A 139,369-nucleotide genomic window follows, 5' to 3' on the forward strand; every position below is an offset into this window, starting at 1 on the left:
TTAATCAGATGATCTAGTTGTGCTGGGTTTTCCAAGACCGTTGCTTTATATATTTTACACCTGCTGACAGCACAAAAAAATAATATGGCAATAATAAGCTTTTTTAACATGTGAGGTCATATATGATACAGGGCTTATTTAAATTAACTATACTTATTTCAGCATGGAACTTCTAATAATGTCACAGGGCAGTAGATATTTCTTGTAAAGGTTTGTTTTTTTAGATGTTATTTTGGGAGACAGGACGTGCTGTATATTGTATTAAAAGACGTAATTACAGTGTCTTCTATGTTTGCACTATCTATGCCGTGATGACTCTGTAAGCCACTCTGGATAAGATTATCTGCTCAAAAAAACACATGCAAAGCAGGGGCATCAGAAGCAATTTGAATGTGGGGGGGGGGGACACACTGGAATAAACCTAATATTTTATGTTAAATGTGGGGGGGTCCAAACGAATAATTATGAAATGTGAGGGGGACATGTCCCCCCCAGATTTAATGGCGGCGACGCCCATGATGCAGAGGCCCGCACTAAATCTAGAAGCACAACATAAGATCCGCTACAGAGTTTAATATTTCTATATGTGTCTTTCAGCATCACCAACAAAATACATTTCAGGTATATTTGCAAAGAATTCCTTTTGATTTTTAGCGCATGACAGAACACGTTTCTGCAGAAATATGATTTTAAAATGTTATATAAAAATATGTTCAAGCTGATGTGTTAATGTCTATGTTTATATGACAAGGCTGTTTCCTCCTGCTCCCCAGGACGAGTCTCTGTTTAATTCTGGCCATTATTAAGTAGAATTTCCTGCTGAATTTAAATATAATGCTATTAAGGCATCCTGTTGTATATTGTCCTATGGGACATTTCTCGACATACAGTTCCTGTTCTAGTGTTCTTGTATAAATATCTTTGTATTAATCAGACAAATTTGATTACAAGCAAGAGATTTTATGAATCGTCGCGTATTTATTTTATTCTTTACTTTTTCATGGGTTTTAGTATGTTTTGGATTCTGGGTTATATGTAACAAACTGTGTCTTTGTTTTCTGGGACAAATACTGTGACCTTTGTTAGTCCTTGTTGGGACAAAGAGTCACATACATGTGGCCAAGGGTCAGCTTTTGCTGAAGACCTATTTGTTTCGTTTTCACTCTCCTCGCTTCCCTGTTTGACTTCCTCCACCCATCCACCCACCCCTCCTGTTACCATGACAATATCTCATCAGTTACTCATCTGCAATTAAACATAAGCACATGTGTGTAGAACCAGAAGAACCTTGGCGACTTGGAGAAACAAAATATTGCAATAATTGGCTTTTCCTTTTGTGGTATAAATGACTTGTTAAAGAAAGTCCCCGCCCACGACCTCACTGTCCAATGACAAGTAAGTGTGCTAAAGGTTGCAGTGATAAATCACTCTCCTTCCATGCCCCTGCACAGCTGGAGAGCAGCCGACAGCCCCTTGTCCCCTCCCTCTGAGAAAGCCACCTGTAATGAATGCATGATTTGTAAAGCAATATACCGGGGTAGCTGGCTGTCTGATGATATATTTTAAACAATGATGAGTTTTATAGCCTATTAAACATTCTGAATCCCATCTCAATTAGTGTTGTTTTATATTCTTAATCATTTATATATTTTTTTATTTTTCCTTTTCGTGTGATAATGAGTTGAAATCCATTACCTACCAAGTAGCATAAGGAATGGGTACACCATGGGAACAAAGCACATGCTGAAATTCTAAATTGAAAAACAGAAGTCAGCGAGCATAACGAAAATGCACACTCTTCCCTCCGTTCACATGATGTGTGTAAATATGTAAACTTGTTTTGTTGTCTTGACTCGGTTTCAGACCAAACAAGCATTTTATCTAGCTATGCAGAGGATGGTACAGGGTCAAAGAGAGGAACACACACAGGCAGCTGCTTCTTCACTGGGGTGATGGAGCCCATCCCGGCTCTGCGAGCCGACTGACCTTTTACCCAGATTCCACAGCCATTGTTTGCGATGTGGACGTATCCCTGGTACTCATTCGTCAGCCTCGCTTTGCTGTGTTTCCTTGGTTCCAGGGTCCAACTTAAAAAGAAAAACAATAAATAGTTTTCTTGTGTGAAACATTTAGAGAAAGAAGACATTGTATTAATACATTTGTAAAAAAAAATTAGTTGTAAGTCGCTGTATGTTGGAATATTTTACAGTTTATGTAAGAAAGAAACTGATTTATTGTTAGTCATTACTATATAATCTGGATTTTTTGAGAGCATTCAGGTGTGAACAACTTAACACTTAAATATCTGTTAAATATCTGTTTTTAAAATCTGTTTCAGACATTATTATAATCATGCCTGTATATTTGTGTATGTATGCATGTGTTGTTTTTATATAAGTTCATATGTTTTAACTTCTGAATACTAGTTTGCTATATTTCACTTCACTACACTTCTGTGAAATACATAAATAATGTTGGATGATTGAACAAATGTAATCTGGAAATATCAGTGTTAATATTAACAATGATTGTAATAATGAAATAAATCGAGTATTTCAGTGAGATGCAAATTATAAAATTTTACAGAGCTCACGATAGCGCATATGAAAAATACAAAAAACTTATGTGAGTCATAATTTAGTGAGCAATTCATAATATATAGATGGTAATCTAAATTTACTTTGCCGTTCCATTTGTTGTTGTTGTTATATAGATAAGGAAACTCTGTTCTTTTTGCTGAGGAACAGATTAACAGCACATGCTGGGTAGATATCGCCCGTATCCTGAGGCAGCCATACCCTTCCCATCTCTTGTGACGGGATTTAATGGCTTCTCTGAACCAGAATGTCTTTGTTTGATTTTTTTTAGGTTTTGCTGGCATTATTATGGAGGGAAAACACATAGGTGACGATGTTTATGTGGAAAAGTGCTGTCAGTTCGGCAGACGTCACCTCTTGAGTTACACAGGCATGGGTCTGGTAATTAGGCCATTTCTATTATGTCACATTTGAATTACTGATTTGCAGGAAACCTTGAATGGCAAAATCATAATTTTCCAGTTGATGTAGCTAGACAGGTGCTGTAATGTTATTTCAACACCTGGCCTTCACACATGTGCACAAGCCTGGTCACGTAAGGCAGCTTGTAATGGTGATATACCTTGCTTTTCCTCAGGGTAAAAATATGCGACGAATGCTGCATCTTATAAGATGTTTTTTGGGGCAAAAAAATTAAAGTGACCAGAAGGGGGGCAGAATAACTTTTCTTGGCTGTAGACTGGATCTAATTGCTTTGCACGAGCCACGTGTCGATTACATCCAATGAAGAACGTAACCAAGAGCCCCAAGTCTATAGTGTAATGGAGCATGGACTCATTGCCGCACGAACGTGCACCTCACGCGTCCATTGAACAGCTGGGAGCTGATTGCTTGTAATGTAAAGCGATCAACAGCCTTGTCTGTATGCCATCTCGTAGGTGGGGGTGGGGGCCATGCAGACAGCAGGACTATGTTGAACTTTACAAAAGAAAAAACTACATGTGAATCGTGGATGGGGTGACTGGGAGGGACAATATTACTACAGGATTTGTAAATTTCAACCATTTCAGTTAAAAGGACCCAGATTTCAGTTTTCTTGCTGTGTGCTGATTGGTCAGTCTCTTATAATCAGGCACGTGTCACTAAAGTTAATGTGAAACAGTAGAATGAGTGTTTAAATCAAGGAAACAAACCAGTAAAAGTACAAAACTAACCAAACAATTTAGCGCAGTACAGGAGCCTCTCAGTTTTAAAGCAGTTTGTAAAGCCTGAAGTAGCTGAAAGTGTCTGTCCCTCATGACGTGGTTTAGGTGGTCGCTAATCGTGGAGGATTTACCAATCTGCACAGTAAACATTTATCTGTAGGATAACGCGGAGGCTGCGCGCATCGTTAAAGTAAACGGGGGATACCTGACTAACGGGGTAGGGTTAGGCGCTCAGAATGAACATCCCCCACGAATGCTGGGGATTTCCTTTGCATTTTCCCAGGGTAAACTGTACATACTGTGGAGAATTTTTAATTTAACAGTGGAAACTGACCACATGATTTAAGTCCTACAGATAAGCGTTTAAGGCTTGAACTGCACTATATACAGGGCTGCACCTCGCGCTTATAATTGCACGACAAAGGGATGAAATTTACCCAAAACAAACTATAGCCAAGCCGAACTTATCTACCAATAGAGTGTCAAATAAGTTGTCGGTGTTGCCGTCAATAGACACAAATCAGTCCCGACAAATGCGGTGTGAATACAGCTTTAGATAATAGGCGGAAAAATGTCACGGCTGCCAGCTCTCACCCATCTGGCAAGACACTCAGGCTCAATCTTACGGCAAATCTATATTATTCCATTATAAACCTATAATTAGCTACATCAAACGCCTAGGGGTCGTTTGCAAACCCTACAGACTGTTTACAAGGTAATAAACCTGTTACACACATGTAAGTCTGTGTGCAGACTTGTCAGGAATGGAGAACCTCACGCCAGCCGGCTGACCAAAGGGGCATGAAGATTTACGCCTACAATTTCATCAGCAGATTAGCAGTACGCCTAAAATATTAATGAGAAGCTTACTGTGGTGCCCAAAAGTTAGTGATCTGTATAAATTAGGCGTATCATTATGTTTAGTAAACGTGTCGGACTTTAAACTGCAAAAGTACCGCCACACAACCAACGTCTTTTTACTTTGTTTATCCAAATTATCGTGTCTTTTAAAAGGTTTTATGGCTGTCGAGCTGCCCTTTTCTTCACCGCCACTTCAGTGCTTATCGCTTCCAGGATTTACCAAAACGTGTGGCCTGCTCCACTAACCAGATTTAATAAGCATAACGATACGCCGATTTATACAGATTACTAACTTTCGGGCACCACAATACGCCTCTCAGTAATATTTTAGATTTGCTACTAATCCGCAAGTAAATGGTGATTGCGTATATGCAAGGTATTGGTCATTACGCACGCGCACATATCGTGATTATATCGCGACGTTGGGATTTGATTTTTAGATTAAGAGAGAAGTATGACATGAGAGGTCAGAGCCAATAATACAATTAATTGAAAATTAAATAAATTAGGGCAAATTTATTTGGTTAAACACAGAAGAAAACACCGTATGCTATATTGTTAAACACTGCATGAGATGTGTACGCTTGTGATCGCTACAGAAATCGGAAGCATGGCTGCGTGGATGCTGCCATCGCCTGGCATCAGTGGAAAGTGTCGTGCGGCGTATCTCTAGTCCAGAAGCAAGTCAAAATTCAAAGCTTGACGACTACTGAATGTGCATCGCACTATCGCACCATCTGGTAAATTGAACCATTCTAAAATATTTGGGTAATATTTAAAATTATACCCCGTGGTGTACTTGTGGTATGGAAAACAGCAGATATCACAGATGACCTGAGTTAAAAGTGTAGGTCATTGGTCTAGGTGGGTAATTGCAGTAAACACATTTTAAATTCTGCTTATATTCCTGCAGGTGTGCAAAGACTTTGAATTTTACTCCAGACATTGTAGGAAGGAGTTGTAGAATATGGATACTTCTTATTAGTCACAACTGATATCTGTCAAATTAAAGCTTAGAATGGACTGATCTGAGGAACTTTTGTAAAGGCTGTTAAAGCTCAGCTGGGCCGTTGATCAAATGTATTTTTCACTCTAGAGGTGGTCTTTCCAGGTCCATACTCCAGAGTCAGGAATGTGGCACGAAGGACTGTGACTCATGTTTGTCCTAAACCCAGAGTGACCCAGAGCCCTTTGGGGGGAAATGTGTTTTATTAACCTTTATAAACAGTAACCTGTACTCTAGAACTGGTAACCTTTTGCTGTTCTTTGTCCAGTGGCTTATTACAGGAAGCGTGTGTGTTTTTGTACGTGTGCCTGTATTTGAACAAGTGCCAAGTGTTTGTTATCACTTTTCATATGTTTTTGAGTTTTAGTGTGTTGGAGTAACAGTTACGGACCTCATTCAAATCTGAATCTTTTACGAAAATAGAAATGCAGATGACTGTAGTAAGGTATTATATTTAAAAGAATAAACATATTGGATTCTGCATATCTATACTCTGCTTTTAAAACTCATTGGGGAGACAGATGTGCTTCACATATAAATCTGGTGAGGTTTGCATGTGGATTGTGTTTTTATTTGCTTCAGAATTATTTGGATTTCATGTTTGCTCAGGAAGCTTATGAATGGATCCATGACTCCACATCCTTACACAGGACAGCAGGGATAGTCTTCCATAATGACCTTGATTTTGTTTTTCATAGCTCACAGGATCTGGTTCAGTTGACGATGGGAGTTTTGATGCTTTTGTAGAGTGACTTTCCCAACATGATTTTATTCATTCTTAGTTTAGAGATTTTATTAAAGCACTTTAAGCAAACGTCACCAAAACAGTCCAGGGCAGTTACCATAGTACACTGTCTATTTCATGAACAGGAAATGAGGAAAAAATGATTTTTCATCTGGAAAAATACTGATGGCTATTCTGGGAAGACACAAGACGAGATAGGTCCTCAGTGGGTTCATTCCTAGACCCTCACACAAATACTCGCCTATGAATCCAGAAACGTCGAACTCTGATGACCCTTAATGCTATCAAAACGCAAAGAGTTGGCGTGCAACAAATAAGATGCAGCTAATGACCTAAAGCTGACAAAGCATGCATTTCGTTTGTTAAATAGATTATAGAAGCTCACCGACTCTGCTCATGGAGCCCTGCTTCATAGCCCGAAACAAATAGGCATTATGACAAAGCTGTCACACATGCCTAATAAATAATCTCCAATTTCGAATATATCATATCATTGCAGTACCAGGAAATAGAATACATTTGTTACCTTGCCTATAAGTTTAGGCATTGACACACACCATTACGATTGTTGCTTATATGCATTATAGCCTTTCGTTGTAAATTCTCAGTGTTTCTGGGCACACTGGGATGTTTTTTGCAGTTAATAAATGGGGGAAGCTGTTGAATGAAAGGTCTTGATGTTTCTTGAGTTGGCTGCTCTTTGGTGTCAAGAGAACAGATTCCATGAAAAAACGATAAAAACTCCCCAAAGGCAGGGCACTCTGTAAGTGTCATAGTGACACGTCCTGCTGGACTGTTAGGAATGCCCATGCATGGCAGGTTGTGTCGTCTTCAGGACGTGGCACAAGTGAACTGTGGAAGGTGTGTATGCATGCTCACGTAATTAGTCAGGCAAGAGCCCAGGCACATATAATCAGTCAAATAAGAACTGCACCAAATATACTGAAACTCACCTCCTGAAAAACAGGCAGTTGAACAGACATTGAAACCGGCAGTTGAGTCTGCATGTGAAAGTCATCTCTCAGGTACAAACCGCTAGGAAATTGCAAAAAAACCCATAGAAATGGTCTATTTCCTCATTAAGACTCTTGATATTCCATAGGATTCAGTTTCAAGATCCAAAATGTTTCAGAATAAAGTCATTTCAGCCTGTCACCTCCACCTATAGATGTTTTTTTTTTTTTTTTTTTTTTACAATTTCAAAGCCATAAATATTTAAAGACAATTGATTGCTGTGGTGCACAATTTTGTACAGTAGTGTGTCACCATAGGGCATTCTTCATTATTGACACAAATTGTATATTTATGATCAGCAACATGCTTTTTAACTCTCCTTTTAGTCGTACACACATAGAAATGCATACAAGTACACAACAGGTGATACACAACAAACTCAGAGTTAAAATTGATGAAGTCATTGATATTGCATTCACTCTTAAATCACAAAATGTCCTGCTCTGAATATTACTCTCACAATGAACTAACTAGGCTGTAACTGACACAAGGGAAGACTGACACTAAATTTGGGGCAACACAGGAATCAAACAATGTCTGTCATGAGAGACCTTTGTAGTTAAAAGCAATCAAAAAATCTAAAGCAATATTATCGTAACAAAAAACAGTTATACGATTATTATCTGAATGTCTGAAAACATTTTAGCCTGTCATAACACTGGAAACCAGGAACACTCACAGCGCTGTATATGTTAACAACAGCAACAGGTTGCCTGCAACAGAAAGCTAACCTTGACAGAAAAACATGGGGAAATGGTGCCATCTTCTGGTGAAACTCTGCTACTAATCTTACTTGAACATAAAACGTTGTACATGTATAACATATAGTGAGTACCTCCATAATGCGACGAATGCGTTCCTGAAAAACGTTGCTCACTAAAATTGTGTACTAAAATAAACATATATAATGGGAAAGTTGGTGGCATGGTGGTGCAGTGGTTAGCACTGTTGCCTCACACCTCTGGGACCCGAGTTCGAGTCTCCACCTGGGTTACATGTGTGTGGAGTTTGCATGTTCTCCCCATGTCGTCGTGGGGTTTCCTCCGGGTACTCCGGTTTCCCCCCACAGTCCAAAAACATGCTGAGGCTAATTGGACTTGCTAAGTTGCCCATAGGCGTGCATGTGTGAGTGAATGGTGTATGAGTGTGCCCTGTGATGGGCTGGCCCCCCATCATGGGTTGTTCCCTGCCTCATGCCCATTGCTTCCGGGATAGGCTCTGGACCCCCCGCAACCCAGTAGGATAAGCAGTTTGGAAAATGGATGGATGGATGGATGGATGGATGGATAATGGGAAAAACGGGGTTGGGGGTTAAGTAACACAGGCATCTTTAAGCAGCAACGGCACAAGACACAGCAGGCTTAGCTGGGATGTGCTGAAGATCAAAAGTCCAGTAAGGAGCAGAGATCAGTTTTCAGAATTAAATATGAGAAAATCATATGTTCAAACCCCGCAGGGACTGGCAGTAGTGAATTAGGCCCACAGCTAATATAAAATACACAAAATCAGTCCAGAAATAAATCAGACCAAGCCTAAAAAATGTACATTTGTTCCTTTGCTCATTTGCTAAGGCTGCCACTCAAAAGTATGAGATAGGGAGGGAGTGGATGTTATGTTATTTTAATTTGTGGCCAAGACAGCAGTAATCAAAGGGAAAAATCCACGACAATCTCCCCTGGAACAAAACACAGCCTGCCCCGTGGCCCTTCCAGCCACTGCGTCACTGCAGTTCTTTTCAAGTTCCACCTTTCTACTTTTGTTTCATGCAAATCAATTTTATTACTGTGAACTTGCTTGCATGTGGATTTTGAGCACACATGTATAAAATGTATATTTTTATATATATTCTTTTTAAGTGTTTTCAATAAGCCACAGCTCAAACATCTGAAAGAATCATCTTGTGCCAACTCTTTAAGGGGTTTTTGGTGAATGACACCTCTTAGATGGTGGGACAATTATGTATTTCCTGCTGAGTCGCTGACGTACAGTAGTTCTAGGACTGGAAAATACAGGCGTTGACCCCACTACCTCTCAAGTGTTAAACAAGCGCTCTGCTTTTTGAACTAACTCCTCACCGTACAAACTCACGCTATGCGATTTCTTTGAGTATCTAGTAAATGGTTTTTCAAACCAGCTTCTGGACAGTATTCAGAGACCTGGGAGTTAGTTTCCATATCAAAAACATCAAGAAATTGGTTACACTTATTGACTCACGTAGTAATGAAAAAGATCTGCCATTTGAGCTAATTCCCCACATTGCAAACCTTTGCTATGTGATTTCTTTGGTAACAAATGAAAAAAGTGTTTCTTCAAATTTTCATTATTCCAAGTGAGCACTATAGTTTTTTATCTTTTGGCGGTATTCTGGGAAATAGGTGTCGCTTTATTTTGAATATTTTGATTTATTTGGTGTGTCTCTAGAGGGCAGTATGACTGTAGGAAGCTGAGGACTGGTGACACAAAGAGAAGTTCTTGAAAGTTTTTTTGGTGAGCAACACGTTTTGGATGATGAATGAATGAAGTATTTCCTCGTGAATTCTCAAGGCCCAGCAGCTAAAGACTTGGTGAATGCAGCCATTGATTCTGCTACCTCTCACACACTAAGCACTCTACCATTTCAACCAATTCCCTTCACTGCAAGGTCGTGCTATGCAATATCTTTGAGGCTCCAGTAAATGGTTTTTCAAGACAGCTTGCACACAATAGCAGGCAGTTATTTTTTTCCAATATAAAAAAACATTAAGAAACTGGATACAAATGAACTGGATACAAGTGTCCCGCGGGCGGAGTCCCTTCCAGTGGTGGTGTCCCGCAGGCGGAGTCCCTTCCAGTGGCGGTGTCCCGTGTGCAGAGTCCCCCCAGTGGTGGTGCCCCGCAGGCGGAGTCCCTTCCAGTGGCGGTGTCCCGTGCTCAGAGTCCCTCCCAGTGGCAGTGCCCCGCAGGCGGAGTCCGGCCGCTTTCGCCCCCTGGTTCCGCGCCGCAAATGGTGCAGCCATCTGTCCGTCACGCATTTGCAGAAACTTAAGTTTCTTCAGCGAGCGAAGTCGGCCTTGCGCCGTCGCTTCCAGCCATTCACTAAAGCGAGGTGCCTCATTGTTTTGGGGGAGAGCTTCATTGTTTTGGTGTTTAAATACAGCCGCAGACGGTAAGTTGCAAACATTTTGCATGCTGCAGAAGTTAAGAAGAACTTTGAACAACATAGTTAACTCTTGGCTTATAGTTAAAAGCAGTAGTGAAGAGTTCGAAAGAAATGTAAAGCAAATTTTCGAAAGGAGTGGACCCGTGGAGAATAGTAAGATGACACTCAGTACGAGATATCCTTCATCATTTTAAGTTTGCGAGATCTGTCTGCGGTTATCATTGGAATGAAGCTCACCTCGGTTTAGTTCTGGGAGTTACTGGTTTTTTGAAATAGTGACATTTTTGTTTGTTAGTGCACTGATTGGTGTGAGGATCTCCTGATTTTCCCAGTAAAGTTTCCTGCTATAATATACATTTTCCAGACGTATAAAATTTACGTATAAAAACTTTTCTTCCAGTTCAACTCGCATGGAAGACCCTTTACTGCTGAGACGCTTTCAGGCGATTAGATGTTGTTTTCGAAGCTGTGATCTGGAGCTTGTGGAGAAACCTGAGCGCTTTCATTAGGAAGCTCTCATGTCAGATCGTGTCTGTGGTAAAGCTGGACGCGGGTCCCGTGGCTGATATCATATCTGTTTTCGCCAGTTATAAAATTACGTTCCAGTGACTAGGATACGATGTTGGAAGTTGAACAGCTGATACTTTGGTTCAGCGTGTCATTTGGAAATGGACGTTTCCTCCCGGGCAAAGTGCCAGATAAACGCCCGTTTTCATACGGGTGGATTCTCGTCCGTAAAAGTCATTTTGAAGAATATAAAATGTGAGAAAAACCTTGAGAATTAAACTGCGAATATTGCCAATTACAAGTAACCGAAGTAACCATAACATTTAGATGTCCATTAGTCAGATGTGCTTTATGCATGAAATAAAAAAGGTAACATTTTAATATGAAGCAATTTTTCCTTCGCATGATGCTTTAACGTACCACACAAGCACAGCGTTTACACTTGTAGCACAACTGAATCCTTTAAATGTACGGTTCAATGCCAAAGTCCTCATTTAGGCAACAGAAATCTATTTTGTCCAGAGGGACAAAGGGTATCCACACTTCTTCTTTATATGATTTTTAAATGATTTTCTTTTGTTCAGCTGACCTGCAAATAACTTGAATTAAAAAATAATGAAAAAATAAAAAATAATGCCTATGTATGTAAATACCTATGTAGAAAAGTCTTTTTAAGTAGTCAGATAGCACAGTAAGGACATTTTAAATCTCTCTTGTATTATTGCATATGCATGTCAAATATTTTTCCTAGAGTGCATCGTTCTGTTTAAACCAAAGAGCAAACTAAATAGTAACATTACGAAGGTGGTGTAAATAATAGTTTGAATCACTGAAAAATGTCAGCTATGCAAGACATGTTATTGGGAGAGAACCGAGTGTGATTTATTTTTGAAAATGACTCTGTTAACATGAACACGTTTTCTGTTTTCACTATAACCCTGACTGCAGTCATCTTAGTTAATTATTCAAGGATATGACGAGTTTGATGCTCCTGCCTGGCTTTTGTTACAGATAAGCTATCGGTTAAGCAGACATTCTGTCTTGAGTAGCGCTCCTGGTCCGCCATGAGCAGAATAAGTGGTTAGGCATGGATGGACGATGGCAAGTGTGTACTTGGGTGGGTCGGTGGAAGAGGACTTACAATGTCAAATTGTACAGGTATTTATTCCAACAGAGTGGCTTTGTTCAAATCAGAAAAAACCTGTGAAAATATCCATCATGTCCAATGACATTATTACTAATAAATCTGTAGATGTGAAAGATTCCCATGAAATACTGTTTCATGGTTAATTAAGACATCAGTTATAATTCTGTGGGTTGTTCTAGGGCAGGTGTGTGTGCGGGTTTTTGGGGTAACCTGTAGGTCAGCTGTTCAAGCCCAGGTGTGAGGACTCTTCATCCAATCAGTCCTCTAATTAGTAATCTAATTAGGGAGTTGCAGTGAAAACCCACAAACACACCGGCCCTTTGCCGATAAGATTTGACACTCCTGTTCTAGGGGGTACACTACACAGATGAGATATATATATAATATAAAAGGCATTACTGGAAAGCGTGCTTGCATAATAAGTATTTACGCCTAATAAAGACACTTGGTTATTTGTAAACATTTGTAACTTCTAGCCTCATAGGTGCGTTTCAAGCAGACGGAGCTGGATCCTGCAACACTAGACTTTGGTATGACCTGCCGCATAGATAAAGCTCAAAAATAGAACAAACCTATCTTGAGTGGGTGGGTCTGACACATCGCAGAAACAGAACCCTGGAGAATGAAGGTACATGCAGGCTCCTGCCTGCCATTGCTGAATATGTAACATTTGACAAGTCTACCTCAGTTCTGCAGCCATCTGAGAGGGCAGTCGGGTAAAATGAGTTTCACACAGATTTATGAGAAATGATATAAAAGGATATTTTTGCTGCATTTATGACATAATCATGATGGCGGAGTGCGGCTCTGCAGGTTAGGCCGCTCTGTTTGTGATCGGAAGGTTGCTGGTTCGAATCCCGGGCTGGCAGAGATGATGGGGACCTGAGCTGGGATCTTAACTCCAGTTGCTCCAAGGACTTTCTGGCTCTGATCTTCATTTGTATGTCACTTTGGACAAAGCTAAATAAGTAATTTTAATTGTCAACTAATAACTTGAAATGGAAGAAAAATCATCAGCCCTGCCATTCTCACCTTCTCCCCGTTGTTTGAATGGATGATGTGAGCACTCAGGATGTGTTTGCATCATCCAGGCCTTCATCATTTTTTGTTTTCTGAGTCACCCAGCTAGTAAGTGTGATTGGTCTGCTGCTGAAGTTAAACCTGGGATATTATGGAGTCTTGTGAAGAGAGGCGGAAATCTCTGACCTTTATAGTTGTTGAGAGTAAAGTGTTGCTTACGATTTTTGTCTGTCTTGGCAATTTATGGGTTTTTAGTTGGTTGATATTTTTGTTCTGTTTAAATGTTACTAATGTATTTCTTTCAAATAATGAGATTTGTTGCTTGAGACCAGAACTTCTTGCACCAGGTGGTGCATCAGATATTGCTTGGTGTTCAGGCTTAACGTGTATTACTCTGTATCTTCTACTTCTTAATGTTGAGTTCACGATTGTCCTTGACTGGGTTCAGTGGTTTACTGCATCATTGTAGACTGCATTATTGTAGACCCCATACTGTGGTCAGTCCACTTAAAAGCGCATTTTAAGAAGTTTTCTGCATTAGCATTTGATGACAACCATGACAACTGATTGGCTTAAAAGGTTGCCAAGCACAAGACGTTGGTGTTCAAAGACGGAATCCTTTCAGAACATAAGACAGGCATCCAAGATACTGAGTAGTGTGTGTTTGTGTTTGCATACAGAAACTAGAAGCTTGTATCTGAGAAGAGTATTTCTGTGTATTACAGTAAGTTTCTCATTCTGTGGGGGAAGTTTAGCACAATGACATTCTGCCAGCGGTTATTTTAAATATCATGACAGACCAACAGCTTTATAGACCATGTTCGTAAGACAATGTTTCTTGTGGTCTATTACTTTCTAGTGGTGCACTTAACTGGCGAAATCCAGTTTTTCAATTATCCGCTTTATTTGTATAGTGAGGAAATGTTGTGTTTCAATGTGTTTGGTTAAGTACGCCGTACTTACAAAGCCAACAAGCTTTCCTGTTTGCTCATAAACCTGGTATTTGCTGAAGGCAGCACATTTCTCTTTGGAGCTAAAATATGTTTGTGTTCATTTCTGGGGTGATTTACAGTATGAAATCACACCCATGTAGGTCTCACTTTTGCACAGTGGAGATATGGAAGTAATGCATGTATTTGCTCAATGTGTCACAGATAAATTCAATACAATAAAAGTTTAAGCACAATAATACAGTAAGTACAAGGAAAAGAAAACAGACTGTGATAGTAAACAAAAATGCAGAACATCATAATCATACAAAATAAAACATAAATGCAGGGATTTAAATTCAGAGACAATTTGTTTTTTGCCATTTCTGTGTTATGTGACTAATGAAATGAAAAGGCAGAGTGTATTTTGAAAGACGGCCACGTCAGCTCCCTCCAAAGGCTGCTGACTAGGCTCCAGTGGAGACTACAGGTGCCAGCAATCAACACACAATAAACAGGAAGCTTGTTTGCCTGCAGTTCGGACTGTAAGTGTTTGATCTCAGGCTTAGAGGCTGAATAAGAGCATCAGGGGTCTGTTGATTTTGTCAATGCCTGCCTAAGGCTGTGCTGTGGACAATGCATCAATATTTACTTGCTTTTAAAGTTTTCTTCTGTGTGTCTATATCACCTGTAAACACTTCTTCTGAATTGCATAGTAGCTGTGCAATAGAAGTATGTTAATTACAATAAATACCAACATTCAGAAGCTCCAGAATATGTTAAATATGCAAGATTTTGTGGATTTATTGTGATATAAATTTGATTTTGGATGTTTGCTGTCATATTCAATAGTGACACATTCACTGGAACTAAGGGGCCCAGCCCAACCCCTGACAAACAACCACACACCATAATTCCTCCTCCACCAAACTTTACAGTTGGCACTCTGCAGTCGGGCACATTACGTTCTCCTGGCATCCGCCAAACCCAGACTTATCCATCTGACTGCCAGACAGAAAAGTGACAGAACACATTTCCACTGCTCCTGAATCCAGTGGCGGCATTGTGCTTGGTGATGTGAAGTTTGCATGCAGCTGCTCGGCCTTGGAAGCCCGTTTCATGAAGCTCCTGTCGCGCAGTTTTTGTGCTTGAGTTAATGCCAGAGTAGTTTGGATCTCTGCAGTTATTGAGTCAACAGAGCTTTGGTGACTTTTATGTACTATGCACAAATGTTGTAAACCTGACTGCATGTCTAGGTGCTTGATTTTATACACCTGTTGCAGTGCCGTAAAATGCAGTGCACCTTCTTGGGACATTACAGTAAGAAGTGCTAACACCACTGGAGGACTGCAATTTTGGGGTATTTTTATAAAAATCTAAAATTGTGGGGAAAAATGGCAGAGAACATTCCATATTAGTTGAATATGATAACCTGTCACTGATTACAAAAAGGACCCCCCCATTTTTCAAGAATTACTTTTTTTGAAAATTTAATGTGACATGAATTTAATAAAACCATTCTGATGTAGAAAATATAATTAGTTTGTAGTACATAAAAAATATATCTTCACAGCCATGCTGTTTGGACATTTAGGACCTGACGCATAATGATGTAAAACTGATGGCAATATCTACTTTTCTTTGTGTGGTCTGTACTTTGATATCGATTGGAACAATATACTACAATCTAAGTACATGGAAACATTGGTATGTAAAGTTGTTTCTTAGCATCGCACCCAAAAGTTGCCAAATTTCATTGAACTTGCCGTATATGTGCCACGTGGGCGTGAGAATTGCAGACGTGGTGATACAGTACTGTCATCATATTTGACCCACAATATGAAATTATTGTGATTCTTCGCATTTTATGATACTACAGCATGTATTGCAGCCGATTCTGAGGTACATCGCTATTTATTTCTTGTATGTATTATTAAAATGCATTACAAGTAAAAAGAAAAATAACATTAAAATATCTCACTCAAAACTTCCCATTTAATTCTGTGAACAAAGTTGTCTATTGTACTTGAGGTGAATAGTACAAAAACTCAGTTCTTCATTGGACATGCATGAAATGAACATGAGACCCCCTGCAGTGAATACTGGACTGGTTAGATTTTGTTGATCTACATGATGACACCATTTCAAATACAAAAATAAATTTCATTTCTTACATTTAATAATTCAAAAGATGTCTCTGAATTTTGGTCCCTCTCATGGGTAGGTTGGTATACTTCGTATAATTCTTACCTTTGTATAATTTTCTACTTTTGACAAAGACTTGCTATTAACAGAGCTCTGTAAGTATAAATTTAAATTGCTGTGGTACTGCACACACAAAAGATGGGTTGTACCAGACTGCATCTATTGTGCAGAGAAGCACCAAGTTTTTTGGCCCCTTCATTGGACTTTTTGGTACTTTTTTGGAATGTATTAACTCTTAGAAGGAGCATGGCTGTCGGACGAGGAGACCTCTTTAAATCTGCAGACATAACGCTTCTTTGTGAGAACTGAATGTGTGCGATTGTGCAGGCCGGTCAGGGGCAGGAGTGAGAAAAGGATGCAGGGATGACGTGTGTTCCAACTGGGGGAAAAAAAGTTTGGTATCTGTTAAATTGGCACTTCAGTGAGGTTTTGTGAAAATATTCGTCTTGGCCTCGTGGGAGCAGTTTGTCTGTGAGCTTCGTGATGAGCTTGGCTTTGTGTGGCTGCGTGTTTGTTCAGCTCTCTGCTCACTTACCTCCCGCTTGTTTTTCCTGGCCTTCAGGAAACCGCTTCTGGCCTTGATGCTGGATTTACTGTTTTGCCTGCAGTGAGACAATGGGAGGTGTTTCCCGTGGGGCAAAGGCTTCTCTGACACCTGCTTCCCCTTTAGAAGGCTGCAGATTTTATCTGAAAATGGCTGAAAAAGGCGCAGTTTCCCGTTTGTGTCGCTGCTTTTCGTCCTGAAGCTCTTCGAATGTGCAGCTTCAGACTGGGAGCATCCTTCTCTCATGCATGTACCCTTCTGTCAGCACCTTTGCCAGGAATGTCAGGTGTTCTGCTGAGCCATCTTGTAGACGTCTAGACGCCATTCCATCATTTGCCATGTATGCTTTGAGAGTCGTGCTTCTCTCATTGGCGCATAGATCCAAATAGCAAAATTGGCAGGTGTACATTCAGTCACAGGTTCTTACAGGACATCACAGGACATCTGTTTCCTTAACAGTAGGGGGATAAGAGCTTAACCCTTTCCTGTGATATCTCTCGGACTCCACATTGGCTGAGACTGCATATATAAATTAGTGTAAATCTCTATCCAGGCGCCATCTTTTTGGACTGTGGGGGTCCTGGGTGTAACCTGCACTCGGGAGGATCCGTGACTGAGCTGAGCCGCTGGCTTAGCACGTGTGCGGCTGCTGTGATGCCCAATGGGCCACAGCACCAAAGACGCGAGTCATTCAGTTGGCATCTTCTGAAGTGCCCATAGGCCTGTGTGGGAGCACCCAGCGCCTTCCAGGCTGCAGACTCACTGGAATACTTCACTGCAGTGTTTCCCAATCCGGTCCCCGGGAACCCACAGACGGCCCACGTTTTTGTTCCCTCCCAGCTCTCTGCCAGACAGTGCACATTTTTGCTGGGAGCTGGGAGGGAGCACATTCCCGAGAACCAGATTGGGAAACAGTTCTTCACCAGATGAGTGGGTTTTGAAGATGAATGGATGGAAATTAAATCATGGCAATGACCCCTCTGTAGCCCCCTCGGGAATCGCTGATGCTGACTGTCACTTTCAAGTAGTGAGCAGTTTATTTTTCTAGTTTTTAAAGTTCATACACTCGTGTAATGAAAGACAGACGCAGATGCATGAAACTCCCCAACCCAACAGGATCAGCATGGTTGGGTCTTCCTGAATGTTCCGGTCGACCCGAAAGCTGCAGGCGCAGGAGCGTCTTTCAGTGTTTCACCTCAGTTCCTGTACGTCTCCGTTTAAGTATTAACCATCCGTGAAGACATCTCTGCTCTTCTTGAAGTACATTCAGCCTGTTTGTCTCCATTTAAACGTCTTGACAAGGCTTGCCCCTTCTCCCGCATGGAGTGTGTTTACACGTGGGCACAAGCTGCCTTCTATGCTATGTGGCTGTCCTGCGCCCTGTAATTTTAATTCCCATAATCTGGCAGCCCTGCCTGGAGCCATGGAGTAGCGAGTGCGTCTGGGGAATCGGGCTGCTGCCGTATCTGTGCCCTCCGAATGGGATTTGGGTGGGAAGGTGGCAGGTTTGATCCAGAAAGGGGCAGGTTCGTAAGGTGGTCCTATTAGTCACCATGCCGAAGATGATATTAAGTAAGCCGGTCGGGCTGCTGTTGGCATGGTCCTAAATAGCACATGGTCTGGGAATATTAACTAGCCAGGTTTTGATGTTTCAAGTAAGTGTTGGGGTGTCTGTTTTCTTTTTGGGGGGGATGGGACTTGCTGCTGGGTCCTTGTTGCCACCTGTGAGAATTTTTTTTTTTCCCCTAACATGAGCCACCTTGGAACTAATGGAGAATGATGCTTTATTCATAGCAGCTACTTCTCTCTTCCTTCAGCTGTATGTGGAAGCCGAGCTGCAAGTCCGAGCCTGGCTGTGGAAGCGCGTGTCGGGGAAGTGTGTTGGAATGTGCTTGGGGGTGTGCAGTAACTGTGTGCGTATGTGTGTGTGTGTGTGTGTGTGTGCGTGTGTGAGCGCCTTGGTGATAGACAGAAGCGTCTTATGCATGTGTGAAGCTTTCTCTGACACTGAGGTCTCCTTCTGGTTTTCTAAAGGGCAGCTGTACTTTTGCCACATTTCCTGCGTATCAGAAGCAGAGCCCAGTGAGAAGCCGAGCCGCTACAGAAAGGGGTCTTTATGGTGCTTTTGGAGGCCTGAGAGGTAAGTCCAGATTTCAACAAAGAAACATTTTTGCAGACACAAATGTGCGGTTGAATAGAATGCGCTGTCATCGTCTAACTTTCACACAGTGGTATAAAACAATATTCTCTGAAAACTGCACATGCTATATTCATCACACATAAGAAATAATTGTGTTTTCTGTCTTATAAATAGTGATGTAACAGTTTGCTGTAGTGGTAATAGTACAGGGTGAGAAATTGAATGAAATATACATTATGGAGGCAAAATGATTGTACAAAGAGAATTCAGTGGATACTGAGTCTCTGTTTTTATATTCTGCTGCACATTCTGTCTGCCTCATCTGTTTGCTGCTTCCGCCATTGTTTCCCTGCCACTGCTGTTATGCTGACATGCACTTCCTCTTGATGTATGACATCATTCTTAATCCTTAAACACTTAAGTAAACAGAGGTGAAAGGAAGTTTCATTTTAACTTGACAAAACTTCCATCGGTGTGTGAAATGGACAATTTTCACATTTATTGTAGATTTTGTTTTATAAACACTATTTTTTTCCCCCCTTACTTTCCCAACAGGTGTCTGTGCTCTAGGATTTAAAAACTCAAAGCTTTTGATTTGCCAGATTGTACGCTCCTAGGCAGGAAGATGGGCCAAACCCACATTGCACAACATTAAGCTTTGAACCATTTGTTTTGCCTAGGACTGTATATTTTGGAAATGTATCCATGAACCTGTCAATTAAAAACTTTATATGATGGGACCCCAATGCGGTTTTTGGTCAAGGTACTTTCCTCATACTGTCCTAAATCCCAGAAATAGTTTTTTGTTGGGATGGTACCGACTGTAGATTGTAACCATGACCCCGAAAGCATACACAGTGGCACAGGTCGGCTTTGCCCTGCAAAGTGACGGAGGGCATTTCAGCTGCTTTTATGTGTGGGTTTGCAGCACATGACATGGTGTCTTCCTGTCTCCTGGAATGACACGCACCCAGTGTTGAGGATAGCAGCGATCCTCATATATGTGTGTGACTGTTGATTTGCATGGAGAGCAATTAAGAGGAACTGGGGCCCTGAACTGGTGATCGACATCCTAGTTGGCGCTGCTTCATAGCTAAATTTGAAGACCATTACTTAAACTACAGTAAGAAGCAGAACACGTATGCACAGAGAATACCTGGTGATTTCATTGTTCCTCTTCTGCAGGTGGTCAGCTCACTCTCTGGGTTACTGTCAAAAGGCTGTGCTCCAATAAGATGACTCAGTCTGTGCAAGTCAATCAGAAACTTCCGGGTAAGCAGGGTCTTCCTTGTGATTAATCAGTAATTATGTAATGCTACACATACAGTCCTCAATGTTGTACCTGTACCTTTCAGATCTCGGTGCACCATTCATCTACAACACCCAGGATAAGGGAGATCAGGGCGGCTCCTATTCTGTGCAGACTCCTTATGGCTTCCAGCTAGACCTTGACTTCTTAAAGTATGTGGAAGAGATCGAGAGCGGACACAATTTTCGACGGGCCTTAGCAAACCCTCGCCGGGGAACACGAGGTGCAAAAATATCCCAGAGAAGTCCATGGGGTGGGGGACACAACAGTGGGTGGACATCAACTGAATCTCTGTCATCCTCTGCCAGTGAAGAAGGCCAGGTGGCTCCCAAGCCTCCCCCACGGAATCGCACTACCTCTGCCCCCAGTGAAGTGCACCTTCTCTCACCACTTCCCGTTCTTAGTCCTCCCCTCTCTGCTGGCTTGAAGGTCCCCCCTCTTCCACCAGTGCGTAACCCCAGGGTAGAGAGGACCCTGCTGGAAACTAGCCGACGGCTACAGCAAGAACAACAACAGATAGAGAATGATTCTGCCTTCCAACTTGGTGACCCTCCCAAGGCCAAAAGTAGAGATGTGGGACTAGCTGCCAACAACCAGACACAGGAAGTACAGCTGCTGAATGTCTTGACCGTCTCCCCAAGCCCCTCTCAGAGCAGTTGGAATCCTGAAAGTCCTCACAACTCTGGAATGAGTACTCCAGCGCATGGGAGTGCCTCCGCCACTGGACTAGCACCAGTCTGCTCTGGGCAGCTGCAAACTGTGCGAGAGCAGATGGCTGCAGCCTTGAAACAGCTGAAGGAGATGGAGGAGAAAGTGAAGGGAGTCCCAATGCTGGAGCGTGAGGTGGCCCAGTTGCGTGCAGAAAAGGACAGGCTGCTTCTGGCATTGTATGAGAAGACTTTGGCTGGAGCTTCAGAACTCCAGCAGCATAATGGTGCTGAAAGACTCCCAGCGGCACCACCCACTCATGGCAGGGTTAGCAAGTTGGTTGAGCTGAGGAGACTCACGGAAAAGCTGGGTGGCAGAGATGAGAAAGAAGGTGATCAACCAGAGAGAGTTTCACCTGTAGGAAATGTGACTTTGCTGACAAGGTCTGTGGCTGTTGGGGATGACAAACCCCTAGAAGAATCTGTCTTTTACTACTGTCAGGGTAAAAAGGATGCATTTGTAGGCACAGCTGTAGCAGTCGCGGATAAAGGAGTTGGAATGGAGGCAGTGGCCATGCAGGAAGCTGGAGTGGATGTCCGAGTGGAGACTAAGGAAGCTGCTGTGTGGGTGATGGAGTCCATGCTTGGATTGACAAGTGAGGCGCAAAGGGAAATAGACACTCTGCAAGAGTCTCTGGAGGTCCTCAAGGGTCGGCTAAGTCAAGCAGATGAGGAACTTGAAACGCTGAAAGCTCAAGAGCAGCAAAGGAGCTCGATTGTCATGGTGGAAAAGGCAGTTCTGGCCAAGCCTGAAGTGGCCGTTGCTGATGTGGCGACTGAGTGTCCAGCTTCCAGCTTCCTGCATAGCAGCGGTTCAGAGAAAGTGAGCATCGCTGTGGAGTGCCACTGCGAAGTCACAGATGCATGTGTCGGTCCGGATTCCGCATCTTCTCAGAATGACCAGAACGTTCAAACGGATTTGACAGAGAGCACTGGGAAAACATCCGTGATAGCTGTAAGCAGCACTGGAAGCCAGTGGGAGAATCCATACGAAGAAGAAAGGAATAGACCAGATCAGATGCCTTTGAGCATTATAACGAAGAGAAGACAGATTACAGAATGTGCTCCCTCTGCCATCCCCATCAACACGACGGAGGGTGATCATGAAGTAAATGCCACCCCCTGCAGTCCAGCTGCGGGTGAGGGTAATTATTTGGTTGTGGTCTGTTCTGTGTATATGTTAGGGACATTGCTATGTGAACCACACCATTTGAAATACTGAAAACCAGGCTTTTTGATGAACGAAGTCCATTCATCCTTTCTATAGTACTTTAAGTGGGAAATTCACACCATCTTGTAGTATTACATATCGCAATATATTTATGCATTCCTGATAACTCTGATGTATGCAGGACAACAAGAGTCAGCTGTATTAAATGTGCTTTATTTGCACAGAGGTGTTCCTTCTTGAAAATGTGAAATCTTTGTGTGTGGCTAGGGGATAACACGTGCCCCCGGTGGTGACTGTTGTGAATTGCAGGCATGCTGAAATCCATTATGAAGAGAAATGATGGCAGTGGCCCTTCCGAGCTGCGCACTGGGAACAAGAAAAGTCTGAAGTTTGTAGGGATCCTCAGTGGGGGGTGAGAGGCTCACTGTCTTTGGGCCGGGAGATATCTCTGGTCTACGTAGCCACCTTCTTCCTCATGAACTGCTTCCTGTGTAAAAGGTCACGTGTATTTAGAGAAAAATATTCTTACCATATAAGGATATCCTGACAAGTTGCAAAGTAACCGCAACAACTTACTAAATTAGTTTTTTTTCAGGAAATGGATGGCATTTCTTAAAATAATACTAAATTATGAATGTCACACTAATATAACGGTAAATGAGTATTCAAGTTTGTTTGAATCTACAGGTATGAGTCGACTTCTAGTGAAGAAGATGATGAAGAAGAGGATGGGGAAGGAGGTGACAGTTCTTCTGGAGTGAGTGGGGCTGGTGTTAGCTCTGACAGCAGCGATGAAGGTGAAGCCCTGGAGGACACTTCAGATGATGAGAAAGACCTCAATTTGGAAGACAGTGACAGTGCTGTGGAGGAGCCAATAGGAGCGGAGAGTAAAGACGTGGAGGGGCATCAGGATACTGTGAAAGAAAAGTGTGTTTTCAGAGTTTACTATGGTGTTGGGACGTTTGCCCCTTGTTGTGACATGCAAGCCCAAGCAATTCACCATGCAAGCACAATATATAACTCTTCCTTTGCATTGTAGGTTCGAGCTGAGTACAAAAACACGAGAAGCCTGCCTTATTCTGAAGAACCATCTCAATGATCATACCAATGCCTTTAAGAGCAGGGAAGTGGTAGGTGATCAGTGTGGCCATTTATTTTTTTGATTCATGTCTATTTTTACTATGGTTTCTTTGTATATATCATGTGTAATGTACTTTGTGGAAGTGAGATTTCTTGAATAGTAAGAATTTACAGTATAAACAGTGACGTGATGCTCCTCACACCTCTGTCTATCAGCTCTCCAGCACTCACACTGTACAGATGGAGTGGTTCCGCGTGTCCAGTACCAAGACAGCCCAGCCCTCCCGTGTGTCAGATTACCTTATGGCATTCTCAGAAGTGTCTCCAGCTCTGTTGGCACATGTGGTTAACATGACCGATGGCAACGGCAACACCGCCTTGCACTACAGTGTCTCACACTCCAACTTTAAGGTGGTGGAACTCCTGCTGGATACGGGTCAGTGTGAAAGATGTAATCGAGGACTAACGTGTCAGGAGACAGAGAAATAAAGACTAATTATGCAGCCGTCTGCAGACATATGTAAAGTCTAACCACAGGATAATTAGGAACAATTTTAACATTTTATCAATATCTTAACACAAATTTCAGGCATTAGCCCTTGAATACCTGTCATTAGTATCATAATCTGTTTCTAATCAGCTGATTGTATTGTGTTCCTTTGGTCAGTATATCCTCCTGAGATCCAGCAATTCATTTTTGTCTTCTGAAGAGGACATAGTGATTGTGCTTATATCTCTCCTACTATACACAGTAGTCGTTGTGCACCATTCGGAATGTAATTTTTGGTTCGATATGCACCATGAAATTGATATTTATTGACCCGGGTGGAACCTGAAATTACAAGTAGATGTTTGGCGCGGAGCACACTACGCTAACTGGCTGTGAGCTGATGACAGCTGATGCTGGTTATAGTCAGTCATAACGGCGAAGCAAGAGGTCGAACAGCTTCGCACGTCACTTTACATCAGCAGTTTTGGAACTTTTTCATTTTCCCAATAAACCACACCAGCACTGTATAGAGCAGGGGTTACCAACATGGTGCCCGTGGGCACCAGGACGCCCCCAAGGACCACATGAGTTGCCCGTGGACCTGTTCTAAAAATAGCACAACTCACCAGTGAGCAGCATCTGAAATTTTATTTTATCCTGTTGCTATTCTTCTCTAATCACATTTGCATTTATATAGATTTGAAAATGACAATGTCAAAAAAAGCATTTAAAACATGTTTATTATACATGAAGTTTCGATACGTTTAGGAGGGCGTTTCAGACTGGTAGCCCTTCGTATGGCTCAGTGCCCATGAAGTAGCTCTCAGTTTCAAAAAGCTTGGTGGCTCCTGATTTTAGAGAGTAGCTAACAAAACCAATGGCGCTTTTCCACTGCCACCAGGAACTGAGCCGGAACCGACCCGTACCAGGTCTGACACAGCGCTGCTTACTAGCAGGGCCGAAAGCGTTGCGTCACCACCATCTGATTTGTCGAAATATACGGCGATGCCAGTGATCTGCGTCAATATGCATGGATTATGTGAACGGAAATGGGACATATTCTATGTGTTATTCATTTTTAGTAGTATCCCATATCGCAATGTATTTATGCATTCCTGGTAACTCTGAACCTGTAAATTTCCTACTTAAAGTACTATAGAAAAGATGAATGGAATGGATTCACAAATTTTCGGAAGATAATGCTAATTCTCATATTGTTCGATGCTAACATAACATGGCGATTCTTACATGAATGAATGTACGCCTTGTGAAGGGTAAATTAAATGTCTCCAATGATTAGTTAATGCAATTCACAGGTGAGAATTCGAACAGCAGTACAAAATGATAGATTTAGTGTATAACGGACTTTATAGTGGGCGAGTTCACATTTGAAAATGTCAGCTGAAGAAAAATGCTATCGCACAACACAGTGGAGTTCATGATTGATTGTCCTTATTTTGTGGCTCATTTGGAGTCATTTTTGGGTGGGATGAGACACGGCTCTCAGATGTACTGAGCATGTTTGTTAAATGTCTCTACCTGATCCGTACAGCCTACCCGATCTGTTTCTTTCGGGTCCGGTGCGTTATAGTGCGCATGTGTGGGCCAGTCACACCATTCATGGCATGTCTCTGCATGTGGTTGCAATCACCCCGGATGCGTATCGTGCCCGAGTACAACTGAATCGCCCTGTGTCTGGACACGGTAAGAAAAGGTTGTACAATGGTTCTTGGAAGAACCGGCTACTAGTCAGACGAACTAGACTTTGGGGTCGGGCATGGTAAGGATTGCCAAGCACACCCTGAGGCGCTTTTGCCAGAGGAAAATAAATCTACGACTATCGGGGTGTTTATCGTCTGCGATATGTGTCCATACAATGTGCAAATAAGCGTCTCTTAAGTTCTATTATTCAGATACATCAACAGACATGTTGCCTTTGGGTTACAGCTGTTCCTAATTTTGATTGCAAATTTAATAAAATAAAAAAAATTCTGTTTTGCCCGCTGTAGCAAAATTGTGCAGAACCATGCATTTTGTGTACCGTTACACCCTTAATACGGCACGCAATCAAGTCCTGCTGTTAAGAACATTTAAAGTGTGAGGGTGTGCATTTTTCCATTCCATCAGTTGTGTAAAAAAACATGTTTAATTAAACTGAACTAAACTCTTTTTCCCCTGGATCTCAGGAAGATAGTTATCTCTTATTTTGTGTGTTTTTAAGTTGGCTGTTCGATTTTGGAGAACTTTTCTCTTGTACAGCTTTGCTGTCTTTGCTGCTGTTCTTAATTTTTAACTTGGCAAAAAGTAGCTTTTCTGTTAGCAGGACTTGCACGTGAATTATTTAAAATGAGTTGATGTTTTAACGTCACAAGCCTGCTACACCTCTGGGAATGTGTGCTCTGTGCAGGCATGTGCGACGTGGACCAGCAGAACAAGGCTGGGTACACGTCCATCATGCTGGCGGCGCTGGCAGCGGTGAAGGAGGAGGAGGACATGAGGGTAGTGAAGAAGCTGCTGGGCCAGGGTGACGTCAATGCTAAGGCCAGCCAGGTGAGCCCGCCCTGCTGTGTCTGCGCAGACGGTCAGTGCTAAGGCCAGCCAGGTGAGTCCGCCCTGCTGTGTCTGCGCAGACGGTCAATGCTATGGCCAGCCAGGTGAGCCCGCCCTGCTGTGTCTGCGCAGACGGTCAATGCTAAGGCCAGCCAGGTGAGCCCGCCCTGCTGTGTCTGCGCAGACGGTCAATGCTAAGGCCAGCCAGGTGAGCCCGCCCTGCTGTCAGCGCAGACGGTCAGTGCTAAGGCCAGCCAGGTGAGCCCGCCCTGCTGTGTCAGCGCAGACGGTCAGTGCTAAGGCCAGCCAGGTGAGCCCGCCCTGCTGCATTTGCACAGACGGTCAGTGCAAAAGCCAGCCAGGTGAGCCCGCCCTACTGCGTCTGCGCAGACGGACCCGCTCTTCCTATACTGCACTGGAGAAGCTTTATCTCCATTCCAGGAGATCTTAAAGAGACTTAATATACCACCTACTTTTGCTCCTGAACTACATTTATTGTATGTCTTAGTTATTGCACTCAATTTTTAATGCATATTACTCCAATAGCAATTACAATGTAAAACAATACAGACAAGCAAGATACTTGGTATAGTTTTTTTTGTGTTTTAAGTGGATTGAGCTTCAAGCGATGCATTTCCTTTCAGGTAGCAATTTTGATCTGTCGTCTTTGTGTCCAGATCAAAGGTTTGATACTGAGTGCTACCATGTCCAGAGGTCCGGTGCGGATATGAGTTAGGGAGGGTCTTTGTCTGAGTCTCGGGTATTTTTGGATGTTATGGGTCACTTGTGTGCAGGCTGGACAGACGGCACTGATGCTGGCCGTGAGCCATGGACGCCGCGAGATGGCAGAGCTGCTGCTGGCCTGCAGTGCGGACGTCAACGCCCAGGATGAGGAAGGCTCCACGGCGCTCATGTGCGCCAGCGAGCACGGCCGCGCTGAGATCGTATCCTTGCTTCTGGAGCAGCCAGGCTGTGATATTTCCATAGCGGACAATGTAAATACCACAGATACTGAGTCCCTGCTGTAGAGTGTAGGAGCTTCCTTAACAAATACAGCCATGTATTTTCTGAAAATAAACTCTGCTGATAGGATTACTACGTACAACCAGTTAGTCCAGCCGAGTTAAAACTCAGCCACAACAGAGCTGGTTCTCTTCAGCCAAAATCAGATTTATTTTATGTTTTTGGTAACGTTTATACAGCTTAGTAAAAATCTTTTAAAAGAGTAGTAAACCGAACATTGAAGTGAACATTGAAGTGTTTTTTACGCAGTCCAGTCGTATGAAGCAAGTAGCAATGGCGTGAAAACCAAATTATAGTTCTAAAAAAGCTGTTCATAATCCATTGACAAGCAGTCTGACTTAGTAACACCTTTGCAATAACATAAGACACCAAACATTTGTGTTTAGTTTCGCTTTGGAAGCCAGTGACTGCGATTAACAGCAAAATGGCAAGAAGAGAACTGAGTGAGTCGGTCAAAAAAAAATGTCTGTGTGGGGAAAAAAATGTGTAGATATGTTAAACACTGCTTGTCAATGGACTTCTGTTATGAAACCAATAAATTGGCAGCATTTTTACTGAATTTAGCAAACATCCCACGACTTTCAGTGAGCACTGTATGTATTGTGGAACAGTTAAGTTAAACATTGCATCTGAGTCTATAGTTTTCTACAGCTAAATCGAATTTCATATTTATTGAAATATTAAGGAAATGGGTAAACTAATGATGAACAAACTTAAAAAGATCCTCCACCCCCAAATAAAAATGCTAACTTAGGCCTACCCGATCTGCATTACTTAGAACAATTAAATAGCCTTTGAAGATAGCCTATTTTTTTGTGATATTGACATATAATTAGCATTTTTCAGTAAATGTGTACAGAGGTAGTACAGTATGAGTTTGTGTGAAACATTAAATTTAAAAATTTTGTACTGATCAGCTAGACAGGAATTACGGAACTGGAAAATTTCAAAAGGGAAAAATAGAAATAAGTACATGTTTGAAAATTAAGTTTCTCATGGCTTGGAATGTTCTGTACTCTGGTCTGTACTCGTGTTTAATAACAGGAACCGCTTGGTGTAAAATGGAGTGCAAACACTCCACTTGGAGAATAACCTGCATGATTGTCCTCCTTTTGCCAGGACGGCAGTAACGCCCTTTCCATTGCTCTGGAAGCCGCCCACAATGACATCGCTGTGCTGCTGTATGCCCATATGAACTACTCCAAGAGCCAAGCAAGTGTGAGTATTTTTCATTTAGTTTTTTAAAACTAATTTTGGATTAAAATAAGTGAGACATGTCAGTCTGAAGGATACATTTATCCAAGAAGAGGTTTATTTACGTTGCTCAGCCTTACTGTAGCAAAAGGTACTTATGATATATTCGCATTTCAGGCTTAGGGCCTGGTGCAAATCACAGTAGGCCAAAGTTGCAAATATTTTAATATGCGGAAAGACACAAGTCAAAATATTTTCCAGTGTTCAAAGTTAACACTATAAATTCCCTTAATTGTTTACATTATGTGCCTGACAAAACCCTCCTGAACTAAATCTGGTAGCAAAGTCTCTGATGGTTGCAACAGCCCTTATTCCTAATGGAGACATCTGAGGTTAGCTACATACCTCGTAAACTGAGGTTAGCGATAAACTGAGGTACACAACTTTAAAAGCATCGACGTATTTTGCGATTTTCTGATGACATGTATTTCCCAGTGGTAGTTTTGTATCTTAAGTGGATAAATGGCTCATAAAAAGAATGTTATAATGAAAATGTAACCGGTGTGTGATGTTGCAGGCAGCACCGAAGCCCCACGTGTGACACCCCAACGGCTCTGTATAGCCTGTGAGGAGAAACGCAGAAGATAACTGGACACAGTCTGCTGGAATATGATGCCGACTATACTGGAAAATAGCATTTTTTAAAAATATAACACACTGTATGAAATGTATTTATGTAATTCCAGAAATCAATATATGTTAGACAACCACATATCACAGCGTGTTGTACAGGCATTGTTTTCTAACATCTAAATTACTGTATCACTATACTTCTGGTATAAAACTGCTGTTTTAAAGAATAATACCTTAATCATTAGTGACTGAATTCTGTTTCCAGGCTCGAGCCAGTGGACTTCTACAATCTCTCTCAAAAAAAAAGCCTTTGTTTTGTCATTGTATGAAGTTACAGCTCAGTGTGGTGAATCACTAACTTTCAGCTAACGTTTTCCAAAATGCCTTATTCCAAAAATGTATTATGCAGTGTTAATGTCCTGTATTCAATTTTTTTAATTAAACTTCAATCACATTGTGTCTTCACACTTATTCAACTTCAGTACAGTAAATATGCTGCCCTTCGAGCCTTATTTTCCCAATAGTGCTTAATGTGAATTTTCTTGGTAGTTGAAAAATGACAGCATGTGCAACCCCAATAGATCAGGCTGGTGTGTTAATTTTTAAATAATCACTGTCAATACAAACAGTTTGATATTTTATTGTCAAAAAAGACAATACAGACACAGTCTTCTTTCACTTCTTTCATTGAATTGTCTGCAGAGGGGAAAATTACAATCAATATCAAGGAATGAAACATTTTGCCTTAAATATCAACGGAAAATTTATTAAACACTGCTATTACTGCACCAAGCTCGGAACACTGGCCGTCAATCCTAAACACACTATGTAAAAATTCATGACAAGCATAATTACTAGTTTGAGATCAAGATGACAAAAACTGCTTTTCCCGGACAATCAGTAATCGCATGCCAATCTACGTCAACATATATCTTAAAACGGAGCGTCACTCGCAAAGTCACTAAATGTAAACTCTTCCATGTATATCACGTACAGCGAGCCGCCCGCTACAGTTTTATTTACAGCTAGGATGGTCTTACTAAAGCGGAAAAGCGGGCTCACCTAACGCAGCCTCCGGGCCTCTCTCTCCGACTCCAGCAGGGTCAGCACATCTCCCTCTCGGACCGGACCCTTCACGTTACGGATGATGGATCGGTTGCTGTCGTCCATAAATTCAACGCGCACCTTAAAATAGCAAATAAGACATTACAGCTATGAAAACTATGAACTGAGACGTATGAAATCACCAACACACGAAGCCATCTAAACTTACCTGGGTGCACTGGCCCTGAGACCCGGTTCTTCCAAGAACCTTCGTCACCTAAAATGAGATGCAATTATTAATGGCAGCATTATGAGTACAGCAGCTTTATAGACAGAAGTAATACCCGCATAAACAGCAAACTGTTTACATTCCGGATAGCTAACGCTTTCGAAATACTAGCCAGAGCTTTACGTTACTCTATACGGATCATCAAAAAATATTCCTCGAATTAAACACACAAACTTTACTGCGTGGACAACGTAAGGAATCACTGTATGCGTACAAAAATGTTAATTTAATGAAACACCACCATTTTCTAACTTTACGTTCCTAGCACGCCGAGACTCTAAAGTACAATCTCACGTACTGGGTGCGAAACAAAAATATAAGGCTGTAGCGAAAGGGTTTAGATAAACGAATATATAATACAAACACCGGATTTTCCCCGTTTATGCAGACACATGGGAATCAATTACAATATTTAGCTTTAAATCACATACTCTAGCGAGCTTTATCGGCTGCACGCGACTGGCGTCCATCTTGGCGTTTTCAAGCGGAAAGGGAATCACGTGGGGCGAGACGCCTATTTATAGTCAGAACAGCTACTTACAAATATCACGTCACGACGTTTTCTACAGTAAAATCTTTAAGAAAGACTGAACTGGAAAAGGTATAAATAAAAAAGACAGCAGAAAAATGTAATTTATAACAGTCCCATCATACATTGCACCCATATCCGCTTCCGCAAAACCATTATGACGTAGTAATATAGTTTTTAAATACAAGATTACGTGTCAGTTTGTATTATGTATCTATGTTATTTATTTGTACGTGTTATACATATATGTGCAGTAACGTATATATGTAATTGGGGTTAAGCGACATATAACTCACTACACGCAAGTCATCACGTTATACGTGGTTTCTCAGCATCGCGAGATTTCTGTTTGACCCGTACAGAAATGGCGACAGCTACAAAAATAATTCAGAGGATTCGAAATTATTTATCAGGGGTAAATTATCATCTTTTTTCTGTTAGTGCTACCAAGGTGTTAATAGTTGAATTTATAAGACTTTGAAGCTGGATATATATTGCATTGCATTAATAACAGAAACGAATTGCCCTTTAAATCTGACATAAACATTGCTAGGCATCTACCTAGAATACGTTTGTACTGAGAATATTGCATATCTTGTGTTGAATTGGCAGTTAGGGTTAGCTGGAATTATTTTCTTCATAGTTTCTCGCATGCTAAACCTTAATTCATTTTAATATGTTTTGAACAGCGTATTGTGTGTTGCTGTCTTTACCGAATTTTGTGACCTTCATATCATTGCAGCAAGATCTTCAATCTAAACTTCAGCTCCGGTATGGTGAGATTGCAAAAAGGTACGTACGGTAATTTAAAATGCCGTTGTGGTAATCTAGCAGTTTGTTTAATCATATGAACAACGCGACCTTGAAAATTTTAACATGGCTCTCTAGTCGACTTTTAGTGATTGTAAGCGGTCTCTTTGGGTCCATTTCTTCATGCATGGCTCCTCGACATGTTATCTTTAGAACTCAACCAGCACCCAAACTTCCAGTTGGACCTTCTCACAAGTTTGCCCATAACTATTACTGTGAACGAGATGGGCGAAGAGAAGCAATGCCGCCTACCGTCGTGATGTCGTTTCAAAAAGCACTTGAAGCTGGAGGGTAATCTTACAATTTTTTTCTAGGATGTTTTTTAAGCATTTATGAGAAATTTATGTGAGAAATATATTTAATCAGTACAGTTATTAATGGGCAATAAATATAAGTAAACATTTGAACTAAAACGTGAATGTAAAATTAATAGAACTGAACTGATTCTGCAGGGCTGTGACTACAAATAGTGAGAGCATATAATATTGTATATAGAGTTGTTTTGCAAGATTACCTACAATTCATCTACACAGTATCTTTCATTTAAACAAACTCTCATGTCTTCCATCTTCCCCTGTGAATGAAGACAAGCTCCTGCAGTGCAAGAAAAGTGTCCAGTTGTCCCTGGTTGTGGGAAGGATCTTCCATTGTCTACGGATCAACCATATCTCTGAAGAACAATTGAAAATGATCATTATTTCCTTTATCTTCTGTTCTTAATGGAAGAATGTTCTTAAGTAGCACAGTAGTTCATGCTCTTTGGTGCTTGAAAATCTAAAAGTATTAATAAAGTTTGGAAAAATGACAATGACATCTGATCACAATGTGTGCAAATTATATAAAATTACTTGCTATATCTGTGCATCATTCATGTTGGACCTTGAACCTACCCAAGAAGCACAGGGAACACACTGGACAGGATGCCAGTCCATCACACGTGACACATACAGACACACAATGTGACCAGTTCTGCTTCCTCTAATAACATGATTTTAGACCAGAGATGGCAAACTCCATTCCTGCAGGGCCGGAGCCCAGTGTAGCTTAGTTCTTTCCCTGTTGTACCATAAATGATTCAGCTCAAGAGCTGTGTGGTAATGAACACAAGGACCTGAATCAGGTATGTTAAATGAGGGGAAACCCAAAAATGAACAGGAATCTGGCCCTTCAGGACTGGAGTTTAACATCCCTGTTTTAGATGGATGGAGGAAACCCATGCACATTTGGGGGAACATGTGAAATCTACACATAGAAAGCCATGGCATCTAAAGCACAGACAGTAGAAAGGTGAGGCTGTAGTGCTATTAAACAAACCACTGTTTTGATTCACAACATATAAATGCCAAGACTACTACTTGTGTTATTGAATCAGGATTGTGTATAAGAGTCATGTTTTTTTGTCAGCTGACAAAGATACATGTAAAATAGCGTTAGCAATCAGCATATTCACTGATTTATTAAAATTTTTCGAAGTCAGTTAAAATTTCCATTCAAAGTAAAGTCAACACACCACTGCTGAGAATATCAGTGTTACTAAGCACGTAACGCAGCAACCCGTCATCCTGTGCACCTATTTAAAAAAATAAAAGGCTGAAGCTCGCTTGGAAAATAGCGGTCTGTAAATGATGTCAGCACATCAGCACAGAGCCAATGGTAGACGAGTTTATTCACTGAGAGATACACATGAGCCAATCATGTATAAATATTATAATCACGTCGAGGTTACAAAAAACGCCGCACAGCGCGCCTGGCGTTGCGTCATGCACGTGTCTGACAAGCAAGAAGGCGCAGGAATCGACCATGAAGCACCTTGTTGCCCTTGGACTCTTAATCTATATACGAAACCGGCTTTTCGTACAGGGTAAGGCAGTCCGACCCACTTATGTGCATTGGACCGCGTATGTTTTCATTCAGCTGAACTCTGCTGATTGCATAGTTGTAACAAAACTTGCATAGAAAAATTTAAAATACTTTTTTTTCCCCGAATCTAAAGCGTGTGAAAGTGCCCTTACCCGCTTGTGATTGGATGGATGCGGGGCTGTCCTGCCTCCGCCTGCCGGCTCCCGCTTGGGATTGGCCGGTCGTCTGACAGCCGCAGCCCGCCCTCTCAATCTGCTCCGTCCCGCTAATGTGCTCCGTAGCAGGGCGTTTGTCTCAAGCACAAACGAAAGTAGCGTTCATTACCTGTCTTCTATCAAGGGAAGCGGCTCGGTTGCTGTTTATACATGTCAGACAAGACGCCACACGGGGGTCTCTGTGGCTGTCGATTTGGTGGCGTTAGGGTATGACTCGCGGCAGTTTCGTGCCACTTGGCGGCCACGCTCACTGAGGAACCGGCCTCCGTTATTCACCGTTCTTCCACTCTAGAAATTCTTTTCCTGACCATGTATATGGCGCCTTAAAGAGGATATCTGCAACGAAGTGTTGCTCGATCACTTTGCCCCACGTCATTATTCCATATTTGTCAGCATTGGAGCCATCCAGCATAGTTTCATTCATTCATTCCTCACATGTGATATGGTTTGGCCCTGCTGTCTGTATACTGGCGTGACTATGTAGTGGTGCTGCCTGTCGTTCTTGTACCGCTCTCGACTCGACCTCTTCTCCCCTTATACATGGCGCTTTCGTCTCATATTGTAAGTTTTGTGAGAAACCTACCAGGCTGATTCATGGTAGACGTTTTGTGCTGTGAAATCTCTGCTCAGTTTAGGTGACAAATTTTTTTAATAAAATCTGTCTTTTTTTATTTTGAATTTATGGATTCTGTAGAGTGCTGGAAGAACTATGGATTTAAGATCAGTGGGCACCTTTTAATAAGTGAGACTATTTTCAAAGTTCCTCTGTGCTGGAACAGCCTACTTTTTAAAGTATTTTTTTCCCTTAGGTGCTGTAGTAGGATCATGCAAATCATCACAGTTCTTGTGCTCCAGTGGTCAATGTGTCCCTCGTATATGGGTGTGTGACGGAGATGAAGATTGCAAAGATGGCAGTGATGAAGCCAACTGCTGTAAGTGCGTTAAAGGCCTCGATCGGTAAAAGGGGGGTGTGATTATGGCAGTTATTCACTCTTCGGAAGCACGGTTTCCAATATGAGCATCAACGTGACTGTTGGACAAATGTTGACATTCCCAAGTCCCTCTGCCCATGTATTTCAGGGGAAAACCCTTGCGCAGGTTTTCTGTGTAAGGATGGCGGCTGCATTGGTAACCGCTCTGTTTGTGATGGGAACGCTGACTGTCAGGATGGGTCAGACGAGCTACAGGAGAACTGTGGTAAGTGTCTGCACACATGGTCCGCTGTGGCAGTTCCTCATAAAAGCCCACAGAAGGGGGCTGTAAATGGTACCTGTGGGCGGGACGCATTATTCTGTTTACATCTGCTGATTAGACTTGCGACAACGAGATTAATCTCCAGAATGTAATTTTGCAGGTCAAACTGAATGCAGACAGGATGAGTTCACCTGCAAGAGCAGACACTGTGTGTCACTCGATTCCCGCTGTGATGGCAGAGACGACTGTGGCGACAGGAGTGACGAGGAATCGTGCCAGAGCTGTATGGATGGCTCCTTCCTCTGCCCCGGGTCGGGAAGCTGTTTGTCCAGGGCCCAGGTGTGTGATGGCAGTCCTGACTGCCCCGATGGTGCCGACGAACTCCATGGCTTGTGCCAGCAGTCCGAGCAAACCAACCACAGCTGCCCTGAGTTCAGGTGCTCAGACGGGCAGTGTATTCCCCATTCCTGGAGATGTGATTATGCCCAGGACTGCATGGATGGGAGTGATGAGCAGGACTGTGGTGAGTGACGTCGCTCAGCCTTCTCCGAGATGCTTAGATTTCCCCAATCTTTGTACGAGTCTCGGCTGCTTTCACGTGCCGCAGATGCTAAAGCTAAGCCCCTTCCTACTCTAGATCAAAATGAGTGCTTGGATAACAATGGCGGATGCTCTCATCTGTGCATAGACCAGCCATTGGGCTTTGTGTGTGACTGTCCCGGTGGCATGAGGCTGCTGCGGGACACCCAGTGTGAGGGTAAGCGCCGTCCTCAACAGCACCTTTGTCTTGCCTTCAAAGCATAATATTTATGAAAGTAACCAAAAGCTGTCAAATTTAACATATGATGCTTTATTTTGGTAGATTTTTAGACATGACGTTAAAATCAAACTCTTTCCTTAGAAATTGACGAGTGTCTGGACACTGACTTGTGTGGTCAGTTGTGCTTCCATGAAAACGGGACCTTCACCTGTGACTGTCATTCAGGTTACTTGAAAGGTCCCAAGGCTGGGGAGTGCAGAGCTGGTGGTAAGAGCTTATTTTTATCCTTTCTCAGGAAGATGGGGGGGGGGGGGGGGGGGGGGATATCCTGTATGGGGAGCCAGTCCATCGCAGGACGCGCACACCTATATACCTATATACAATCACACAGAATGGGCAGTTTGGAATCGCCAGTTCAGCTTGCTAAGTTTTGTTTCCAACATGCGAGATAGTAAATAAAAATGTTCTGCTGATGGTCTCAACCCAGCTGACTATCGTGGTTCTTGTGTGACGCTTACAACTGCATGTACATAACATCGTGCAGGCAGTGCAGTTACTCAGTAGGTAGCACTGTCACTGCACGCCGCTACCTTGGGTGTGAAGTTCGCATGTTCTCTCCATGTATGAAAGGCTTTACGCTGGAGATTCTGGTTTCCTTCAAGGGTTATGACATGCAGCTTAAGTGAATAGGAGTACTAAGATTGACTGACTGAGTGAGTGTGCACCTTGCTATGGCCTGGCTTGGTTCCTGTATCCAGCCATACATTTTTAACTTGTGTAATAAAAATACAGCACTTTTTAATATTTGATTTGATTAATCATCTAATAGTCATGTACTGATTTAGTGACAACAGCAGTTCATTGGGTAATGGTGGTCAGCCTGAAGCCAGATTACATTCATTAAGGATATTGTGATTTACAGGTGAAAAGGCCCTGTTGGCCTTCAGCAGTGCAGATGGGGTGTGGCGGATGGATGCTGCTGGGTTGGAATACCAGAAGGTGGCGGGGGGTGATCTAGGGTTGGCCCCCCTTGCCGTTTTCGCCGCAAACCGCAGTCTATACTGGGCAGATTCCAAGAGAGCTTGCATTTACACGTAAGCTTTTAGAAAATGCTGCTCCCCTCAGCACTGCTGCTCTGCCTTTGTGTAACTCGTATAAATGACGATTTTTGTTCTTTTCCTTTATACACACACTTCACTTCTTGTTCTGTTTTTTGTTAAAAATGTTTTGGCATATTATCCTCTATAGATATAACTGTTCCTTTCAGGATTTCACTGGATGAATCGTCAGGAAAGCCGCACCTAGTGCTTTCTGGCCTTGGGGGGGTCATGGGGCTGGCTGTCGACTGGTTGCATGCTCTTCTTTATTGGACTGATGCGCACGTGGGTTCGGTCAATGTGGCCCCACTAAATGGGCACCAACGAAGGCTTCTGATTGGTGGACTCCTGACCCCAACAGGGATTGCTGTGGAGCCTTTGTTGGGGTAAGTTACCTCAAGTACAACTGGGATACAGAGAGAATTTGTCTATGCCTTTTGGTATCTTTAAACACTTGACTATGAAGTATTGAAGAGCTTTGTCACTTGTGCAATGAAATACAGGTATCCATCAACTTGCGTATGCATTTGGCACTGGGACCACCAGATGCAAGTCAATTTGGGTGTATCTAGATGGTTCTAGAGGAAAGACACAACATTAAGTGAAGTACAATTATATACACAGTACTCTAGCAGCAGCAGTCCAAATGGCACAGTACAAGTACTGTATATATCATGTCTATTAGGCACAATGTCAGTGGGCCTGCATTCATAGTGGGGTACCACAGGGTTCAATTTTAGGACCACTATTGTTCCTAATTTATATTAATGATATTGACACCAATACATATAGTAAACTGGTTAAATTTGCAGATGACACCAAGGTGGGTGGTGTAGCAGATACTGATCTACCAGTGGAGAGGCTACAATGGGATCTGGATTTAATTAGCGACTGGGCTTATACCTGGCAGATAATTTAACATGGATAAATGTAAGGTAATCCATGCAGGGAGTAGAAATATAAAGTACAGATATTTTATGGGTTCCATGGAAATAAAGGTAGCTGATTACGAAGAAAAACCTCAGTGTGTATGTTGATGGTTCCATGTCCTACACTCGCCAGTGTGGGGACGCAATAAAAAAGGCCAATAGGATGTTGGGTTACATCTCTAGGTGTGTGGAGTTTGTCAAAGGAGGTGATGCTATGATTATATAATTCCTTGGTAAGACCTCACCTAGAATATTGTGTGCCGGTTTGGTCACCATACCTTAAGAAGGACATTGGTGCCTTGGAAAGGGTGCAACGTAAGGCTCCGAGAATGATTCCTGATCTTAGAGGAATGTCTTATGAGGAGAGGTTAGCTGAACTGAATCTGTTTAGTCTCAAGCAAAGGAGACTAAGGGGGGGACATGATCCAGGTATATAAGATTCTAACAGGTCGGGATGCTGTTCAGCCAAATGGTTTTCAATATTAGTTTAAATACTAGAACTCGTGGAAATTAGGAATCTGAGGAGGCACTTCTTTACACGTGTAGTTAGAGTATGGAATAGTCTTCCTCCTAGTGCAGCGCAAGCTGAAACCCTGGGTTCCTTTAAATCAGACCTATACAAGATTTTAAGAACTCTGAGCTATTAAGTTCTCCCCAAATGAGCTTGATTGGCTGAATGGCCTCCTCTCGTTGGTAAATTTATGTACCTATTGTAGCTGTCATCACCGGCACATTACTGCATGCACACTGTGTTGCAGCTTCGATATGGTCATTGTGCAGCACTGGCAGCCATATATTCTCCTGCATCTGTTCATCTTCACGATACACCCGCTAATGTCCTGCCAGGTCCACTTTCGGGCATCTCCAACAGTGTATATTTACTATGGACCTCGGACATTCCTTACTGAATAGAACCCAAATGGATGGATAACCTGTATTTGCTTGTACTTGTCCATGCAGAATTAAGTAACTAACATATAACGATAGAGAGCAATAAATTGTCATAACAGTAACAGAATACTGAGTAACATGCAATATAGAATATACACACTCAGTATTGACAAATCTTCAGTCTCCTGTTCTGGGCAGAAACTGGAAGCTTTGCCAGGATTGAACGGGCTGGTATGGATGGAGAGGACAGACTGGTGCTTGTTAGCTCAGGGCTGCACAACCCTACTGCAATCTCTCTGGGTGAGTTCTGGAACTGCAAAGGGGATCAACTTCCAAGATGTGTGCAGATGTCAGTCTAGCAGGGAACCTTCTCTGGGCCCATTCTGTTAAATCTTACAAATTGTACAACAATTAACTAGTCGCCGAGAATAACATAGGCAAAGCCTTTTTAATGTATCCACTTGTGTAAAGATCCTAGTGTCATTTCACACTGTTTTCCAGACACTCCTCGCCATCTGCTGTACTGGGCAGACTCTACGCTGCGCACCATCTCGCGTGTTGGATTTGATGGGAAACATCGCAAGACCGTAGTGGAATCAAACGGGCACCTGGACAGGCCTTTTGCGCTTGCAGTATTTGAGGTACCGCTGTGTCTGCAATTGGCCAAAAATAGGAATTGGAGTTTGGAGAAATATTGAGCAAATGACCTCTAGGTCTCTGGTACGTGAGGGCTTGAGTGTGACTGAGGGTGTGCAGTTCCGTTCCTGTTTTTTTTGCACTGCGTTGCAGGGGAAGGTGTTCTGGGGTGATCAGGAAACCCAGACACTGTGCAGCGTAGACAAACACAATGGCAGCTCCTTCAAAGTCCTTTTGTCTGACATCCACTCCCTGGGGGGGCTGGTCGTGGTTCATGCAGTTCTTCAGCCAGAGGCTGTGTCAGGTGACTCACCGCAGTTACACAGGGAGCTTTTCGGCAGCAGGCTCTGTGTCAATGTTGGTTCTTGGATATATTAGAGCTGCCGCGATTAGTTGACTTAGTCGATGATGTTTGACACTGAAAATGCATTGACATAAGTATTTAAAATCAATGCCTCTTTTTAAAAAATTTTATTTTATTATTTTAATTGAAATTACCATTATGATTTCTAAAACTCCTCAATTCATTATGTGAAATGTATTTTTTATGTCACTATAATTGTGGGAATAGTTCAAATTTTCACTAAACAAAAGGTGGTTTTACAATTTGTTGTCAAAATTAGACCTTAAACACAGTTTTTATTTATTTTCCTGGAGGAAAATTGATCGTTTATTTGACCAGTAAAATGGTCGATGGATTAATCCATAGAAAGATAGTCGATAGTGGCAGCCCTAGAATGTTCCTTGGCCTCCTTTGCAGGTGCTGGCATTTGCGGCCATCCTGGGCAGGTCTGCCCCTTTCAGTGCGTGCCCAGACTCTTTGACACCAAACCCCCCCATTTCATCTGCTTGGTACCTGGAGACAATGTTACTCAAGGTTAGTGTGTGACGTATGAAAAGGGTTCATTAATATGAGGGATGCCTGGATTCTGTTTGCCATCAGAATAGCTTGTGCTGACCTTGTATATGTGCATATAGGAGCGAAAAACAAAGGAGAGAAACTCTTTAATCCCTTATTTCCATATAATAAGTTTCATTATACAGAAGCTGCCAGACAGCAAAGTTGTAGCCAGTTAGAAAATGCACGTGATTAATTTGTAACTTAATTGAAATGCTCAGTTTAATGAATGAGTTGTTATTCTTGGAATCAAACGTGAGAAAATGTAATTTTCTTTTTTTTTTTTAATATCATTCACTGTTTCAAATGTGACTTTTCCCCCCTGGAATTATAAGTATTTATTGAGCAAATTTGTGTTGCGTTTTGATTTCAGGCCACGAGAAGGCTGCCGTTCTGTATGACGCCTCCTTTGCGGAGATTCTTTCTTTAATTGGTGAGTGCGGTAATTTTATGGTCCAGTCTTTTTGGCTTTAATCCCTGACTATCATCTTAGAAACGGTCCTGTGGGTGGCTCCTGAAATGTATTGGCCACTGCATGTCTGGGTTAGTCGTTCATTGGAGTTTAAATGGACACTGTCATTCCATGAGTCCCAAAGAGGTATCCAGGTACCTTCGGCTGTTGGAAACCGGTGTGTTTAATATTGCTTTTCCACTTCCTGTAATGCATTCTGCAATATGGCCTCATACCAATTCCAACACTTGGGGGTGCTAGAATGCATTGATGCAAGTTCTACACATCCATTGTGCATCAGGGTTAAAATAGGATGCAGGTTAGGCAAATGTGGTCATCAGAGGGTCTTTTGTTCCAAACACCTGGCTACCAGAGGGTTGCTCTTTCTAGGCCCCTAAGCCCACGTGCTCCAGAGACTGTGACCCCGCTCTCAGATCCTCACTTGTATGGTACTTTGAACAAATATATCCATTAAGTAAATGTTAATAAAAGGAATTGTAAAATATTTTTCACATTGGTGTAGTATCTCTTAAGCTTTTCTCCCACTTTTTTTTAAATATTATTATTATTTTATTATTATTATTATTATTATTATTTCTTAACAGGTGCTTTTAAAAGGTTTACGAAAACTTTACCAAAATATTACCTGATTTAATGTAACCAATATAAGCAAATCAGTTTGCATGATGGAATGGCCGCCTTGCTCTCCCGTCTGTGCGGTGTTGCCGGGCGTTCTCATCCTAGCCGCCTCGCTCTCCCGCCCGTGCGGTGTTGCCGGGCGTTCTCATCCTAGCCGCCTCGCTCTCCCGCCCGTGCGGTGTTGCCGGGCGTTCTCATCCTAGCTGCCTTGCTCTCCCACCTGTGCAGTATTGCTGAGTGTCCTCCTGGCTGTCTTGGTGCTCTGGTGGTGGCACGGAGAGTTCGGCTGCCCCAGGAGTTGCTTTCTGCACCCCGCCATCTCACTGAAAGAATCCCAGGATCCTCTTGTGCCAGTTCTGGTCCCTGATGCGTATTCCTTCAAGGTCGGTACACCATGCGGTCTGTAAATTCAGCATAGCAGTGATAACCTTCGTCCTGCCGCATGCTTTCAGGCTTCTTGTTGCGGAACGATTCTTTGTGTGACCTTAAGTGAAATGACGTCTCTTATGTTTCTTCAGGATGCCCAGCTAAAGGTGGAAGAACGGTGTCATATGTCCATTTGATTCAGCTGCCGTCTGATGTTCCTCCTATCGTCCGTCTCCTCCGATCCCTCATCCATTGTGTTGTCCTGAGGCCGGTGAAAGCGTTATGTATAAGCACTTGCAACATAATGGTTGTGTTTAAATTTTTATTGTGCTACTGTAAGGATACACGCCGACAATTGACTGACTGTGGTTTGTGGTTGAGCCACATGTGCATCTCCGTTTGGCAGCCAAGGGCAACATGAGCATGTGCAACCTAGGAAAGGCCACAAGGGGGCAGTAAGAGGTCAGTTTAGGGGAACACAGATATCCGGATTCCTGTCATTTGACATTTTGTAGCTGTAGAATGCTATGGTTGACTCTGGTCCTTCAGTCGGAATCTTGTGTTAAGAGAAGTTCACACAAGGTTCAGGCACTCCTAACCTAGACAAAGTTTGGGGTATTTATTTAAATTTTTTTTTGTGAATGTAAGGAATAATGAATAACTCTGTTTATTCTGTATATGTACTCCAGTTGATGAGCAATAAGTTTGTTTCTCCCCCCAATTTTAGTTGCTCAATGTTATGACAGTGTTTTTTTTTAATTTTTTTTTTTAAAAGTTTCTTTAAATGACTGCATGCTTTCAGCAGCTAAGAATCCTGCACAATTGAGGTAGTGCAGCGATCCTGATGAATGGTTAAATTTCTTAAAAAAAATTTTTGTCTGTTCAATAAATGTTCTTAATTGGATAAAATCTTTATTCCAGTGTAATATTACGGGTACCTCCTGTATCATATGACACTTCAAGCAGGTGGCCAGTGTTGGAGTACGCCGTCTCCACTGGGTCCGTAGATGAGAGGAGATCACCCGGAGGCGTGGATGAGTTGTCCAATAACCTTTATTCCAACAGATCGATCTGGGAACTCTGCGACGCACCGTAACCTCCAGAGTTCAACTTCCTTGTTGTTCATGTTTGTCTTATACCCCTTCTACAAGCAGCCCCCGCCTCTGTCCATACTTTTCCACTTTCTGGCAATTTCTGGTGCAACACGTTGTCCTGTATATTATCCAGAGCCTGCAGATCTCGCTCTCCACACCAGAAACTGGCTTAAAGCTGCAGTGCGTCCATTTGCTCCACCTCTCAGTATTTTCGCTGAAGTAATAACGGAGTATTTTAGCTGCTTGTGGCATTCCGTATGCCTGTTGCGTGACCTGCACTAGGGTTTGGTATCACTATACCAAACAGGGAGAAACGCTCCTGCCGTCCATAAAAGCTTTCATTATGTAGCAGCATTGCACTTGTGTCTTGAAGCATAAAATCTGATTAGGTTTGCAACATGTTGAAGGGGATAGTTTGTGACTGAACTTTTCTGTTCTAAGATTCTGTCAGCAGTTTATGCAAATGTTGCTGTAAAAACCGTATCAAATGTGGTGAGAGTTACTCTACCTTTGCTATCTCTCTGTTAAATCCTTAAATCAACTTTGCATTAATCCTGGCTGTATTTATAGCCATGCTTAAGAGACCGAAAGAACAGCAATGGGATTAAACCTCGAGGCCAAAAAGGAATCCCCAGTGTCCTTGACTCGGGCACTAGTCTTGTCCTGAACTGAATAGGAGTGACATCCCCATTTTCTGCAGCTCTCTGTATGGAGAAGATTAATTTCCAGCACAACATTGGGCATTGCATACAAGCAATGCCAGTTTACTCTTGACTTGTCATGGGAGACAGAACAGAATCAACAAATCTTCTTTTGTGCAACTTCTAGTCCTCCCTCCCGCTTGCTTTCTCTCTAGAATTGTCGTTATGGATCCGTCTCAGAGTGGACTCAAAAAGAAGCTGAAGAAGAGACGCTCCACGTTGTTTGCCAGGCTGAGCGATGGCTTTGCCCAAAGCTCTGGAAGTGAAGAAAGTCCCTTTCCTTTCTCTCAGGACAGTTCTGTGAAGCCATGGAATTCTATGGAGAATTTGGATAGCCCAGAAGCTAAGGGTAAGAGGGAAGGGCCCGAAAGGGCAGAGCGTGTGAGACCATCAAACATCATGAACATTAACGTCGGCGGGAAAGTATTCCGTATTGCGAAGAGCGCGGCCCTCCAGTACCCGCAGTCTCGCATCGGCTCCCTGGCCCTGTGCACCGACCAAGTCAAGAAACTCGCACTCTGTGACGACTATTCGGTGCTCACTAACGAGTTCTTCTTTGACCGCGATCCCGCATTCTTTCACTACATCTTCCATTTCTACCGGAATGACATTCTGTGGGTGATGAGAGAGCTCTGCCCCATTAACTTTGAAGAGGAAATGGCATACTGGGGACTGAGCATGAAGGAGACCCAGCGCTGTTGCCGCATCCTCTTTGAGGAAAAGGTGGACGACCTTAAGGACTATCTTAAAGTTGAAAGGGAGCTCATGGAGGAAATACAGCCCAAGCAGGATGAGGAGGGCTTTCATGGTATGTTCCTCGCTGGTCTCCGCAAGGCCCTGTGGGACTTGATGGAGAACCCTTACTCCTCAATGGCTGCCAAAACCTTTGCGGTATTTTCTAGCATATTTGTGATAATCTCTATTGTGGCGATGACACTCAACACTGTTACAGAACTAAAAACTTCCAAAGTTTACGGGAAGACTTATATGGAGTGTGTAGAGATTGTATCAATTATTTTCTTTACCTTTGAGTATTTCTTAAGACTTCTTACAACTTGTGATATTAAGCATTTCCTGAAAAGTGCACTCAACTTTGTTGACCTGGTGGCTGTCATGCCCTACTTCATCCAACTGATCTTTGAGGCCTTTGCCAGTCAAGAAGACCTGAGTGTTCAAGAAGACCTGCAAACCATGGCACGAGTCAGCAAGGTCAGCAAAGTGTTGAAGGTGGTGAAACTCATGCGCATTTTCCGTATCCTCAAGCTGGCACGACATTCCACCGGCATGCGGGCGTTCGGCTTCACCGTCCGGCAGTGCAAGCAGCAGGTCTGCTGCCTGTTCCTCTTCATCGCCATGGGCATCTTCACTTTCTCTGCGCTCTTGCACTCTGTGGAACATGATGTCCCTGGGACCCCTTTCAGCAGCATCCCTGATGCCTGGTGGTGGGCTGCAGTGAGTAAACTTCTCCCTCACTAATATCTAATATCCAGAGCATTTTTACTATTTTTTTTTTTAATTTATGGTGCCATCCCCTTTGGCACAATATCTGGCACATTTCAATATTTGAGAGTTGGAGAAACTAGGTTAAATATCTGATAATGACCGAAGCAGTGAAGCTAATTCTCATAAATGAAAAGGAGGCATTAGGGATTAAACTGTACTGCGTGTACTGACGAGCCAGTTTAGTCACAAGACAAAAATGCCTTTGTTCTGACTCATACCATAACTAAACTTTTATTGCGACAATGGCTGTTTTGTTCCTATCCCTATAGGTAAGTATCTCCACAGTAGGCTATGGTGACGTGGTGCCCATATCCTTCCTGGGTCGAGTGGTGGCATTTGGCTGCATCTCCTTTGGTATAATCCTGAACGGCATGCCCATCTCAATCCTGTTTAACAAATTCTCTGACTACTACGTCAAACTGAAGGCACAGGAGTACACGCACACTAATGTGGAAATGGGGCTGAATCTCAAAGCTCGCTTACAAGACAAGCTCAGCATTTTCTTTCGACCCCAAGCGGAGGATTTGGATGTGGCCGACCGGCCTTCTCAGACCACTTTAGTGTGAAGGTGAGCGAGCGGCCACAAGGTGAAAGGTGGGAAAATTCTCTGCACTGTAAAGACAGACAGGAAGTGCAATCTGCATTGCTATGAAGAGCAAATTATCTTCTGTGTTGTACCTCTGACTTCATGACTGCTTCCATATCCTATTCACTATAAAGGGATATTAATATAAAGGGGGGGAAAAAAAACATTTGTATCCAGGTACTTTTAAAGTGTTCTTAAAACTACTGATCCCATGAGTCATTTGACCCAGCTAACCAGCATATCGAGTTACGTTTGTTAATCTGTTCTGGATTCTTCATTGTCTTGAACAAGAAAAGCCTGTATCCTTCAAAACGGGAAGGAATTTTAAGCAGCCTCCAAGTATGCAGCTGAACCTGAATGAGCCGATTTAATCCCCTCAAATTAACGTAACGACGCGTTCTTTTTATTGTAGTTTTTGGGTGGTGAGAAACATTGGTAGAAAGGGGGGAAGGGGAGTCATAGACACAGAGCAAGTAGAAGATAAGGAACTAAGCTTTGGTTAATAAGATTATGGAAGGCTGTGGGAGAGGTGAAGTGTTCTGGATATGTAATCTAAATGGTCCACTTTAAATGAATCTGAAGTGAAACTTTTTTTTGCACGCTGTTTATAGCACACACACACACGTGGGCTCCTCACACAGCCAGTCTTCATCTTCTGTCAGCCACTGGAATCACCCAGTCAGTTTACTTGCACATGTGCAGTGGATGCACACCAGTGTACAAAAAGGTTTGCTGGACCCAAAATTTGGGCTGCCAGTGTACTGTAGCAATTTACGTCATTCACCCTGTGCGTGGGCAGTGATGGAATGTGGTAAAGTGAAGCATGAATTGGCTTCCTTTAGTTCCTAGTGGAAGAAGGGTGTGGGGTCAGTTGCTGATCAGAGAGACGAACCAGTGCAGCAGTTAACAGGCCCTATGTCAAACTGCTGACATACAAGTCACACAGCTAAATAAAACCGCCAACAGCCAGGATGTGGAAACTGACGTCCTGCACACCATGATAGGAGAGCTACAGCTGCCCAGATAAAGGTCAGATATACAGGAAATGTGAGAAGCCAAATCACATAGTCAACACATACAAAGTCACATTGTCCTCCTATGACTTTCACTGCAATTCAGCACCTCATCAATTGCCTCGTTCCTATTCTACGTTAACCAACATGGAGACAACATAGTTGGGTTTGACCCGTTTCACAGACTGGGATTCTCTGCACAGGGCAATAGTGGGACAAGTGTACTCTCCCAGGCAGGAACAATACTGGGCCTGGGTGTATGAAAGCGTTCTGAGACTTGAACTTCTGAATCCTGAGGTCACTCTGGTGATCCAGTCACTACGAGGGGTCCCATGGGTATTTACCCATGAAGGGATGTACATGGTCAGCAAGATCACTCAAATAGGCTTTGGCACTCAAGCAATGATCAGTTGCTATCAATAGGCCCTAAGTATGCCAAGAAAATCTTCCCCACACTATTTCCCCCCCACCCCTAGCCATGGTCCAGGGATTCATGCTGACCCTACAATTTGTGTGGCTCAGCAAAAATAGAGATTCAATAGACCAGACTATATTTTTCCAGTCTTCAACCGTCCAGTCTTGGTGAGCCTGTGCCCACTGCTGCCTCAGCTCTCTGTGTTTGGCTGAGAGGAGTGGAACCCGACATGCTCTCTGCTGTTCTGGCTCATCTGAATGTTCGACTTGTTGTGCACTCTGAGATGCTTTTCTACTTACCACAGTTATGCAGGGTGGTTATCTGAGTTAGCGATGTCTATTTGTCAGCAGTCATATTCACATGTACTTCAGAAGCTCCTCATATCAGTAAAAAACAGGTGCCCGTACTCCCCTCGCCATTCAGCACCAGGCACCAGTACTCCCCTTGTTACTCTGTGCCGGTATATAAGAAACATTCACAGTACTCTGAAGAGAAAAACAAACTGGAGCCAGTACTGCAAACCCGTGAGTACTGGCCGACTTCAGAACCAAGAATACAAAGCCCAATCTATCACACAGAGAATATAGCATATTCTCTTCCTAATGTTATTATATGAAATAAATCTTTTTTTCCCAAATTTATACTGAGGATAATATGGTAGCCTCACACGTCTAGTCATTTTAATACAGTGTCAGAGTAAAGGCCACCAAGTATTTCACTAGACTGAATTATACTGAGTATAACTGTACATGACAAATAAAATTTGATTTGAGTTCGATTCCTGCATCTGTGTATGTATGTGTCTGAGTGATTCACTACGATTCTCTTATAGGAAGGACACAGGAAACAGTAGCAGAGCTGCCAACTTTGGTCTGCTGACTGAAGTGAGGTTTTCAATTCGACTAGTTTGCACACACATTTATATGTATGAAACGGTTTAATTACCTTGTAAAGTTAGTAGGGTTGCAAACTATCTCAAAACTTTTTATGTAGTTAATTTTAGGTGTATGATAGAATAACATAAATTTGCCTAAGATTTCTTGCTTGAGAGTCTGTAAGCATGAGTGTGACGCCAGTTGCGGGAGAGTTGGGAACTCTGTAGAACATACAGGCCACACAGCATAGGAGGCCAGTCCAGCCAGGGTCCACTGTGCACAGGACATTATATGTATAAATACACATGAAATGTAAGTTTTGTTTTTTTGTATTGTGGTGCGACAGTATTTCCCATTTATGTTTTTAATGACATAAACATGTCTGAGGCCGTCGAACTCAATGCTCAATCCTGTTACCCAAATTATTATTTTATTTCATTTATTTGTTTAATAATACATTTTGCTAAGTTACTTGAATGTAGTCAGTGTTACCATACTATTAGGTTTGATGACATGAAGGCCAAGCATGTAACCAATCGTTTCTTTAAAACACAACTATCAAGTAGTTGATATTATTTTCAAATGGTATTTAAACAGTTCCTTGAGGTTCTGGTAACAGGACTGAGAAAAATGCAACCATGTTTCATTTAAAAACCTTGAAAAAAATTAAAGATTCGGTGTAACTACCCTGCTACTAACTGCGAAACACGCGCACACTTTCATCTTCTACAATGGGTGGAGACAGAAATAGGGGAACTAACGACGGCACTGGGCAACACTATCCGAAGCTAGTAAATCGGGGGTAATGTGCTTAAACAACAAGACGCAAGAATAGCAATAACAGGTAAGTCTACAAAATGTTTAACAATTAAACGCATAATCATCATGTCTTTTTTATTATGCCATGTTTTATAATATTTCAATGTCAATGTTTTATAATATTTCACATCGAACATTTAAAGTATTATTTGGTTGAATCTCGATCATATTGAAAGTTAGATGTTAGCAAAATAAAATTAAACAGTCAAGCTGATGCGTACTATTTCAAGCTTGACTAGTTTCATTTTAGGTAAAAAGAACGAAACAGAAAATCGCCAAACGGAAACTATGAAAGCTGACACTAGTACACGGAAATTTAATGAAACATCAGAGATTAGATTCACCATGCCTCGTATGTATGTTTGTATTACGTACAATGTGTGTTGCATATAACGTGGGCCTTTCCTTCCGGTGTTTCTGTAAGAGAAAACTAAAACGAAACGATTCATATTTTACCTGAACTTCGCTTTGCACCGAATTCACGCCGATTCGTTCACGTCTGGTTCGCATTAGTTACTAATGATGTCATAATGGAGCACGCGAATCCGTTAGTTTCTAATATGAATTCGGAAGCCGTCCCGTGCTCGGCGCACGATGTAAATATGCGAACAAAAAAATCATTATCAGTATTTCGTCATTTTAATTAAGATTTTTGCGTTTTGTCGTCAGAAATAAGAATGGATTTAATAGAATTCAGTTGCCCGCCTCTTTTCCATTAAAAGTCAGTTCTTTGTTCAGTCGGTCTTATAGGTCATGAGTGTTCTCGGGTCACTGTGTTCAAAGTAATTAAAATGGTGGTCAATGTATTGATTTGATTTAGCTGGGCACCTTAAAATATGTTTAATGGTTCACGAACTTTATTTGTGTCCAGCATTTTAACTTTGCATTAAATATAACTTTTAGTAAAAATACAACAAAGGGTTCAGTGGTTACATTATGTGCTGTCTTGTGAGGCAGTGGGCTAAGCCTCTGTTCCTGTGATCAGAAGGTTGCTTGTTCGAGCCCAGCCTCAGCACGTCTGTAGGTCCTTGAACAAAGCCCATAACCCCCAGCTCCCTGGGCTCTGCCCTTGGTAGCTAACCTTCTCTTACCTACAGAGAGCAAGGTGGGGGAGGCATTACGAGACTTTTTCCACGGGGGGTCAATAAAGTATCAATTATCAAATTGAGAAATTAAATTCTTGAAGCATTTGGTGATTATTTTTTTGCATCCTGCGCATATGCAGTACCATCTTCCTCACTGACTGCAGGCCAATTAGATTTCAAGTTTTTTATGTAAACGTTTGACTTGGTCATAATAAATGTTTTGCTGTTTTTTACAATAATGTAATAGGAACTACTTTTGGTCAAATTTTTATGTACAATTTTTAAAAAATATCTGTGCTGCTTAAAAGTTAGTATTCATCTAGTTTCAATTTCTCTGAGATACACTGAGTCATTTGAGTGGTTCAGTTATAAAAAAACAACTAACACCTTACGATGTTTTCGACGTGAAATATTTTGTACATTTATACATGTACATTAGTACATGAAGGTTTACGCGATACAGGTGAGCTTTCAAATATGCATTAAAGGCGTAATATCATGTAGAAAAATAACATAGAGAAATCCAAACCTCTGTATATTTGATGGGAGATTTCCATATTTGCAGTCTATAGGCTTTATTATTCTATCTATTATTTATACACTTCTATGCAACTATTTTCATGTTTATGGCTTCATAGTTTCTGGATGAAAAACAGACAATTTGATAAAAACATCCAGTCAGCATCTTATGTTTTTTACATGCTCAGCGGCTAACCCATGACCCCCACTATCTGATGAAGGATGTTTGAGGTATGTATGTTATGCCCTCAAGGACGTGGTCAACAGGATGTTTAGTCTCGGTGGTCAAAGCATGGTCAAAGCATGGCTGCAGATCCCCATCTTCCTTCACAAGGAAGCCAGTTCCAGCTGGAATTGTGTAGGGGCCAATATGGCCGTTCTGTAAATGTATTTCAGCATGGCTAGTGCTCCAGGTAAGATAGAGGGAACATGCAGGGAACATGCAGGGAACATGCAGGCCTGTGGCAGGGACATGGTTATAGTATTCGGAGAGGAGAGTGATTTTCTCAAGGGTTATGAGGGGATCAGCCACACAGAGGAAGCTTTGATGAGAGCATTGCAGACTCTTTGCATTCTTCTCTTCTCTGGTAGTCCTGAAGGAGTTTCCACAAGTTCTGGTCACAAGTTGGCCACCTTGTTCTTACTCTTCTATCTAACTGATCCCAAACCAGTTTTATAGGGTGCAAGTCAGGGGGTTGTGGTGGCGGCTCATGTGTCGCAGCACTCCATCTATGTTCTTGTTCAGAAGATAATACTTAGTACATATCCTCGGGGTATGCACAGGGTTATTATTTTGTTGAAAACCAAGAGATTTTCAATAACTGTGTCCAGACGTTTGACTGATACTGAATAATTCTGGCTATGTGTAACGGGAAGGGCAGGATTTACTTGTTACTGACAAACTGGTTTAAACGTTTACAGATACTGCATTATACTCTGTGTGTATCACAAAGATGACTGCACTCGGAAAGTAAAGATTGCACTAGTAAGTCCTGTTTGGTACCATATGACGTTTTTCGACTGGTATTCAGGAATCAGGCCGTACCCAACCCCTGAAAAGATACTAGTTACAGGTTTAAACCTTAACTCCAACACCGTGGTAAAGTTAGCTTTAGGGCTGCTGCGATTAGTCGACATAGTCAATGATGTCGATGCTGAAGATGTAATGAAACGAAAATGAACACTAAATAAAAGAAAATAATTTGTGAATTGAAATAAAAAATGAAAACCATATTTACAAAAAAAGTGTCTGACTTTAATCTGTAAAAAGTAGCACCAGCATCTCTTTACTTTGTTTAACCGCGTTGTATTATTTAACACCCCCTTTACAAGATGTTGTGGCTGCTGATCTGTCCCTTCCTTCATCGTGACTTCAGTGCTTATCGCTCGTGTCACACGTGCTGTGCTCTGCCAACCTAAATTATTAAGCATAAGGATACGCCAAATTTATACAGGTCTTTGGGGCATTTCAATATGCATCTCATTAATATTTTTAGGGATACTACTAATCTGTTTATCGAATTTTAGTCGAAAATAATATGCATATGGTGATGAAAATCCAGCGTACACTGCGATGACATACGGTTTGTTGTTAGCAAAATAAAATTATGCAGTCAAGCTGATTTTCTGAACGAAAATTAAATATGTATAAAAATGCATAATTTGAAAGTTACACGGTGTACATTGTCCCCCATAGTTTAATGCTTAAAGCACACTTTACAGGACATGTCTGCATTATTTAGGTTTATCCATGCTGTCACGTTGCACCAAACAGCATGTGGCAAAGCGTAGTGGAATTGCAAAACTATTGGGAGTGAACACAAAACCAAATAAAAAAATATTTTCCCAGCCAAACCTCCGTAGTGATATGAACTGGATAAGAATCCGCAAATCAAAAGGAGGGAAGTCACAAATAATAACATAATCCACAAATAGATGTAGATGTCCTGCAGGGTGGTGAACGTCCCTGATAATGCTTAATGCCCAGGACCTGCATCACTGGATGTAGATGTCCTGCAGGGTGGTGAGTGTCCCTGATAAAGCTTAATGCCCTGGACCTGCATCGCTGGATGTAGATGTCCTGCAGGGTGGTGAGTGTCCCTGATAATGCTTAATGCCCTGGACCTGCATCACTGGATGTAGATGTCCTGCAGGGTGCTGAGTGTCCCTGATAATGCTTAATGCCCTGGACCTACAGTCTGGATGTAGATGTCCGACAGGGTGGGCAACTCTATCCTGGAGATTTGCTCAGTGCTCTGTATCACCATCTGCAGGGCTCGGCGGTCCTCGAAGCTACAGCTGCTATATCAGACAGTGATGCTCTGTGGAAAACAGATTCCACAGTAACACTGCGCATGGTATTTTGTAGCACAGAGGAGATATTGAATTGCCTCAGCTGCCTCAGATAATAGCCACTGCTTTAGCTTTCTGCACCAGGGTGGACATGTGGGTTATATATCTGGGAAAGGGGAGAAATTTAAGCCAGAGTATTGAAATCAATACTGGCAGTCAAAAGTCTGGACACACCTGCTTTTAATTCATTTGTCTCTATTTTACCTTTTATTCACCTTTAGAGAAAAAAAAAACCCAAGGCAAGGAAGTAACACATATCAGATATTGCAATGACCAAGAGAAGTGTTAAACATTTAAACATTTTCTCAACTTTTAGCAGTGTTGTGTCCACCATAGTCGACTCTGAGTGAAGTCTGTCAAATTGAGTGTAAGTCAAGCCTAGTTCAACAGGGGGGCGAGTCCAATGGCGCTTTTCCACTGGCTTACAGGAACTGAACCATACCCAACCCATAACACGCAGAGTATCTAGTTACAGTGCGGTTCCAGCTCGCTTTGGTTTCCCACTGCAGGAGGGTCGGCTCGGTAAAGACTTTGGTGGGTTTGGAGAGCGACTGTAACGTAAAACCGAAGAAACATTTATTTATGTTCACATGGTGTATATTATTATTTACTATGTGCTATTTCCGTTAGCAAGTCTGTGAGAATTACCCTCTTATGTTAGCATCAAATACTAGCAAAATCGGCATTTGCTTGCATAAATTTGCATTATGAATCCAATCCATTCAGCTGTTCTATAGTACTTGTAAGTGGTTGGAAATTTTCAGGTTCTGAGTTATTGGGAATATGCATTAATACATTGCAATACGCAATACTACTAATAATTAATAAAATGTAGAATATGCCACACAAATCGACACAGATCACTGGTATCTCCCTGAATTTCAGATGGTGATGGTGCAGGTCCAACAAGCTGGAATCACAGCCAGAATTATGTTCTTGGATCCCTCCAGAGCATTGATCCCCAATCAAAGCCTGGATGCATTATGCAGTTTAGGCAGGTTAAACAGGACTGATGGACGAAACCACTGCTGAGAGAGAGGCTTGGACACTACGAGAAAATTTATAAACACATTCATAACAAATAGTAATGCATTCATTAAGCATTTTAAACATAGCTATAAATATTTATCGAATGCATAGCCATGTGTATTGCATTCTGTATGCTTTATGAAGCTTATAATGCATTATAAATTTCCTATGTCATTTCTGAAATTTCCTTCAGGATTAATAAAGTATCTATTTGCCTGTTTGCATTAAGGATGCTTTGTACTGCATTATAAAGGTATACTTAATGCATTTTTCTAACCATTATAGATAGATATGACATATGAAATGTATAATGCATTATAACAGTGCATCTACAGTGCATTATAGATGAGACCTTCATAAAGCAGTCATAATGCATAATAAACATGACTATAATGTGTTATGTTTTTTCTAAATATTTATAGCCATATTTATAATGCTTTATGAATGCATTATTATTTGTTATGAATGTGTTTATAAGTTACTGAAATCATGGCCTTAAGTAAAGTGCTGCTGTTGTTTTTAATAATCATTTGTGAGATTATGAAAGTCCCTCGATGTTACTTCCCAGGTCATTTAAATCCCATTTAATTCCTTGTGCCAGTTGAAGTTCCCCAAGTGTTTAAGTGGCTGCACTAGTTCCTCCCACAAGGCTTGTGCTGTGTTAGCATGGCACATTTCCATCTAAAATGCTGCCATTTTATTATTAAAATGCAATAACGTTTACCATTTTTGTTGATTTTATTTTGAAATGAATAAGTCTCTTCCTCCTCCGAAGTAGACCTTTGCCTTTGGTACGATGCTCACAGAAGCTAATGGCTGTTTTGTCTAGCTTTCAATTCCGTGGTCAGCTCATGATTAAACCCTGGTACACAAGCACAAGCACAAGCGCCCTAACCAAAGACAACTATACTCTTCTATACACTTCCTGTGTCAGTTCTCTTAAGTTCCTGTTTTTGTTTTTCATACTCGCTGGTTTGTGACCAAAATAGGCAGTGTCTGTGCCAGGGAGGGAAAGCTGACAAGCACGCTCACTGCGCACAAATATTAAAAACATACATGGACAAATTAAAATTACTTTGAAAGGGACATTAGCGCTGCATGTCGCTTTACCACTAGGAGGGGCTCCAAACAGTAAGCTGGGCAAATGTGAAACTGCGGGTCAGCTGAATATCTGGCTGGAACAAGTTTCCTGTACGAATAACGCATTTCTTTCCGAAGCCACCTGTCATCCAGTCATTATTGACGAATATCCATGTCTATTTTCAGTGTATGCATTTTCTGTTTGTTGCATGGTGTACATTTTAAATTTTAACATTGGCCTCGGTGGTATTACAGTAATACAGTATACCTCAGTATTTTGGGTGTACCACAGTAAGGTTGAACACCATCCAGGCAACCTTAGCCAGCTTTGCTTACCTTGCTAAGTCCCCGTAGCGTTTACTTTTTCTGCCTTCTGTGCATTTTAAAAGCTTTCGGGGTTCGTCTTTTTTATCACATTTACTTTCGTTAGCTATTTTTTCATGCTGTCATGTCATCCAGAAATTATACGATGATGATATTTTTGAATAATATGTTGATTTGTTGGTAGCATATTGGTCTATGGATACCTATGTATACGTATTTGTGTTTTTTTTACGCTGATTTCAGATGTTCTGCAGCTTAACTACAGACAGTCGTAGGGTTCCATTCTAAAGATATTACATGCATTACACAATAAAACCAATGATATATTTTTGCACTACAAGTAATATTGCCTGTATCTGAGTCAGTCAGGGATCGTCAATTCCGATCCTGGAGGGCCCGAATCCAACAGTTCGCAGATTTTTCTGTTCAAACATACCTACTAAACCTGGCAAAAAAACTGATTGTGATGTGTTTGACCGGGGGAATTCAAAACTCTTTTAAACTTTGGCCCTCCATGACCGAAACTGGGGAACCTTAGCCGAAAGTGTACAGAAAATGATGTTTTACATTTATTTGTGTAGTCGACGTTTTGTCCATGATGCTTGTGTCCAAGCAATGTGATGAACAAAAAAAAGTCACTGGTATTACTGTAGCAAAAAAGCACATTTTTGAAAATAATAATAATAATATATTGCTATATATACACATAGTTGTTCCTTCTTTCAAAATCTTACATTTATATTTATTATAGCAATACGCGAGTAGGACGTTATATTCTTCCTGAATCGTAAAGGTAAGACTTATTCGTGAGTCTAATTTGAAACGTAGCCTATAGTAATAGGAAACGAGCAGGGCTCTTTAATTTAATGTCCATTTCTTCCGCTTGCAAACGTATCATTTACCTGCCTTCTTTGACACGTCACATTCACCTTACAGGTGAGGCGACCCATAGTTTTCCTCACAACGCTGGCGATGGTGGATGAATGGAAGCAGGAAGCTCTGCTAAGGTGCCGCATCGCCGCTGACGGGGGCATTTCCGAGCGCCTGAGGATCATCCCAGCAGCCAGCGTCTGTCTGAGCAGGAGGTCTCCGGGAGGCGGCCCGCTGGCAGGTCGGAAAGAAGAGAGATTTAAACACACTCGTACAGAAATACTTGATGGTTCTTTGTTTCTGAATACATATAACAGCGCAGACTGGGCTATGGATTTAGTTTCATTTCGTTTCGTAAATACCCAGGGAACGGGAACGATTTCTGAACCTTTATTAAAATATTAAAGTAAAAAAAAAAACGCAAGTACAGAAAATTGTAATTAACATATTTCGCTGTATGAAACTTAATTAAATGAAAATATGATTCAAATGAAGATTGGCACGGATTTTGACCTGTTGCTTTAAACTTTGTCGCGCGTGTGTGCTTGTGTGTTTTCATATATATATATATATGTTTATATATATAAAACACACAAGCACATACGCACGCGCGAATAATGCAGGTACATTTAGCGAATGAATCATACGTACGAATTTCATTCGTATTTGTCCGTTAGATGTTCCCATAGTAATAGTCTGCCGATATGTGAAAACCGTGTAAGAAATCTACAAAACAATTCAGATGTAGAAATGATAAATGTAATTTGCTCCGTAAGATGTGTAATTTATGGAAAGTTTTCGGTGACGAAGTTTTTTGTTCTGTGACTGTGCGAGTGTGTGAAGAACCGCAGATCGCTTCCTCTCTTACATTTTACTTTCCATATCTATCTATCTATCTATCTATCTATCTATCTATCTATCTATCTATCTATCTATCTATCTATCTATCTATCTATCTATCTATCTGTCTGTCTGTCTGTCTGTCCATATGTACATATACACAAAAGTCCAGATTTTCCAATGTTATAGAACACAATATTTAATGACGTGTATATGTTTCTTAAATTACTTTAGCTTAATGATGTGTAGACACATCATATCGTTTACATTGTTTCTCTTCTTACAGGTTAAAAGATGAGGCGGTCATCAAGTTTCTTGGAAATTGCTGCTTTGTTTGTGATTTCTGCCTTGTGCTTGTTCATCATTTTCAAAAAAGATTTGTTGCCTCATGACACACTTAAATTCTCAACCAATGAACAGCCACCTCAGAATCACATCCCCATGCCTGCCCGTAAGTTCAGTTATCATTGGGAACCATGTACCCGGAATGACTCCGCTCACAGCATTCCAGGATTTTCTACTCTCCCAGGTCACATTCAGAACTTCCTCTATTATCGTCACTGTCGGCATTTTCCGATGCTGCTGGACGTGCCTCACCTCTGTGGAGCTACACCAGAGGAGTCTGCCAACGTCTTTTTGCTGTTAGTGATAAAGAGTTCTCCCTTGAACTACGATCGACGTGAAGTGCTGAGGAAAACTTGGGCAAAAGAGCGTCTGCAGGATGGAGTGTGGATCCGGCGGGTGTTCCTCTCGGGGGTCTTCGGCAGTGGCGAGGAGCAGCGTAAACTGAACAAGCTGTTGTGGCTGGAGCACCAGGAGAACAATGACATTCTGCAGTGGGACTTTAACGACTCCTTCTTCAACCTGACCCTGAAGCAGGTCCTCTTTTTAGAGTGGATGATGAGGAACTGTCCTCAGGTCCACTTCCTGCTAAATGGAGACGACGACATCTTTGCAAACACAGACAATATGGTGGAATATCTTCAGAACCTGAAGGATAACGATGGGAACAAACACCTTTTCACTGGTCACCTCATTCACTACGTCGGGCCCATCAGAGAACCTGGAAGCAAGTACTACGTTCCTGTCCAAGTTCAGGAGTCCAATTCATACCCACCGTACTGTGGTGGTGGAGGGTTCCTCCTGTCTGGTTTCACCGCTACAGTTATATACAACATGTCTCACAGTATCGACCTTTTGCCAATTGACGATGTGTATATGGGAATGTGTCTGGAAAAGGCTGGGTTGGAGCCGGTGTCTCACTTTGGGGTTAGGACAGCGGGGTTACACGTCCCATCGCTAAAGGCCGATAAACTTGACCCCTGTTATTATCGAGAGATCATGCTGGTGCACAGATTCTTGCCGCATCAGATTTTCACCATGTGGCACGAGATCCACGACCCAAAGCTTAAATGTGGCAAATCCCACAATGTCATCTGACTGCTGCTCAGGACCATTTGTCATTTGTTAAATATGATTTCTGTAGTTTTTTAGGTACTTTGTATGGGATATTGGTTTTGTATTGTCTGTTTTTTCCTGTGATTTTTCTATATTAAATAAATAATGTATTGAAATTTGGTTAACTTAAGAAGGCTCGAATTCCTGTGTTAATGTGGCATCGTTGGTGCTCTCCCTTCACGGATGTAACAGCTCTCTAAATGACAACAAAATTGTGGTAGTACTGGTTAATATTTGTTTACTAGCAACAACACATACAGGGTACAATAATGATGCAACTGAGAACATGCATATGAGACACATCAGAATTAAAATTGCAGCTGAAATTAAACTAAAACAAAAAAAAAAATGCATTTTAACTTCTATTTTATAAAACACTTTAATTACTTCATTATAGTGTTAAATCGAATTTGTCATTGTCACAAACAGAGAACCTTAGTATGAATCGTGGGTATAAGATACCATGGTTATCAATAATTCAAAATATTTCAATTAAACAGCTTGTATAGTGAAATTTTTACCACAATTTCATTACTGCACCTACAAAAGTATAAAAATATACATTAGGTTCAGTATCTTTATTATGACTGCCATAGTTAACGATCCAGCATTCATACATAAACTATGAGTAGTTTCTGTGCAAGATATCCAGTAAAATGAAGCACTTATGCAATGCAAATATCGCAAGGCATTGATAACAGGTGGCTGGCATGACTTGCGATTTCTATTGACATTCAGAAAGGAAACATGAAGACAGGTACGTACTGCTAGCGAACTGAGTGCGAGGCAATGTCTAACCAAGTGCACAGCCAAAATGTTTTACATGCTAATCTAAGTGATAGCTGTCCAGCTAGCTAGCCAAAATCTTATTATTGTTATATTTTAATAATCCTTATGATTATTAAACTTCCCTTTTTCACAACGACCACCTTGGTCTCTGCAGAGACACAGGTGAGAGTGAAGTTTGGGAGCAGATCACAGGGTCAGTCAGTGTTCAGCACCCCGGGAGTAGTTATGTTTAAAGGTCTTATTCAAGGGCCTAATGGTGGTGTAGCTGATCTGCTAGGAGTAGGACTGATCTGGCCCAATGTCTTTTTGTACAATGGACCAATAATCAGTGAGTGGCTCTGTGGGCTAAGTTTGTGCCTGTGATCTGGGGTTTGCTTGTTCAAGCCCCACCACTGCCAGAGGGCACTGCATGTTTATTTATTTAGACTGACAGCGAATCAGTTCTGCCCCAGGATCCTGTCTTAACCTGTATGGCTGGCAAGTGGCTCAGTGGCCTTAGTCTGTGTTTGGGAGCTGGAGGTTGCTGGTTCAAGGCCCAGATACTACTCTGCGTCAGGTTTGAACGTGCAATCTCTCTGTGTGTCACGCCACCCATCCATCCACTGGCCCTTAAGGCCTCATTATAAAGCTCTGCCGGTCGACGCGACAGCAAAAGCAGAAACTGCCCTGAGTCACGTTTGAGGCTGCGATCTCCCGATTGCAAGAATGATAGCAAGGACTGTGATCTTTGTGTCGCCGTGCCACCCGTCCATCCACCGACCCACTGTCCCTTGAGGCCTCATTATAAAGACCTGCCGGTCGACGTGACAGGGAGAAACTGCCCTGACTGAGGTTCGAAGCTGCAATCTCCCGATCGCAAGAACAGTCGATCTGTGTGTCGGGGTCCTGGTATACACACTTTAATAAAGATATTATTTACATTAGTCACTTTTATTTACATTAGCCACACTACAATGCTACACTGGACCACATCTCTTCAGCCACCCCCTCCTGCTCTCTTCATTATGCAGTTCAGAGCACAGGGTGAGCCAACATCCCCAGAGCTGGGGGTTAAAGGCCTTGCTCAGGGACCCACAGACATGTAACCGCTACACCAGGACCGGGACTCAAACCAGTGACTGATTGTACGTATATAGTCAGGCGAATGCGTTTCAGATCTGGTAAGTGACTGATCGTACGTATATAGTCAGGCGAATGCGTTCCGGATTTGGTAACTGACTGATTGTACTTATATGGTCAGGCGAATGCGTTCCAGATCTGGAAAGTGACTGATGGTACGTATATGGTCAGGCGAATGCGTTCCGAATCTGGTGACTGATTGTTCGTATATGGTCAGGCGAATGCGTTCCGGATCTGGTAAGTGACTGATTGTTCGTATATGGTCAGGAGAATGCGTTCCGGATTTGGTAACTGACTGATTGTACTTATATGGTCAGGCGAATGCGTTCCAGATCTGGTAAGTGACTGATGGTACATATATAGTCAGGCGAATGCGTTCCGAATCTGGTGACTGATTGTTCGTATATGGTCAGGCGAATGCGTTCCGGATTTGGTAACTGACTGATTGTACTTATATGGTCAGGCGAATGCGTTCCAGATCTGGTAAGTGACTGATCGTACGTATATAGTCAGGCGAATGCGTTCCGGATTTGGTAACTGACTGATTGTACTTATATGGTCAGGCGAATGCGTTCCAGATCTGGTAAGTGACTGATGGTACATATATAGTCAGGCGAATGCGTTCCGAATCTGGTGACTGATTGTTCGTATATGGTCAGGCGAATGCGTTCCGGATCTGGTAAGTGACTGATTGTTCGTATATGGTCAGGAGAATGCGTTCCGGATCTGGTAAGTGACTGATGGTATGTGTATGGTCAGGTGGATGCCGGATCTTCAGAGTGCATACAGACCAAATGTAATCATTCAGAACTCTAGACAGATTTCGGTGCAGACTCTCCTGCCTAAATGTCCTGACACCCAGATTTAAGGAGATGCAGGTGGATCTGGCCCAGAATCGGTTGCTATGTGAGTTACCATTTACACAAGACTGTCTGCTCTTTCAAAACATTTAACAGAATTTAAAAACTCTCCCAACAAAATAATAATAAAAAAAGAATTGTCAAAGCAACCGGTCTTATAAAGTTACGTGTGTAAATGGAAATATAAACATACAATGTGACACTGGACCACATTTCTTCAGCCACCCCCTCCTGCTCTGTGAGGAGGATCATAAGAGAGGCAAAAAAATCCCCAAGGATGACTGTTGGCGAATTACAAGACCAAGCAAAACCTTTCCAAAACTTTGACTGGAACCAAATCCAATGGTCTGATGAAACAAAAATTGAGCTTTTTGGCAACAATAAGGTGGGTTTGGTGTAAAAAGATGGATCAGAATCAGAAAACTTTATTGATCCTGGAGGAAACTGCTTATGCGATGACTACCATAACACACAACACAGAGACAAGAACATCATAAAATAAAAGTAGTAAAATCTAAATAGAAATCTGTAGAAAGAAAACAACCACAATATGAATAAACTATGCTACATACAGAAATGCTTGGTATAATATCTATCTATTGACATAAGTGGTAGTTTGGAATAAGTTATTGCACTTCAAAAAATCAGTAGTATAGTTATAATGAAATGAACGTCATCCCAAATGCGAAATATGGTGGAGGTTCTGTGATGTTCTGGGGCTGTTTTTCCTCCAAAAGCTCTGGGAACCCAGTTAGGGTACATGGTACTATGGAGTCCATGAAATACCAGGACATTTTAAATCAAAATTTGCCTGCCTCTGCCAGGAAACAAAAATTGGGCCGTCATTGGATCTTCCAGCTGGACAGTGATCCTAAGCACATGTCCAAATCAACACTAAAATGGTTAGCTGATCACAGAATTAAGCTTCTGCCATGGCCATTTCAGTCACCTGACCTGAACCCCACTGAAAACCTGTGGGTTGAGCTGAAGAGAAGAGTGTACAAGAGAGAGCCGAGGACCCTGAATGATCTGGAGAGATTCTGTAAAGAGGAATGGACTCAGATGCCCTGCTTGGTATTCTCCAACCATATAAAATGTTATAGGAGACTATAGGAGAGTGCTGTTATACTGGCAAAGGGAGGTAGTACAGAGTATTAAAAGCAGGGCTGCCAATAATCATGACACGTGTTTTTGTTAAAGATAATTAAACTCAGCTACCCAGCTACCCAGCGATGGACTCAGTCTTGACTTGGACGGCCGCCGCCCCCGTTGGACTCAGTCTTGTCTCGGACAACCACTGCCCCCTGTTTGACTCAGTCAAACAGTATGCTTACTGCTGCCAAAACTTTATAGTTCCTATAGTTAGACATTGCTAAAGGTAAGACGTGTGTAAAAGCATTCCGTGAATAACTTGATATTTTAATGCATTTTCGCTGGGACATTATGAATGAATAAGCAAGAATAGAATATATTCTTTAAGTGCTAAACCATTTTGATGCATTTTTAAGTTTCATTCAATCATTAAAAAAAACCCTCAAACATTATAACCACTCCATATGTACAATACCCATATCCAGCAAAATAACTTTTTGATCACATTTTTTGAGTTTATTCTGCATTGTTTCAAAGTGGCAACACAACACGCCGCCAAATAATCATACTGCATCTTTAAGACTGTAAGCATAAGTACGTATGATATACGGAACAAAAAGCTGAGGCGGAGCATTTGGGTGAATAATAAGAACCTTAAACAGCCCAATTGTTCCGTGCTGCTGTTATTGTTCTTACATGTTACTTTTGACGTATGTAGTAACTATTTTTCTTTGTTTTGGTGTGTTTCGTAATTTGATTTAAAAAAATAAAGAACACTGATGACAAAACACATAATTACATAAGGAGTAATAGTTGCGTGTATTGCATGCATTTATAATACCTTTGTTGTAGTTATATCTTTAATATGGTTTACTGCACACACCTCATTGTATTTGTACAGTAATAATAAAAGTACATTAACTAGGAAGATGGAATGTACCCTTGTAAAAACGGGAAAGCGATGGAACATAAATATTTCCTGAACTTCCTTATGACGTCTGAGGGACCACAGGTCTGTAGCTATAATGTAGAAGACTGACGGAGTAAATCTCTCTGAAACCCCACCGTGCCCAACTGTTTACTAGAATTAGGTTTATTCGGAGCTGGGGGGCGGCGGGTGTGGTGCACCGGTGCCACAGTCATTACCGGTACGACATGCATTTGCACTATACCATTGTCGACAGCCTAATGATACAACAGCCTACTTATGAAACAATAAAGCATAAAAAATATCAAATATAAAAATGAAAGCATTTTATGTTCTTCAAAGCTTCAGCTGTAATCTGAATACTTGTCCTTGTATGTAACCGGTATATTTGCGTTGTGTGAATTTTCCATTAAACACACTCTAGCGACGTATCCTGATGACTCCCGTTCCAAAAAAAGGAGGGGATAGGGGGTTCACCTCTGTTATTTGGAAATGGTTCGGTTTTAAATCACCCGACATGGGGCAAACATTTCAGTGTACAGACATCCTGGCTCTTCAGGAAGTTCCGGGAGTCAAGTTCCGATGGTTCTGCATAAACTCAAGGGTCTTTCCTCTATCGCACATGTGCTCTTCCTCTGAAAAACAAATGTCTGGCATATTGTATATCATTTGCGTGCGACAGGGAGCCGCTGTCACCATGCAGGAGACTCCCGGCATTTCCGGGAGAGCTGGGCTGTCAGCACCGTCCGTTTGTCAAATGTGTGCCTTTCTGCCTTCATTTGTGTGTGTTTGTGTTCCGTGACTTTGTGTTCCGCAATTTGGCCCACAGCTACCATGCGACCACAAAAGTGTTCTTTTTCTACAGCAGAACTGGTCATTTTAGTTTTGTAGTAGCACATAAAAGTTAATATGAAGATCTTCAGGCTTTTTGCTAAATTAAAGCTACTGATACTCTCCCATTTCTCATTTGAAAGTGATATACAGTGGTGCGTGCGGTTCACGGACGCTTTGCCCTACAAACAATTTGGTTTGCAACCAAGAATTACTGGGGGAAATGCGTACAAAATTTGGTCGAGGAATCATTTTTTATACTAGTGTAGCACCGGCATAGCCGCGTGCGACTGTAAATACCCCTTGTATTGCTGTTAATGTGAATGTTAATGGTTGGATTTCCCTGTTGTCGCGCGTGTGTTTCCCGTGCCGTCTGTTATGTGCGTGTATGTAGCGTTTGTAAATCTTCCACCGTTTGTGCATCTTAAAGTTCGGTGTCTAACAACCTTGTGTTGCAGGTCTTGTGTTGCGGTTCGGTGCTCGTTAGTTCCGTTGTTGTCGTTTTAAGGTCTGATAATAAAGAGTGTGATTTACCTGACAAGCGAGTCTCCATGTCTCTCTGCTCTCGCGAGACCTAGGTCCGCCTGTCGCCACACTAAATTGTGTGCGTGTGTGTGTGTTTTATTTAAGTGTTAACTATCAAAACCAGAACATTTATTAACAAAAAAATATTATTTGGTAGGCTTGTGAATGAATTAATCGAATTTCAACGCTTTCTTATGGGAAAAATGGCCTTGGTTCGCATATAAATTGGTTCGCTACCACTTTCCTGGAACGGATTGTGTTCATGAACCGCAGGCACCGCTGTATTCCTTGCGCTCAATATATTGTCAAATATTTTTATCTACATAAAGCGACATGACTTGTTATTTCTTTCAAAACTTGGGGAAAAAAGTACCGTCACTGTCCAAGAAGTGAAAAATTCCGTGATAATAATTTTAGGTCATAGTGCTCATTTCTATTCAGAGACATCATCTAGAGGGAAAACAGGATCCAAATCTAATTTTAAATGACCAGCAAACAAACAGCAAGCGGTACTGCTGCCTCCAGCAACTTTCTAAGGCTATTTCCGTTCACCTGGGATGCCTTTCAGCCATGGTCTTGGACATTTTCTACTCCTGAGCACTATATGTTTGGTAACTTAAATAATAATCGATACTTTTATTGTCCCCGTAAGGAAATTGTCTTTACGCCTCCCACAACTTGCTCCTTTTTCATAGAGGAAGTTGTCTGTGAAGGGCTGCCACCCGTAGCGGCACCCAGGGAGCTGGGAGTTAAGGGCTTTGCTCAAGGACCCACAGTCTGAGGCGGGGTTTGAACCTACGACCTTCTGATTACAGGCACACAGGCTTAGCCTAAGAAATTTACAAACGAGAGGAGTATACTATATATACTCTATATATTTCTGCTGCCCATAAAATTATATGCTAAAGATTAGTGTTTAAAGGAATCTATAAAGTTAAAGATTTTTGACAGTAACTTCTGTATTTATTCATTGTTTCATAAGCAGAATAAGATTGCTGTTTAATCCATGAGAAATTAATCTTTATTATGGACAGCATAAAATGAATTTTTCAGGGGCCGTGACAAACCTGACACTCCCAGCTATTAAAAACTCTGTAGTCATACATTCACCACACCCTTAAAAATAGATCCGTTCCTTTAAAGTGGAGCATTTCTTAAGGCTGTAATTTAGGCTTAATGTTGTGCAAACTCTTGCCCAACAATGCGTGCAATATCAAAATAGGTAAGGGAATGTTTAAAGATGGAAGCCTCACAAATGATCACTGCCTCACCATGTTGTTAGAGCAGTGGTTCCTAGTCCGTCGTCTGGCAGGGCTGTCTGGCAGGCAGCTCAGAGGGAACAGATCAAGGGACCGACCAAGGGCTGCATTGGGAAACTCTGTGTTAGAGGATTTATGGAAGAGCTAAACAGGTTTTGTCTGTTTTATTGAAGGTCCATGCTTCTGATATACCAACATATATTAGCATATACAGTATAATTATGTGGTTCTGAGATGGCAAAACTTATTAAAATTTACAGATTTTTAAAAATACGGATTTTTAAATTGTTTGGAAAAAGGTGAATGTCTGAAAACCCCAGTAACAGGCTACCTTTTGCACTCTGATCTTTTAACAGTGATCCTGGCCCATAAATCTCAGAGGGTGTCCAGCAACAATACTGATAATAATAATGTAATAACTACCAATAATGTAATAACATGCCAATAACAATTTGTCCAATCTCAATGTAATAAAAGTCTATAATGTAATAATTGGTGAATTATGTAATAACCTATTACCTGATCTATGAAAAATTGTTACATTATTGGTTCAGAAAATGTTTTACATTATTGGCCAGTTATTACATTATTGACTTTTATTACATTAAGAACGAAAACATTATTACATTATGGACAGTTATTACATTATGGGCTTCTACAGGTGGGTTAAAACTAGTAAATTCCCTAGTAGGCTGTGTGCCTAATCTGTAGGAAATTATTATAATATATTTTTTTTTGGGGGGGGGGGGGTTGGTTTAAAATCCCATTATTGTACTATGTGGTTATATGCTTGCACGTGTCCCAGTAGTGTTGGCGTGAAACGTGGCTTGAAAGAATCACCGGAGAAAAACAAGTAGAGGTAACAAAAGGGGATTTTATTGTAAACTAAACTAAGAAGACATGAAACAAAAGAGACCATGAGGGATCTAACCAAAGGTGAGTAAATAATACTAAAGTACACAAAGAAATAAAACAAACCAGAGAAACGCGAATGAGATCAGGTAACGCATCCATGTCAGATACACCCGAAACAAATGCAATGACCAATAAGCGCAGAGGGCAAGGGCAGGTACATATGTACATGGGTAACAAGGGCTAAACAAAGGGCAGGTGTGAACCATCGAATTCAACCAAATAATAAAGACTACGGGTAACAAGGAACGGGTGCAGGTCATTAATAACCAATAAGAATGCAAACACTAGAAACCCTAGAATCAGGATGGCAAGTGGCACCTGCTAGTCAAACAGGGAAATGATGAAGAGGACAGGACAGGGCAGGGCAGGGCAGGGCAGGACAGGACAGGACAGGGAGTTACTTGTACTGTTTAAGTAAGGTTAAGTGACACCAGCATTGTATTCCCTGGACAGTCCCGTCTCCCGCTCCATCCATCTAAGACTTACTCTTCCCACACCGTCCAACTTCTGTAATTTCTAAAATTACTGGATGGATCAACCGCAAATATGAAATCCAATACATTTATTTTAACCTGAATGCTCTGAGTTCTTGATGTGACAAGTAACTGAAACTACGCCTGTCCATTTATTATGCATTCCACTTTTATGCTAATTTGCACAATTTTCTCAACTAATTAGGTGGTTAACTATATTTTTAGTACGTCTTATTGTCCGTCTTAAAATGTCATTAATATTAACTAAAAATGTGAAAGTTAATAAATGTGTTTTTGCTTGAATGCTCCTTGGTGTGACATGTAGGTCTCAAACTATTCATCAATTGCACATTCTACTTATATGACAATGTGCTGCTTGCCCAAAGCTGACCTTCCCAAGTTTATCCCATCGCTGGGGAGTTGAGATGCTGACGCTGAGCAGGCTCATCACATCATGTGTATGGCGGATGAGATGGTAATTCCAACAAGCCACATACCCTAATCTTTCATGTACTAAAATAGCAGAATAGATCGGATATTCTTAAAGGCGTCTGGAAAGTGAACCCAGTGAAATATGAACCCAGCGCTTCTCTCCTGCTCTTCCTTGACTTCAGCTTGACTGCAAGGAGAAAGAGCTTCAGTTCCGTCATGCAGAAGGCACACCTGAGAGTGGTTCCAATAACTCCCCACAAGTGGTGGGAAGTGATTTTAGTGCTTCCTTAACCCCACGTTTGATAAATCTAATTCAGATGCAGCTGCTAATCTTTAACCCAACCTGCTGAATACACTTATCAGAAGCCTTAATCATGTTGATCTTTGGCGTGTACAGAACAGCACCAGTGCAGATTACACACTTCACGTCAATACTTTACACTTCTTTGGTAAGACCCCACCTAGAATATTGTGTGCAGGTTTGGTCACCATACCTTAAAAATGACATTGTTGCCTTGCAGCATGTAGTTATAGTATGGAATAGTCTTCCTGCTAGTGTAGCGCAAGCTAAAACCCTGGGTTTCTTTAAATCAGAGCTAGATAAGATTTTAACAACTAAGAACATAAGAACATAAGAACTATACAAACGAGAGGAGGCCATTCGGCCCATCAAGCTCGCTTGGGGAGAACTAAACTAATAGCTCAGAGTCATTAAAATCTTATCTAGCTCTGATTTAAAGGAACCCAAGGATTCAGCTTGCACTACATTATCAGGAAGGCTATTCCATACTCTGACTACACGCTGCGTAAAGAAGTGCTTCCTTAAATCCAGCTTGAAATGTTCTCCCGCTAATTTCCACCTATGGCCACGAGTTCGTGTATTTAAACTAATGCTGAAGTAACTATTTGGTTGAACAGCATCCAAACCTGTTAGAATCTTATATACCTGGATCATGTCCCCCCTCAATCTCCTTTGCTTGAGACTGAACAGATTTAGCTCAAGTAACCGTTCCTCGTATGACATTCCTCTAAGACCAGGAATCATTTTTGTGGCCCTACGCTGCACCTTTTCTAAGGCCACAATGTCCTTTTTAAGATATGGTGACCAAACCTGCACACAATATTCTAGGTGAGGTCTCACCAAGGAATTGTATAATCTTAGCATTACCTCCCTTGACTTAAACTCCACACACCTGGAGATATACCCCAACATCCTATTGGCCTTTTTTATTGCTTCCCCACACTGGCGAGAATGGGACATGGAAGCATCAACATACACACCAAGGTCTTTCTCATGATCAGCTACCTTTATTTCAGTGACACCCATGAAATACCTGTACTTTATATTTCTGCTCCCTAGATGGAGTACCTTACATTTATCGACGTTAAATTTCATCTGCCAGGTATCGGCCCAGTCACTAATTAAATCAAGATCCCGCTGTAGCTGCTGAGCCACTAATTCAGTATCTGCTACACCACCCACCTTGGTGTCATCTGCAAATTTCACCAGTTTACTGTATATATTGGTATCCATATCATTTATATAAATTAGGAACAATAGTGGTCCTAAAATCGAACCCTGCGGTACCCCACTATGAACGCAAGCCCACTGTGACATTGTGCCTCTTATAACTACTCGCTGTTTCCTATCTGTTAACCAGTTATCAATCCAGGTCGCTACGGTACCTAAAATACCTGTCGCTTTGAGTTTAAGTAGGAGCCTCTTGTGGGGGACAACATCAAAAGCCTTTTGGAAATCTAAGTAGATGACATCATAGGCCTTCTTATCATCAACTTCCTGAGTAGCTTCCTCAAAAAACTCCAACAGATTTGTAAAACAGGATCTACCTCTTCTAAATCCATGCTGGCTATCCCGCAAAATGTTATTGGAGTCCAGGTAATCTATCATTTTCTCTTTGATTATAGCCTCCATAACTTTACCAGTTATACAAGTTAGACTGATTGGCCTATAGTTAGACAAATTACTTCTATCCCCTTTTTTGAAAATAGGCGTTATGAAGGCGTGCTTCCAATCAGAAGGTACCACACCTTCAGATAAGGATTTTTGAAACAGTAAAGTTAAGGGTCGGCAAATAATATCCCTCATCTCTTTTAACACTATAGGTAAGATGCCATCAGGGCCCTGTGATTTATTTATTTTGAGCTTAGCTAGGCTTTGCAAAACATCTGCTTCAGTTATATATATATTAGCTATAGACAATGCTGGATAGGTAATAACTGGTAAATTACTAAGGTCCTCAACAGTGAATACCCGTGCAAAACTATCATTGAACTCATTTGCTATATCAATGTCGTTTACTATTATAAGACCCTTACTATCCTGCAGATTAGTAATTTCAGGTTTTAGAGCTCTTTTAGAGTTAAAATACTGGAAGAAACTTTTAACGTCATCCTTAGCTTCCAATGCAACCATCCTTTCGACATTTCTTTTAGCTCGTCTAATATCATTTTTTAACTCAGCCTGTAGACTTAGATATTCCTGCTTAATTCTGTCATCATCAGTTAATTTCCATTGCTGGAACAAAGCCCTTTTCCTCCTTACTTTATGCTTTATTTCCCTAGTAAACCACCTAGGTTGCAATTTCCTAGATTTATTCTTGCTGGAAACAGGTATGAAGTCCTCTTGCACTTGCAATAATGTGCTTTTAAAAAATTCCCAGGCCTCTTCAACAGTTTTGTTATTTAACTGCATCCAGTTCACAGTTTCTAGTTTTAGTCTCATACACTTAAAGTCAGCCTTCCTAACATTATATATTTTTGATTTGGACTTAGCTCTTCGAACACTAAACTTAACCTCAAATTTGACCATGTTATGATCGCTACTGTCAAGTGGTTCTAAAACGTCTAATTTACCAATCCTGTCCTGGTTATTAGAGAGAACAAGATCAAGAATGGCATCTCCCCTGGTAGGGGTGTTAACAAACTGAGTAAAAAAACAATCCTGTACTAATTCCACCATCTCCAGTTCATTTTCTGAAGAGCCAGTGCTATTAGTTATTAGTCTGAGCTATTAGTTAAGTTCTCCCCAAATGAGCTTAATGGGCCGAATGGCCTCCTCTCGTTTGTAAATTTCATATAAGAACATAAGAACATAAGAACTATACAAACGAGAGGAGGCCATTCGGCCCATATATGTTCTTATATTCTTAATAGACATGACATTTTCCTGGATGGATTGGATTTTTTTTAGCTTAGCCTTAATTTTGGAAAATGCTTTCACTACCATTCTGTTACTTGACCACTCAGCACCATTTTGCTGTACTAAGCTTCCTAACAGGGAACCACTGGCCCCCAGATGGAGGCTGAACACATCCCAACTAACAAGCTCTAACTTCCTCAGCTAACTCATATGGTAGCTGCGAGATTTCCTCAATATTAATGCAAGTAAATTCCCTAATCTGCAAGTGCCATGGGAGACAACAAATTGTTTAATTTGTGGTTTTTGTATTTCATTTTCTTTAACTTCAGTTGTAACAAAAGCTTACCAGCTCCCAGTCCAGTGGTGTGGGGTTCCAGCCTGATGGTGGTGGGCTCCTAGCTCAGTGGTGTGGGCTCCCAGTCCAGTGGTGTGGGGTTCCAGCCAGATGGTGGTGGGCTCCTAGCTCAGTGGTGTGGGCTCCCAGGCCAGTGGTGGTTTTGCCTCATAGCTCAGTGGTGTGGGCTCCCAGTCCAGTGGCGTAAGCTCCAGGAGGGTGAAGTAGGCTCCCAGGCCGGTGGCGGTTTTTACTCCCAGTCCAGTGGTGTGGGCTCCAGGTGGGAGGTGTGGGCTCCCAGCCCAGTGTTGGTTTTGGCTCCCAGCCCAGTGGTGTGGGCTCCCAGGCTGCCGGTGAGGTAGACCATCAGAGTGGGGAGACCAAAGACCACATCGACCCTCTTGGTTTTGGCGAGCACTTGCTTAAATGTGATTTTAGTGTATTTTATTTAAAATGTGTCCTGCCTTTGTAAAGCACTTTGAATTGCCTTGCATCTGAATTGTTATATAAATAAGCGAGGGGTTTTGCCAATACAGATAATTAAGTTTAACCAGCCATTTCATGGAAATGTATGCAAGTACAGGAGATGGGACTTAACTTTCTATTATTAGTAAGGGTACAGGTTTGGCAGATGGTCTAAAGTCCTTTATTGCTTAAATAGTTCAACATGCTTGACTCAGATCATGGAGTGCATATGTGACTCACATCCATGACTGATTCAGACCCAGTAGTGACACTCGTAAAGGTGAAGGGGCTACTTTACTAATAAACTCCTATGCCCAGGATTAGTCCACATGTAGTTTGTGTATGGAAACAAACGCTGAGGAACAGGTAACCAAATATATGCATATTTTACAAGATAGGATCTAGGCTTGCTGAAATATCTACGACTGTTATACTGAAAATGGAAAAATACATTGTTTTACCTTTTGCAATAAACTGATAATGCAAGTTAGAATATTTTGTTCCATTGTAGGAATTTGATGGTTTCATAGTGGAGCTGGATGATGAATTGTGATTTCGTATGGCAGTGTAATGTGTGCAATTAATTACGTGCAAAGGAGATTTGTGCTCACTGTGTTGGCACTGAGGCTCCCATAGCTTTATTCGGCTTCAAATTTTACTCACTACTCTTTCAAGTGCTGTATTATTGAAAATGGCTACACTGTTGCTGATGTCATAAAATCATTAAATCACCACCACTGGCCTGGGAGTCCAAACTGGTTGTCTTCCCATCCTATCCCACCTGACTCATTTTTTTTTGTAACACAAAACATTAGTTTTTGTAAAAGAGTATCAGCCTATCAGCAATATGACCTTTTCAAATGAGGTAGGTGCACCATATTCATAGTCTTTTATTTTTAGGTCACGAGCAGTTGTCTAAGCATTTCACTGCATATCGTACTGTGTATGACTGTGTATGTGACAAATAAAATTTGAATTTGAATATGGGCAAAAATATGTGGACAACAGTATTAGGATGAAGCTGGCTTTCCATGAGATGCTGGAACATTGCATTTCATGCACTGCATATGCCTGTGTCACAACAATTAGTGTAGATTTATTGGTCAATTTCTGTAAATAGGGGTGGCCACATACATTTGGTCATATAGCGCTTTGATTCTCAAACTGGAAAACCAGTCAGTCTATATTTTTGTTCTGGTCGGGAGGTGGAACAAAAAAATGGACTGTCTGGCAAGGAACTGGGAGGGAGCAAAACATGGACTGTGTGGAGGTCCCTGTGAAGCAGGTTGAGAAACACTGATATAATGTACACCTCTAAAAATGCAAACAATATAATACAATTTTGGGAAGCAAAGCACAGCCATGAACAGGAAGGAGGAAGAGACTGCTCTCATTTATTGCATAATAGTTTTGGGGGCCTTGTTACACTTTCTTGGCACATTAGTCCTTCCTTTGATCTCTAAATTCAAAGTTGTTTATTCCTGAAATAATACTGAATAGTCCATTTTAATGTATAAAGTATATTATTGACCATTTATACTCTGTGATAATGTTATACCCTTAAATAAAGAGCAAGATTTTGAATACCTGATGTTTACTATTCTTTAAGTTGTGTAGGTCTCTCTAAAATACTGAAATAATAGCATCAAGAATTAAAGAATGAAAACTCAGAAATAAAAGAATAATACAATGCTTAAACATAAATACAATGCTTTAGAAAAAATATTTTAAATATGACTTTAACCACAGCACTTATACAACATGCTAATCCGATACATATTAACTTTGAATGGTTCAACAACATAAAACATTAAAAAGGTGTATCATTAGTATAAAGCGTATAATGAAGTAACAACCGCAATGTATTAAATATGGAAATACAGTGGAACCCGCTTATAGTGATCAACCATGTATATGGATCAAAAAGCTTGGGACAGAATCATTCCTGTACAAATACTGTTTAAATAATTCTCTTATAGTAATCTAGCAGTCTGCTTACGGCGTTCATTTTGGGTCTTTTAATACATGACACCATACAGAAAAAAATTAAAACTACACTATTATTTTTTTAACTTTACTTTTTTTTTAAACTTTGGTAACCCTAATTTACTGATGCTGTGTGCACAAAAAACATGATGGGAAAAAGAAAGTCATTTTCTCTCAATGATACATACAGACTCATTGAAGCTTATGATAAACTGCCAAAAACAAACCACCGAGATGCAATGACGAAACTACAATAAGCTATACTTTACGTACAATATTATACCGTATCGAAGCACTGAGTAGGCCGAGGAATCGCGGCAGCAGCGAATGAAAATGACGAGAGGCAGACTGACACAAAGCTGTTTCTATGTTACTGCTCAAAGGGACAGCACAAGGAGCAACAATAACGCGAAGGCCATGAATAACAGGGAAACACGGGGAACGGAAAGGCGCATGCACACGGCGGGTAATTACACGATGGCTAAGGCACGCGAGAATCAGGCAAGGCTGTGGTTGTACTCACACATGAGGTACACACGAGAACCGGATACACAGCACAAGTACCTACACTAAAAAAGACAAACATGAGCTATATTCAAGACATACACGGTGCTATATACAGGCACTCGCGAGGCATGCGGGACGTGCAGATGCCGCCGGGGCTACAGTATTATAGCGTATTTGAATTATACATAGTTCGATAATTTAATTTGTACAATACTGTAATTTGGAAAGCGTTTGAAAAAGCTGTACTGTATGTTGAAAAAAATTGTTATAATAATCATCTGATTTTAGTGATCAATTTCACTCACACAGAGGTGCTCACTATAAGCAGATTCCACTGTAATATGAAAATCACTGAATATCACTGAATAATACATGAAAGGTAATTTACATAAATGCTACAAAAAGGTAGAAAAGGTGTTCAATAAGCTGTCAGGAGAGGATTAGAGCATTTCATCCTTTGGAGCTCTCTCTGTCATCCTGGATGCAAGTGTCAATCATTTCTGCCAGGCTGGTGAAGGAGGGTCTCTCCTCAGTGCTGAAAGCCCAGCACTTCAGCATCATGCTGTACACCTGCAGAGTACATGACGTTCCACATTAGCAGTGTGAGTTCATCTCCGCCTCCTGTCTGCTTAATACTAACAGAATAAATCATCATATTACACACAGGTTCCCTGTGTCCTACCCTTTGTGGACAGTGTTGGGGAGCTGGCAGTCTCCATTTGTCCTTAAGGACACTGACAAGGTGCATTGAGATGGAGGCAATCTGCATATCCTTTCCAACCTTTTGCAGATATAACTGTAGAGGGAGAGAAAGGTGCTTGAGAGGGAATGTGGGTCTCTGAAGGGTTTGCACATCAGAAATGTGCTTGGTGAAAATGCCTTTTGTTGATGTAGGTTATCTACTGAGGAGGACCAAAATTTATAAGCAACGGAGCGGATTTGTGTGAAGTTCACCATGTGTTTTAAATCAGCATCTGGCAAACTCACCTTTTTAGGATTCTGATTGTGCTCACAATAGGAGAAAAGCTCATGGAGGACAATGCCGAAACTCCACACATCAGATTTGTGAGAGAACTTGGATTCAGTGATCGATTCTGGTGCATACCTGCGTTTGCCACCATGAACAAAGTTAAACATCATTTTTGTTAAAATATCCTCATGTATAGTTGCGTCAGTCCTAAATATTCACCTCTTTGAAACTAACTACTACATCTAACAAACAGCACAAAGTTAAAAATTTCTTCACGCTTACCAAAATATCGGACTGTCCCCTGGTTTGGTCACCCGGTAATAGTCCTTGTCAAAGGGGATTATTTTGGTGAGCCCAAAATCTGCGATTTTCACTAGTGATTCACTTGCCACTAGAATGTTCCTAGCAGCCAGATCACGATGGACGTAACGCATGCTCTGTAGGTACTCCATGCCCTGTGCGAACAGAACAGAAGAGTCGACTGTAACAAAAGTGCTGCTGCTAATCACCAGAGATGGAGTTCTGCTCTAGAAAGTACAAATCCAGACCAAGATTTCAACTGGCCAGCAGAATATAAAGAGTCACAGTCACAGAATAATCAGCTAGTTGGCTGAAACAAAATCCATCATATGTTTACTACAATGCGGGTGTGACAGTGAAAACAATAATACCACATGCATTTAACAGAATATATACAGACAAAGAAACACACGTCTGACGTTTCTGTGTTTGTGGGTTAATTCATGCTTTTATAAAAAACATAGATACATACTTTGCAGATCTGAGAAGCGAAGAGAAGTAGCCTCCTGCAGCTAACATTTTCCCGGTTCTTTTCCAGGTATGAAATCAGACTGCCGTTGGGTAAATACTCCATCACCAAGCTTACATTTAGGCGACCTGAAGGTAAATGTAAAGGAGGTCACAACACATGCACAGTTATGCGCAAAGACACAGCATAATACAGATCGGCAAGGACATTCATCCACACAATTCTGAGATTTGCAGAACTTTTTTCTGTGTTTTGAAAGGGCACTCTACTGCATTCATCCCTTTCCATTTCTGTTATTTAAGACTAGAAAAGAAACAGTATCCAAAGACACTAGGCATTGACGTGCATCTCAAGGAAGGGTACACTGTATACCCTATGTACAGAAGTTGTACAATATATTCACTTACCCATGCTGTAGCAAATACCAAGGTACTTCACAATGTAGTCACAATGTAAGGAGCTGGTGGTCTGTATCTCTCTCTGAAAATCTGCCATGCTGGACTGCTTATTTTGCTGCAGTCTTTTCACCGCAATCAGCTCCCCTGTGTTGTCTCCTAGAGGGTCATAGCGACACAGCTCGACGCTGCCAAAATTACCCTAGGAACCACAGAAAAATGAGGTTTCAGACCCTCAATAACTTTGGCAACAAGTAAAATTAACAAGGGTGTAAACCCCCTTTTGTTACTTGATAAATTAAACTTCTTGCATGGCCGCCCATCTACCTTTTCAGGTTAAGTGTAGTGAGCATGTCTGCACTGATAAGGGGAGAATACGCTTAACTCAAATGCAATGCACGCAAATTTTAAGCGCTTTTATGACTTGAGTACTTTATGGGATAATCGACCTCGTAATGAAAAATGCACTTAAATCAGTGGCAGGATGTGCTTAAGGGTCATATATATATATATATATATATATATATATATATATATGGATATATTTTCAAATGGGAGACATGGGAGAGTCACACCACCATTTATTATGCAAATAGCCTGAAGATCATGATATTAACGTTTCTCTCCCGGAAATGCCGGGAGTCTCCTGCATGGTGACAGCGGCTCCCTGTCGCATGCAAATGATATACAATATGCCAGACATTTGTTTTTCAGAGGAAGAGCACATGTGCGATAGAGGAAAGACCCTTGAGTTTGTGTAGAACCTTCGGAGAAAGACAGCGGGCGTCACGGGAGACTCCCGGAACTTCCTGAAGGGCCAGGATGTCTGTACACTGAAATGTTTGCTCCATGTCGGGTGATTTAAAACTGTCCTCTGCCAGACGCCTTGGCTGGTTCCAACATTCCACTTCTGTCTTTTGTTATTCCTTTTTCTCAGCCTTTCTAAACTTTATCACCCATTATTGAGTTTAAAATACGACTTTTGGCATGACATCACTACGCATTAATTGGGTGCCTTTTTACGGCGCGCCTTGTGTGAAGGTAGCGGCGCATATATATGCTGATTCAGTGATTGTTTTACTTTTTAAAGTGCCTTATGATGCTACCATCTAAACACAGATTCTCTTAATCGATCACCGAGTCTAACATTCAGTCAGTTTTGGCACATAAATTACTGAATTGTTGTATTTTCAAACCAGAGCTTGGCAACATTAAAAAACAAACCCACAGCCATGATATGAATGACCAGCTAGGGCTCCACGTTATAGACTGCTGCAGATTTAAGTGAAAAGAGTAGATTTGACATAACTTTTGCAGTGATGGATTCAGCATTAGGGCAGCACTGTAGTTGTGTGAGTGTGTGTGCCCAGCGGTATGTTGGCACCCACCTGAGGTTGGTTCCCACCCGCACCCAATGCTCCTGGGATAGGGTCTGACCCCCCCCCCCCCCACGACCCCAGAGGGGATTGAGCGCTTACAATGATGGATGGGTACAGCATTAGTGAATTAGCCATTAGCCGGAACACTACCTTTCCAAGGGCGCTGATGTAGCGCAGATGCCGTTCCTCATACAGGGAACACTGCTCCTGGTAAGAAATGTTCATTGTTCTCCAGAAGCTGTCTTTATCAGAGACTGCGCTCGCTCCGGGGTCTAAAAGCTCATAATCTGCAGGACAGAGCAGGTAAAGTGCCATTTGATGGAGATGAGATAATCTCTTAGACAAGAGATGACCGACACAGAAAAAAAGGAAATATACCTGAAGTAATGAGGTTGTTCAGCTGCCGGATTATCCCACGGCTAGAAGGACGCAATGAAGGCTCATAATCCATGCACCGGCCAATCAGATCAGCCAGCTCTGTCCACTTTGGCGAGGGAAGCTGCTCATGGTTAGCATAGAAGAGCAGTTTCTATAAGCAAAACAAACACAGATTTAGTGACATTCGTGTAGCCCGTAGGACAGACTGACAGGCACTTTACTCTGTAGTGTTTGTCCAGCTTGTTTAGCTAGCGCCCCCTACCTGCTGGGGGTCCCGGCCTTGCAGAGGCGGCTTCCCTTCGTTGAAGATCTCCCACAGCGTGGTCCCAAAGCTCCATTTGTCAGAATCTAAGCCCAGTTTTTCATGCGTCCCCAGGACTTCGGGGGCCACCCACGGGATCCTGTCTAGGGCCACTGCAGTCCCAACACAAAAGGTGCCAACAGGTCAGGGTTTATGTTTGTGCTGCTCTCGTCCTGCTTCAATGGCCATAGAGAGGCAAAGCGCTTTACCGTCTCTCTCGAGGACCGTCACACTAATGCCAGGGTCACTCAGCTTGATGAAGGGGCAGCTGCCGGTGGAGGGATCTCCTTCTCTTGCCAGAAGCACGTTTTTGGCTGAAATATGTCCATGGAGGATCTTTTTTTCTTCCTAACATATGACACAGACAGCACGAATGGTGTGTAAATTCACACACAAATTCACACACAAATTCACACACAATGCTTCAGGAGTTCAAATTTAAGGTATCGGGCATCAGCATGTTAGTGTGGCTTGTTCACCAGGAAGTTGAGGACGCAGGCCAGTTGCTTGGCAATGTCGAGCTTCCAGCTGACCGGGACGCATCCCTGGCATTTCCTTAGGTACAGATCCAGGGCTCCACACTTCACAAACTCCTGCACCATTAAGTCTGCAGGGTGAAAAGATGGAAACCTCAGGATAATGTTTAAACTGAAAAGTTAATCAGAAATGACCAGTATGACAAATTAACATGATCTGTGGCTGAAAGGGGAAAAGCAGCAAATGTAAGAGGGTAACTTACGCTCAGATCTATTCACACTTATCCCATAGACCAAAAGCAGGTGCTTGTGTGAAATCTGACTCATGAGGCTGGCAGCTTCAAAGAATGACTGGAAGTAGAGAAGTAGAAAAACTCAGTAAGAATTAAGATACCCTGAAAAAGCTCCCCATCCACACATTAACCTCTAATTCTTATTTACAAGACAGTGGTGGGGGGGGCATCTTCCTCAAGAGCGCACCTGTAAAATGACAGCTCTGCCAGTCACAGGATTGTAACTCAAAACCTTTTGGACTATGATTTGTAACCGACTGAGCTACATAATCCAGTGACATATGCTGGAATGCATTACAGCGAGGGGGGGGGGGGGTTTGCCGATTCAGGCTGCAATCAGGCTGCTTGGCAGTCACAGCTGCTTGGAAGACAGATGGGAGCTAGAGAATGACAAACACGTGGATAATTTGTAAAAGATGTTGACACAGTAACCAGCTGCAATACATCTGCTGAAACTATAATTTTTTATCTCCCATCATTATGATCCCAGAGGAAATGTAGTCAGCTGTTAACTGAATTTACTAAGCTTGGGTCATGGGATGAGGAGGCATCTCTCATCTCTCTGCATCTCTCAAAAGGAGGAAGATACATCTAGATACATAAAAATAGGATGATGTGAACGATCAATATAATAAAAAAAATAAATCAAACAATACAAAAATAATACCCTTAATAAAAAGGAGAGATCTGTGTATTGATGCTGATAATGAAACGATTTGCATTATTTTGTGTTGCTTTTGCTGAGGCTAAACACTGGTAGTGTTGATGTACTAAAGACAATCTGGACAATAAATACAGTTCGTATGAAATTAGAAGTTATGCACGTTTTCCTAGTACATAACTGCATAACAGACTGTTCCCGCCCTTTTGTGATGAGAAGGGTTATGGCAGAAAGTATCTATTTACATTATGAATGATTTGGAAATCTTTTCTAGTTGTCAGACGTATCAGGAACTTCTAAAGGAGTGTTCTTGGCAAACAGTAAACATTTCTTGCCCTTGTGGTATCATTTGTTGGGGAGAGACCTAAAAAAACACGTATGTGAAACTACTGCACTGCTTTGCCTGCACGTTTGTCTAGTACGCTGCCAAAATGGAACTAACAAAACAAACCTTGCAGTCAATAGGAGCAAAATCCACATTATTAAAATCAGTGGAATGTCTTACTTAACCAATTTATGTCAGACCAGTTAACGGGTGAAATTATTGTGACCCACAAAGGAGCATCACTTATCCTACTGTCACTGTAACACAAGACATGCACCGGCATTATCCCAGATAAGGAAATGTCAAACAAATGTACTTTCAAGTCTTTGCGTTTGTCTGTTAAATAATTTCCATATTACAGGCTTTGTTAGTTACTGACGTCGACCAGAAAACGAGAAGTACATTAACCATAGTCAAAGCATATGTAGAGGAGATAGTAAAGTGAACTTTAACAACTGCAACAAACACAATCCGACATGATCTATAGCAGCAGAGAATGAATTGTCTTTACTAACGTAGAACATTACTGGTAGTTCCACTTTTACCTTAAGAAATAATATCACTGTATTAAAGGGTTTAACTGTAACATAAGACCACATAACGTTACCAATACATAACTACGCAAAAAACAACCTTTTGTATATTGTTACATATAGAGTCAACTACTGATTTATTGGCAACCCCAAAGAAAGTAAAAAGAGTACCATGAAATAAACATATAAAGCTCTAAATTTCCATGAAAATGTGTAAAAAAAAAACATAAAAAAAAAAAAAAAAAAAAATCGCCAACCATTTAACAAATAAAAATAATTCCTTCAAGGATGATATGGAGCATAAGTACCGGTACTGCTAAAGAATATCTAAAATAAAACCAAAGAAATTTGCATCCTTCGTGAAAGAAATGTCTTTATTTCTTCTTTATTTCTTTTCTATTTGTTGTCTATGACCATTCCCTCTTTATCTGGGGTACACATATGATGTCACACACATGAATAACCCCTTTGTCATTCACCACCATGGGTAAAGCCCATGAGATTAAAAGTTAAAAATATCAAAAGATAAAGGTAAAGAGAAAGATGCTTTATTGTCATTGTACAAGTACAATGAGTTTTCGTTTGGAGTGACAGCAGATACACAAAATTTACAATAACATCAAAAGAATAAAATATAGACACACACACACACACACACACACACACACACACACACACAGTGAATAAGGTGCTGGTAAATTGGTGCAATATAATCATACTCATGAATGGTTATGATTTTGTATAATGTGCAGTGCATGAGCAATTTCGCAGAGGTAGAATTAAGAGTTATACAGCAGGTTTAAGTACACAAATATTCAGAATGTTAGAGTGCTTTGAATTCACATCGCATTTGTGATTAATCTTATACACTAATTGGTAATCTGCATGAGGGTTGCCAATAATTCTGAAGTTGACTGCATGACAAGATCGGGAGCAGGAGGTTAATAAAAATTAATTGAATTAACTACGATTAAGTGACCTTCCCAATGTCATGTAATGAGTTCATAATAGCAGGCAATTTGTAACTGAAATTCAAACAATTCCCTGGATAAAACCCATCATACAAGGCTAGAGTCATTAAACAGAAAAATGTCTATCAGCTCTCTTTAGATAATTTGGCTCATATAGTGACAAACATGCCACAGTAGCAGTTGAGAGTAGAAGCGATAACCCACTGCAACTTGTGTTTTGCTCACAGTATTTAAAAGACTAAATAAGCTCAACAAAATTAAGGTGAGCCAAAATCAGAATGCCTTAAATCCCGTCTTTCCTCTTCATAATTAGTAAGCCAACTGAATGGACTGCAAGAACCTACAGTATGAGTATGACCTCAGTAATTATGGTGGTTCAGGCACCTTTCTTTCCTGAGCAGCTTACTGCTGACTTTTCAGAAATGACGTATAACTTCATGTTTAATTTTTAAGCCAATAATGCTGTACTGCTTACTCACCTCCCAGCAGTTTTGATGCGCATTATCTAGAACTTTTATCAGAACCTCCGTTGCGTTTCTCTCTCCATCCCGCACGTCACTTTTGTAACCCTTGAAAATCCGTGTGAAAGTTCCTTGTCCAAGACTCTCTCCCTGCCAAAAATATTCTTTCATCAACCAGTGTCACAAATCATTAACTGTTATGTTATCTCTGTGTTCATTCAGGATCCGCTTTAGTGTTTTATTGCATAGCTCTGTACTGGGAAAGTCGCTGTAAGACTGGGGAATGGAGGGACAGCATGTTACAAACTGGTAAAGGCTCTCAGGAGCAGCTCACCAGTTTCAGGTCCTCATTCTTGATCATGTGAAACTGGACACTGCTAGCTTTCCGTCTCGGCACGGTAGGGGATCCCAGTTCCTCTGCCTTGGAACCGTTACGCATTATGATCATGTTTGTGAGCTCTGCAGCAATGGCACAAATTACATTAGGTTACAATCTGCATTTTTCATGCATGTTATATTATTGCAATAAGTAACTAAAACTGAGACCATAAATCACATCAGTGACATTAAACTCTGACTCTTTCTAGGCAACACTGTCCTCAGGCAATAAATCATTTACTCCTAATTGAAATCCTTTTAAGAAATAGGATCAAACGTAGGGGGCGGCATGGTGGTGCAGTGGTTAGCACTGTTGCCTCACACCTCTGGGACCCGGGTTCGAGTCTCCGTCTGGGTCACATGTGTGCGGAGTTTGCATGTTCTCCCCATGTCGTCGTGGGGTTTCCTCCGGGTACTCCGGTTTCCCCCCACAATCCAAAAACATGCTGAGGCTAATTGGAGTCGCTAAATTGCCCATAGGTGTGCATGTGTGAGTGAATGGTGTATGAGTGTGCCCTGCGATGGGCTGGCCCCTCATCCTGGGTTGTTCCCTGCCTCGTGCCCATTGCTTCCGGGATAGGCTCCGGACCCCCCGCGACCCAATAGGATAAGCGGTTTGGAAAATGGATGGATGGATGGATCAAACGTAGCTGTATGATTTGTCCATTTTGAATATCGCTGCTTTACTTTGCATCACCAAAATGAATTTGTATGCCTTTGGCAGAACAGATACTCCCTATTTACAAAGACCTTTGATTTTAACTGTCTTTGGGGTTTATCTTGGTCTGAAACGCAACATGGTCACAAAGACATTTTAACAGATTACAGATTGTATTGTCATCTGAAAGGAAATTGCATGAAACTGCTGAGTTTGAAAATTATTCTAATGAAAATTTTGATATGTCCTTTAATGAAACACTTTGTAACAAATGTATTTGCAAAATTGAACACCACTGCAAGAAGTGCCAATAGGATATCTTTGACAGCGCGTAGTCAGAGTATGGAATAGTCTTCCTGATAACGAAGTGCAAGCTGAATCCTTGGGTTCCTTTAAATCAGAGCTAGATAAGATTTTAACAACTCTGAGCTATTAGTTAAGTTCTCCCCAAGCGAGCTTGATGGGCTGAATGGCCTCCTCTCGTTTGTATAGTTCTTATGTTCTTATGTTCTTAAGTGGGAGTGTTACTGGGTGTAGGTGCGATGCCATTACTGGTATGGCCATTAATGTCTGCACCAGAGACACACCTACAGTACTGGGTGCCCTTCTGGAGCATCTGACAGCTGAACCTCATTCTCCTTATTGACTAGGCCACTTAACCAGTCTAACCAGTTTCCCCTGTGTGAGGAACTGCTTGAATTGTGAAAAGAGAGTCTGCATTTTTACTAAGCTTTGCTACAGCTTTTCTCCTTTTCTCTGCTTTTCTCAGCAGCACTGGCAGCCATACATGAAGACCACGCAGGGGGGGAGTCCTATAGTGTGAGGTGTAGAACTGGGTGGGGATCGGTGCCATTGGCTTTGGATTAACTGGACTGTCAGTGCTGTCACTCTGGCTTCACAATCCCTTGTGGAGCTGGAGTGCTGACATTTCAGGGACTCCCCATGCCTGCATTCCCACTTGCCTCTCCCTCCTACTGATGCTGCCACAGCCATATCTGCCGGAGCTTGCACATTGCACTTCATATTGCACTCATCTAGCTGTTAGCACTGCCGATAGCCTCCTCTACTTTAACTAATTGTACATTTTATTTCCCATACTCCTCCTGGGGGGTGATGCCTGGAGACCTCAATCTATCAAGATGTCCAGCATACCTCCATCAGTGATGTCCCTGCATCTAGCTCGATGTTCTGCCTGTGTCATCTTCTACATCTTATGATTTGGACAGTGTGACTTGGCACTTAACCATCTCTCTTATTTGACTCTCTCTGCCGGCCCCTGGAGGTTTGGGCTTCCCCTTTGAGTCTGGTGCCTCCCAAGGTTTCTTCCTTCTAGGGAGTTTTTCCTTGCCACTGTTGCCTATGGCTTACTCACTGGGGGCTTTGGGTGCGGATGCTGTAAAGCGCTTTGAGACAATGTCATGTCGTGAAACTGCGCTATACAAAAATAAATTTGTTTGTTTGTTTGTTGTGAGTCAAACTATTTAGAAAATTTCCCTACTGGGATCAATAAAGTGTCATTATTAGTACTGTTATTACTCTTTGTTCCATCCACATTGACCAATCATTTTTACATGTAAGGATTATAGAGGAACTAGTCTGCCATTCTTCAAACAGTGGGATTTGTTTGGTAATAAGTTTAATATGCAGTAGTAATCCAAGTCAGTATTAAATGTAACTTTGTTTTAAATAAAAAAAAAACAGTTGTCTTACTATAACTTGTGCTAAATATCTTTATATATTAAATATATACTTTGAACAGCAAATGTGTTCCTGTAGCTGCCAGTGGGAATTACTATGATCCACATACATGTAAGTGATATTTACTATCAATTACTTTTTTTTGGCAACAGTATTGCAGGTATATTGCCAGGTATATAATCCACAGCAATAGTCCCCCTCTCTGGATACAGAAGAGAAATGTCTGTTTGCATTGATATCTCTTGCCTTTTGGTCGAGGTGCGCAGCACCTCCCCAGCTTCGTGGGGAGATCTGCCAGAAGAAGTTCATTCTCCTGGTAGAATGCGATGAGGGCCCTCAGGGTGGGAAAAGAGCTGGAAACTCCTGACAGGCGAAATCCTTTGTCTGTCACAATCAGACAGTCCTTATAATCCATTCCTAAAGGTGTCTGAAGAAGAATCGTGAGTCTTAGTAACTTGATTATTAGAATTTCTGCAGCTAACTTGATTAATCAATCCTAAATAAGGAAGCAACCTGAGTAGAAGTGTTACATCTTGTCACCTGGCCATGCTGGTGAAACACCAAACTACAGAGAAGGCAATATGTATTTCCTGAGAGATACCTAATCAATATTAAATTGTCAGTAATTGAAACTAACAGCTCAGAGGCCTGTAATGTACCATACATCTACTTGGAATATATTAAAACATCTCAGCATCTATTATGTTTGCGTTACCAGGGTAAATTCCCTTTGAAAAACTGTTCATGCATCTTAAATTTTCATTGTCAATGACGAATTTCTTGAATGAACTGTATTTTACTACCTGAACACAGACAGTGAGGAAGTACTTGTCAAAGTCTTGAGGACTCCGTCGCAGAAGGAACATGCCACTTTTTGGAGCAGATTTCTTCAGCTTGTGCATGGCAAATTCGGACCTTGTAGGGCAAAAGTAGCAAATAAAATGCAAAGGGCCCGTTTTTCAAAAATGCTAAGCATGAAAAATTCTAAAATTCTTTTATTTTACAATGGATCTACAGGATATGTTAGTTTTACATTTTAAAAAACGTCGCTCTGAGATTTATTTATGCTAAAACTGGCAATGAGGGAATAAATAGCATTACAAAAAGTATCAGTGAAATTTAAACAGGCACCTATGATGAAGTTTAGGCTACAGAGGCTCTACGCATTATCCGTTACTAACGGCACTGTGTCTATTCAAACTACAATGGGCACAATGATGCAGTAATAATTAGTCTATAAACCTAAATAACAGACAACCAGTAAAGTGTGTTTTGAGCAGTAAACTATGAGCGACATGCACACCATGTAACTTGTCCCCATGGTCTGTTGCTTAAAGCACAATTCATTGGACGTCTCTGTCCTTCAGCTTTATCGTTATTAGGGCAAAGTATCAGCAGGACTCGTTTCTGGCTCCTCCCATTAATATATTAATTACTGTGTCTTTCCCTCCTGCCAGGCACCCTTTGGGTGCTCTGTAGATCCCAAAGACAGTGACCATCACATCCTCTTTTGATAATGTCTTGAGATACTTTGTTTATAATTTTGGAGTTTTTATCAAAATACTTTTTTTCAATCAAATGGAACCTTCTATGACACAAAAAAAATTTATAAAATAGCTAAAAAAGATAAAATTCAGGGAATCTCATGTTTGTGTTGTACTCATTGAGTTTTGTGAGGATCGAACAACAAAAATTCACAAGAATACAACAGGTTACGCTGTTAAGCTGCTCAAATTAAACAAACTATTTAAATTAGACCGTGACCTCCTAAATTTGTAATTAAACCTATCATCAGTAAACTGATTTACACAATACAGAAGTGCGTAGGTGCGTTTAACGTGCTAGGTAATATTAAGCTACAAGAGGCCTTACGTGATTGGTCCGTGACAGTGGCACTCAATGTCATGGAGCAGGCTGGGTGGAGCAACTTCCTGGCAAAAATAGTGACTAGAGTCTGTGGTCAGCCTGAAGTAGCCATCAACCAGAGCAACAAATGACCGCGCCTCTGACAGTGTCTGAAACTCCGCCTCCTGGTGACCAAAAACACAATTATTTTTGTCTATGTATCATGAGGATTCTACAGACAATTTCACTATTTCAGCTGATGAGAAATAAAAGGTTAGTATGTTGTCAACAATATCATAACAGCCAAATAAGAAAAAGACAACAATGTCAAACAGGGCATGGTGCATATTTCACAAGTGATGTAATGACGTTCAGTGGCTTAAGACATACATGGAATCTTCAGTTAGTGTAGAAAAAAATATAAAACAGTGGAAACATGAAACTTTTACATATTACATTGAGCCCTATACTGGATGGATGGTTATTCATTATTTAAAATAAAAAGATTAGCAGAAATGAGTATATTAGTGATTTGAGTGATGGTGTACTGTTATTGGAATCACCAAGAACGTACCCATCCTCTAAATTAAATAAAGCCATAATTATAGGCAAATCATGTTCAGGATGGAATTAAAGTTTGATTGTGGCATATTTCATCTGTGTCATGGATCTATGCCATTGCAAGGCAGGGCCAGACCATCACAGTGTGAGGTTCCAGTGCTTTCTTAAAATTTAGTTTGATTACTTGCAAAAATCATTCTAAATGTCAGGATTTTACAAGCAATAGAACAATAAATCAATGAAATATATTTAAGTGAAATTATTGTACAAAACCCATTTTTCGAAAAGCTGGAATATTTTCTGAAATGCAACAAAAGCAAAAATCTGTGATTTGTTAATTTATGTGAGCCTTTATTTAAATGACTGACAAAGATTTTTTGATTGCATTCTGTAAAGATATAAAAAAAATAATTAAATATAAATAAATTGATGGCCGCAACATAAGTTGTAACAACTTTGTCCCATAAGTTGGGACAAAGACACATTATCCATTGTGCTACATAAGCTTTCTTTTTAATAACGCTTTTTAATTGTTTTGGAAATCAGGATACTTATTCTAGTAATTTTGCAATTGGGAATTTTGTCCATTCTTGCATGATGTAAGACTGCAGCTGCTCAGCAGTCCATGGTCACTGTTGTCTGATTCTTCTCCACATGATGCGCCGTACACTTTCAACAGGAGACAGATCTGAACTGGCAGCAGGCCAGTCAAGCACATGTACTCCGAGTTTACAAAGTCACGCTGTTGTAGCCCGTGCAGAATGTGGTCTGGCATTGTCCTGCTGAAATAAGCATGTACGTCCTAGGAAGAGACGTTGCCTTCATGGCAACATGACTCTAAAATCCTAATATAGAGTCAATAGTACCTTCACGCACATGCAATTCACCCATGCCTTTGGCACTGACGTCACCCCATACCATCACAGATGCTGGATTTTGTCTTTCCCTTTCTCTGACAGCATTCTGGATGGTTGGTTTCATCTTTGGCACGGAGAATGAGACGGCCATTTTTTTCAATAATAAGCTGAAATGTGGACTCATATGATCACTGCACACGGTTCCAGTCTTTCGGTCAGTCTAAGATGAGCTCGGCCCTGAGAACTGGCCGGCGTTCATTTGCTGTATGGCTTCCTCCTTGCATAATACAGTTTCAAATTGAATTTCTGGATGCAGTAATGGACTGTGTTAAGTGACAGTGGTTTTCCGAAGAGCTCCTGCTGCCAGGTGGCTGTATGTGTCACAGCAGGATGACAGGTAGTTCCGCCTCTGGGCTCAAAGATCAGGGACATTCAGCAGTGGTTTCTAACCTTGCCCTTTAAGCACTCAGGTGACTGCATTCTCTGAACTGTTTCACAACACTATGCACTACAGATGTCGCAAGACCTAAATTCTCTGCAATCTTGCGGTGTGGAATTTTCTTTTGAATTTTCTCTCTCACAAATTCTGGCACAAAGGTTTAAGCCACAACCCATCCCTGCTTGCAAAGACTGAGCCTTTGATGGATGTTACTTTTATACCCAATAATTATGTCACTTGCTACCAGTTAGCATGCTTAATATGGATATTTATATATAATCTTATTTTAACTCCCAAATTTGTCAAGTGTGTTGCAGCTATCAAATGATAAACTTTACATATACAATATATACAAAAATTCTTTGGTCAGTACGACTATCTTTTCTTCATAATTTGGTCAGTTTAATAAAGGTTTACGTGAATTAACATATTACAGATTTTTGTTTTTATTGCATTTTAGAAAAAATCCCAACTTCTCTGGAAACAAGGTTTGTACTTTATTCCGTGACGTCAAATATGGTAGGAATCACAATTCAGTGCCATTAGAGGAATATTGAAAGGGCAGCCAAAATACAATTATGTTTAAATACAATTTTTTCATTCCGAAAGTTTCACTAACCAAGCGTCTGTCGTCCTGCCGTGTCACCGTAACAATTCTACTCTCCAGCGGGACCTGATCCAGGTATGCCTGCTTCATGCTGATCTCAGTTATCTCCGGAAAATCACAGAAGGTTTGCCAGTCCTGTAATCAGATGCACAGCCAAAAGGAAAGAGTGCGTAATGTAAAGTTACAAATTGAATAGTATCACATGGACAAGAGACAGTAATTAACAACAGACGGGATCAGAAAAGTGTAGCCTAGAAGCAGCAAAGAATTGTCAAGAGGATCTTGATCTTAGCCTTGGGAGAAAATGATTGTTTTTGTTTGAGATGTAACATTCTGCTGTGTATATTTCAGCAGCCTCCACTTACGATTAATATTCAACAGGATATCTGTCACCATGACAGCAGATCAGGATGCTTGCTCTAGTTCAGTTCCTTGTTTGGCATATCGGGGGGGCTGTCCTTACCGTGTCTGGGGTTCGGCTCTGGATGCCCGTCTCCCCAGAGACTAGCAGAGACTTGGAACTGGGCTCTGCGGTCAGCGAGCTGCAGCCTGGGGTGCGGACCTGGAAGCACTCGGTGCCGTGCCTGGGCTCCACCGCTGCCAGCTCCATCAGGTACTTCAGCTTAAGGCTGTGGCCTCCCGCTGGACAGCGGCCCAGCTTGTTGAGGAAGTGCTTCAGGGTTTTGCGTATCCGGAAGCGAGCGAGGCGGCTCAGCTGCTGGATGTTCTGCCGATGGCTTTCAGGCAGACATGACTTATAACTGAAAAAGAGGTAGATTGGCAGATGGATGGATAAATGGACAGACATATAGAAAGTCAAAGATTCAGTAATTTTTTAACTTTTGGGGAGAACTTAACTAATAGCTCAGATTTGTTAAAATCTTATCTAGCTCTGATTTACAGTAAAGGAACCCAGGGTTTTAGTAGAGTGACAGTTCACAGCTAAAGCAAATTCTGATAAATATGTACACTTCCCAAACCTTACTCGTACCTGACGCCCTTACTCAGTCCCCCTGCTCCCTTCTCCCCCCCGTACCCGACGCCCTTACTCAGTCCCCCTGCTCTCTGCTCCCTTACCTGATCGTCTTGCAGATGTCCTTTAGGCATCTCTGGTTCTGCTCCTCGGCCAGGCGCCATAGGTCCAGCACGGCCAAACCCAGGCACTCCTCCCTAACACTGAGTGGGGGGGACACGTCCCCCTTCCCATTCACAAAGTCACTGCGTGACTGCAATCACAAGTCAAGCAGTATGTTAGTGAACTTCCAGCTTAAATTACATGAAAAATCAGGGAAATGTATATTTAGTTTGTCTTAGAATTCTTATTCAGATGACGTCATTCAGTTAAAGAAAAGATGAGCAGAAGAGGTTACAACTCAAATCAATCACAGAAGGTGACCGTAGAATTAACCGCAAATCACAATATGGAAGAGAGACGGCAGAGTTATTATTAGTCTGGGAAAAGCCAAGCTGTGCACATTTTTATGCTATTAGGTTTGCTGGTAGAAGGACAGCAAGTTGCGGAGATGATGTCATGCAGATTATGTCATGCAGTTCTCTCCTACTGTGTGTGTTAGCCTATCAGTTATAAAGGAGAGCAGTTTTCAATAACCATGTGGGTCACCAAGAGTCCAGGGGCTGAAAGTTTTAAGCAAGTATAATCAGTCATTTATAAAGTCACCATAAAACAAATAAAATTGCAAAGATCTTTCATCCATTTATGACACTACAATTGAAATGGTTTCTGAGATGCGACATGATAACATTTTTGCGTACAGTACCTGTGCAAACAGATAACCGATGACGCTGTAGTCCAGCACGGCGCTGATGCGGCTTCTTGGCAGGCCATAGCGATATGTTTTCCTACTTCCCTGTCCAAACCAGTTTGAGAAAAAGAACCTGTGAAATTGCAGATGTAGAGTTATGACCGTGAACAATGCAGCATTTAGTAAGTCTGTCAAAAATCATTACAGCTCACTTTCAGTTTCCTGTTTACCACAGATTACTATGACCACTATAACTCCACATTTTTTTTTATTTGCTGAACAAAGAAATATTGCAAGACACCTGAATTATAAAAATGCCTAAATATACTTAACAAACATATGCAGTGATCCCCCGCTACATCGCAGATTTTCCCCTGACGCATCACAGTTCTCTGCGTATCGTGGACCTTGCTTGTGCTCCAATTGTTCTGAGCAAACTTTTTGTGATCCCTTACTAAGCTTACAATGTATTTATTTTTACAAATTCCATTATGTGTATGTGTATATATATATATATACACACACACACACACACACACCCTTACTGCCCAGATAAGTAACTGAAATGTTTTTTTGTTGGCCTAAGACTTTTGCACAGTATTGTGTATATATATAGTGTGCTTGTTTATTTATATAACATAAATCACAACATGATAGGCTCCGGACCCCACCGCGACCCAGTAGGATAAGCGGTTTAGAAAATGGATGAATGGATGGATGGATGGATGGATGGAAAATACAACATGACAGAGCCACTTGAGATCCTGATGAACAGCAATTCTAGACAATCCTGTGCTTTCGAAGGGAAAGCCTGACCTGACTCGGTAGTGAACGGTGAGGTTTAAGTATTCATCCAAATTAAAAACATGGCAAGGTGGGAACCAGTATGAGAGATCTTCAGAAGCCAGGGCGAACAAATTGTGGTACACAGGCAAGATCCCTGTGGAACAAAGAGAAAAGGCAGGAAATTCATGAAAGACAGGCATCATACAGACATTCCAGGGATACTGAGTCCAGCAGTAAAAGCTCTTGACAGATTTACAGAACATTGTGCGTCATTTGCAGGTTTCAGGAACCTGCTGTCAGTTTGCGGGAGACTCCCAGAAGAGGCGGGATGTCTGTATTTCACACTTACATTTCGTTTTACCTCTTATACTATCATTATATTTCAGACATACCATGTATACTTCATTCAATTAATTCTGAAATATTGTTAAATACATTCTCAAAGTTTCAAAGTAGGATTTTTTTTTTTTTTTTTAAAGAAACATGTTTGCTTGTGTCTTTGATTAGTTTGTAAATCATTATTTTTTTCACAGGAAAAGATTGAAGTGAAAACTTATGAATTATGCTGACAAATTTACACATTCATAGTTTTGCTGAGCTTTTGCTGATGTTTTCTGTAGTGGCTTATACTTTATTAGTTCTAAATGGATCAGTTAATTTTATTAAATTTCCAGCCATTGCCAAGCTTACCGCACTCCTTAGCAGCGACAGTGCAGATATCCTCCGCAGATATCTGTCCTGAGGCTACGCAAAAGGTCATTTCACCCTTTTGAGTTGGGCTGAAGTACAGATGGACTTGCAGCCCAAGTCCAGAACTTGACCTATGGCTGTTCATCCTCTCCCGGTTCACCAGCGGAGCAGTTTCTTCTTCACTTACTTCCATGTGAGAGTTGTCACTGTGACGCCCCCTAAATAACAACTGATGAAGGGAAAAAAACGTTATGGTTGTAGAACATTGCTGAAGTTGATTCCTGTAGCGTTACAGAAGGGGGGGGGGCACTGTTAGAATATTCTCATATACAAAAAAGGGACGTCAGAGGCTCCACTTCCTGCGGAGCCTGAAGAAAGCACGTCTTCTGCAGCAGCTCCTGGTGAACTTCTACAGGGGCACCATAGAGTCAGTGATCACATACTGCATCACTGCGTGGTACTCTGGCTGCACCTTGGAGAACAGGAAGACCCTGCAGTGCATCATTAAGACAGCCCAGCGGATCACTGGCACCTAGCTTCCATCACTGGAAGAAATCCATCGCACTCGGTGCAGCCGCAGAGCTGAGAAAATAATCAAGGACCCAACCCACCCTGGACACACACTCTTCACACCCCTGCCATCCGGTAGACAGTACAGAACCCTGTACGCAAGTACAACCCGGCTGAGGAACAGCTTTTACCCTACAGCTATCACACTTCTAAATTCAAAGCACTCTAACATTCTGAATATTTGTGTACTTAAACCTGCTGTATAACTCTAATTCTACCTCTGCGAAAATGCTCATGCACTACACTTTATGCAATATCATAACCATTCATGAGTATGATTATATTGCAAGAATTTACCAGCACCTTATTCACTGTGAACGTGTGTATATATGTGTGTGTGTGTACATATTTTATTCTTTGGATGTTATTGTAAATTTTGTGTATCTGCTGATGCTCCAAACGAAATATCATTGATAAAGCATCTTTATCTCTTTATCTTTTCTTTATCATGTGCACCTTCATACGTCCAAATCATGTCTCAGGCCTTTTAAATTACACCCCCAAATCAGAAAAAGTTGGGACAGGGTGGAAAATGTGAATAAAAAAAATAAAGCAGTAATTCACAAATGTCCCTTAACTTTTATTTCATTGCAGACAGTATGAACACAAGATAATTCATGTTTTTTTTGGTCAACATCATTTGATTTGTAAATAAACATCCATTCTTGCCATTCAGGCTTGCAACACATTCCAAAAAAAGTTGGGACGGGGGCAATTCAGGGGTAGTAATGAGGCATAATAACTAAATAATGATGTGATTTGAAACTGGTGATGTTAACAGGTGATTGCAATCATGATTCGGTACAATAGCAGCATCGAGGAAAGGCCTACTCCTTCAGGAGCAAAGATGGGCAGAGGATCGCCAGTTTGCCACCAGGTGCGGGCAAAAATCTTTGAAATGATGAACAAAAATGTTTCTCAAAGAAAGATAGGAAGGGATTTGGGCATTCCTCCCTCTACAGTGCATAACATAGTGAAAAGAATCAGGGAATCTGGAGAAATCACTGTGTGCAAAGGCCAAGGGCGCAAGCCTAAACTGAATGGCCGTGATCTCCGAGCCCTCAGACGGCACTGCATTAAAAACCATCATTCATCAATAAATTATATAACTGCGTGGGCTCTGGGCTACTTCAGGAAATCACTCTCAAGCACTGCAGCACATAGTTACATTAGGAAATGCCAGTTAAAACTGTACTGTGCCAAATGGAAGCCCTACATAAATGGTGTCCAGAAGCGCCGTCGACTTCTTTGGGTTCGGAGGCATCTGGGATGGTCCATTGTGCAGCGGAATCGTGTATTGTGGTCAGACAAATCGGTTTTTCACATCTTTTTTGGAAGAAATGTATGCCGTATGCTGCGGACCAAAGAGGAAAAGGACCATCCAGACTGTTACCAGATACAAGTCCAAAAGCCAGGGTCTGTCAGGGTATGGGGTTGTGTCAGTGCCTTCGGCAAAGGTAACTTGCACTTCTGCGATGGCACCATCTATGCTGAGAAGTATATCTCAGTTTTGGAGACGACGTCTTTTCCAGGGACGCCCATGCTTATTTCAGCAAGACAATGCCAAACCACAAACTGCGCGCATAACAAAGGCAAGGCTGCGTAAGAAGAGGGTGTGGATGCTTGACTGGCCTGCCTGCCGCCCTGATTTGTCTCCTATAGAGAATGTTTGGCGCATTTTGAAACGAAAAATGCGTCAACGAAGACATCGTAATGTTGCGCGCCTAAAACGTTGTTTGCAGGAAGAATGGGACAAACTAACACCTGCAACAGTTAGTCACTTGATTTCTTCAATCTTTAAGTGTTGTTAAAAGACAGGGGAACTGTACAGTGGTAAATGCTGTACTGTCCCAACTTTTTTTGGAATGTGTTACAAGCCTGAAGGGCAAGAATGGATGTTTATTTACAAATCAAATGATGTTGACCAAAAAAAAACATGAATTATCTTGTGTTCATACTGTCTGCAATAAAATAAAAGTTAAGGGACATTTGTAAATTACTGCTTTATTTTTTTATTCACATTTTCCACCCTGTCCCAACTTTTTCTGATTTGGGGTTGTACAATAAAAGTAAGATTAAGGTTGTGTAAGCAAAATAAATAGCTATCAGTATCTAGTCCTATTCCTTAACGTGTGCTAGGAATGGAGCTTGAGGCTGTTTTTGGTCAGTACGCTGATTAAAGATTCAAAAATAATGAACTGTATCACAATAAATTAAGTAAAAAACGTGGCCTTGCAGATCTGAAGCAGGGCTGCATTAGAGAGAACCTTCTGGGTCCATGCCTGTGGCTGGGGAGTTATTTATTTATTTTAGTACTTATTTAAAAATCTGACAGACATGATGTCGAAAAGTACTTTGTATCTGCACCATTACAGCCTTGGATATCAATAACATTTTTAAATATATCTTGTAGTGAGATTCCAATAAGCCATCTGCATGTCCTCTGTTATGCTATTCTGACCAAATAAAATGTCTCAGATATCACTGTTTGCTTTCAGTGTGTTAAGGGTTTTACATCATATGTTGTATTATCTAGCCATGCATCAATCAAGTGGTCAACAACCAATAGCACATAATGCAGCAGAAACTACTGGCGGACTGCACTTTTTAAAGCTGATTTTAAAGTACAACGATGTTAATGAGCTGTCTCTTTTGTCTAACTAATCATATAGAAACTATAAAAGCTGCAACATTGTGGCTGCAGCCATCAGTGTGCCAACCTGCTCTGGCCGGCCTGGAGAATCGACTCATTGGTGGCCTTTGGCTTGACCTGATAACAGTCTGTAAACAGGACGGTCTCCCTCCCACTGCTTCTAGCAATCCGAATCCTCTCTCTCTCAATAACGTTAGCGTGCTCAGGTGGGGGTGGGCAGCCAGCTGCCCTCGGGCAGCCAGAGGTTTTTTTTCTCCTTACTTGGGGGTTTTTGGTTCCTCTTCTCTGTTGTCATCTGGCTTTTATTTCTTTGTCTTCGCCTTTCCCTGGTTATGTATTATTCCGTTTTAATGATGTAATGTACCAAAACACACCCATGTAAAGCACTTTGGGGTGACCCTGTCGTGAGAGGTGCTATATAAAAATAAACTGAATCGAACTGAATTGAGTTTTGGAAGAAGGTGTTACTGTGGCAAATTTGCCATCTGCACCATATAGATATACAAGTCATGTTGTATAACAAAACATATTTCTTCCCCCAGTATTAGTAGTCTGTGGACACTGTATATAATCAGTGTGAGTCCAGCACTATATTGATGATTATGGTTGTACACAGTATACAACCAGTCTCATTACAGTGCTATGATGATAATTATGAACACCCACAATGTACAACTGGTGTCAGTTCAGTACTCTGATTACGATTATGGCTGTGCACAGTATACAGTGAGTGTCATTTGAGTGTTATCTTCTTTCTAGTTGTACACGTAAACTGTCATTCTAGCACTATGGGGACGTTCATGCACACAGAATACAGTCCAGTTATTCATGATTGTATCAATGGTGAAACAATTATTTCAGGACTATGAGGGGACTTTGGGCTGTGCATTTTATGCAGCTAGTGACATTTCAGGATTGCGATTTTTTACTAATGTAAAAAAAAAAAAAGCTGCTGTCATTCTATCTATTTGAAGAGTCTCTTTGTTGTAAAGGGCACGTCCTTCTCGCACTCTGGGGATGTTTACGTTTGTAGGCCGTATATGATCATTTCAGCCCTGTGATGTGACTTCCCGTCACACAAAATACACAAGCAGTACCATCCCACTACTGTGGTGTAGCTTCCTCATGTCTGACCCCAAGGTACTTACCCAGCATAGTTAACATGACATTAAAATGGTTTTTCACTTACATACACTGTTAGACAAAGCTCCAACTTAATTATTTTCGCACTATATAAATTGGCACAATGTGGCGTGTCATTATACACATACCAAAGTTCATTAAATAGACAATATTGCTATTTTTAAATATGGAAATCCCCAACCGAAAAAGGGATGCATGGTATTTTTGCTTTTGATTTCATATAAAATCTCTTTCCAGTAAATTTTGTATAGGAAAGTATTAAAGTATTAAACATTTTTCTAACTCATGAATTAACTTTGTGTTTTATCCATACAGCCTGGGAAATTAGCTAAGTACGGCAAACATCAAAACAGAAATAACAAAAATATTAAATTAGAATGCAAAACACTAATAATAAGTAAACATAAATGCAAATTAACATCCCGCTTTAATTTTATTAATGACACCGTTTACTGAATAAAGATAGATCCATTTGGGTTTATCTAATACGTGTACAATATATTATGTATATTGATACAAAATTGCATTTAATGATACATCTAGAAGAATCCGCAACATTAAATTGAATTTAATAAAGAATGAGCTGAATTACAGTCGTAATCAATACTGTCTTTTCCAGTTCTAATCTTTTGTATGAAACTGCCCACCATCTTAAAACTGGAGTGAAGAATAACGCATAACGACATGCAACATGAAAAGAGCGTAATATGTATTCAGCCATAAAAGCTAGTACCTCAGGTTTTGCTACTCCCCGCCGTAGCCGGTTTGCCTATGCAGGTAGGGTGGGTATCTTGGCAGTCCTTCAGCACGCGTGCCTCCTCACAGCATGCTTCTGGAAGGGTTGGTAGAAAACAAAATGGTTTCCTGTCTTAAATGCAAACCACAACAGTTTCCGCACCTCATCTCGTTTTCTTTTCCTTTCGCCATGTTTGTACTTGAATTCAGACAAAAGGCAGCACAAGCACATCAACGACCATAATCACCTTCCATTTAAAGAGTGTGTATTAAAAAGGGGGCAGACATGTTGGTAGAGAAACTAGACGAAATATGTTTGTACCCTTTTAAGTCCCTTTCAGTGACACAAAAGACCGTGTGGCTGTTCAGTACTACTGGATACTTGCTGTGTAGATGAGATGAGTGTAAGCAAATTGCGAATCATTCACTGATAATTCTATAATTAATGTATCTAATTCAATCTGATAAATCTGATCTGCTAAGCAGAGACGCCCACAGTCATGAAAATGGTTTTGACAGCCTGTTACACAAGTTTAATTCCGTTTCCATAGGCAGCACCCAAACAAGATACTACACAGCAGTGGTGGAACGACTGTAACCTGGGCCCTGGAGAAAAAATGGGCCGTGCCCCCCCTTTTCAACTTCACACCTAGGGCCAGCCTACGCCCCCACTCCCCCTTTCCAAATTCACACCTACTGCCAGCCTACGCCCCCCCCTTTCCAAATTTGTGATTGATTTATGCCTCCCACCATAATGAGACTGCATATTTGAAAATGAAAGATACAAAAGTAGCAAACACATCATAACATAAAACATGTAACATGTCACAGCAAAAAATGCCTGACATCAGCATTTTAATCCTCAAGATTTTTTCACCTATATGGAACATTTGTAGTTGTCAAGGGCCCTTAAGGCCCAGCACCCAGACAAGATACTACACAGCAGTGGTGGAACGATTGAACCCTGGGCCCTGGAGAAAAAATTTACCGTGCCCCCGCCCTTCCAAATTCAGACCTAGGGCTAGCCTTTGAGGAGTCCGGACCCCAGGGTAGCTGCCCCGCCCCACCTGCAAGTCCACCCCTGCGACACAGGGTCCCCAAGGTGATCTTAAATGCATGGCAGTATTGTATAGACTGAGAAGAAGCTGTGGTTTACTGTGGTTTGGAATTCAGCGGCAAGGCAGATTTTCATGGGACGTGTTGTGTGATATTAGAAGAAGTGTGTTGGGGTCGCGGAGAAGCGTGACAGAATCCTGCGACGAACGCTGCCTCTGGTCTTTATCAGCCTGCCAGGTAGCTTCAGCTGTATCTCACATTTTACTTGTTTGGGTTTGCATGCTGCAAAAAGCCTTTTTGTTGCACGGTAGTCGTGTGATAGAAGAGAATCAGAGCTGTAATCAAGGCTGAAATTGACCTTGTCGCCACCATAAATAGATAAGATACAGTATGTGGACAGGCGTGGAAAAGATGACAGAGGCACAGAGCTCTAATAATATGTGATTTTATAAAATATTACAAATTTGACACTCAGTAACTATACCTGATATTCTACATATGTTCCTTGAATTATTTTCCATGTAAACTGTAAACTGTAATACAATTTGCACAGCTAATGGTAATTCTGTTGATACATTTCATATGGAAAAGTGAGATGGGACTGATTCTCTTTAAACTGCATACTAGGTTCTGAATTCAGATGTTGTAAAATGAATAACAGATGTATGCAGTAGAAAATGTCCTGAAATTTCATGCAAAGTGATGCATGACAGCTGGTGACTACATTACTGCCATATATGTGTAAAAAAGCCCAGATTACGGGCGAACTTCTTGTAGTGCCAGTAAACAAGCAAAAGACAGGTCTTTAGACAGGTCTTTATCCAACACCACACATTTGCATGATCACCTGCCTGTAACACTTACCTGTAAGCAGTTAGCTACAGTACTGAGAAATGAGCAGATACAGTAGCAGAACAGCATAACACCATTACAGTTTTAACCAATACCCGGTTAAGTCCATCTAATAAAAGTCTATATACTCATATGTCAGCATGTGCTTCATAGAGGGTTAGGAGGCCTCTGCAGGAAAAGGAAGGGCTGCCATATTTAAAAAGACTGTACATCTCAACAGAGTAATATATTAATATGGGGCATAATCATGACGAATAAACAATCAAACAATGCATAGGTTATTCAGTAAATAAGATTCATTTAATTGTTTTTAAAGATCAATGTATAATGCTTTATCAGAGCAGCTCCGGACTGTTTAACGAAAACAATGGAGAGGAATGAGAACACAGCTGGTTTAACTTCAGCACAAGAGGAGGCATGCAGGAAACAAAAGGATGAGTGTGGGGCCTGTTGCCAGACGCACGGGACACGAGGGTGGGGCTGCCATGTCTAGGGTTACCACGCCTAGAGCTGCTTGGAATCCATCATCATTTTATACAAAGCAGGGAAATGAGCAGACATAAATGAATGCAAGTCAGGAGGTGAACCATGAGATTTTAGTGGTAGTTTAGTTTTGTATTTACAATATTTACATTGTAAATGTAGTAATTGGTTTGGTAGTTATATTGGATTCTTTTTTTGTTTAAACACTCACAGAATAAAAAGAATCCAGTTTATACTACAATGTTTACCAGCTAAGGGTTACTGATCATAGTTAACCCATTAAATATGTACATGTATTTCATCTTGCTAGATAAGAAAAAAGTTAGAGAGAAAAAGCTGTGGTTTCCCTTTCCTTTAACTGCAGGCTGTGGCTTTCTGCAGCTTCCTGTAGCATCACAATAAGAGACCCTCTGCTGGCCTGCAGGGCACCTAACCCACTCCACTGGAGTGAGGCTTCACCATTTCTCCTGGTATCATTTTCTTTGAAGCCTAAAATTAATAGTATTTTGGTAGAAACTATAAATGTGGGTGTAAGAGGAGCTCACAGCGTTTTCACAAAGGTGAAATGAGATCAGGCAGGCATTAGAAAAAATGTCACTGCCCAAGTGCAGGCAAGGCACAGAAAGACAGATATAGGTGACTTAGCACAATTTAGTTAACATTAGACATGGACGTCTTGGAGTTTTAAAACTGTCAGCACATCACAATTATATATTAAACGCAATTCTGAAGACCTCATTAGGTTAACGCCTCTAACCCCTCCACAGGACAGATTAGTAAGATGGATGGATGGGTGGATGGATGACAACTAAAATCTCCAAATTGGTTGTTATCTACTTCCCTCTGCTGGTTGTGACAGGTACTGCCCATTTTCCATAATAATACATTCAATCCTTAAACTTAAATCAGATTACAGTACATTCCTGGAAACGTTGCTGTACATGTCATTTGCATATATTTGTGCACAAAATACAGTAAAAATAACTATAGTTTACTTTCGTAAAGCAATTAGTTTATCCCGAAATATCACGCGCAGTATAAAATCTCGAAGAAAATCCAGTGTAAATTAGCTTTTTCTGTAGCTTTGGTTTCAATTGTCTGAATCGATAAAAAATAATTTAAAAACACTTTAAAACATTCAGATATCTCTGATTAATAACACTTTGAATCCTCAAATGTAGAATTAAATAAAAGTGGAGTATACGAATCATTATCATAAACTCATTACTGCAACATTTATTTCTTCTAATTGTTAGACTCAAACTATACAACTTCATTGTCGTTTACCATATATTTGTGTAATAAAAGTTTTTAATCAAATCCAGGGCAAGAGTTACTGAGATATGAAGATAAAGGTAACAAAGCATGTACATCTCCACATACAAACTGATGGTTTATTGTGGGTTACATGCAATAGAATTTATAGATCTCTGCATAATTGCTTTTAATCGCACGCCTTGGCGATTAGCAGCCTTCACCACATGCACATATAAGCCACTGGCGGATGGCGATCTTTAAAAATGGCCGATAGACAGCGTGCGCAGGTATCAGTCACCGTTACCAAAAAAGGCATTTCGTTTTTTATTATTTTTTACAGTAATCCAGGGAGGACAAGCATCATCATTATTTTTTCCTTCCCATTATCGCGAGATCACATTTTTCCTGCGGTCTTCAGATAACGAAGTTGTCACAATAACAAAAGTTAGTTAAAAGTTTGTGATCTCAAGATCAAGAAAAAAATATCTGGAGATCACGACTTATTTTCCCCTTGGTCTCACGACAGATTTAGTAGCATCACCACAGACACAGACCAGCACATTACATTTCACTGTGATCATGGGCTGTCACAGGCAGAAACAGCAGTATGTATGTCAGTGCTAAACAATTAGAGTTTGTCACTTGACAAAAATTACAGCTTTGAATTTATTTTCCAATCAAAGGGAACGTTACAACGAGATAATGTTGAGCTGGTACAGGATTCAAAATTTTGATCCGTAAAGTAATTACAGACTGCTAGGTAATCATCACTACTCGCTAAAAAGAAATGGAAGTAATGGACAGAAGCAATAATTCTTAGCAAGAATGATTCTTAACTTTTGTTGATATGCCGAAATAGGGAGCTTAATCAACAGCATCATCCTGTATGCAGATGGTGAAGCATGCAATCACAGCGGTCATTTACGTCACCACATCAGAAAAACAAACATCATTATCTGAAGATAGCAGAAATTATATCAAGATCACAAGAAAAATATCTTGTGATACTGAGAAAATCTCTTATCTCGAGATCACAAGAAAATTAAGTCGTGGGGTCTTTCCCAATATGCTTACCTGACCGTAATTGTGTTCTTGGGTACCCGTGTTACGTCATCTTCTACTGCTAAAGGCCACTTCCAATACTTAACAAAAGTACAGGTGACAGTAAAAATCCCTGGATGTCATTTTTGCCCCACCCCAAGTATAAAGAATACTGCAGCTGCATCCTTGCCAGACGGGACCAATCCCATGATTTATTACGTCCCAAGTTCATTCTTGGGGGGCAAGTTAGCAAGACTGGTCTTGTCTAGACAACAAGTACGATCTTCAAAACAAAATAACACACATGCAAACATGCAACAAACATGCTTAATTTGCTATTTGCACAGCTACAGGTACAGACGCACTGAAAATGCTTCTCTTTCCAAACCCCATCCTGCTCTCTGTAGCTTGGGGCCCGGGGGCGCAGGGTCAGCTAACATGCAGCACCCAAGGCACAGCTGACCGCATACTATTCTCCCATTTAAGTAACAAAACACTGCATAACACACAATCAAAGAAATAATGTGTTAAGTTCAGGTCAGGTTGGGGAACATGCACTGGGACAGAAATGAAAAACATCTATATCTGCAAGCCTTTGCATATAATACATGATCCTCACGTCTTACCTGAAGGCATATATTCTTCACGTGGACAAACACTTTTAGTCCCCTCCGTGGATGAGCGATGAGTCGCCCCCCCCCCCCAGTGCACTCCAACTGCAATGTAAACCATGCGATGCAAGTTCCACTCTTATTCTGTTCAAAAAGTCTGCACTAGCTCCATTCAGTCACCAGAAGATCGCCACATTGGTGACACAGACCATTACCCAGGTCACATGACCCGGGTCACTGCAAAGGGTGCTTCACAAACTCTCCAGATGCACAGGCTTTATCCATCTGTGACACGCACAGTCTCTGTACTAACAAACAAAAAGTACATTAACAACAGCATAAAAGCACTGAAGTAGCCTTTTTGCGCCCATTTAACTTTTCAACTATCGTCAAAAACATTTATAAAACAAATTATCCCCTTGCCTGGAAAATGGATTAAATGATTAGACGAAACAAAATGTTATAAAATGCATTATGTTTTATGTACAACTTTTTGTGTGGATTTTTAAGGAGAAATGTTGCAGAATGGCTACATTGTTTCCCTTAATTAAAGTGGGACATAAAGAATATTTTATTTAGTAAATCCTTTGATTGAGTGACTAGAAATGCTTTGTAGCTGCTCCAGAAAGGTTCTTATTCTGTACAAAGGATTTGCTACCATTAGCAACAACTTATGCGGTGTGATTATTAAAACAGCTGCAAACACTAGTTAACACACAAGGAACAAGACAACTGTGGAACCAAAAAGGAACAAAATACCTGTTTATTTGCAAAGACATTTTGTTAAGAGGTCAAATCAGCTCCAATTGTTGCAATGTGCTTGTGTGTGTGTATCTTTGGGTATGTAAAGTGTTATGTAAATACAGTGTTCTTTATTAAAATTTATCTGCATAAATCTTAGATACAATTTCAAGAAGGTAATACTGTTTGTGCTTGATTATTACTGAAACTCACTGAAATATCCTTGCGTGTATTAAAATAAACAAGAACCAAGAAGGTTCTAGGGTTATCCAGCATCTGTCTATTAAACTGCAGGATTGAAATGTACTGGATTTAATCTCCCTCAGCTGTTGTCCTAACATGCTGCTTTGACAAAGAGATAATAACAACCTGAAAACTGAGGATAATAATAAATGAATAAAAACAGTATGGTAAGTTATAGACTGCGTGAATATGTTTAGCAGACAAGATAATCTGGCACTGTATTCTACACCTTTCTGCACTGCATTGATCCTTGTATGAGAAATGATTACCTTACTGTTACAAGCACTGCATATCTGAATGGATGCAAACCCTTGTCTGAAGCAAGTTTCCCTTATTAAAAAAATTCCAGGTTTCCCTCCTTCGGCCTAAACCCTCCTCTGCCCCCACCCATGAGCAGCTCCTGCCATATAAAGGAGTCATTAATGCCATCAGACTCGCGAATTAGGCTGACTGACCAGACAAGTGCTATGGGCTCTATCTTTATGGATGGCTTTAATACACTTGTTTTTATCTTTTAAATCTATAGCTTTTCTTTAATTGCTTACTATATATTATACACACATACACACACACACAAAATATCATTGTGTTTTTCAGGCTATTGGTTAATTTTCTTCAAAGACAATGGAATAGTTGACCTCAGAAGAGGAGCAGAAACTCAAGATGGCAGCTTCGACAGCAACAAGACTCAGCTTCACCCTGGCCGACTACGCTGTATTTTCCGCCATGCTGTTGATATCGATGGCTATCGGACTTTTCCTGGCACTGAAGAAGTACGCTGGGGAGCCAAAGGTGGACGACTTTTTCACAGGAGGGCAAAAGATGTCAGCAGTGCCAGTGGGGCTGTCGCTTTGTGCCAGCTTCATGTCCGCAGTGCAGGTTCTAGGTGTACCATCTGAAACTTATCGCTATGGCCTCAAGTTCTTGTACATGTGCCTGGGCCAAAGTCTCAGTTCCCTAACTACAGCATTGGTCTTCGTCCCTGTCTTTTACAAGTTGAGAATCACCAGCACCAATCAGGTACGTGAACTTTGATGGGGATCCTTTATCGTGTCATACTTAAAGAGTAACTGAAGGCTTTAAGTCTTCTAGGATTGGTTCTTGATATGTCAACATTAGTTTACGGGTCCATATATTCAACTGACTAACTTGTTAGAAGTAAGGGTACTTTTACATTTTTGTACCTGTGGTGTAAAGTGATAATGTTACTTAGTTTGCAACCCATTACGCCGGTAAGTTGGAATGATCGCTACTTGTGAACTAGTGTGAACTCCGAGTCTTTCTTCGTGTTACAGTACCTTCAAATGAGGTTTGGCAGGAAGATGCAGCTGCTGGGAAGCTTTCAGTTTCTTGTGGCGACGGTAAGAGATGCGTACGAATACCCAGGAGATCAGGCACTTTACAGAAGCATTACAAACCAGAATAACCAAAGCAGAACACCAGTTTTGTCTGGGTTGTAATCGGATTAAATTTATGCTTGCAATGGGTCTCTTCATGTGCATGTTCCAACAGACGCTGTATACAGGAATAGTGCTGTATGCCCCGGCCGTGATATTAAACCAAGGTAGGGAACTCTGCTTTGAAAACAAGCCACAGTATTCTTATACACAAACTCAGCATCTAAATTACAAGCTATTAAAATTAAACTAATGATAAAGGCATATACTCCTAGCAAGGAATTTCATTGCGTCAGGATTAATGTGATGTACCTGTACCACGGTATATATCACCTAAGTTGTTTCTCAGCTATGAAAAAGCAATAGCTTTCAAAAAGCCACTGATATCAACAACTTAGTCAGTACAGGTCTGCCTGGTGTATTTTCCGGTGTGCTGGACGTACGCGAGCTTGGCTGGAAATGCTGTTGGGGGTGTCGGTTAGAGAACAGGGAGAGCGCAGAGGCCTCGTCTGACAGTGTATGCAGGAGGGACAGGCCGTTAATTGGTAGATACAATTTGCCGTTCCTCATCCGCTACCTCAGCGTTTACATAATTTGCTGTAGTCTATAACAGATATAATCAGAAACTTAGTGGTAATTTAGTGGTTTCATAGATCGCTACGTTACATACGTTTATTATCGTCAATAAAAGACACGTCATATATAATAAATAATTACAATATTACTATAAAATTTGTCTTGAACGAGTCTCGCAGCTACCAAACATAGCTGCAATGTATTACCAGGCAACTCCGAGAAGATTTAATTCGCGTTAGTATAATACACTCATGCTTAAATAATTAAATCTCCAGTTTTTGCGCTAAATTTACAAAGCTTAAGTTCTGTTCTAATATACAAACCTCAACCTATTAATTACTTACCCAATAAGTCAATCACGCTCAACAACAGGCAAACAGCGCATCTGCCACGCGCCCACCATCACTCCATAGGTACGGATCGCGCTACGCATGTGACGTCAGCCGCTGGTCGAATCTCAGGTAAATACTAAGAACAGGTGTGACTCATCCAGGCAGGATAGAGACCCTGCGGGATAGTAGCTCTCCAGGATCGGAGTTGGAGACCCCTGTTTTACGCACACACACTTTACTCCATTAAGATTGTATCTTCTGTTTCAGCCTCTGGACTCAGCATTTGGTCCTCAATATTCTCTATAGGGATCGTTTGCACTCTATACACCACATTGGTAAGATGAACACAGAGGAACCTGCACTAATGTTTGCTAAAGATACTAAGTTATTGTTACTTGGCTTTAAAATTTTCCTGATATGGGCATCAATGTCAATTCCTGCCATTTGTACAATTTATATTAAACAAAAAATAATATCTGTGTCACTCTCAAATATTATAGTCTATAATTTAACTTGATAACTGAGAGAATGCGATGCAGGAGGTGGTCCAGCTTGATAACTACTCTATATACTAACAGGTTTCCGGTTGTCTTTCCCACAGGGGGGTATGAAAGCTGTCATCTGGACGGACGTGTTCCAAATCATTGTCATGTTCTCTGGGTTTTTGGTCATCTTCATTTATGGCACTGTTTTGGTTGGTGGACCAGTCGAGGTTTTGGAGTTGGCCAACAATGGATCACGCATTAATTTCAATGAGTAACTACTACTATCCATCCCATAATCTAAGCTACAAACAATCAATTTCTAACAAATAATCCATTTGTATTTGGATTATAATACAGGCTGCAAAGAAACTGGCCTGTCATTCTTATTGTGTACTCTAATAAAGTTTACTTGTATGCAGATTCAGTGGTGTAATAGTCAATGCATTACCGCAGAGTTATAATACTGTGTAAAAGTCTTAGGCAGTTCAAAGCTATTCATTTGGGTAGTAAGGGTATATTTGCTCAAAGTATAGAATGCAATTTAACATTAGAACACATGCTAATTAAAAGGAACACCATCAAAACTAACTAGTATTTCGTCTGTTCTGTGAAAAGTGACTGATTCCTAGTTAGACGGCTAGATGAACACCACTTCAGGTCCCAAGCCTCTCCTCAGGGGCACCCCAGCCATTACATGTGTTGGTTACATTTCACATCCAGCTCAATTAATTCATTAATTTAATTAGGTATGAGGTCTTGATTATATTTGGTGGGGTAGCGATCGGGCCAAAGAAATCCATGGGTATATTGGATGGTTACTGTAATTACTGGGGTGACTTTAGGAGAGGTTTGGAAACGGCCAAGCAGACACACTTTGGCAGACATGATATCATAGTTTTACACCAACATGGAGACCACAAATGAATGTTTGCACATACCCAACAGCAGATTAACATCTCGTCCCAGGTTGTGCTCTTTGCGTCTTGGCACAGCATCTAGGTTTGTTGTGACCGGACACTAGATAAGTGGTTCTTCGGAAATGGCTGCTTTGTGTTGTATCACTACTTACTGTAATTTAATTTTAGCTTTGATCTAGATCCCAGAAGACGCTATACATTTTGGAGCTTCACAGTCGGAGGCACGATGTTGTGGCTCTCCATGTACGGTGTGAACCAAGCACAGGTACAGCGCTACATATCTTGCAAGACACAAAGAGAAGCTCAGTGGTGAGTGCAGTCTTTTGCGAGACAAGCTGTGCTTTTGCTTGCTGCATTTCTCTGTTATTATAAAACTCAGCATGTGAAAAGCACAGCCTGTAGCCACCTTCGGTTCTGTCCATCTTGACGGGGAAAGAAAGACGCTGTCCTTCACAGCACAGTAAGTTTGTGGTACGTTTGAAAAAAATATAACAAAAGTCACTAAAAGATTACAAAAAATGTATTGAGTAAAACGGATTGAGAAGCCAAATAATGGAAATCCAATGCTGAGTAAAACTTTCAACCAAAATAGTTTAAACAACGATCTGCAAATGAACAACAGATGATGAGGAGAGTGACGCTTGTCTGGCTTCCTTTTCCCTCTGCCTCAGGGCCTTGCTTGTGAACCAGCTGGGCTTGTGCCTTATTGTGGGCAGTGCGGCCACCTGTGGAATCATCATGTTTGCTCTGTATTCGCACTGTGACCCGCTCATGGCTGGGGAAATATCCTCCCCGGATCAGGTATGGCATTTTTTCCAATATTAGTAGAAGTGACGCGGCACAGTGGGGCAGTGGTTGTCCTGAGTTTGAGTCTCAACCCTGGCTCCATGTCTGCAGTTACAGAAATTGGACTGATATTAGTAGAACTTGGCATATATTTCACAAAGCAAGAACTACATATGATTTAAATGTTACATTTGTGAATATGGGGCATCATCTCCAGCAGTCCTAGCTAACTTGTATCACATGATCATCACATGATCTTGGCTGTTCTGTGACTACTGGGCTGGAATGGCCAGTGGCTGTATATTTCCTACACCGGTTAAGATTAGGGTTAGCGCATACTATCCTTGCTTTGTCAAACGTGAATATACTATGCAACGTAAAGACAGACATGGCACACTCTGTATTCATTAATTTGTGCCCAGAGTTGGGTAAATCAGATCCAGAGAGTAAAAGTCCAGATCAAGATTTTGTTCCAACCAACCGGTTGAGCATAAAGAGTCACAGAGTACTCAACTGGCTGGTTGAAGCAAAATCCTGGTCTGGACTATTACTCTCTGAATCTGAATTACCCAACTCTGTCTGTGCCACATGCTTCTCTTTCTCTCTCGCCATGTGACAGTATATGCCCTACTTAGTCCTGGACATCTTTGAACCCTACCCTGGTGTACCTGGTCTGTTTCTGGCATCCGCATATAGTGGAACATTAAGGTACTGAGATCTCCCGCTTCCCTTTAGTACTCTGTTGTGTATCTTCATTAAACTTTACAACGGACATTCTCAGCACCTTCATTTCTATTGCAGCACAGTCTCCACCAGCATAAATGCCATGGCAGCTGTTACTGTGGAGGACCTGATGAAGCCCAGGTTCATTAATATGTCTCAGAAAAGGCTACTGATCATCTCTAAAGCACTCTGTGGGTTTGCCAATACATTTTTATGTAATTATTATTAGAATTTTACTCTTAATGTGACATAGGCAAAGCTAACTGCAATTGAGTTTGTGGAGTTTACACACACATACATACAGTATACATATATAGATATACACATAGTGTGTGTGCGTGTGTGTATAAACTCGTAAAATGTCGCAAACTCAATACCAATTAGTTATGTTGAATGGTTCCTTTTCAGATTTATTTTTAGATCAGCAGAGAACTCTAAAAGCCAAACAGGCCATAAAAATGTAGTTGTAAAACATGCAGATGACATTGTATGTGAGTTTCTGCTGTTGTCTGCTCTGCTAATACCAAATTTAAAAAAACAGTATAGAGTAAATTCAGCTAAAATCGGCAGAGCCTGAGAATGTGCAGGACTTCAGCGTAACCCATCGGGCTTTTGATCCCTGTGCTTTAGCTTTGATGTACGGGGCCGGCTGCATCATGGTGGCTGTCCTCACCTCCTTCTTAGACTGGGGAGTTCTTCAGGTATGCCCCCCTCCCGCCATGCTGCATATCCATCCATCCACACCTCTCCCCCACATAATTCCACAAGTGGTGATTTTCCTTGTAGCGCAGGAAAGGTAGTATGTGGTGCAGCGCTGCGGCACTATGTCTGATAAAGGAGGCAAGTGGCAGTGTGGAAACGGTGTAGTTACTGACCGTCAACTGGCGGAAAAACAGACCTCAGAAGAGGAGCACTGCACATCTGTAAAGAAAAATTAACAGAATTAACAGACTAGTCCATTGCTAAATAAAGCATCGTAATATCAATTATAGGATATTATACTGTGTAATACTCATAATACACCAATTTAAGACATTATAGTATATTTATGCATGTCAAGGAACCAGTCAAGGATTTCCGTTCTGAAGCACTTGTAGCATAAGGTGTCTACCCATAACGTTTAGGGTAAACTGAAGACAAATTACCTCGTGATAAAAAAAAAATCATTTTTGTGTGCCTTCCCAGGTCTTACGAGTCTAATACTCCCCATAATTTCAATCACCCTCATGTGGACCCCATCCTACAGGTTTAAGAGCAACTTAGTGGCTGCAGTTTCGTAACACAGGACATGTTGGTAGCTGAACAGGCCAATTGTTTAAGGCATTTAATCAATCAACATTTCATCAAGCTCATCAACCAATGACGTCTTATGTACGCATGATGTATCTGGCTTCAGGGAGGCATTGTGTTATGCTGCAGGGCTCCTTCACAGTCATGGGGGTTGTCAGTGGGCCGCTGCTAGGCGTTTTCATGCTAGGAATGTTTGTTCCTGCCACCAACACTAAGGTAGGTTTTCTGAAGCACCTACAAATGTTCAAAGGCAGCTCTGAAAAGGCTGCCCGTTCATTCAGATACTACATAAACGGTATTAAATAAATGCGTCATAGGTTCTTATCATGTTCCTGTAGCAGACCTGCATGAATATTTAGATGTGTTCCTTCAGATATTTTAATTTTTATGATTCTCCAATAAACCTGCCCAGGGAGCTTTCACTGGGCTGTTTGTGGGGTTCGGCCTGTCTCTGTGGATTGCCATTGGATCCACACTATTCCCACCCAGTGAGAACATTATGGGAGTTCTATCAGCCTTTCCAGAACAATGCCAGCCAGCCAAATACAACCACAGTTTGGCCTTCAACAGAACATCAACCAGGACCAACATTCCACCTGAGGACCAAGGGTATGGGATTGCTGTTTTTCATCGCTATTCAAAATCGTAAAGTTATTACAGTACATGCAGAGCACATTTTAAATAAATGACAGAATTCTGAAGCTACTGCTAAATGCTGAAACGACCGCTTGCGGCACAGGAGGTCATATCTTTCCTAACAGAACTGCAGTAATGTGACTGAATACAGGTCTTTCTCACTTATAATCCCAGTCCACTTTTTTGAGAATGTATCTTGAATCTTATCTTGAGTCACAAAGCATACAAGGCTTCTGATATTCCAGTGCCCGGTATAACCAGTAAATATATTGTTACTGCCCTCTTTCTCCACACAGACTCACAGGGTTGATTAACATATACGCCATGTCCTACCTGTACTTTGGGGCTTTTGGGACGTGTTCAGTAGTTCTGGTGGGACTGCTGGTCAGCTACTTGACAGGTAACAACAAACTGACACTGTGATGCTTATCATGATACTTTTGTATATGGTTTCCTTCATTTACTAGAAATTAAAAAAAATTCAGCAACATAGCTAACAAGCTAAAGCCAAAATGTTTTATTTCCACATACTGTATGCAATTTAAGGGCTTCAGATATTTGATATATGTATTACTTTGTAAAAACAAGACAGGCTCATTTTTTGGATTTGTGTGACAGAAGTGGGCAATTGTCACACTAGAAATGTGAAACCATGGGTTGTGTTTTCACCAGGACCCACCAGAAGGAGCAGCATTAGCCCAGGGCTTCTCTGGTACCAAAGTGCAGATGTAGCCTCTAAGAAGACGGTGAGTGCAGATCTGTCCTGTCAGTTCTCCACTTCATCTAAAACACTGTCTCTGGTGTCAGCTGTCTAAGATTTATCAACTCTCTTCGCAGACCGCATCGATGAACAGCACTGAACTGATCGTGCCTCCCAAAAGCTCACAAAATCAAACAAGTGGTTTTGCCGAAATAGAGAAGGCTCCACGGCCGAGTGCAGGGAAGGTGGAAGACGATCCCAGCTGTGAACTTCTCCACAGTATCTGCAGGCAGCCAGAAGTCAGCAGCTTTAAACCAACAGGCATAGCAGAAGGAAACATATAAGCAATTTGGAATTAGAGATCACTATAAACCTACATTTTCTTTTAGCTTTGTTTTTCTACCTGACTATACAATTACCAATCTTTATTCTCTGTCTGAAATGTATAATTTAATGCGTAATATATAAGTCACTATTGATATTGCTTTTAAGTTTTGTGTGCTGGAAATATTGTTACGCGTAGCTGTATATTTAAACTGAATGAGAAAAATGATTTGGGATTCATACGATTTGTCATTCTGGCTTGTTTAAGCTTTGAAATCATGTTGTGTACGATCGTAAAGAGCTTTCAAACATCTGCTAGAATATTTCTTTGGGAGTCAGCTTAGCTATGCTGTCAATTAATCTTTTGACTTTTCTTGCGCAAAAAGGTCTTGTGAGATATTAAATAGTTCAAATACTAGGTGACTGGCTCTTACTCCATCCCAAAGTTTAAACAAAGGAAGGCTTTTGAGTTTCAACGCACCTGGGCATCTGCATGATAAGAAACATGCCCTGCAAACTTCTGACAGTCACATTCTGCATGTGCTTTGTACTCATCACATATGTGGATTAACAAAGATGTTCATTAATCATTCTGCGTGTCTCTCACAACCACATTCTTAACCACAGATAAGGATGTAAACCTCTCAAGTTAGGGGCAAAGTTGCAGAACACTCCTCCCCGACCACAAATGACAAAGCTTTAATATTTGGAAATATTTTAAAGTAATTTTGTGTTGCAGCTATTGCACCTCTGGAGGACAAACCAAAACACCGGCTTTTATATTGCTAATAATTAACCTTATTTCAAGTTACTGTAAATACCTGTCTTGTGTGGGCTGTTTTATAGTAATAATACTATCATTATAGTAAGCAATAAAAGTATCAAGTGTACATTTTTAAAGCACTTTGCCATAAAGCAAGGTTGGATTTCATTCTGGCAGGCATAATTTCCCCATGCAATAACGTGCATAATTCTGTGGTGCAGCGGAGGAGCGATAATACTTCACGCAAATATGACATATTTACATACTATTTATACATTTTAGGTTAGCGTAACAGCACCGCGGGGCTAAGTTGCCAGGTACCGAGTTGGATTTATAACCAAATTACATAAACACACAATAAAACCATGTTACATTTTTTTCGTATTACGTGCTATACGGACGTCTGCTCAGAATTACAAGCATGGAGAATCGTGCACTTGATTATTCCGTTTATTCAGAGTATTATGTACGTATATTTGCTGCATTACACTTTAAATGTTTACAGGCCTGTTCAAAATTGATGTTCCAGTTCATTAACTGTGTAGCTGGTGAATATGATGACAGCATATTATCCTGCATAGCTTCAGCAAACGTAGATTCTGTCATATTAGTTAATGTTCAAAGAAAACATGATTTTATTGTAGTTAGGAATTTCGATCCATTTTCTACATTCCTGTACTGTCTTCTTAATGAACAATCACCTTGAAAGTGAATGAATAAAAACAGCCGGTTGACTATAAGACAGACTATCAGGCATTGGAAATCTTCTTGTATCTTTTAGCTTTTCCCAGTTTAGTTCACCATTCATCGACAGCGCGATTGGAGTCTTCCTCCCCGGCCACAGCGCAATCCAGCTGCTGCACTCCAGGAAGAGCCAAGTCACTTTGGTTCAGTTTCTCCAAAAAATAAGACAGAAGCCGTTTATTGAGGTGATCAGTCAAGGTCCTTTCTTCTTCCCCACCTTGCTCTTTCGTTTCGCTTTCGGATTCCGGCCTCGGACTAACTGTTGGGGACAGATGAGAGGGCTCGGCGGAGGACTGCATCGCCGCTGGTGGCCCCTCTTCATCCGCACGGCTTCCTTCGTTCTCGGCAAACGCCTCAGCTTCCATCTCCATGCGCAGGGAATTCAAGCTGGTTTGCAACGCCACGTTCTCCAGTTCTTTGTGTCGCTTACTGTGAAAATGACTGCCGCAGTTTTGTAACTGGCTGGCGGCGTTTTCTCCCTGCCCAGACTCGCTCAGCTCCCCGCAGGGTGACTCCATGATGCTTAGCGCAACGTCACAGTCGAGTCGCAGAAAAGCCGAGCCGAGGCTCACATCGCCACCTGCCGACGCACCAGCCGATCGGATACGTACCCAGTGCCTCCAGGACATCGCTATGCATCACGAAAAGACAGATTTTTCAAATAAGCTGATATGAAATGCAAATAAACTCCGAATGCAAGCATCGGAAACACCCAAGCAGAGCTGAACTTCTGTTAAATCACAAGCCTGGTAGATCAACAGCAGTCGCACTCCGTAGAACTGCGCAACTTGCAAATCTCAACAAGAAGACTCGGTCTCCAGCAAGCAAGTGCACTCTCCAAGTCACTTAAAAATCAGAACACAGGGCATATAAGTTTTCACTTCACAGTACTTTTAATTATAAATAAGTTATGCATAAACATCCAGATTCACCTTATCTCACTTGTCGTGTTTGCGCTGTTCCGCTATTCGTAAATATCATCTCCCCAAGTCCCATAACGGAGCCTCTTGCAAGGAGGAAGACTAGACCACTGCTAACGTAAAGAGAAATATGGTTTATTACTTACGCTAATAAATTATTACGCTTTTTGGAAGCTAATAAAGCGCTACGAGCCTAGGAGGTTCCAGACCCTGTCTAGGGGGCTTCAGTTGCCCTTTTATTTATCTACGTATGTATGGATGTCTCAGCCCACCCCTGAAACAACTGGCGATTTGTTCCGGTTTTTGTATGTACTTAGTAGCACTCCCAGGTCGGGAAATTTGACAGTGGGGGGAACCCCCTCCTACTGAGCAAATGTTACGGCTGAGAGCAGATTTTATCCCCGGGCTGCATCCACCTGCTCGCGAGTTAAAGCCGTGAGCAAAAGGAAGCGCAGGATAACTGCTAACGGGCCGCCTTCGGCCGGGAGCAGGGGCCCTTCGTGACGGAAACGGAAGTAAAAAAGTAGCAACGAGGACCCCGGTATGTTGTGCTGTCGTGACTGTTTGAATTAAGATACTGCAATATACTCAGAATAACGCGCAGGTAAAGAGGTATTTTCTGTGAATCGCTGATATGAGGTAGAAAAAACCCAACATTTCTCACAGAGGTGGTTTTATTTTGTAAAACATAGCATGTGCTATTTTGACAGGCAGTAGCATAGACAGCGGTTCATTATATAGGATTGCCCTGTCAAAGTAGCAGCCTACGGATACCTAGGTAAGCGGGGCCGTTTACTGAGCTGTTTTAAGTGAAGCAAATGAAATGTTAAGTTTCAGTTTTGTACAATTATGGATATTATAGCTAAAATATATGTATGTAAGAGGTTATTTGCTAAACTGGCTTAAATCCTTCATTGTTTACAATTCCCTGGGTCAGCTACTTTCTCGCTAGCTACGCTTGCAGCGTTGCTTTTGCTGCACAGGGATTCATTATTTTTGTGTTGTCAGGCATCATTAGTGTTGTCAGTGAGACATTTTAAGTACAAAGAATGATATCGAGCAGCACTCTGACAAGCATTTGTGCAGCAGTCATTTTTAAAACAATTTCCTCGTTTTGATAGATTAACGTGGCTTCTTAATGTGGCAGAATATGAAAACACACGTTCACTTCCCAGTTATTCATAGGCTGAACTTTATGCTTTTGCAAACCCAGCAAAACCTTTTCCACATTGGTTGTGTATTAAACTGTCTGTATAAACCAGTAGTTAGTGGAACGTACATTTACGTTTTACTCGTCTCGTTTACGGACACGTCGAGTCTCCCATAATTTAAATGTTTGATTCCATATGTTGTCTTATTGCTACGTACAAGTTTCCTATTACTCCACAAACAAATTAAAATTAAAATGAATTCTGCACCGAATAGTCCGAGCACGATGCTTCCGTTCATTATATATGGCTTGGTGTGTGTAAGGGGACCCGTGGAGGAATGCCGAAGAAGTTCCAGGGAGAGAACTCGAAGTCGGCCACGGCCCGGGCTCGCAAGGCGGAGGCGAAGGCGGTCGCGGACGCCCGCAAGAAGCAGGAGGAGGAAGATGCGCTGTGGCAGGAAAACGATAAGCATGTGCTGAAGAAGGAGCAGCGCAGGGTGAGTCACTCGGCACACTGTCGTGGTCAAGTGCGGTCGTGCGGTTTTTTTTTGGATGTTCGGATCTGTATTGGATATCATGGATGACAGCTCATCCGCTGAAACACAACCCAAGCAACACTGATTCATTGCTGATCCACCCACTCCAGGATTCAGCTGTTCTATAGTGTTCTTCCAGTAGGAGACTGGAAATTTTCAAGTTCCTAGTTACTGGGAATGCGTCCATACATTGCGATGTGTGATACTACTGATAACGAATATTATATAGAAGATGCCCTTTTTCCTTCAGATTGTCCATGCATATCGAATGGTATGTCTGGGCAATTTATTCAGATAGACGGCGGCAATGGAAAAGTGCCATTACTCTCTGAAAACATAGGAACATGGGTACCAAGCTACGTAAAGTGTACCGTATTGTGCTGGTCTCCACTATGGTGAGTCTCTAGATTTGCTTTGTGTGATAAACTTTTCACAGATTTTTTTGGCCGTGTTTTGCCTTATCAGGGTTAAATGATATGAATCGATATTAGATATTAAGTTGGTTAAAGTGTATTGTAGCCTTAATATGGATTAGTATCGATCAATTGTTACACCCCTAACAGATACACTGCAAAAGGGACGTGGTACAAAGACCGTGACCAATGAGCTGGTGGACCTAACATAATCTTCTCTTTTTAATGTTATTCCTTCATAAGTTATGGACAGCTCTTTTCCTGGGAATATCCTTTATTGTAACAGCAGAATTTCTTTGTGGTTATTTCTTTTGTTTGGCTGTTGTCAAACTAATGACAGTTTACGGTGGTGCTTCACATCGTTAATTTCAGAAATTAGCCGTTTGTGTGTGAAAAGGCCCCCTGTTGTGTTTTACTCCACCAGCATTGATTTTTGTGTGAAAGTGGCAGCAGCAAACTGCAGCCATGGGAGTCTAATCATTATTTATCAAATTTTTGTTTTCATGGTAAAACAATAGCCCAGCTTGCAGAATCAAAACACCATTGTATGTGCATTGCAAGTTGGGGGGGTTTGTGTGCGTTTTCTGTGCTTTGTATGATTTGCCTTTGATTCTGTTTATTGTGTTTTAAATTGGATGATTTAATTAAAATCTTTGGTTTACTAGGTAATAGCGTACTTTCTAGGAGATGCATTTATATATAAATATGAGAGAAACACACTGTATATTAGCATGGTTTGGGTATGATGAAAAGAGCAGCTTAAAGTAGTCAACACTAGGTGGCGATGATAGTCCTTATGAAACAGCCAAATGCTGCATTTTGGAGTCTGTATTAATATCAGTTTATCTTATGACAAAAGTGGCTCCAGAAATTACTGTATATATATTTATAAAACCAAAAATTCCCTTACAATGATTGTTCCTTTACCCCTTTGACTGCTGATATTAGATTAGAGTATTAACCTGAAAATTTGGCTTGGGTGGTATCATCTAATTTTTCAAACCGTCATACCATCCAGGCATCAGAATATTTATTCGTACACGGCCAATACCAGTGGAAATTTCTATGGTGTGAGATATGGTATTTTGATGTCTTGGTGATCTTGGTGATTTGCTGAGCGAGGGGTAATCGAACGAAAATACCTCCGTAAACCCAAAATATCGTGGTATTACCATATGCCTTTTCAGGATAGAAGTACATGCAGAACTTGACAATGTATAAAGACTTTAATGTAGAATTCTTTGTGTACAGGCTTCCACAGCTAGACTGCAGAGTTTGCAGTTGTGAAAGATTCTTAATGTTGTTCTTGTATAGTTATTGTCGAGGTCTCTAAAATGGCTTGTGTGTACCATCCTCTATTGGACACCAGTACTCTTCGAAACATTGGCTTCTCTTATTTGGCCTTCTGGGATGTTCCAGCATAGGCTCTGATTTCACTTTGCTCTCCTTCCCATTTATATTTGATACTGTGATGTTCTGGGCTGATTAAACAATAGGCCTGTTTAAGTAATTGAACTAAAAGTAAAATCTCGTTCCAGTCTGCATTATGAAGCTTGTGTTCAGTAACAGTCAAGGCAAGTCCTGCCTACAGGACACTATTTATTTTTTATTTTTTACGTATAGCCCTATCTTCTAGACATTTCACTTCAGTATATAGTATATACAGATGGTATAAAAAAAACATACATCAGTGTAAAAACAGGGTCATTAGTATGAATGTCCAGTGCTGTGAAAGTAAGGAGCCGACTCCTTGTGGAAGAGTTCAAACAAAAAGTTTGACACCGCTGTCCCTCCCCAATCTGCAGCTGCATGCACACTGCATTTCATGCGTGCTGCGCCTGCTCCAGCAGTTTTATGTCGCATTCACAGTGCATTTCGGTTTTGTGGCATTGACCTATGCCTGCGTGTTTATTCTTTTGCATTTTTTTTCTTAAGTGAGGCTCCAGTTGGTGTTAACACTGTGCACTACGATACATCTCCCGCTGTGTGGGTCTCCCCCGCCGTATGTCCTATGCTTCCTGGGATAAGCTGTGCATTCATGCTGCCTTTGAGGAATTAGGAAAGGCGCTTGAATGAATGGTGTTTTCCCAGTGTACTGTAAAGAGCTCTTCCTGTTCATTCTTCTGTTGAAGTCATGGCTGTAGGGTTTGTTTCACCCAGTTACTGAGGTGAAGTCTCTGGCTCGCAGTTCCTCGTCCTTGGAAACAGGGAGCATTTTCCTTCCTGCCTCTCCCTGAATGCAAACGGCTCACTGCCATATTAATCGCTCTGCTTGTAATCCTCATTTCGCAGGATGACAGGGAGAAGAGGCGCCTGGAAGCCCAGGAGCGAAAAAAGGAGAACCAGCGACTTTTTGAGGAGGAGGAAGCTAAGATAAAGGGCAAGGTGGTCAGAGAGGGCAAGGGAGGCAAAGTCACCCGGGCACAGATTGAGGAAACCCTGCTCAACGAACAGCAGCAGCAGCAGCAGCAAGTGGCCAAGGAGAAAGGTGAGAGAGCGTCTGCTATGCCCTGTGCCGCAGTATTCTGCAGTGCCTGTGCTTCACTGCACTTCTGCCGCAGCGCTTCCCAGTGCCTCCGCCTCACTGGACCTCTGTCATAGTGCTCGTTGGCATCTATGCCTGTGCTTCACTGCATCTGTACCGTAGCGTCCACCAGCACCTGTGCTTCAGTGCATCTCTGCTGTAGTGTTCCCCGACGCCTGTGCTTCACTGCACCACTTCTGTAGCATTTGTCAGTGCCTGTGTTTCACTGCACCTCTGCAACAGGGTTTGCTAGCACCTGTGCTTCACTGCACCTCTGTTTATGCGCGGCAGAAAAAACCCACCTTGAGCAGCCGCTGGAGCTGAACGTGAATCGCATAGACCCTGAGGAAGGCATGATTGAAGCTAGAACCATCGAGGATGCCATCGCGGCCCTCAGGTATGTTCTAGCAGTGTCACTATGCTGTCATCCATACCTTTCATACCTGCTCTATAAGCAGGCAATTTTATGTAAAGATAAAACATCTACCGATAATGTTTTAGCCATTTTACTGTTGGCTAATCCTCGCTGCACTTGTCTTGCCTCCCCTTCGCGCGACAGTACCGCAGAGGACCTGGACCGTCACCCGGAGCGGCGCATGAGGGCAGCATTTGCCGCATTTGAGGAGCTGCATATGAGCCGCCTGAAGAAAGAGAACCCCAACATGCGGCTGTCACAACTCAAGCAGCTGTTGAAGAAGGAGTGGGCCAAGTCGCCGGAGAACCCCCTTAACCAGCGCTTCTCCTCTTACAACACCAAGTAAAGAGAGAAACACAGGCTTGCATCCCTGAGGGAGCCGCCAGCTGTGTGTGTCATTTTGAGTCATGAAACTAAATTTTCCCAGTAGAAGCCAGCTGGGGCTGCGGCATCCCGAAGCGGAACCGAAGCCCCCTTAGTTTCCTGAAAAGCAAAGCGCCAAAGTGCTGATCACACAGTGGCCTGGCTTTGCGTCCCATTTTAGTTTGTGCCTCCATAGAATCCCCCCCTTGCACGTCATGCACCCCGTCCTGCTGCGGTTTGAGGTTGCGAGTTACCGAATGCCAACGATGCCTGCGGATGTGTGATCTCTAGGCCAATGAGAACTGGAGGGACTGCTTCGCCTCCCTCTGTTTCTCCCCCATCATTACAGTGCAGAAAGACTTGTGGGGGGGGGGGTCTCTAAACGGCTTCCCCGGGCAGGACTCTCAGCCTTTTACAGCATCTGCAAACGGTCTTATTTATTCCACTTACCTGTGTGTGGTTGAAGGCAGTTCTGTATTCTAACATCCTGTGTACTCAACCTTTTTTTGTTTTTTTAAAAGAATCCTTCTTTAAAAATAAAGCTCTTTTTCTGTGGAGTTGTGCAAACGTGGGGCTTATTCTAGCCGCCCCCCCCCCCCCCCCCCCCCGGAGCTCTAGTCCCTGTAGCCTGTCTTTGCTGCAGTTCCCATATGCTTCCGTTGGCCATGTGTGCCTCCCTCTGAGGTCCATTTGTCAGGAGCATCTGGAGAGCGGCTCCTCTGCCAAGGATCACCATCCCAAGGTCCTAATCACCCGCGGGGCTCCTCCACTCCGCCGGCCCGGGGCTGCTGCTGAACCTGCCATCACCGTGGTTCCTTACTGCTTTTCTGATTGATAATTTGTTCCCTTTTGCCTGCATTTTTTTTCTTCTATTAGTGTAGACTTTGTAAAGGAGGTACTTTGCATTTAGTGCAGCCTAATAGGTTTTTTTTCCTGTTAATGTATTACTGTTAGGCCAAAAACAAACACCCAGACAAATTTAATGTAGGCAAGACATCATCATTTACAATACAGACAATGCTGTATGGCAGAGACTAGTCTTTTCTTTGTAAATGAAGCAGATTTTTTTCATTTTTATCTTTAACTGTGCAGTGGAATATAGTATTTACTGTTGTGCTCAAGACCAATAAAAACACATACGCCCGTGTGACCGACTCATTACACGGGTACGACGGCTTGGGCAGTCTGCTTTTTACTGGGCATGCTCCGTAGTCCCACTGGGTTACCCCTGTGCACTGTGGTTGAGGTTGGCTGTGGTAATTTGCCCCACATGACCCTGCGAGTGGCTTGTTTTGAGTCTCCACCGCTCTCCTGTATCGTCCTTGTGTAACTGAACGTCTTCGTGGTGCGGTTTTCAGCTCAGCTTCACACACTATTGCCTTTCAGTGCAGCGTTGCTGTTTTATGTCAGTTTGGCATGACTCTGCCAGTATAGCAGCTAATGAATGTCCTCCAGTAGTTACTGCCTGGGCAGAGTCTGCTGCCTCTATTCTTGCAGCAGCGATAGATAATCCCACCCTGGCAGCTGGCTGCCTTAGCCGCTATACGTGTACAAGGAAATGAGTCCAGTCCTTACCCTTATCGTCACCTTAATTGAATATACACTGTGCATAGTTGTGTCTTGGCAATTGCTATTCATACAATTCATAGTTTACATGCTTCACAGAAATAAATTGCGTTTTAAGCTCCCTGCTTTACAAGGTAATGTAAAAAACATCATTGAAATTCAATTATCTGTATAATTCTTACGTTTGATCTGATGGAATTATTTTTATACCACAATTACTTTTAGTACATTAATAAATAGGCTTTTGCTTGTATATCCATGTTTCTGTATTGGAAAATTCGATAAATAACCATCATACCTTCCTCTAATACTGCTGATGCCGACGGTGAAACATTCCTGCGCTTATTAGCAGGACATCGACCCCCTCCCCCCCCCCCCCCCCCCCCCAGTAATTAGCAAAACAACTTATTGCTTTGGGATGGTGGTGTAGTTTCCTAAGAATTACATGTGCAGTGTAAGCTACGAGCTTTTTTGTGTGTCTAATGCTTATTTAGCATAAAGGTCTTATTTCCTGTTCTGCAGTAGGAAAGACACAGAAGTGGGCAGGAGATAAAAAAGTTCCAGGTCAAAACAGCCCATGAACTAGGTTACTGCATTATGTCAGGAAGCTGCCTCGTGAAACGCTCATATATCGCAACCACAGCTATAACCATAATCTACGCAGGGACAGATGCACTGACTTTATGCATTTCTTTGGTATCTGTCTTTTAAAAAGCACCATTTGACGTAATGATTTTTCTACTTAATTCACCTTAAACAAAAGCAACGCAGTATTCTTTCTGTAAATTGCATTTTACCAAAGCATTTACCAGTAATATAGTAAACACATGGATGTGTTGCATTGAGTGTGTTCAATAAGGAACACCAATGCTGGTACTGGGAAAAGTTAGTCTGGAGCCCTGAAGGGCTTGTCCATCTGCCCTGTCTAGGGTCACGACAGGGGTACATAGCCTGTGGGCATGAGGTGTGATACAAGCCTGGACAGGGCACCAACCCATCACAGGACGCCAACCCATCACAGGGCACCAACCCATCACAGGGCGCCAACTCTTCACAGGGCACCAACCCATCACAGGACGCCAACCCATCACAGGGCGCCAACTCTTCACAGGGCACCAACCCATCACAGGACGCCAACCCATCACAGGGCACCAACCCATCACAGGACACACATGCACAATTTGGTAACTCCAATTAACCTCAGCGTGTTTCTGGACCGTGGCAGGAAAACCCACGTGCAAACTTCCTACATATGGAGCCATGGCGGAGACTCAAACCCTGATCCCAGAGGTATGAGGAAACGGCGCTAACCACAGCACCACCGTGCATAAGGGGACACTTTCAGTCGAATGTCTGCCAGCTCTTTATAAGATTAACTCATTAAAGATTTCAGCACTGCATTGCCAATAATCCAGGCTCTTTAAATTGAAGTTCATAGACGGGAAACACTAGTTAGAGAAAGGTTTAGTTAAAAGTGCCTGCACACCTTCTGCAGATTAAATAGCATTACATGATAATGCTTATTCACACCAAACCTTTGAGCTTTTAAGAGTTTGTACACTTGCCTGGCTTAATAGGTGGATTGTAAAAACTGTCCCTCATCTTTCACTTGCGTATAAAGTGGTAGTAGCCACTCTGTGAATATGTCGGCTTATCGATGATAAATCTTTATCTGAGTGAGCTGAATAGCCATAAAATCTTAATCCCACTAAATGAGGTCAGTCATGTAATAATAGTACAGCTAGTGTTCTTTGAATCCTGTGATTCGGATAGGTTCTAGCTCTCCAGAAAAAGGTTTTTCTGCCTCTGTAATCACTTTGTTGCCTGGATAGATTTAAGAGCTATAAAAGAAGAGTTATGTTCAAAAGTGTTGGTTTGGAATTTGTGTCTTGTATGTCTTTGGGAAAGAAACAATCTTAAATCTAAAAAAAAAAAAAACATACCTTTTGTTAAAAGGATTTCTCTCGACTGGCTTTTCACACAACTAGGCCAAAGTTGCTGGGTAGGCTTGGGTTTTTTTCCGGTGTTTTCCCATCTCATTTTGCTGAAAAGATAAGCAGCTGTTCTGAAAATATAATTTGACTGACCTTATACAGGATCTAGAATTACATGATTTATCCCAATCAAATGATGTTTACTAAACAGGGCCTGAATGTGTTAGACACACGCAGTGCAGAAAATATACTTGTTTACTTTGGTTATTGTTTTCGTGTAATTATTTGCCGAGGGAATATGGCGTTTTTCTATTTGACTGTTAAATAAATTAGGTTCTGCTTCCCGAAGCTTGTCTCAAGACAGTCCTTTAATAGAGAATATATATCCCACATTCTGTACTTGTCAGCTGTAAATTTGATCAAAATAGCAATACAACTATAATGGTTAAATATATACTTTATTGTACTTTATTGGTTAAATATATTCTTAGGTTTAGTAATGTAAGTGGTTGCTGCTGGTAAAATATGAAAATATTAATATGGAAGTACACAATTTAATGTGGTTATATTCCATTATGTGGAATTAGAGTTTTGTTTGACCTCTGCTATTTTTGTACACTTACTGCCTCACGTTTAGCCCTTATCTTTCGAAGTGGGATGAAATGAAGTCCTGCGTGGAACACTTGCAGGCCTTGTGCTTGCTGATTAAGATCTAATTAATTCATCGTGTGTTATCAGTTAATCCTGGTTGAGGCAACTGAACCCTGTATGTTTGGCTCCTGTCTTGCATTATGCATGCCAATCTACACTTTCCATCTGCATGAAACCATCCTTCTGTCCGCCTTGGCTTCTGACAGGAATGTAATGGACAGTCAGACGGTCACCCTAGACATCAGCCTTCAGGGGAGCCTCATTTCAAGCTGCTCTGTGCACCACACATGCTAATAGATCACATGGCAGGAGCCTCCCTCCCATTCACCTTCAGGAAGAGGTGCTCTCTGCTTGGGACCTCACTGTCTCTTAAAACATGCTCCGTTATGACACAGTGTTCTGCAGAAGAGGCCTTTTTAACATTTGGTTGAAAATGCCATGAACGCTGCATAAGGTATCGTGAACAAAGGAAGACGGGCGAAACAGAAGGAATCAGCTTCATTGCGGGTGGGTTAGTAAGACAGGAGATTTGTTTCCTTTCTCCTGCGGGCGCGTGGAGCAGTGGAGCGGAACTGAGTGCCTCCAGGCCCCCTGTATCTCTCACCTCTAACACAGTCCTGTCTCTGCTAGTGTGTTTAAAAAGTGCTATAATCAGCCAAAGCCGAGGTCCCTTCTGCTGCTTAATGAGCATGTTCTCCCTGCTCACCGGGGAAATGACGTCGCCACAGACCAAAGCTGCAGCCCTACAGAACCTGCTCTACATGCAGATGTCTAATAAACATAACAGGCACTAAAACGTACAAGAATCTTCCCGGCGATGCTGGATGTGAAATGTCAGGAGGAATGTCAGTATAATAGCACTTTCTGAGAATTGTTTCTCCCCCCAAATTTGAGAAAATACCCTCTTTTGCAATCATCCTGAACTGAAAGTAACTTAATGGAAGCTCATAACTCTGAGTGTGATCCAGTTTAAAAAATATTGCTGAAATCCCCCCCCCCCCAAGGAGACTCTGACCAGGATAAGTTATATATTGGATAAATAATAAGGAATAAATCAAGCGACTTAAGAGCAGTTATAGAACAGAAAATAGAATAAATAAAAGTGCTGCTTGGTTGACAACTATATATATATATATATATATATATATATATATATATATATATATATATATATATATATATATATATATATATATATATATATATATACACACACACAACATTTCATTAAATGAGCATTTAATGATTCACTACTTTTGCTTTTGCCGCAGCCATAGGTCGGATGGGCCAGTGTGGAGAGTTCCTCTGTAATATACTGTACGACAGGCACATGCATGGTAAATATTCATCCTGGGTGAATATCAGCAGGTTCGGCATTAAATCTGCGGCCTGATGTGAGTCTTAGTCATGCTTCGTTTTTGGGGCGCTGAAGGTGTGCCTCAGCTGCACCACATTTCTTTTGAGAGGATGGGACTCCAGAATGGAGCTGAGGATGTGCCCCCCACCACTTCCAGAGCCCTCACTCCAGTGAGAGAATGAGTTTTCCTCAGTTTGTTCAGCCTGATTCAGCTTGAAATTACCTCCAATGCAAACGGCAGCGAAAAACAGGACATTGGCTATGACAGACTGGTAAACCATATGTAGCAGTTTGTGGAAGACTAAAAGACTAAATATAATTTCCTCCAAACTGCTCTGGATCTCCTTGCTTTTCTGAAACCATGCAGCCAAACTATCCACCTTGAGCATCTCCTTCAGCAGGGAACACACAGACGTTAAAGATGAGAAACCTAATGATGCTTCTTGGTTTTTTCAGGTAAACGAAGACTCACCATAACAGGAATAAAACTGTGGAGAATCACTTGACAATCCATGAGGTTTTTCTCGAGGGGGCGTGTTGCGGTTTATAGGGACTCGTTAAAGTACTGCGGAAGCTTTCACAGCTAGGACATGCAGGCTGTAAAAACAGACTAAGAGGCTACCAGGAAACAGGTTCTTTGTGTGGAAGGATTGCCCAAGACAGATGTGCCTCTGTGAGGCCACCTGGCTGGTGTGATGATACCCATGTCAGGTCTGTGAAAGAACAGGTCATGTTCAGAAACTGCTGTATAGATCTGATCTCCTCTGTACCACAAGAAGCTCAATGATAGTCCCCTGTTTTCATACTGATTTTCCCCTAGTATCTAGTCTTTTACATAGCAAAACAATTTAATATTTTTTATTGGATAATCATCATGTAACACTGTAATTTTGTGTTCCATCAAAACAGCTACAATAAATGAAGTCATCCACATTTTACTTACAATTAGTTGTTAAAAAAGGAGTTAGTAATAATAATATTAGAAATGTTAACTTTAGTTTGTGATATTTCCATGAAAGACACCATTGGAGCGTTATATATTTTTTTTTAAGTACAAATGGGAAAATTATTGCAATCTACTATCAGTCAGGACTTGACAGTTCTGCAGCCATCTTGGGTGCCTGGTAGAGGAAATGGTTGAGGCATAGGATCAGGATGTGATCTTGCTGTTACCCCGTATGAGGTAGAATCAGCTAATCGTTACTTGGTCTTGTTACCTGTGTTTAGGGAGTAGCAGTGTGCATCTTTGCATGTTCAGGGTCTGTACCTTGTGCAGAAGGTCACGGCCTTGAATCCGGCGGCTGGCAGAGTGGAGTTTGACCTTTAACCCAAACTGCTCTACGGCTGCTGGAGGCTGCTGACCCCGCTGTCCGAAGCCAAGCCTCCTTACAGGTGTGTCCCTTTGGACAAAAGGCTCTGCTAAATAAATAAATGAATGTAACACGTCTTGGTGTTTGCTTGTATTTCCTTGCAGTTTGTTTTGATTTCCATCCCTGCTGGCTCTTTGCTTTCTCTAGTGCCAACCTGCTGTTCGGTCTCTGAGTATTTAACCATCAGAGTGTTTGTTATAAGAAAGTTCTTCTAGTCACAGATAGTAAGACTTGTCAAAAGTAAAGTTAACAGAGTTTCCAGAAGCTACATTTATGGATAAAATGCAACATGCATGTTATTTGCATTTTTAGCAACAGTTTTCAAGGTAGACGAAGTTGCCCCCCGTCCCGGCTGTAATGGACTATTCCACTTTGAGACTTCACGCAGCCCAGCTCTCCTTTAACACCGGAGGCTGCTGGTGGTTCACAGCCAAGAGAACCGGCGTAAGATAACCTAACAGAAGAAGCAAACGGCTCGGAGGTACAAACCTAACATTACATCTCACATGTCTTTGTGTCTTTGATACCATCCCGCTAAAGTGATAGATAAACTATGAGCAGATGTGGAGACAGCAAAATTAAAAGGTTACCTTAGCAAAAGAGGGAACCGTTAAATTCGTTAAATATTGCCCGCGTGATACCCCCCTCAAAGGTAGGGTTAATCCGCTAACAAAAAAGATAGCTTTGCTAATAAGCGGTTAGCGGATTAGCGTAACCCTGCTCACCACTGGCCATAGAGCTGCTCTACCACCCACTTTGATCAGCACTCTTATACAGTTACAGTCTCAAGGGCCATAAAGACACATCTGACCTGATCCATATGAGTGACATCGTTGTCTCTGTTGTTGTTGTGCCACTGATGTGTACAGTGTGCTTGTCGCCTTTCTGGGAGTATCTACATGCATGCTGCCTAAAGCTTTCCGCTGAGGGAAACTCCATGCAGCCATCTGCTGTAGAGGCTCTTGTGAGAATAAGATTGAACTGTCAGGACAAACGCAGCTACTCACACTTTTCAGTCTTGAAAAGTGTTTTTTCTCTGCTAGCTTTTGAAATTATTATAGACCCTGCTCATTCTTAATCGCTTATTTCCAATAAGATCCATAGATCATAATTAAAAACATTGCTGTGACTTTTGAGTATTTAATGGTTTGGTAATATTTGCTCTTTGTTTCAATTAAGATTCTGTTTCAGGCTAATCAAGGAGTCTGAGCCTCCTTGCTTATGCGCTTAGCATTTAGCCAAATATTTCACTACCCTAATTTGCATGTTTCAATGTCCCTCCTTCAGTTCCTTAGCTTCCAGACCCTAGCAGATATCACTGTTCAGCAGTGTGCGGTATCCCAGCATCCTCCTCTATTCCGCTACTATCCCCATTTATTCTAGCAACTATGTGACACCTTTGTTGCTCATTTTGTTCTAGCCTGGAATCGTGTTGGGTATTAGATTCCATTTCATCAGTTTCTTTGTCCCTCCTCAATTAAGTTAACTTCCGCCTGTGGCCAACTGAAATTAATCTGAGAAAAGACTTTGTTAAAACTGGGAGATGAATGCAAAAGACGTCTGTATGTACTGATTCTCAGTTAAATATTACTAACACACTATTTTAAGAGTATCGTTACTGCGATCTATTAAAAAAATACAATACTGACTCAGTGCTGTTGGCATTCTACCAAAAGAGACATGTAACTCCTTAAAATCTAACTGCTCATCTAGGCTGTCATATTTCGGTATTAGTGACATTTTTTTCCCTCAGTATTACTGGGGCAATTATTCAAAGTAGCCTACAGAGAGCGTTAATTAAAAATTCAAACACATCCTGTATCCAAGCTGAAAGGAAGTTTGGCTTTCAGCGGCTGTCCCTCGTGCGTTTGTGCCAAATGGACAGTATTTATGAGTGCAGACGCAGGGAAACGCCAGCAGGGAGCGAAGCGTTTAAGGGCTCTCGGGTTTGTAAACAAAAGGCTGCTTCTTTATGTCGTACGAGCAGAGCTGTGCTGTTATACCTGTACACAAGGCACATGAAATGCCTCGTTAAAAATATCGCCCAACTGTGTCAGTGGGTGAGGTGTAGTACTGCAAACTGCAGAGTCACAGATAAAAAAAGCCTCTTAATCCATTATGTGAATTAAATTATTATTTCATAAAACAACCATAAAAACATTTAGTGTGGTAGTTCATCGAAACATTTGATTTGTGGTTCTCTGATTTATAAGACCAGTGAATCGATGTCATCATCATATCCCACTGCTTTTCCCAGTGAGGGTCACAGTGCCAGAATGCCGAGCACATCGGACAAGGCATCTTTGTCCATGGCCACAGACTCTAGATCATTCTGAAAGGTCCCTAGACATTCCCAAGCCAGACAGGAGATATAATCCATCTAACGTGCCCTGGGGCTTCTCCATGGCCTTCACCCAATGAGATGTGCCTGGAATAGCTCTCGCCTGTCAATCTCACGACCCGCCCTACCATCACTTGTGAACAAGACACCGAGTTAAGCTACCTCACTGAGGGCAGACTCTCCACTCTCACGTGAAATGAGGAATCCACTCTTTTCGGAGAGAGAACCGTGGATTGGATTGGGAAGTGCTGATTCTCATCCCTGACGCTTCACACTCGGCACTGAAATATTCAAGTGTGTGCTGGAGATCCAAAAAGGAATGGTGAGATGGCACACCCTTTCCGGAGGCCAACACCCTCTCTTGTAGGTTTAGATTTTGTGCCAAGGACACGGACATAGTCCTTACTGTATTCGTGCTAGTGCCGAATAGCACCTCCCACAGTACGTGCAGAGGCATGTGGTAAAATGCTTCCTCTCTAGCATATTTCCACAAACCCTCACGCAGTGGTGCAGGGGTGTAGAATTGGCCAGACCAGAATCCATGTCGTTCCTCCTGAATCCTAGGTTCAAGCACTGGATGGAGTTTCCTCTCTAGGACCTTGGCATGGACATTCCGAGAGAGTCGGAGAAGTGTGATTCCCCCTTTACTTATAAGACTCCCTCAGTTCCCCCTTTTTACAAATACAGACCACCCCCCTAGCCTGTCAGTCCCAAGGTACCTTACCTACCTTACATGTAACAATGCAGAGGCTTGTCAGCAACATGACCCTTACAACATATAATACCCTCAGCAAATCTGGATGAATTTTATCAACCAATACAACCTTTACCACAATGGGGTTCACTGATCACCTTTAGCTGCAGTGGGACCCTCTGATCTGTAAAACAGGTCTAATACAGCCTCCAGGTGAGATTGAGGAGCTTCTCAACGTCTTCTTTCCAATGCTTAGCAATATCTCCAGAATCCACACTTCTCCTCCACAGCTGAACAGAGCCAGAGCAAGGCCACTGCTCCCCTCTTGAGGCATTGAATGGTTTGATTAGCAAATCTCTCCATTTGCTATGCAAAATCCCCCCATACATGAGCTTCCATTACCATGATTGCCTTCACTGCAGCCTTCCTAGCCTCTTGGTACCTTTCAGGCATGAAACCTCAGTAATGCCTTGAAGCCCTCCTTCTTCTACTTAACCCCTTCTGTTCCCACAAGTATCCACCAGCGGTCCCCAAGTTACCATCCTGTCAGGCACCAGCTGCCTTCTGGCCACAGCTCTTTGCAGTCACTACAATGACTGAGGCCTTGAACACAACCTATTCAGACTTAATGTCCCTGATCTTGCTCTCTCGTTGTCTGTAGCCACATCAACTGAACCATCATCTCTATGTCTGTGGGCTTTCGCACTTAAAATTAGATGGACCTATATAATGCTACCCAATTAAGTCACCTACAAATACATATACAGCCGTTAGCTAACCTATTTAGTTATAATTAGCATTAAGTGGCAATTTAGCCCTAGTGTTCCTACAGAAATAAAGTATGTTATACAATGTGTGTAGGCTTACGATTTCTGTGTAAGATGAATGAAGCCCAATTATATATTGGAGCGTACACGTCCTCTCCTCGTCTTCACTGGAAAAGTAACTGTTGCTGAAATTCTTTCATATTGCACTCAGACCGTTTTTAGACGTTTTTTTGCTGGCAGCGAAGTATCAACTGTTTAACTTGCATGTTTACATTGTATTTCTCTGCCTAGATGAGGGAAAATGTTTAACAAAGATTTGAATGTTATTATACATTTATACCTTCATTTTGTACAATAAAGTGACTAATCAAGCCACGTGCTACCACAGAGATTTTGGGGTTTTAAAGGCAAAGCTATGTAAAATTTAAGTAAATACATATTAAATTGTAATAGTATAATAAATAATTTCTCCACTTATACTCCTGAGAAGAACTTTAATGTTTAATTTAACCGAGAACGTTAAAGTTCTTCTCAGGAGTATGAATTTCGAGATTTAGAAGCGATTACATAATTGCCGTTTTCAGTGTAACTCCCAGATCATTTGTAAGTCACATATCATGACAATTCATAATTCCCTCAGAAATTGATCATTTTCTGCTTTAATAATATATCAGATGCTTATTTGTTGTCATTATTCTGCAAAAATTACGAAACTAGTTATTAGACACACACCAGAGTATTCTACTCGAAGCTTTCCAGAGGGTTTACTAACAGATGGACACTAGATGGCGGTAGTAAGCAATACTGATACCAAGGTAGCCCACACACAATTAGAAACGAATATATTGCATAATTCGTCCATTTTATATCACGACTATTCACATATCAACTTGGATTAGAAAATAAAAGCTGTATTTCTATATTTCATTTTATTACTTTAATGAAATGTAATGAGGATCATTCGCTAAAGCATTTTTCGATTTAAGTACTGTCCCTTATACCTTTTAATTAACAGGCACCTCGATTTCATTGATGGGGGTGGCAGACCTCACCAAGGCATAAAGCCGAATTGAGCGAATCGATTATGTAATTATTGCCTCTCCGCGTACTCAGTAAAACTGGATGATTTTGTTGTCTTTAAAATCTGGAAAAACTGCGAGTTTTCAGCAGTTTTCATAATTTTATTAACTTGCGTCGTGTATATTCACCAAAGCAACGCTATTTTGACCAGCACATTAATAAGGTAATAAGTTATAACTGGGTTGCAAAAGATAAAAATCGATTATCCCCTTTTGTGTTTTTTTTAGTTTGCAGTCTATGTATTTTTTAATTTGCTAAAATGTATCTGCAAAATACAGGCCGTAGTTCTCATACCGAACTTATTACGTGGTTTTTTATTATTACTCTATAACATTTTTACCCAGTGGTACTACGGCTGATAAATGCCCGTACTGCTTGGCGATGCCCTGTGATAGGATGCGTTACAGAGGATTTCATAATATACTAACCATTTTGAAGATTCGTTCTTTTTTCATTTTGTATAAATGTCGCATCAGATACCTTATGGTTGCTGGTTCACAATTGAAAAATGCATGGAATTCTCTTTTCCTCGCACAGCGGTAAGAGCATCTCTGGGAAAACCCCCGCTGCTCCAGAGAGAAAACGGCTAAAAATAGAACGGAATCCCCGCATCGACGGAGCCACGGAGCGCGAGGTGCATTTGCTCCCGCTTGGCAATCATTGTGTCAGGGATAATTTCCATCATCATCATCATCATCATCATCATCATCATCATCATTACTATTATTATTATTATTATTATTATTAGTAGTAGTAGTAGTAGTAGTAGTAGTGGTCGTCGTACAGATAAGATTTAATGGTTGAGGTATATCGAATTTTGGCATAATTACATGATTTTCAGAGAAGATTCTCCTTACCGCGTATTAATTATTCTTTAGAATAATGCCACGGTTCCCCTCTGCAGTACTGCTGTATCTGTATGTATGTGTCGTGGCATAGCCTGCGCATACGCAGACGCAGCATCGCCTGCGCATAGGCAGACCCAGCATAGCCTAATAACACGCATGCATATCCTGATGCCGACTCGTCGTGTTTTAAGAATGGTTAGAAGATACATTTGTCATTCGTTGTTAATAGGAATGTGGCATATTCCGTGGAATTGTATGGTAGCTGGTGTCTTTCGATTTGTGTCCATGCGTATTTTGAGATATGATCGAATAAGTGTCCCGAATGGTAACACTTTACTTCAGAGGGTACAATTACTTATTAGTGACTTAGTTACTACGGAAGTACAAATCATATACAAATATAGTAGCTGTTTGAGATAAAAGATGCGTCATGATTCATTAATGATGAACAAACATGAGGTCAGTATTTCACTTGTGTTATTTATTACTTGTTCCTTCAGTTCACAAAGATTTACAGAATTAACAGACACTGTAATAAATAGAATAGCTACTTCGGATAAAGGATGCGTCACGATTCATTAATGGTGAACAAACATGAGATGAGTATGTAACGATGTGGTTAATACATACGAAATAACATAATACTAAAAATAAAATATTTTTTGTGCCCCCTCAATTTTTTACCGGTAATTTAAATATTATAACAGTCCTTGCATTTATCTCTCAATAGCATTTCACGTATATAGGCCTATGTCAACAGTAACATTTTAAAAGCGGACGCTGGACAAGTGTTAAAGCCATGATTTAATATAGCGAGTGAAATTAGCTGCGTTGTTATAATTTTTTTCCAAGAGCGAAAATAGATGAAAAAACACGATCAGTTTTGGGAAAGATATTGTTGTCATTACGTGCTTTCTGCCGGCAATATGACTCGTCACTACACATCAATAGTTCCAATAACCTTTTGATGTATATGCAATTCTACGGCTTTTTGTGCCACCCAGCTTGATTCCTCTCCTTGCATCCTAAAGTTTAGGCTGACGCAGGTTAAACACGTGCAGCCCTGTAGCCTATTGCCCACCTGAGTCTTGTTTCTGCAGTTGCAGTAATTTTTCCTTTGCAGCTACAGTCATCTCCTGTCATACATAATGTATACCCTCCGTCATCTTTCATATCTCGCAGTTCCTCTGCATAGTCTTGTCATCCTTTTACCTACCCAGTGCATATTTTCAGTAACCATTTTATCTCCACTGGGTTCCCTTGATCATCATCCCTCATACTGTACCACAGTGCTGCATGCAGATAAGCTTAATGCTTCACTCAGCAGACAGAAAGCGAAAAGGCCTGAAACATCGTTCACCTCAATTCCTCACCTACCCAAAAAACGTAGTTAATGCTGATTTAGTCACAAGGCTCCCTGTCAATGCAGCACTAAAGTGCATTTGGATACATTATTAGATAACCATAAAGCCACCGTTCTTGAAAGTATACATTAAATGCAACAATAATAAAAGACACCCACTTATAAAAGTCAATACATTCTACCATTTTACCAAAGTTTTGGTAACTGTGTGTCTTCATATTTTAAGTGTCAGGTGTGTTAAATTAGGACTGTAGCTAAGCTCTGCAGGGGGGTCGATCCCCAAGAGCAGAACTGGGCCGCGCAGATCCGGGTGGGGGTGGGGGGGTCGTGTAGATCCAGATAAACCAGCAACACTGAGACGTGGCTATGGTGTTGATTGCTGGCAACATGGATTTCAAATAAGCAATAAACAAAGGCTGTATACTTAATAAGCAATAAACAAAGGCTATATACTTAGCAGAGTAGAATAGGCCACAAACCACTGTGGTAGCTTTTGTTGTTTAATGTATGTAATATAATTATGGCTACTGTAGCTATTCTGTAGAACTATGACAACTGATACCAAAAAATGACGATACAGATTATTTTCTTGTTTGCATGGATGAAAATAAACAAATAAATAAAGAGTAAAGTAAATAGAGGTGATTCTTGTCTACATGTATGATATTTATATATTTACTGTTTGCATAAATGCTAGGCAACTTCTTCCTGCTGCTCCTCTAAGCACTGCAGTCAGTATCTCAGGAAATAGTTTGGGATGGCATCTCTGTCCCCAGAAGACATTCGCAGATGCTGGGTGGTGCGGCAGACGTATACCAGCATTCCAGGGTTCTGGAAAATGGATGGATTTAATGATTTTTCATCATTGCTTGCAGTCAATGATTTTGCATGATCCTGTTTCATATCACAATGCAGTGCTTTAAGAATGTATGTAGGTTTTAGTGTATCAAAGTGGTACCATCGTAAATCCGTGTTTGTGTGGTGTAAAGACACATTTTGTAATAGAGAAGAAAATTTAGAAACAAATATATAGAAAAATATTGTTTTATAATTGTTACTATTATGGATTAGTACTGTACAGATGTATCATGAAAAAACATTTCTGGTGATCTTATGTGTTACATTTAAAAATAACAATAAATGGGATAAAATATCCAAAATGATTCTGCTTTTTTTTCCCAAGTACACGTTATGTTGTTTGCCGTTTTATGGAAATACAGACTCGTAATAATTCTGCCTCAGCGGCATGTAGCATGCAGACGTTAATGACCTCACGCGGTGTCTAAGATCTGTTTAGAACAGATGCATCTGAAAAACAGCTGAAAATTGCTGTAAAGGACAGGAAACTTGGGAAGACTTGGAAGACCGTTCCTGAAGAAACAGTTCTGAGAATGAAAGATATTCTCCAGTCAGGCAACGTTTTCTCGGGTGTTTATCACTCTTGATTTGCTAGGTAATACTGGGTGTACAATATATCATTTTGCTACTTGTTTTTCGCAAGAAAATGTAAAATGCTAAATCTGGTGAAACTGAAGCTTTCATGCGTATTTTCTTTCTAAGGAACATAATATCAGATTTATCTTCTATCAAATGGCATCCAATATTGAGCAAAGACTACACTATTTTACCATGTCCCCCCCGCCAGAGACACCCAGCTGTTCTCGTGGAATACAGGTTATGATGTCTCAAAAGTTTTTCTGCCATCGGAGCTGTCATTTCGCTTCATCTTACTTCTGTAAAATGTAAAATGTAGGCCTCATTGTTTCCCCTACAGAATTGCTGGAGTCAGAGTTTATAACATTTGGCTGATAGAATATAAAGTTATTAAAAAGTAATAACATGTATTTATTTATAGATCACTTTACGTATCTGATCCTTTAAAGTCATGCTTTTGCACTCAGCCCTATTGCTGCTTTGCATGGGCGAATCACATCATGGCCCCACCCCTTTGGGTGTTGTCAGAAGCAGCTGTCAGTAGCTAAAAAACGGTCTAATACCACACTTTAAGTGCAGTATAAGGTCATTCACTTTTCATTTGATTGTTGCAATTTTTAATTTTTTTTTTGGTTGAAAAAATTTCACGGCACACACAAAAAAATTTGGATTGCATAAACATTTTACATTAGACTGAATACTTTAGAATTTTTGTTGTTTTCAATGATTATGCATTAGAATAAGACACTGATCGCTTATATTTAATTCCTTCTGACCTCTTTCTGGTAATAAACTGCGTTAAAAAGAAAAAGTTTGAAGAATTCATCCCAGGGAGGAAATCTTCCAGAGTTTTCGAGTTTCTGCTCAGAACCATAAAAGAAAAGCGAAACAAATCAAGAACCACCAGGAAGTGTCTCTTAGACCCAAACAGCTGGACTATAGAGCAAAGTTTAGGTTTCTGTATCAAGAGACCCAAGTTCTTTAGTGCCTTATTAACTGTGAGGAAGGTTGTGATTTAAGATTATGAGGTTGTCCTTAATTATGCGATTGCTAGTTTCCATGGTGAGTACATTTGCGCAGTTTCTGATGTGAGTTTCTGCTTTGTCTGCGTTGTCCTCGCGGCGGAGGAGATAAGAGGCTTCCGCGAGCCTTTGAACTAGCGTGCATTGATGACAGATTTTTTTGACCTTTCATTTACCTATAACCACACAAGAAGCATCCCACACCACAATCCCATCCCCGACACACAGACACGTGTCTTTCTATGTATTATATATAAAATCTGTGTCCTGCACTGCCCTAACTAGAGTGCGCGGCATTTCTGTGAGATCTAACGTCAGCCTTTTTTCAGAATCCTGCTCTTGCCTGTTGTATTGTCCCTTATCTATTTGCATGCCAGCTCTTAACAAGCCCGCCTGCCCTTTCTTCAGCCTGAATCCTAATTAACTCTCTCAAAGGAAGCCGGTCATACCTCTGACAAGAGAGACAGGGAGCACCAGCAAGCCTCTGTCGTCTGCTGTTAAAATCCTATTTTGCGAATCGGCCTGCCAGCCCCAGAAGTCCGAGAACTGCCTCCAAGTTTTGACAACATTTCTCAGAAGAATTACTGACTGGCTGAACTAGCTGAAGAAGCCAGGTATAAGAACCACGCATTTACAATTTCTGCCTGTAGCAGTGGAGCACGGAGGCAATAACAGTAACTTGGCTGGGTTTGGCTTGTTTCGATGGACTTCATCACCTCGCACCTAGATGGAAATTCAATTTACTAGGGAGGCTTCCACGTAACCAGTGTGGAAGAGGTATGAGACGTCCACATTAATGAGGCCCTTGGGCATGTTATGAGGACAATGAGTGTATTTGGTAAAAATGTATATTAGGGCGTTTGTTCTGTAGTGAACTCAGGTGTCGTGGTTAACTTATGTAAGTAAGTAATGGGTCAAATGCTCTATTATTCATAATGGATTCTTTGAGTTAGATGTTATTAAACTTCTGTGCTATATATAGTCTGGTGGATGTTTAGACACGAAACTGCATACAAAATGTTCCAATGAATTTTTGAAAAATTTTAAATGACATTTATTTTATGGGTATAATTGGATGGATAGCATTATAAATATTTAAGCAATATTTTCATGTGTAGTGAAAGCTAATTCTCCAAAAACGGATTTTCTTCTGTATAGAGCTGGAGAACCTTCGTGGTTGATTGCAAATACCCACCTTTGCTACAGCACTTCTCACTGTTATCTTTCTAAACTGTCAAATGCTGTTTTTCTTTTTCAACATCATGAAACAGGAAAGAGGTTGAAAATCTGTCCAAAATCTGTCCACTTTCGTTCAGTATCTTCGATAACTATTTATTCAGTTGGGGAATGTGGTGAAATATCATTTGAATTCAAGAAAAAGTCCTGGACATTTATGCCTAGTAATTCATATTATTTACATTGACAGATTAATAGATGAATGTATCTTGTTTTTCATGCAAAATGAAATGTCAGTTTATCCGTTACACTGGCCTTCAGGAAAATATTTTTGACGATAATTCCCCTTTTTACTGATTTGCCACAGATGTAAGAATCGCAGCATTTTTTTTAGATAAATTTAATACCATAAAGAGAAAGACCTGCGGCCTCGAGGAATGTTTTTACTGGTCTGCTGGCCACTAGTGATATTTGTGAAAAACATCATGGTATTATGACATGTTTTGGCCTGCAGTACCGTCTTTCAGGACACCGGCATCAGCATTCACTGCCACTAGTCACATGGAGAAACTATATGGAAGGACTGACTGCCCTGATATACCCCAAGTCTTTTAGTTTTTCTGGGGTTTTACCAATTATGTTGGACAGTCTGTGCATTAAAAATAAAATGATGTTTCATTGCATTAAAGCGAAAACAGGTGTGTCAAGAGCAAGAGTCTCTTTTTGCTATATTTTAATATCTAGATACAGATTGTCTTGGCAAATTAATTTCTTTTTCACTCTATTAGCAAATGAAAGGGCAAAAATGACATATTACGATTTCTTGGGCACTGATCACCAAGCAATTCCTTATTGAATTAATTCTGTAATGGCTTGGCATAAAATGCTGGATAATAAAGTGTAATATATATTCTTCATGTAAACATAAAGTGACAATTTTATTGATTTGGAATAATCTTACATAATCCAACATGGACAGCAATTACACGGCAATTAATGGATTTAAAAATGATTTAGATGTTTTTTGATTAAACACAATGATTTAAAGTGACATTAATTAAATGTATTATTTAATTTAAAGTACTATTAATTTAGAACAAAGGGTGGCATGGTGGTGCAGTGGTTAGCACTGTCGCCTCACACCTCTGGGATCCGGGTTCGATTCTCCGCCTGGGTCACATGTGTGTGGAGTTTGCATGTGTGTGTGAATGTGTGCGTGAATGGTGTGTGAGTGTGCCCTGCGATGGGCTGGCCCCCCATCCTGGGTTGTTCCCTGCCTCGTGCCCATTGCTTCCGGGATAGGCTCCGGACCCCCCGCGACCCAGTAGGATAAGCGGTTTGGACAATGGATGGATGGACAATTTAGAACAGTACTCATCATCTTTGAATATGAATATATTGTAGTAAAAGTTGCTGCAGTTGCTACTGTAAAAATTGTTACAGACATTTTCTTGGCACTAAATATGTTCACTGGTCAGCCATAATATTAAAACTACTGACAGGTGAAATGAATAACGTTGATTATCTCCATACAATGACAGTCATATGACATTATACTATATATTAGGCAAGTGAACAATCAGTTCTTGAGGTTGATGTGTTTGAAGCAGCAAAAATAGGCAAGCTCTCCAGGAGACACAGATACAGGTGAAGCAAGATTGGGGGTCACAGCACAGGGTCGACCACAGGGTTGAGCAGGGGCTCAGGGGCCCGGCGGCTGCAGCTGTCTGTTGACCTCAGGGTTTAAGTGGGGACCTTCCGATCATGGGCAGAGTCCTAACTCGCGGGGCCACATGCTGTCCCCAAGGCAAAAACACTTAAAAAACTATTTCAATACGATTTCATATTGTATTACTGGCCATATAAGCCAAAAATGTCTCAGTAGGAAAGCAGGGAATAGGAAGCTATAGTGAGAGAATGATGCAGAGGTAACCAGGGGTAACTGAACTAAAGTGGCAGCTAAAGTAAGCAGATCCAATCAGGTACTAACAAGATAAAATCATTATAATTCAGGTAGTATTTACTCTCTTGTTCAGTGTTCGGCGTCTAAGATCTTGTGGTTGAATTTCCGTTTTTTATCGTTCTACCAGAGTTTTATACCACAGAAATATTTAGATCATGCAGGTCATTGGGCATGATCACCTATAACATCACATAAGTGCCCACAAAGGTTCGGTTAAGTTTGATCAGT

At 41.3% G+C, this 139,369-nt stretch overlaps 9 protein-coding genes and 1 long non-coding RNA gene across 25 annotated transcripts; 7 read left to right on the forward strand and 3 right to left on the reverse strand.

Moving 5' to 3' along the window:
- The first annotated feature begins 10,335 nt into the window (after positions 1–10,335).
- kank3 (KN motif and ankyrin repeat domains 3) lies at positions 10,336–29,610 on the forward strand. 11 transcript variants are annotated; one of them, XM_048976405.1, is made up of 13 exons: positions 10,337–10,513; positions 18,894–18,999; positions 20,185–20,271; positions 20,355–22,160; positions 22,496–22,598; positions 22,874–23,113; positions 23,226–23,316; positions 23,483–23,702; positions 26,164–26,306; positions 26,439–26,462; positions 27,101–27,301; positions 28,449–28,547; positions 29,101–29,610. In XM_048976405.1, exons 3-13 carry the CDS (start codon positions 20,235–20,237, stop codon positions 29,122–29,124), a joined length of 2,988 nt encoding a protein of 995 aa, XP_048832362.1. In that variant the 5' UTR covers positions 10,337–10,513; positions 18,894–18,999; positions 20,185–20,234; the 3' UTR covers positions 29,125–29,610. The 11 variants fall into 11 exon arrangements, with proteins under 11 accessions (XP_048832369.1, XP_048832367.1, XP_048832370.1 ...); XM_048976404.1 differs by lacking the exon at positions 26,439–26,462 and adding an exon at positions 26,491–26,514; XM_048976406.1 differs by lacking the exon at positions 26,439–26,462 and adding an exon at positions 26,491–26,514 and having other exon boundaries at positions 10,339–10,513; positions 20,355–22,154.
- Positions 29,611–29,780: 170 nt separating this feature from the next.
- rps28 (ribosomal protein S28) lies at positions 29,781–31,072 on the reverse strand. Its single transcript, XM_048976416.1, has 4 exons — positions 30,921–31,072; positions 30,430–30,477; positions 30,219–30,341; positions 29,781–29,852 (listed from the first exon to the last, which is right to left on the reverse strand). Exons 1-3 carry the CDS (start codon positions 30,957–30,959, stop codon positions 30,219–30,221), a joined length of 210 nt encoding a protein of 69 aa, XP_048832373.1. The 5' UTR covers positions 30,960–31,072; the 3' UTR covers positions 29,781–29,852.
- A 127-nt stretch (positions 31,073–31,199) lies between these two features.
- Positions 31,200–32,639, forward strand: ndufa7 (NADH:ubiquinone oxidoreductase subunit A7). Its single transcript, XM_048976415.1, has 4 exons — positions 31,200–31,433; positions 31,761–31,810; positions 31,982–32,119; positions 32,415–32,639. The coding sequence occupies exons 1-4, from the start codon at positions 31,383–31,385 to the stop codon at positions 32,500–32,502; spliced, it is 327 nt and encodes a 108-aa protein (XP_048832372.1). The 5' UTR covers positions 31,200–31,382; the 3' UTR covers positions 32,503–32,639.
- A 919-nt stretch (positions 32,640–33,558) lies between these two features.
- LOC125708663 (very low-density lipoprotein receptor-like) lies at positions 33,559–43,084 on the forward strand. The gene is made up of 15 exons (XM_048976367.1): positions 33,559–33,689; positions 34,713–34,835; positions 34,984–35,100; positions 35,258–35,620; positions 35,735–35,854; positions 35,999–36,124; positions 36,780–36,951; positions 37,125–37,340; positions 38,956–39,074; positions 39,276–39,415; positions 39,564–39,714; positions 40,171–40,287; positions 40,682–40,741; positions 41,627–41,781; positions 41,917–43,084. The coding sequence occupies exons 1-15, from the start codon at positions 33,629–33,631 to the stop codon at positions 41,959–41,961; spliced, it is 2,085 nt and encodes a 694-aa protein (XP_048832324.1). The 5' UTR covers positions 33,559–33,628; the 3' UTR covers positions 41,962–43,084.
- Positions 43,085–43,724: 640 nt separating this feature from the next.
- Positions 43,725–47,824, forward strand: si:rp71-39b20.4 (potassium voltage-gated channel subfamily V member 2). The gene is made up of 2 exons (XM_048976368.1): positions 43,725–45,011; positions 45,332–47,824. Exons 1-2 carry the CDS (start codon positions 43,725–43,727, stop codon positions 45,626–45,628), a joined length of 1,584 nt encoding a protein of 527 aa, XP_048832325.1. The 3' UTR covers positions 45,629–47,824.
- Positions 47,825–48,658: 834 nt separating this feature from the next.
- Positions 48,659–58,460, forward strand: LOC125708665 (N-acetyllactosaminide beta-1,3-N-acetylglucosaminyltransferase 3-like). 3 transcript variants are annotated; one of them, XM_048976369.1, is made up of 3 exons: positions 48,659–48,795; positions 56,096–56,270; positions 57,156–58,460. In XM_048976369.1, exon 3 carries the CDS (start codon positions 57,164–57,166, stop codon positions 58,307–58,309), a length of 1,146 nt encoding a protein of 381 aa, XP_048832326.1. In that variant the 5' UTR covers positions 48,659–48,795; positions 56,096–56,270; positions 57,156–57,163; the 3' UTR covers positions 58,310–58,460. The 3 variants fall into 3 exon arrangements, with proteins under 3 accessions (XP_048832326.1, XP_048832327.1, XP_048832328.1); XM_048976370.1 differs by lacking the exon at positions 48,659–48,795 and adding an exon at positions 54,720–54,946; XM_048976371.1 differs by lacking the exon at positions 48,659–48,795 and adding an exon at positions 54,720–54,886.
- A 3,044-nt stretch (positions 58,461–61,504) lies between these two features.
- LOC125708667 (uncharacterized) lies at positions 61,505–64,536 on the reverse strand. The gene is made up of 2 exons (XR_007382525.1): positions 64,481–64,536; positions 61,505–63,750 (listed from the first exon to the last, which is right to left on the reverse strand). It is a non-coding gene; the product is annotated as an uncharacterized LOC125708667 (long non-coding RNA).
- An 8,346-nt stretch (positions 64,537–72,882) lies between these two features.
- On the reverse strand, positions 72,883–105,940 carry jak3 (Janus kinase 3 (a protein tyrosine kinase, leukocyte)). Its single transcript, XM_048976183.1, has 25 exons — positions 105,899–105,940; positions 97,296–97,394; positions 92,197–92,425; positions 91,537–91,660; positions 90,736–90,853; positions 90,035–90,183; positions 89,421–89,718; positions 88,970–89,092; positions 86,521–86,678; positions 85,452–85,563; positions 84,895–85,075; positions 82,249–82,373; positions 81,933–82,064; positions 78,934–79,021; positions 78,674–78,801; positions 78,404–78,542; positions 78,156–78,307; positions 77,894–78,044; positions 77,666–77,802; positions 76,149–76,338; positions 75,745–75,869; positions 75,255–75,427; positions 74,990–75,107; positions 74,685–74,798; positions 72,883–74,572 (listed from the first exon to the last, which is right to left on the reverse strand). Exons 3-25 carry the CDS (start codon positions 92,387–92,389, stop codon positions 74,453–74,455), a joined length of 3,348 nt encoding a protein of 1,115 aa, XP_048832140.1. The 5' UTR covers positions 92,390–92,425; positions 97,296–97,394; positions 105,899–105,940; the 3' UTR covers positions 72,883–74,452.
- Positions 104,007–112,163, forward strand: slc5a5 (solute carrier family 5 member 5). 2 transcript variants are annotated; one of them, XM_048976184.1, is made up of 15 exons: positions 104,007–104,601; positions 104,877–104,942; positions 105,094–105,145; positions 106,154–106,221; positions 106,488–106,642; positions 107,457–107,597; positions 107,960–108,089; positions 108,694–108,782; positions 108,876–108,988; positions 109,428–109,498; positions 110,217–110,303; positions 110,500–110,696; positions 111,020–111,123; positions 111,396–111,469; positions 111,561–112,163. In XM_048976184.1, the coding sequence occupies exons 1-15, from the start codon at positions 104,245–104,247 to the stop codon at positions 111,765–111,767; spliced, it is 1,911 nt and encodes a 636-aa protein (XP_048832141.1). In that variant the 5' UTR covers positions 104,007–104,244; the 3' UTR covers positions 111,768–112,163. The 2 variants fall into 2 exon arrangements, with proteins under 2 accessions (XP_048832141.1, XP_048832142.1); XM_048976185.1 differs by lacking the exon at positions 104,007–104,601 and adding an exon at positions 104,681–104,739.
- Positions 112,164–114,602: 2,439 nt separating this feature from the next.
- ccdc124 (coiled-coil domain containing 124) lies at positions 114,603–120,132 on the forward strand. Of its 3 annotated transcripts, none has more exons than XM_048976188.1 (5): positions 114,603–114,715; positions 115,648–115,821; positions 118,566–118,761; positions 119,089–119,194; positions 119,357–120,132. In XM_048976188.1, exons 2-5 carry the CDS (start codon positions 115,663–115,665, stop codon positions 119,556–119,558), a joined length of 663 nt encoding a protein of 220 aa, XP_048832145.1. In that variant the 5' UTR covers positions 114,603–114,715; positions 115,648–115,662; the 3' UTR covers positions 119,559–120,132. The 3 variants fall into 3 exon arrangements, with proteins under 3 accessions (XP_048832145.1, XP_048832144.1, XP_048832143.1); XM_048976187.1 differs by having other exon boundaries at positions 114,688–114,778; XM_048976186.1 differs by lacking the exon at positions 114,603–114,715 and adding an exon at positions 114,869–114,952.
- The last annotated feature ends 19,237 nt before the right edge of the window (positions 120,133–139,369 follow it).

The sequence above is a fragment of the Brienomyrus brachyistius genome, chromosome 15, assembly GCF_023856365.1.
Source record: "Brienomyrus brachyistius isolate T26 chromosome 15, BBRACH_0.4, whole genome shotgun sequence".
In the NCBI taxonomy this organism is placed as follows: domain Eukaryota; kingdom Metazoa; phylum Chordata; class Actinopteri; order Osteoglossiformes; family Mormyridae; genus Brienomyrus; species Brienomyrus brachyistius.

Coding starts and splice junctions, on each gene's coding strand:
- kank3 (XM_048976405.1), top strand. CDS start 20,235: ATGACTCAGTCTGTGCAAGTCAATCAGAAACTTCCGG. Junction 22,161..22,495: donor CAGTCCAGCTGCGGGTGAGG/GTAATTATTTGG, acceptor TGTGAATTGCAG/GCATGCTGAAATCCATTATG. Junction 28,548..29,100: donor ACTCCAAGAGCCAAGCAAGT/GTGAGTATTTTT, acceptor GTGATGTTGCAG/GCAGCACCGAAGCCCCACGT.
- rps28 (XM_048976416.1), bottom strand. CDS start 30,959: ATGGACGCCAGTCGCGTGCAGCCGATAAAGCTCGCTAGA. Junction 30,478..30,920: donor AGCCGATAAAGCTCGCTAGA/GTATGTGATTTA, acceptor ATCTCATTTTAG/GTGACGAAGGTTCTTGGAAG. Junction 30,342..30,429: donor CTCAGGGCCAGTGCACCCAG/GTAAGTTTAGAT, acceptor TGCTATTTTAAG/GTGCGCGTTGAATTTATGGA.
- ndufa7 (XM_048976415.1), top strand. CDS start 31,383: ATGGCGACAGCTACAAAAATAATTCAGAGGATTCGAAATTATTTATCA. Junction 31,434..31,760: donor TTCGAAATTATTTATCAGGG/GTAAATTATCAT, acceptor ATATCATTGCAG/CAAGATCTTCAATCTAAACT. Junction 32,120..32,414: donor AAAGCACTTGAAGCTGGAGG/GTAATCTTACAA, acceptor CTGTGAATGAAG/ACAAGCTCCTGCAGTGCAAG.
- LOC125708663 (XM_048976367.1), top strand. CDS start 33,629: ATGAAGCACCTTGTTGCCCTTGGACTCTTAATCTATATACGAAACCGG. Junction 39,075..39,275: donor CCCTACTGCAATCTCTCTGG/GTGAGTTCTGGA, acceptor ACTGTTTTCCAG/ACACTCCTCGCCATCTGCTG. Junction 40,288..40,681: donor TGGAGACAATGTTACTCAAG/GTTAGTGTGTGA, acceptor TTTTGATTTCAG/GCCACGAGAAGGCTGCCGTT.
- si:rp71-39b20.4 (XM_048976368.1), top strand. CDS start 43,725: ATGGATCCGTCTCAGAGTGGACTCAAAAAGAAGCTGAAGAAGAGACGC. Junction 45,012..45,331: donor ATGCCTGGTGGTGGGCTGCA/GTGAGTAAACTT, acceptor CTATCCCTATAG/GTAAGTATCTCCACAGTAGG.
- LOC125708665 (XM_048976369.1), top strand. CDS start 57,164: ATGAGGCGGTCATCAAGTTTCTTGGAAATTGCTGCTTTGTTTGTGATT.
- jak3 (XM_048976183.1), bottom strand. CDS start 92,389: ATGGAAGTAAGTGAAGAAGAAACTGCTCCGCTGGTGAACCGGGAGAGG. Junction 85,076..85,451: donor TCCTCACTGTCTGTGTTCAG/GTAGTAAAATAC, acceptor ATTCTTCTTCAG/ACACCTTTAGGAATGGATTA. Junction 75,428..75,744: donor TCGCTTCTCAGATCTGCAAA/GTATGTATCTAT, acceptor CTGTTCGCACAG/GGCATGGAGTACCTACAGAG.
- slc5a5 (XM_048976184.1), top strand. CDS start 104,245: ATGGCAGCTTCGACAGCAACAAGACTCAGCTTCACCCTGGCCGACTAC. Junction 104,602..104,876: donor GAATCACCAGCACCAATCAG/GTACGTGAACTT, acceptor TTCGTGTTACAG/TACCTTCAAATGAGGTTTGG. Junction 109,499..110,216: donor TAGACTGGGGAGTTCTTCAG/GTATGCCCCCCT, acceptor GTTATGCTGCAG/GGCTCCTTCACAGTCATGGG.
- ccdc124 (XM_048976188.1), top strand. CDS start 115,663: ATGCCGAAGAAGTTCCAGGGAGAGAACTCGAAGTCGGCCACGGCCCGG. Junction 118,762..119,088: donor GCAAGTGGCCAAGGAGAAAG/GTGAGAGAGCGT, acceptor TATGCGCGGCAG/AAAAAACCCACCTTGAGCAG. Junction 119,195..119,356: donor GATGCCATCGCGGCCCTCAG/GTATGTTCTAGC, acceptor TTCGCGCGACAG/TACCGCAGAGGACCTGGACC.